This window comes from Lactuca virosa, chromosome 7, assembly GCF_052849685.1.
Source record: "Lactuca virosa cultivar CGN04683 chromosome 7, Lactuca_virosa_CGN04683_v6, whole genome shotgun sequence".
Lineage (NCBI taxonomy): Eukaryota > Viridiplantae > Streptophyta > Magnoliopsida > Asterales > Asteraceae > Lactuca > Lactuca virosa.
This window is the reverse complement of record NC_136432.1, coordinates 101,359,864-101,504,042: the sequence shown is the minus strand read 5'-3', so window position 1 is coordinate 101,504,042 and position 144,179 is coordinate 101,359,864. Positions and strand designations below refer to the sequence as shown.

Genomic DNA, 144,179 nt, shown 5'->3' with positions numbered 1-144,179 from the left:
ATCCCGCACCTTAACTATTCGCTATAGTTAGGCTGGCAGGCCTGGGGTGACAAATGTCGTACCGACTGCGACGCCTGAAGAACATCGTGTTCAGACCATCTTAGGTCATCAAGCATGGTTATGATAACTCACAATTTGGTATTGAACAAAACGATTAGTGTATGAATAAGTAAACAACTTCACATAGTTTTATTAAATAATAAAACTATAATACAGTATTTTACAAGTACAGCTGGTGAATCCAGGCACTTACAGTTATATAGTTTTTATACAAGTACGACTAGAGAATACTATTCCAGTACAGAGAAAACATACTTTTCATGGTTTTATATGAATTAAAATTTCATCATACTATCTCAGTGAACAATAACATTTACACGTTTTGGTCTTAGGGTATTAAGACTACAACATACTACAACAGAAAATATAGGATTTTCTGGGAAAATATACTTACATTTTCAAGGAACAAATAACATATTTTAGTTACAATCATGCTTATGAACTCACCAACTTAATTGTTGACACTCTTTTCAAAAATACTTTTATTTTCAGGAAATTAGTAAACAGGTATCCACAGGTTTTGAGAAGACGGAGCTTCATAGACTCATGTCTTTTAGTTTTTGCTATAGATGTTGGTGTCAAGTATACATTGATTTGAACACGAATGTAAAACAATACATTATCAATGTAATGATTGTTGTACTTTGATTACTATTATGCAATTGTTGTGATACTGTACATGACGTCATCCGCCCCCGAACGTTTCCGTCGTTCCAGTTTGGGGGTGTGACAATTTGGTTCATGTATTTAACTTCCGTTTGTTTGCACCTCTTAAGTGTTGCCCCAACACGTTCCCTCCATGTGAGGGAATTTTTGTCATTTCATGGCATGCTCCCTATTACAGTCATTTCAATTATTATTACGGTCTCTCTCCCTCTCTCTCTCTCTCTCACGTTGCTCAAGTTCAAATGCAAGAAAACCCTAGCCAATTACCCTAAATTTTCTTCCTTATTACTTTCAAAATGTTCTAGAGTGATTATTGATGGTGTTAGTAATGTAGATGTGACGTCCCGAAAATTAAAAAGTGATTTTTCATTTTAAAAACTGATTAATCAAGTAAAAGCCTTTTACTTGAAATCAATAAGTAATATTCCTTTGTTGAAACCATAATTTTATCAGAGTTGAATTTACGAAACAATGAATACCAAAAATCTTCGATGTGTGTGTAGGATCTTACCGAGCTCTTCTCACAAACGGCCTACAAAACGTTTTATCCACAATTGTAAGCATAAAGCTTACTGAGTTCCCCAATCATATTCCACCATACATACAAGCAAAGTCCTTGGCTCTAGCGCCGAACAACCAAACCTTTTATCTACATACATATATCATACATGTTAATGCATTTCATGTGAATGTTGTGGCCCCACAACAGTCTGATAATCACCCCCATTGCTACAGCCCCTACTGTAGTCTTTCTTGTCATGGTTCCCACCATGGTCTTTCCTATGGTTTCCATGGTTCTCTCCATGATCGTTCATACAATTGTCATTGTTCCCGCCATGGTCATTCCCTTCAATGCCAAGGAATAAATTTTGGTCTTACTTACAGGTGCTAGGGGTCAAATATTGTTCTTTCATATAATACATAAAATCATAAGTATTCAGGGATCAGATAGACATTCGAACAGGTGGTCCACCTGAAAGAAATAAATCAAACAAGAACCATGCAATAAGGCTTTAGACCAAGAGTTCTTGTGACACCCGTTTTCCAGAATGAATTAGTTTAGGGCATTGATGAGTCAAATTTTTGGTTTTTCAGGAAAACTGGGTGTCAGGTAACCAAAAGGAGGTCACGACATCACGAGTCAAATGGGAAAAGCGTATCCAGGAAGTATGTCATGACGTGACATGTGTATGGTCACATCGTGAGGATGGCTACAGCCAAGCCCATGATCTTTTAGGGTTTCCTCCGTATTTAAGCCATTACACTCCAATTTAGGGTTTCATTTCCAGACCCTATCACCTTCCTTCGCCCTCCAAAAAACCCTAATCTTCCATTATTGATCCTTAAGCTCCATTTTTTCTAATTTGAAGCATTAAAGAAGAAAAGAAGGCAATTGGTGCATCATTTTAGCTTGTTAGCCACTCCCTCGTCATCTTAAGTTGCATTAGGACTCTTGTAAGTCCTTAAGTTCCTGCCTTTTTAGCTCAAGATCATTAGATCTAGTGTTTGATTCACTTTTCTCACCATTTATGGAAGCTTGAGTGTTGGGATCTAAAAATTTTTGCAACTTTATGAGTTCTCAAGACTCCTTGGATACCTTTTATCCAGATCTAGAGTGTTGGTGAGCTTTGGGTTTCAAAATGAAATTTGATCTCATTTTCCCTTCGGGTTGGCCTAGATCTAGTGTGTTTTTTTAACTCAAGATCATTAGATCTAGTGTTTGATTCACTTTTCTCATCATTTATGGAAGTTTGAGTCTTGGGATCTCATAAAGTTGGCAACTTTATGAGTTCTCAAGAATCCTTGGAAACCCTTTGTCCCAGATCTGGAGTGTGGGTGAGCTTTGGGTTTCATGCATGAGAGTTGATCTCATTTTCCATTCATTTTGACCTAGTTTGTGTTTGGGACATGCAATGGACATGCATGTCTAAAAAGCTATGATTTTTATGGTATATTGGGTTAGAGAAATCCTTCGGGAAGGTTTGGTTACATTGATTAAAGGATTAAGAGCTTAAGGCATTAATTTGTCCAACACATTTCTGACGACGTGACGCTTTGGTCATCACGACATGACGATGGTCCGATCCACGATTATTTTGTCTTCATTATACCACAACATAACCAACGGATGGTCATGACGTGGCGACTGGCTGAGTGACTTTGACTATTGACTTTGACCATTGACCGTTGAATTTTTGACCAAGTTTGACTTTAGGTCAAATTTAAGGTTTTGGGTTGTAGTTAGATATGTGGTCGTTATTTGTTGTATAGGTGACCTATAGAGCTGGTTTTTGGATATGTCATCGGTGTTATTTCTACTAGGCTGAAATGTGAGTTTTCTCACTATACTTTGTACTGCAGTACGTGTCCTTGTATGTTGGAAGTTTATATACTTTAGTAATATGGTACATTGGTAAATCTGTATGATTACCTGTATTGCTGGCTAATTATCTGTTTGCATATTTCTACATAGTACGGTTGGGTTGAGGCGTTACTGCTTTGTGTTGTAAGCCAACAAACCCAGGGGAAATCCAGTCATAAGTTGAGGGTCGGGAAGGGCATTTCAATCTTATGTTGTGGGCTCTAGAGCAAGCCAGTCATGAGCTGAGGATCGGGAAAGGAAATGCAGTCTCATGTTGTGGGCTCAGGGCCAATCCAGTCTTATATTGTCGGCCCAGTGTGCATGCATTGTATATATATTATCGTGGGGGGTATTTTGGTGGAACTCACTAAGCTTTGGCTTATAGTTGTTGATTTCAATGTTTCCAGGTACTTCAGATGATTGGGGAAAAGCGAAGGCGTGATCGTACACATCCTCGTGCTGATTTATATTAGAGAGACTATTTGATAATCTAATTCTATAGATTTGATTTGAAAACAATGGTTTATTATCTTATGTTTTTATGAAAATGTTTTAAATAAAATGAAATTTCGTCATGGTATTTTGGGATGTTACAGTTCTCAAGCTATATAACTTAACCATCTACAACCAATACTAACATTACCCTAACCAATTAGGGCACCTAACAATATCATATAATCTACTGGCAATACCCTACCAATCTAGCATACAATGGAACCAAGTTTCTTATACCGCACATACATAACAAGGAGTTATCCTAATCAACTAGCATACTTGTACTCATATAGTACCACTATCCTAAAATACAAAGGATATACAATGTCATACGTGGCATGGTGAGAAGACTCATCTAAATCGCAGATCCGGAGAACTTCAGCAACACTCTCACTCCTTGCACTGGTCAATCCCGTGAACCAACTAGTACCAAAGAAGAATAAACCCTTAATCCATAACCCCAAACCTCCAAGTTTAACCCATGGTTAAACTGGTCAAAAGTCAATGGTCAACGATCAACAAAAATCAACAGTCAACCAAGTCACTGGTCACCACTACATGGTGACCTCTTCACCACGTCATAGGCAAGACAAGACAAAACAGTCACGAAGTTGAACTCCACCACTTTTGTGCCCTCCTTGTCCATGTCGTGATTTCTGCTAGAAATCCATTTTCTCATTAAGAGCTTAATCCTTACAGATCATAGCTCAAAACTTCATATCTAGTCCTCCCTATTCACATAAAGGATAAATTTTCCAAGTTTATCCATTAAGCCTCACCATGAAGCAAGTTCTTAAACCCTAAGTACCGACCAACTCTTTCAAGGCTAAATCTTGTGCATGGGATCAAGAACATCCAAACTAGGACCTTTTTCTCACTTACCAGAAATTCATAACTACAAGAGTGTCATAATAAGCTTTGGAGTTCCTCAAACTCCAAGAGCATCCATGACTGGTACCAAAACTAACCAAAAAGGAGCATAAACATGGATTTTAAAAGAACAATTTCTAGGTGAAAGATTTATACCTCAATTGACTCAAAAACTTGAAGAAAACGATGAATCTAGGCTTGCTCTTTGCTTCCTTGCACCAAGAAGAAGTTCCTTCTCCACAAGCTTCACAAAATCAAGGAGATAAACTCAAAACCAATCCATTAAGCTCACAACCTTGGAAGGGAGGGTAGGGTTTGGAAATAGGGATATGGAGGCTGAAGGAGATGACCTAAAAGAAGAGTTAAGGTCATTCAATATGGGAGAACCCCTAAAAATCTTGGGCTTGCGCTGCAGCAGTCACCACATCATGGCCTCCCTCTTGCCATGTCGTGGTGTCTATCCACACATGTTTTTCATTTAAATTTCATGCCACATCATGGCTATCTATACATCACGTCGTGTCATAAGTTTTACCCCAAAAACCATATCTTTGACCCTCATTAAGTCTTCAACCGATCCATTCTGGAAAACGGGTGTTATAGTAGACTATCGTATCAAATCGATTTCAATTTGATCCTAATGTTGATTATGGTAAAATGCTATGTATTTCAATAAGTTTAAAACATTTCAAAATTTAACCTTAATTTTTTTAAGATGGACATCCTACCATGTTCTATATTAAATTTCATCACAATGGGTGATTCACAAAGTCTCCATATATGAACTACATTGGTGGACCAAGAGATGGACCAAGAACTAGTCCAAAAAAATGAAGTTCCAATTGACTTAGTGTAACATCCAGAAATATGAGGGTAAAAATTTCATTTTTATTATAATTAAAACACCATTGTAACATTATCCAAACATTTAAAAGTAATTCAAAATAATACAATGACCAGAGTTCATTCCCAAAGATCACACATTGCGGAAAACATGGGTGTATGCGCTGTGATCGTCCCGAGCTCGTTCATTTGAAAACTGGAGTACCTGAAACATAACCTGAAAACCGTAAGCACAAAACTTAGTGAGTTCCCCAAATACCACATACCATACATATCAAACGAGCCATACATGTCATACATAACTGTGAGCCATACATATCATTCATATACCATAATCAATAGGAGTGCTATCTGCCAACCATAGTCTTGCCATTATGCCACGAGCCGCATCGCGGTCTTCCTTGCCATGCTGGGGGCCAAAACCCTGGGTCTTACAGACAAGTGTCAGGATCCACCTCATGGTCTTCCATGCATGCATCACAAAGACAACTAACATACAATCTACACTACTTAACTAATTAACTGCCAGAGCTCAAACTCTGGTCTTGCATACAGTGTTCCAGGAGTCGCCTCCTGGTCATTCATACATAATGCCAAGGGCTAACCCCCGTGTCTTCCTACAATACATAAACTAAATGGGCCGACATTGGTGCCTTCGACCCATAGAACAGTGAGGAGACTCAGCTCGAATGCTGAAGCTCACTGCAAGAAATCCTTAGCTACCGCCGTGACAACTTCCCGAGCTATCAATACCAAAATATCACCCAATTAGCAATTTGATTCCGATTAGAATCTATAATCCATTCTTGCGGTAAAATGGCCATTTTACCCCTGGTCCAACTTGAACCAAAACCGAGGCCCAAACCAATAACCAAAAGGCCCAAAACTACCAGATTCATAAAAGCCCACTAACGGACCAATTTTCCAAATTGGGCCCAACCCCATATGGTCCTTATCCTAAAGCCCAATAGTTCCTTAGTCAATAAAAAATCTTAGAAAACCCGAAGATACCACAAGGTACAAGCCCATTGGGCCCACAAATGCCTAAATCCATTGGATCCACAGAGCCCAATAAAGAAACCCCATAACCTAGTCCAAGAAGAAGTCCAATTCCAAAAACAATTCCTTAGTCCAGAAGTCCAACTCTCAAAGCCCAAGACCCAACTCCAAGGCCCAAGGTCCAAAGATGACAACCAAGCCCAAATTGGCACTGGGCCATTTACGCTGGGCGTACTCCCGAAATCCACAGTCTGCTGGGCGTACTTACGTTTACGCGTGGCGTAACCGCTATTTCTCCAAAAACTTATTTCATGATTTAATACGTTAAGTCTTTCCATAAAAACCTCAGAATACCTTCCAACTATGCTCCTAATGCATAAATTCGGCACTTTTATGCATTCACATGACTCAAGGGGACCCAATAACCATTTTAATCCATTAAAACCCAACAAGAACATGCATGGACCATATGTAAGCATCAAGAAAGCATTTTTATGAACATATAACCTCAGAACTGCTAAGAGTGGAAACTCAAAGCTTATGGAGTGTTTTCCAACCACTAGATCTTGCTCATGAGGTCAAAATGGGACCAAAACCCACATAATCATGGATCTCAATTTCTAATGAGCAAGTTAAGAACTTTTTACCTTTAAAGAGCTAGAAATTGAGCAAAGAGTTGAAATCTACAAGCATTCCCTTGAACCACCACCTTGCACCAAGCCTCCACTTCTTGAATAATCACCAAAACCCACCATAGATGCACATAAAAAAGGCTCACAACACTCTAGGATGGGGCTACAGCTCGAGATTAGGGTTTATGAGAATGGAGGATGAAAGAGAGGCTCACACCTGGGACTTAAGGTGTTTAAATAGTGAGCCAACTCTAAAAATTTAGGGTTTGGGGGTCTTGCACACTACGCTGGCCGTAGTTCCAGTATGCTGGGCATACAACTCAAACCCCCCGCATCTATTTTCCAATATTACGTTGGGTGTTCTCAGCGCATGCCACCTTTGCATGCATGGGACCGGAATGCAATCTTTTTCCATCAAGGGCTAAATCTGCCAAAAACTTCAAAATGCCATAACCCCTTCATCCTAGGTCTGTTTCCAACGAACCTTATATCCCCGGAAAGGTGACGAGAAGCCCTACGCTTCTAACGACATACCCAAGCCTTAAAACCTCCCGAACAAAACCCAAAATCCATAAAAGATCGAACATCAATTTACGATTATACCCTTGACCTCCGAAGGCAACATCGAACACTTGGATCACTTAAACCATAACACCCACACCTGAGAAGGGACGAATTATTTCTTTCTCCAGGCCCTAAGCCTCATAACCTTTGAAGATTGGGCCGCAACCCCGAATAAAGAAGCAAGTCCGAAACCGAGTGTTACACTTAGTGAATCATGAAGTTGTAGAGGATGGATGTATTATTATGCTTGAAATGGTTTTAGAACCAAATGACTTAGCCCAAACAAGAAAATGCAAAAGATTTATGTGTGTTTAGGAGATTTAAAGAAAGATTTTAGAGCTCGATTGAGAGATTTTTACCGCTTATATGGAGCCTTCATGAAGGGACCATTCATAAGTTAAATTCTTACTATTTGGGGGTTGATTCCACCAATGGAATTTGTCCCTTAACATACGCGGTTGTGGAGGCTGAGAACACTTCAATCTAGAAAGTGATTTATAGAATGTCTTGGAGAAGTCTTAGATTTGCATTCAAATTCCAAGTTTACATAGATACTGATGGGTTTTGATTCATAAAATAGAGTGTTTTTTCATAAAACCCGACAACGAAAGCATTTAAAAATAACTAGTATATTTTAGAGTATTGTAAAACAAAACCATCAAGGATCCTGTTACATAGGTTAGAATGATATAAAAACAACCATAGGATGTTTTAGAATGACAACCTTTGGAGCCTTGGACCCACTTGGTTTTGGGGTGTTGAAGTAGATTGCTAGATCAAACAATATGATCTTCTCTACAAGTATGCACCACCAAGAGTAAGGAACTTTGGAATGCTAGTTCCTTCTTGAACTCTTGAGTTTCTGAAGCCTTTAAGAGCTTAAAAAAATAAGCACTAAAGGATAAAGCTCAAAGTAGCACCAAATCACAAGAAACTTAACGTCCCAAAAACCATAGTAAAATTTTTTTTCTTTTTAAAAAGACATTTCCATGAAATCCATAAGGTATTCAAATCATTGTTTCAAAAAAAACCATAAAAATCAGAGTATCAATAACATCTTTCAAACATAAATCAACAGGATGATGTGTACAATCACGCCTTTGCCTTCCCCGGATCCTCAGAAGTACCTGAAACATTTAAATCCATAATTGTAAGCCAAAGCTTAGTAAGTTCCCCCAAAATACATCGCACAACAATACATATACAATGCATGCATAAATGAGCCTTCAGTCTAACTGGACCGTCCAACGAGGCCTACAGTATAGTTGGACTGCTCCATTGGACTTATAGTCTGACTGGACCTCCTTGCAAGGCATGCAGTACACTGGAGCACCTGGGTATCTTGGCCTACAACACAAAGCATGACCGCCTCAACCCAACCAACCTAACAGATCATTACAACTAACAGATCATTACAACTTACCAACATCCTACACACAATTATACGTACAACAGTAAAAAGTATACTGAGAAAACTCACCTCGTAGCCTAGGAAATAACAATACAGCTGACACAATCTAAGAACCGGTACTACGAGTCACCTATACCACAATCTGGGACCAATTCTCAATCCAAACCCCAAAACATTAAAGTTAACCAACAGTCAACTTGGTCAAAAAGTCAACGGTCAAAACCAATGGTCAAAATTCCATCAGTCGGTCACCACATCGTGGCTAAGCATTTTCCATGCCATGGTGACCTCACAAAAATATAGTCGCAAAGATCACCTAGCGCCACGTCGTGGGAGCTAAACCTCCTTATCGTAGGGACTGATTTGGCCAACTTAATGCATTAAGCTTTATATCCTTCAAGTTACACATCCATACTCTCTAGAAGGCTTTCTCGCACCCAATGAGTCATAAAAATCGGTGGCTTATAGACATGAGTGTCCAATGCATGTATTCAACTCTAACTAGGTCAAAAATGGTAAAAATGAGGTCAAAACCTTATGGAAGGAATCAAGACTCAATCAAACTTCAGATCTTTAAGATATATCCACAAGGGGACCTCAAGGATCCATAAAGTTGCCAACTTTATGGGATCCAACCACACTAACTTACCCAAACATGAAGAACAAGGAATAAAAGTCTAGATCTAGAAACATGACACATAAAGATTAGATCATGAAGACTCACAATGGTCCAGAATATGTTCTAGAATATAGAGGAGGAGCTTGCTTGTTGGATATACACTCAATGGACACCTTCTTCTCCTTCAAGGAACCAAAATCACCACCAAAAGCTTCAAAAACTCAAAAATATAGTTCGTTTGGGGTGAAATGGAGGTGATGGAGGCTAAGGGTGTGCAAACCCTCACCCTCACACCCCATAAATAGGGCTTAAGGCCCAAAAAATTAGTGTTTTTCATGCAGACGTTTGCCACGTCATGGCCAATATCTTGCCATATCGTGGCACATAAAAAGGAATGCGCATTTTATCTGGTGACGCCACATCATGGTGTTATCATTACCATGTCGTGGCCACCACAAGAGTCTTGTATTTTAAGCCTTGGATGTCCACAACCACAAAAGTCATTATACATGGAACTTGGTGTTACAATTCTCCCCAACTTGAAGTAGATTTTGACCTCAAAATCCTTAGCTGGAAACAGATCTGGGTAGTCCTCGTGCATCTCCATCTCGGGCTCCCAAGTCCACTCTGAACCTTTACGGGGCTGCCACCGCACCTTGACCAAGGTTACCACCTTGTTACTCAAGGCCTTTTTCTTCCTATAAATAATCACCACTGGTCTCTCCATGTAGTTCAAGCACTAGTCAACCTGAATGTCGTCCAATGGGATCATTGTTGTACCATGCACCAAGCACATCCAAAGTTGGGAAACATGGAAAGTGTTATGAATATAGCTCAGATCCTCAGGCAGATCTAACTGGTAGGCCACCTTGCCCACCCTAGCTACCACTTGAAAAGGTCTGATGAACCGGGGCCCAACTTGCCTCGCTTCCTGAAGTGAATAATACCATTCCAAGGTGATACCTTCAGCAGAACCATATCTCCATCCTGGAACTCCAAATCAGACTGTCGCCTATCAGGAAAATACTTCTGTCGACTTTATGTTGTTTGTAACCTCTGCATGATTTGCATGATAAGCTCTGTCCTCTGGAGCGCCACTTCAACGCTCCCCATAACGAATCTCCTGCGAAGGTGCATCGATAATGGAATGATGGTTGTTGTTGTATAAAAACTCAAATAAAGGAAGGTAGGAGTCCCAACTCCCACCGAAATCCATGACGCCTATCTGTCTGCGGGTATTAAGAAATGCTGGAGTGCAATCTAGTGCCCAAATCCTCATCAAACCTTCTCAAAAACCTGGAAGTGAATCGAACATATCGATCAGATACAATGGGATTCTATACATTGTGGCGAGCAACAATCTCTCCCACGTAGACATCGGCCAATTTCTCAGCCAGAGAACTCTCTTGAATAGCAAGAAAATAGAAACTCTTAGCCAGGCGGTCGACAATTACCCAGATGGCGTCAAATCTTTTGGCCATCCTCGGTAACTTTGTGATGAAATTCATTATAACATCCTAAAATTTAAGATCGGGTTCTTAAATTAACAAAGTAAATAAATTAAAGATGATTTTTATAGATAAATCACCAAGGGATAATTATATCATTAATTCATATAAATTTTAGAAAACTATAAGTGAAAATAATAACATGTTAAAAGTTAAAGGGCCAATTGTGACAATCGGGTGAAACTTAGGTTTGACTAGAGATTTGACCAACTTACTAACTTGAACTACTTTTGTGAAGATTATTATGGAGAGGGACAATTTTGGAAGTTAGTTGAAGCTTTTAAGTTAGTTTGGAGTTATTTTGAAAGAGTTTTTGCAAGGAAGGACGAAAAGTGGCAAGTTGGGAAAGTTTAAAGCTAGGAATGGGTCTTCTCTCCCATTTTCTTGAGAAGAACGTGATTAAGAGAAAGGGGGAGAGAAATGACAATTTCTTCACTCTTGGGCATATAGGGTTTCATTCAAGTGGAGTTGTGAAGCATTCAAGCAAAGAAGAGAAGTAATTAAAGGCTAAGAAGGCATAAATCCTTCCCCTCTAGCTCTATTTTCGAGTTCATTATTTAGGGTTGCACCCTAATGTCGAATTTAACTTCAATAAGTGATTTTGGATTGGTTTTCTAACCTCCCTTGAGTGGGTTCCATGGTTCTAATCTCAATCCAATCATTCTATTGGTGGATTTGATGATTTGGGTAAAAAGCTCCACAAACCTTAGAAAACCCAAATTGAGGATAGTGCAAGTGATGATGAAATTGGTATGTATTATATAACCTAGATGATGTTTAGAAGCAATAAATCCAATTGGAATGCTCAAATTCATCCGTGATGGTAGAATCAAGTATAAACATTGGTTTTAGATGATTTTGGGGGAAATGGTGATGAAAACAATGGAACCCTTGGAATGTGCGCATTTGATGAGTATATGATGCTCATAAACATGAGTTGATACTAGTAACATGATTTTCATGCAAGAACATGAAGGCTTGAGTGATCTATAGTTGAATTTAAGGAATAATTGAGCATAAGGGCATTTTAGGAAATCTAGGGATACGTACATTTTGATAGACATTTAAGAAGTGAATGACATTCATGAATATGAATTGACACTCTAAAGATGATAGTGAAACATAAAGATGAAGGAATGTGAGCAAAGATCTACCTGTAGTGATTCTTATGGCCCAAGAGCAATTTTGGAACATGGAATGGAATTGAGGATTCCATAGTTAGATTGGGCATTTACAATAAGATTAATGGTGTTTTTATATGCTTGAAAACTTACATATGAGTATTCAATAAGTTAGGAATAAACCTTATGAGTTTTGGAATGCTCAATTGAACAATTGGATACTTGCTCTTTCTTATGGAATTTGAGAACCAATCTGTTCTTAAATGGTTTCAATGAGAACTTATGGGATTAAGTAGGGTGTGTTTGGATGACAAAACACCTTCTAATCATGTGTGAGAACCTAAATAAATGGTACAATTTGATTTGAAAAAGGGTCATTAAGAACTATGCAAAGTAGGGTGTTATTTTGAGAAAAATCGAGTTTTAGGTGTGTCCAGACATGAAAACACGGCCTGTGGAAATTCATGCCTTAATTTCCACGGCCCGTGGAAGTCTCTGATTGGAGATTTTCTTGTTTTCTTCATAACTTTTGCATACGGACTCAGAATTATGCACGGTTTTCGCCTACGTTCATTGTTTTTCATGGGGAATGATTTATAACAATAAAATTTCGTAATGGAAGCTACGAGCGGTTTTTTTGTAATTTTAATGACTTATGTGTATATTATATAGGTGGTGTCTAAGGGGTGATTGCTTGTGAAGTTGAACTAGAAGAGTGTGACAATCTACATTTGAGAACTAGATGAGTACGTGTTGGCATTTTCCCACTTTGGGGTACATGGCAAAATAGTTTTATGATAATGAAACACTATTGTTTGATATATGAAATGTTTTGAAATGAAAGTTTCAAATGTTTTTGAAAATGGTATTTCGAAAGAGTGCCTTGAAGGCAAGACTGTTTTTGAAAGTAAAGAATGTTTTGGAAGATCGAATGTTTTGAAAATGTTTTTGAAATGTTTTGAAATATAGATGCTTTACTTTTTAAATGAGTTTATGATACTAATGTATGAAATGTGTAAGGCATGGAAAGTAATCACAAGAAATGTAAAGTAATGAAAAGGAATGGGAAGTAATGAAAATTATCGAAAGGCAATGAAATGAAAACTTCCTGGGCCATGATACCTCATAAAATGCACCAGAGGAATCTACTAGGGTGGTACCTTCCCCGTACCGAAGTAGATGTCCTAATAGAAATGATGCCTTGGTGGATTGATTTGTTCTTTCCACATTGTTCTAGACTTGGGAGTGGTTCCTTTATTGGACGTAGACCCTAAGTATAAAAATGGAAATTGTTTAATACCGGAATTATCCCTTAATGATAAAATAAAATGGAATATGGAAATATGTATTTTTAAATGATATGATAAGATATGAAATGAAATGAAATGATATTTATGATGTGTACGAAGGAAGTTTCCTTGAAAATGCTTGAAAATGATTTATGGTCTAAAACTATGTTTTGCAAAGATGAAACGCGTTTGATGAAAATGAGATAAATGTTTTGGGTCTCAAACCCACGTAGCTCACAAGACATTATTGTCTTACGTATCTCTTTTTATTGTCATGTATCTCAGGTTACACTTATGGAGAGAGGATGATAGATGGAAGTTAGTAGTCAAGTGATAGAGAATGTAGTGGAACTTGTTAAGTTCCCTGTTAATTGTATTGATGTAATTCTTATTTGCTTTCTATGGTTGTATTGATGCTTAATGGTAACACCCAATGTTTTAAATTTGTAAATGTTTTGTGGGACCGGTTTTTTTAAATGTGGGTTAACACCCGAATGTTTTTAAAACCATAACATTTTAAAGTTTGACAAAAAAATTGGGGTGTTACAGTTTGGTATTAGAACCATAGTTTAAGCGAATTAGGATTGGATAATTACACTCCTAGGCTTTGACTTTGGTTATGAAAAGTATAAATGATACATAGGATTACTATGCCTTAATGTAGGTAGTATTTTATGCAATGAATGATGATGAGAATTTCCATAGGTAGATGCTTGTGACACTTTAGCTAAGAGTTGATGAAGTCATAGAATCCTACATTGAGCGTTGTTATATTGAATAATGGAAGTAAGACTAGTGTATGGACAATCTAAACCAGTGGATCAGAACCTTTAAGTGGTGAAGTCATGTTTGGTTATGTATGATGTGGGTATAATAGTATAGGGCTCGTACTATTATATATACATGATATATACTCGAACTTAGTAGAACCATGAAGGGGTTTTGTGGAATTTGGTAAAGATTCAAGTGAATTAGGGACTTAATGAACACATACCTTGTGTCAAATAAGAGTCGTGAAGGATTTTAAAGTATGTTAATGGATAATGGAAAATTTTTGACAACTTTGACTTTTCTGTCAAAGTCAAATAGCTCGTATGAAAATGAGAAATTACTTGGGATACATTTGATACATGTTGGAAATAGAGCTTGTATCCATTAAGTATTATTAGTAGTGAGTTAGAAACACCAAGGAATGAAACAAATAGAGCAATTAAAGTTATTAACAAATAATTGGCTAAAAAGGGGGCATAGTTGGCTTTTGGTAAAAGTCAAGAAGGGACAAGAATTGGAACTCCAAATTTATGATTAAAAAACTAGTTAAAGTCGGTTATTTGGGACAAGAATATGTTATTACATATAATTGAGAGCTTCAAATTTCAAAAAAGTTGATTAAGAAAAGAATGGAATGGAATAATGAATTCCATATTTAGATGAAAGTAAATACTCAGATGCGATTGATGACACTGTAAGGCAAGGCAACGACCTAATGGATGAAATTGTGATATGGTGATGAAAGAGAGATAATGCACGAAAGCATGACCGAGATAGCTTGGGAAGAAGCTTGATGTAGCTGTGGAAGAAGGGTGTCCTTATTACACCAAGATACTAATAAAAGGAGAACAATTTTGCATTAACCTAATGTAATGGACTGGCAAGCAATGGTGCACGATGGTAGTAGTGTAGGATACCTAAAGGTATTTCTCGATCCTGAAAGAAAGACAAACAACATGAAGACCATATCAAAACATGCAAATAATGGAAAATAATAGTGAAAATGATAAGTCCATGAGAGTACCTAAACCATAGGGTACTAGACTATTATGATGAATAGTTTAACAAGGGGAACATTGTAAGCCCTACTTACAAGTTCCATGGCTGGTGATGAAAAGATAAAATTAGACGAGGAACGTGATGAGGGAGACAAAAGAAATAAGACTCCAAGGTATAATAGCCTGACGATGAAGGAGCAGTATCTGAAAGGTGTTCAATGAGAAGTAAAGGAGGAATAAGATTTCACATGATGGAATATCGAAGAATGTAAATTGAATGTTAAGGGTCTTATAGTACTAACAAGGTGTGGATAAGAATAAACACTTGAATTTTGTAAAAAGGACTGTCAAGAAGACGATGAAGAACAAAGGAAAGTTTTGAAATTTCCATAGAAGAGTCAGAGAAAGGAACTACTATAGCATAAGAATCATATGGTGACTTAAATGCCCTTATTTCTTTTAAGGGTTAGATGATAAGAAGAGTACAGAAGTATGATGATGTGATGTTACAAGAGCTCACAATACTCTAGGGGCCAAGTAAGAACAACATGTAGTGCTTATAAATATGGGTGACATGAACGAACCAAAGATACAAGATTTAGAGCTTCGAAGTTACGAAACATGATGACATGGACCAAGCACACTCAAGTACAATTAAGTACCAAGTTGTGTATTACTGCTAAACTGGACTCAACAACTGGGCAAAAAACGGATAGACTTATGATAATGAGATGTTATGTTATGAATTCTTATGAGAGATAGAACTTTGACTCAAAGAATTATGGATTACTCTATGATGACTAAAGGACGTGGAAATCAATTGATATAAAAGATGTTTGTGTAATAATAGGAAAGGGGCAAGAATTAGAAAGAAGTAAAATATGATGCATAAGAAGCTATACAGACGAAGTGCAGAATGAAAGAGTCGAGTACCCAAGAAGAAAATTTTAAAGGACATATGAATGATGAAACTATGATAGAAGCCATTCACGATCAATGGTAAAAGGAAAAAGGTGGAATTCGAGGTCCATAACAAGTAAATGTGATGCAACGAGTTCCCGTGAAGAAATAAACGAAACATATTGCCACATGATGAGAATTATCTTGTGATTTAAATCTTAAAAGAAATGTCTCCATTTCTTTTAAGCGGTAGATAGTCAGGAAGAATCTAGTAAAAAATGATGAGATGTTTCAGACCCACCAAGGTTTCGAAAGTTGATTTGAAACAAGACCATGAGCTTTAGAGCTTTTGCCATGTTATCCTTAGGCTTGTATGCTTAAGGAATATGTTAACTCGTGAAATACGATTTAGGGTTTGACACGTCAATAAAGTGAATGAAAGGAGATAGGGACAAGATTCAGGAAGTTTAAAAGTAAACTTAAATTGGGATGTGTGATGCACTTTAATGTAAATATCATATTTTATGCTTAAGGGTATAACAGAGTTCAATGAACTAAGAATGATAAGCATTGCGAATAATAGGATGGAAATGGAATAGTATGGGTACCATAGTGTGTTATGACATATAAGCCATACGAGATGTTAGTATACTGACCTTGAAAATCATGATAGTGGGAATTCAAGCCAAATTGAAGATATTATGTTATGTTTGAGACTTTAATACCAGTGAAGGCGAAAAAGGGAAAGATGAAAATATATATCAGCAACTAAGTCTTGGTAGCGACTTACTAATGGAATTAGTAAAGAATGGAATATTGGTGACATGCTTGAGAACGAAGGGACATGCTTTGGAAAATTACAACCTAAGTAAGGAGATAGCCAAATGTTGACATAAGGTTAGATAACCTTATTCCATGATGTTGTTAAAAGTTCAAAAAGGTACAAAGAGGCAAAAGTGTCCAAGAGGGTTAATATCCCCTAATTACGTAGTATTGATTATTAGGCAGGCTATAATTGTGACAGATGACCAAAATATTGTGACCATCGAGAAAATTTGAAAAGTGATGGGATGAAATTCTAATGAGATGGCTCACGATTTGATTCCGAGGACGGAATCCTTTTAAGGGGTAGATAATGGTAACATCCTAAAATTTAATACTCGGTTCTTAAATTAACAAAGTAAATAAATGAAAGATGGTTTATATAGATAAATCACCAACGGATAATTATATCATTAATTCATATAAAGTTTATAAAATTATAAGTGAAAATAATAACATGTTAAAAGTTAAAGGGCCAATTGTGACATTCGGGTGAAACTTAGGTTTGACTAGAGATTTTACCTACTTACTAAATTGAACTAATTTTGTGAATATTAGGATGGAGAGGGACCATTTTGGAAGTTAGTTGAAGCTTCTAAGTTTGTATGGAGTTACTTTGAAAGAGTTTTTCCAAGGAGGGACCAAAAGTGGCAATTTGGGAAAGTTTAAAGCTAGTAATGGGTATTCTCTCCCATTTTCTTGAGAATAACGTGATTAAGAGAAAGGGCGAGAGAAATGGCAATTTCTTCACTCTTGGGCACATAGGGTTTGATTCAAGTGGAGTTGTGAAGCATTCAAGCAAAGAAGAGAAGTAATTACAGGCTAAGTGTTGAAACAAAAAGTGACCCTATTCAGCTAAGGAACCGCAGACCTGAAGACTTGGTGATACCGTAGAGAAGATTTGAATTGGAGTTTGTTTTTGTATTATGTCAACCGCAAACCTAAAGACCAACCGCAGAGATGGGCGATGCATGAAGACTTTTACGTTACTTTAACTGATATTGCTTGTTTACTTTGAATTGTCCGGTGAATCTTTCATGGTCACCGTAGTCAGTTTTTTACTATTAGTTTAATCCTCAATGTAATTTTCAGGAATCTATAAATAGAGCATCCCTCTTCATGTACAAAACACCACTTCCTGAACTTTTATTGAAATACAAAGATCGTTCATCTCTATCTCTATTATCTTTTGATAAACCAAGTCCCTCTTAACTTTAAGTTGATCGTACTTACTAACTTGTGTTTTCATGCAAACCTTGTTATGAATCAACTTGGTGTATACTTGATATAACTTGTTGCTGTTAATTTCCTTTATATTTCCGCAATCTAACTCTTCTAACTTTTATTATTGTTGAGCTAACAAGATCCTTCCAGATTAACTTACTATTCCGCATTATATTATCTTGTGATTAACGTTTGTTCAAGTTTTTCTCTCAACAATTGCCATCACAGCTAAAGTGGTTTCTTTTTAAACAAAACTATGATTTTAGAAAGCCTTCTATACCACTGAAGCTCCTTCTTAAAAAAAACAAGTAAATATAGCACAAGCTTTTTCATTAAACGTGTCCAACAGTGTTGGAGGTTCGAACAGAGCTCCAATAATTATTGCAAATGAATAGCACCATTGGTCTCAAAGAATGGAAAGGTATCTTAAGAGGCTCGGTAGAGATGTATGGAGGTCTGTGGAAGAAGGACCTCATGTCCCTGTTCTCACTCCCATTCAAGCAAATGGTACTCAAGCACGACTTGGTGCAGGTCAGGCAGCCATGAACCGATCAACAAATGATGATCTTGACAAAATGGAGAAAGATGCCATAGCCTTCTATGAAATTTCATGTGGTGTTGCTCCAGACAACTTTGACATCATTATCAACTACAAGTCTGCCAAAGAGATCTGGGATGTGCTCAAGAATCTATACAAGGGGTCAGAACAAGCTCAAGACAAGAAACTTACAACATATTTCAATGAATTCACCAACGCTAAAGCCTTACCTGGTGAAAGTTTTGAAGACTCATTCAAAATATTCAACCTTATCATTACAAAAATGACGAATGCCGGTACAGTCCGAAGTAATCTTGAAACAAACTCGCAATTCCTCAATGGTCTAGGAAGACACTGGATTACGGCAAAGAAGATTGTACAAGGAGATAGAAAGATTCATACTCTCTCACTGTTCAAACTTTATGGTGAACTCCAAGCCCAAGAATCGACTATGTTAAAGGATTGTGCAGATCTGGGAGAACCACATTCCTTGATGGCTCAAACTCAACAGTTAAAAACTCCTCAGTACCCATATATCACAGAGTCATCATACCAACATTCATATGACAGCTCACCGCAGTCGTATGAAGCTGATGCAGAACTTGATGATGAAGAAGAGTTTAAGAATGTCATTGCTCTAGTCAGCCAATAGTTCAACAGACTCCCACCACCCTCCTTTCGAAAGACCCAACAGTTCACCAAACCACCTTTCAATCATAATTTCAACACACAGAGTAACCATCGAAGATATCCCAAAAATCCTTAACATCATTCACAACCGCAGAATACTTCTTCAAAAGAGCCACCGCAGAACAACAAATCGTTAGACTCCGGTGCCACTACAGAAGACAAAGATGTAGTCGTTGTTTTCCATAAGTGTCACAAAGAAAACCACTTTGCCAAAGACTGCAAAGCAAGCGTGGTAAAAGATAATGCGTTCTACCTTAGAATGGCTCAAGAAATAGAGGAAAAAGAAAAGGAAAGAGCTTATGTTGCTCAAGTTAGAAGGGACCATCAAGTGTGGTCCTCGGGGGATGAAGATGAAGAGATTGATAATAACAAGCAGAAAGGGAAGATTTGCATGGTGGCAACCAGTGAGGAAGATGGATCGACGAACCTGTAGAGAAATTATTGCTACATGGCAAAGGATGGCACCCTCAGCATTATCGAACAGGTAAAAATTATGATTCGGTCAAATATTACAGCATGCATGAATGTGAACCATACTTAGAAAGACTTAATGACATTTGTGTTGCCGTCCTTTCAGACTACAACAACGCCCTAGACGAAAAGAACATAGTGTCCCAAGAGTTGTACCAAGTGAGAGGAAGACTAGAAGATAAAAGGCTTAAGGTCGCCATGTGAGAAAAATATGCTAGGATGTTAAGTGAAACTCAATTAGATATTGCTTTGAATCAACAGGATCTTCCCTGAAAAGAGATTGTACGTTTAAATCTTTTAATTGCAGAACTGTTTAATGAAAGTGAAGCAATTGAGAATCTTGTTAACAATGGGACTGTAGACAACACTTATAATTGGGAATGGTCCAATGGGTTCTCAACTGATGAGACATTTTCTCCTCGATTCAATACAGAACGTCCCAATGTCCCACCTGATAGACCTTTTCAATATCCAATCAATAGTAAGACATATCCCGAAGACATCCAATGTCACTTCGATAGACTTCGTAAACTTAGCAACAATTGTGTAATTGAGGAAATTCTTCCTGAATCTTGAGGAAATTCATTTGAATTCATACCCATTATTGGCACAATTAGTCCTGGCTCTCAATAAAATTCAGTTGCTGATGAAGAAATTGTCTTGGAAGGACCTGATTTAGTCATAGACTGCCCATCTTTGTCTTCCAAGACATGTCCCAATCAAAAGCCATCTCTGACTTACTCTGCGGTACTCCAGTCTTCTCTACCGCAGACTCAAGTTAAATCCACAACTACTCTTCAGCCTATTTTGCATGAATTACCAATTAATAATTTTGAATTTGGCCAGTGTTCTCAAAGTCATGAACTTTCTAGTTTTGATGAATCAAGTCCTCGACCTTTACCTCAAACAAAAAATTTCAAAAAACCGCAGTTAAATGTTTCTTATGTGGTCTCACCAAACGTTCAAGCAAAGTTGGCTTTAGAAAAGGATATTAGATCCCGATGTGAAAAGCGGAAAACTGATTTCAAGAACAAAACTTTCAAAAATCAAGTCAAATTGTCAAACAAAAGGAATTTCGAAAAAACCCATTACTGCAAAAACATTTCAAAAACATACTGCAGTCAATGGATGGTGCAAAAAGGAATGCACAGAGACAAAATCTTTTGATTCAAAAACTTCTGCAAAATTTCAAAAAGAAGTCACATCAATTTCTCAAAATTCCTTAAATAATCCAAAATGGAAGGGTATTTTGCCAACTCTAATTCTTTCAAAATCACATCAGTTAGTTACAAAGTCAAAACCTAAATCTTGGTCACGTGACAAGCCTTTTTCAAATTCCAAGGACACTCCCATAAAACACACCGCAAGTACCGGTCACAAGAAACAAGCCACATCCTTCAGACCGTTGACTAAACATGGTCTTTGGATAAATGAGAAAAATCTTGCTTTTGGATTCTACCCACTAGAAGAGTCACATCCAATCCTAACCTGTAACATTCCAAAATGTATAAAACATCCTGGACTTGGACTAAAACCTGAAAAGAAACCTATTCATAAGTCCCACGTCTATGTATTTGTTAAGAAAGTATCCCACGTTACCCAGGGCTCCAAACTTGTTTGGGTGCCCAAAATAACTCTCTGATTTTATAGGCAATGTGCAAGGAGGAACAAGAGGAAGAATGGTTAATCGATAGTTCCTGCTCCTTGCACATGACTAGAAGGTTGGAATACCTTTGAGATTTCAAGCCAATCAACAATGGTGGACAAGTCACTTTTGGAAACAATGCAAATGGAATTATCAGGGGTTATGGAGTATTGACTACAGGAAGCTTCTCTATACAACAAGTTGCTTACGTAGAAGGTTTAAAACATAATTTGATCAGTGTGGGTCAATTATGAAAAGGTGGTCATCGAGTTGAGTTTGATAATGAATATTGCTACATCATGACGAATGACAGAAATACTTGCTTGATCAAATCTAAAGCTGAAGGGACAATGTATCCATTGAATGTCTCTTTGATCATTCAGAAATCGCAGTTGTGTTTTCTGTCCAAGGTAATGTCTGAAGTAAGTTGGTTATGACACCACAAACTTGCTCACCTCAATTCCAGATACATAAACAACCTCGTAACCGAAGAGTTAGTCCGTGGACTACCAATCCTGAAGTACAATAATGATACGTTATGCCCAGCCTGTGAATGTGGAAAACAAACAAAGGGTATCCATCCTCTGATAGTTGATTCTTCAATCGTTGAACCATTAAAGCTACTTCACATTGATCTATGTGGTCCATCTACCATAGCCAGCCTACACCACAAGAAATATATTCTGGTCATAGTTGCTGACTTTACTCACTTCACTTGGGTCTTCTTTTTGAGACTCAAATCATACACACCGCAGACCATGATCAACTTCATCAAAAAAATAGAGCTCCAAATCAAACTACCAGTCAGACAACGGGACTGAATTTACTAATCAGCTCTTAAATAGCTTTTTAGTCTCCAAGGGAATCAGTCACAACTTCTCGGCACCTTACACACCACAAAAAACGGAGTAGTAGAGCGAATAAATAGAACATTAGTCGAAGTAGCCAGATCGATGCTTAACTTTGCCAACCTTCCTGTCTACTTCTGGGCAGAAGCGTTGGCAACTGCATGCTTTGTTTAGAATCGAAGCATCATTTGTAAACACCTCAACAAGACTCCATATGAAGGTCTCAACAACTGCAAACCCAATGTCCGATTCTTTCACATTTTTTGTTGCAGATGTTTTGTGATCAATAACAAGGATCATCTTAACAAGTTTGCACCAAAGTCAGATGAAGGTATTTTTCTGGGTTACTCAACCAACAAAGTTGCATATAGGGTACTCATACGGCGTACAAGACTAATAGGCGAAAGCTTTGATGTTAAATTTGATGACTATTATGTTCGCAGCACTGCTCCTTCCACTGAAACAAAGTATGACCTGGAAAGTGATATCCTAGCCTCCTCGGGTCCATTAAACATAGTTGAAGTCAACTATGATGATCTCTTCAATCCTGCAGAGAGAACTCACCTTTCAGAAATTTTGGTGTCTCTGGTAGCCCAACAACAACATGCAGACGTATCTGGACCAATCCAGTTTGATGGAACATCATTCAATACTTCCACCTCATCGGTTGAGGGGGAAAGATCAGTTCCTTTGGAAGTAACAACCATCGAGGTTCCAGTATTTGAAGATCATGCTCCAACGCCTACCCACAGACCAATAAATCAATCAAACATATTTGAAGACTCTGAGGATGAAGAAATTGAAAATGTCGATACAAGAACGAATCCAAGGATTATTATCACTCGTCAGTCCAAAGGGAACATACGTCACTGGCTCAGGGGGAACCATCATCAATTCAGGGGGAACTCCCATCTACAATCCAGGGGGAACTTCCATTACCTACCGCAGAGACTATTCCTACCATAGAGCCTATCCCAACAGTCCAAGACTCATCTGCATGCTGCTCTCAAATCGAAGGGGAACTACCTTCTCCAACCGCAGAGTACTCTGATGTGGAAGATGTTCCTTCAACCGCAGTCGCAGACCATCTGCAATCATAACTACATGTTTGGACAAAAGATCATCCACCGGGTCAAATCATCGGCAACCCATCTTCAGGTATTCAAACTCGATCATCTTCTGATTTAAATAACCATTGTCATTATGCAACATTCAGTCTTCGGACGAGCCTAGAACAACAAAAGAAGCGCTCATGGAGCATGATTGGATCATTGCAATGCAAGAGGAACATGCTGAGTTTGAACGAAATAAAGTTTGGAAATTGGCACCGAAGCCAAAAGGTCACACAATCGTCGGTACAAGATGGGTGTATAAGAACAAGTTAGATGAATCTGGTGCGGTGGTAAGAAACAAAGCACGATTAGTCGCCAAGGGGTATAATCAACTCGAGGGTGTTGACTATGATGAAACATATGCCCCTGTAGCAAGAATGGAAGTGATACACATCTTCTTAGCATATGTTGCTCACAAAAACATCAAGCTTCATCTGATGGATGTAAAAAGTGTTTTCCTGAATGGCGAACTGAAAGAGGAAGTATACCTGCAACAACCTCCAGGCTTTCAAATCTTAGAACTTCCAAATCACTGTTACAAGCTAGAGAAATTAGTATACGGCCTAAAGCAGGCACCTAGAGCGTGGTATGAGAATCTCTATGAGTTTCTTATCACCTCAGGATACAAAAGAGGTGTGATTGATCCCACTTTATTTAGACAAGAAAATGAAAATCACTTGATTCTTGTTCAAATATATGTGGATGATATCATCCTCGAATCAACGGATCAGGGTATGGTGGATGAAGTTGCAAGGCTCATGACAAGCAAGTTTCAAATGAGCATGAATAGAGAGATCAATTTCTTTCTAGGACTTCAAGTTAAATAGGTCCCTCAATGGATATTGAAAATCATTTGATGCTTATTCAAATATATGTGGATGATATCATCCTCGGATCAACGGATTAGGGTATGGTGGATGAATTTGCAAGGCTCGTGACAAGAAAGTTTCAAATGAGCATGAATAGAGAGATCAATTTCTTTTTAGGACTTCAAGTTAAACATGTCTCTCAAGGGATATTCATTCATTAAGAAAGTATACCACTGAATTGTTGAAGAACTTTTCGATGGACAATTTGTGACAACCCGAAAATTTTTAAATTTTTGCCTTGTAAAGCTCAGCCAGTTAACTCAACTGAGTGTCAGACTCATTTTTGCTATCGTTTAGCCTTGTTTGGAGTCCGTTTAAAGGTTCAAAGCTCTCCTGGAAGCACACTCACGTGTATAAGGTTAGGACTTAGCCTTCCTTCATCCCTTTTCACCCTCCTCAGTCAAGAACACGATTTCTCTCTCAACTAGCATCCGATTTTCAGCCTAGATCCTCAAGAATGTAAGTGTTCTTCTCTTGATTTGTTGTTAATCCTTTTAAACTAGTAACACCCTTTGATTTCATCCATTGGAAATCATGTTTTGGCTAGATCTTCAAATCTTCATCCATTTCACCAAGAACACCAAGAACACACACTTGTTCTTGGTGATTTTGAGCCTTCTCAAGCCTCCGATCGCAAGTACTCTTTCCCAATGCTTGAATCTTGTTTAGAACACTAGTTTAAGTCCTTGAAAATGCCCAGAACTCATGATCATATGGTGTGTGCGGCTGCACACACTCCATGTGGCCGTACACCCCTTTGTTTAGTGCTTAAGGGCGTCCAAAGTGCCTTTCTAGCTTCAACACTTGATTAGCATTAGTCCTACAAGCCTCCCTACCTTTGGAAAACGTTTTTTTGCACTCTTTACCATGAGTGTGCGGCCGCACACCCATGGCCGCACACTCCTCAAAGTGGCCGTACACTCCTCTTAGTTAAATCACATGTGATTCCAACACTTGGTCAAAGTGTTTCCTAGTCCCGTAAGGTGTTTCCTTGCATTTAGTTGCTTCTAAACCCTATATTTATGCCAATATATTCCATTATATGTCATTTAGGACTCGTTGCGTCTCGGGACTTCATTCGTGGAACTTCATATCCATACGCACATATTCGTTTGAATCACCCACATAAGGTGAGTTCATACCCCTATAATGAATCTTTTAACTGTTTTAAATGCTTTTAAGGGGGGGAATACAAGTTGAGCACAATGATAATTGTGTAAATGTTTGTTATAAACATCTTTCAAAAGATTGCTTATGTCTTTAATAAGTGATCAAAACATTTCAAAAACTCTTTTAAAGTTATGTTACTTTTTAGTTTAACAAAACTCCGTTTTTAAAGTACAAGCATAACTCAGTAGAAAAATGAGTCTTTTCAGTAACAGTTCAAGTAAAATACTAGTAAACTATAAGGAGTATAGTTTAGGTGTTCAGTTCATGCTAGATACTAGAGCATACTATAAAGAGAAACAGGGAGGTAGAAACAATACGCGATAACAAAGAGAATATACTAAGATACTATAACAGAAAGAACATACTAAGATACTATAACAGAACGAACTTACTAAGATGCTATAGCATAGAACAACTACATGATCTAATTATACCAATGAATCACTAACTCATTGTTCTAAACAAAAGGTGATAGTTAAATTGGGTATACATGATCATATAACTTTAATGTGAGTCTACTTCACGGCTCAGCAACTGGTTTGCTGAAGTCGCGTTTGGTCCCCAGAATCTCTTGTAGGGAGAGCGTATAGTATGGTTACTATCCATCACATTATGACCTTAATAAAACAAACATGTTTTAAGGTAATCAGTACGTCAGGATGTCAATTCAAAAGACAACTGGGTACTTATAATTTTCCATTACTTTCATTTTGTGACAGTTCCACTTGAAAGTTAATGCAAACTATTTTCGAGTCAAGATAGTTATAAACTAGGGAAAACTTACATTTTACAAACGACAAACAGAACAGTCGAGTCTAGTACATTCAGTAGAAAGGGGGCCTATAATGCTAACTTTATGATTCCTTAGTGTATGCATCCAGGGATATATATTAATCGGGTCCGACAGGTAGTAGGATGTATGCTTTCCGCTTCATTTCCTGTTCCTTGTTTGGTTGTGGGCTTAGAGCAGACTCACCCAGCCTACTATTTATTCGATCTTAGCTATATATATATATATATATATATATATATATATATATATATATATATATATATATATATATATATATATATATATATATATATATTCCGTATACACCAAGTAATCATAAGGGGTACTAGGTATGGGCCAGGTCATAGGACACTAATTCAATGCACAATTTTCTAGTACAAAACATACTTTTCAAATCAGAACTTTTGGTATACAAAACTAGAAACTTACCAGTAAAGGGTTTAATCCATTTTATTAAACCAGTATAACTTAAAGGACCTTAGGTAGTTAATCCTATAATACCTTAGTTTATACATCAAGGTTATATATAATTAATATCCGATAGGTAGTTGGATGTGTGCTTTTCGCCTCATTCCCTGTTCCTTGTTTGGTTGTGGGCTTAGGGCAGATCCAGACAATTAACTATCTGTTTGATATTAGATTATATATAGCTAGTATAAACTAATTGATTATAGAAGGAACCACTATGGTTACCATCTTTATTATAAGAAATAAGGGTTTTCTTAAAGAATATTTTCATCAAATATAAAGGAACTATTACAGTTAACTCTGTGAGTACCAAGTGAATACGCCAGGGTTATATACAACAATGATCTAACAACCAATGGGTTGTGTGCCTTCCGCCTCATTTCCTGTTCCTTGTTTGGTTGTGGGCTTAGGGAAGATACACACAACCCATTGTTTGTTTAGTCTGGGTTTTATATAACTTGTATCCATTTAGCACTCATAGAAAGGATTGTAAAGTCATTTTTACTTAGCTTTCATCAAAACAGGAAATATAGGATTTTCTGGAGGAACAGGCGAACTTTTCTAAACAGAACTTACAGACTTACTACCACATACTACAACTTTCTTATAACTTACTTACATCACTAAAATCTTATGAACTCACCACCTTAAATGCTGATCTACGCTTTCAAAATAACTCGTATTCTCAGGAGATCAGTAGACAGGTACGCACACTGGGATTCAGAAGATGGAGCAGTATAGCTTCATGTCTTTTTGTTATTTGCTATGTATTCTATATTATGTGAAACACATACTTTGTAAACACTTTCTTTCTAATGAAATGGTTGTTTATTACTTTGATTACTATGATGCATGTCTTGTGATACTAAACATTATATCCTCCACCCCAGAAATTTTCTGCCGTTCCGGTTTTTGGGTGTGACATATTGGTATCATAGCATTGTTTATAGTGAACTAAGTATATCAACCGATAAAAGATATACAACTATAAATACAATGGGGCCGAAGTGCTCTGGATAAGAATATATTTTAAATATATAATGATACCTTATAAAAGTATAAATACTTGCTTATACATATATACATACTAGAAAAAGTATCACAAGAAGAACAGAACAGAAGTATTTAAAGGTTGAACACTGTGGTCAAACCTGGACAGTTATGTAATCATATCTCGGATCAATATAGCCTGATCAACTATATTAATTCGAGATGTGACCGGCATGTGTTTGGGAGTGATGTGGTGTTGCAACAGTCTTAAAACTTACCTAACACCAGTCAAGAGAATTCTAGATCAAGTACATAGAGTTAGAATACTATAGGAGTATTCTATGATACTATAACGCGATAACAAGTTTAAAACGCACCAAGTACATTACATTAAAATACTATAGGAGTATTTTAGGCACTATATAAATAACTTATGTGATAACTTAAAAGACCCTTACGGATAGGTCTATAATTTTGCAATGTATACTCCCAAGGTTATATATAATTGAGAATTTATAGACTTAGAATTTGTGATTTATGCTCTACTACCTGTTCCTTGTTTGGTTGTGGATTTAGAGTAGGATCACTTATTCGAAAGTCTATTTAATCTTAAATTATATACAACTTGTATACATTGTGCACTTATAGAAGGACTCTGTAAGGATCACCCCATAAGGTTCACTTAATCTCATAGATTCTCTAGACACTTCAATTCTCGTACGACAAACCCGGATAGATGTAACCACTTCCTCATAGCAGCCAACAGATGAGTCAAGGAGGAACAAGAGCAGGTTCATGAGAAGCTTTCAAAGACGGATCAGCCGAAGTAGCCAAAGCATCTTATGTGTCACACTAATCAATAATAATCTTGTTTAACTCAATGGGCTAAGGGAAACACTGCTCACATTATGTGTTAGGATTATTTTCTTACATGCAGCTGGTAACAGTTATTCAGGTAACAGATATTCATTCGAGGATAACCACTTCTGATTCATAAAGTTTATTTGGTATAGACTCTTTTATGAATTGTTTCCAGAACCCTGTGGAAGTCAGGACCCGCTACACTCAGAACTAGGATGACCTTGTCTTTTCAGCTTTCGACTTATGTCCACTGCTTTAGACTTATTCTGTCTCATCTTTGCATTGTTTTAGAAAAGATGCCTCCTCGCAGACCAAACAGACGCACTACTCCGATAACCCCAACTCCTACGCCACAATTCGATTTTGCTGCTCTCCAAGCAACGATATCCTCCGCAGTGGCAACTACTCTAGCTCACTTCGGTGAAAGTGGTACCCTCGGATCTGGTAGCGGTACCCACTTAGCCAACCCCGGAGATTCTCACGGACAGCCAAGGGAGTGTTCGTACAAAGACTTCATGAACTGCAAACCTAATTCCTTCGATGGAAATGGTGGAGTCATCGCTCTGATGCGATGGTTCGAGAAAACAGATTCGGTCTACGAAATATGTTCGTGCCCAGAAGGGAACAAAGTGAAGTTTGATGCCTACACCTTCTCCGACAGAGCCCTGACATGGTGGAACAGCCATGTTAAGTCACTGACCCTATCAGTGGCTAACTCAATAGGTTGGGAGAACCTGAAAGAGTTAATGCTGGAAGAATACTGCCCGTTGGGCGAAGTTCAAAAGTTGGAATAAGAACTATGGGAGCTAGCAATGGTCGGCTCAGACATAGTGGCCTACACTGACCGGTTCAACGACCTAGCAGCTCTATGCCACGGGATGGTTACCCCGGAGAGCAAGAAGATAGAAATATACATCTGGGGTCTAATTGCCCCGATCCAAGGAGATGTGTTGTCTTCTAACCCAGCCACATTCAATAGTGCTAAACGCCTGGCTCTGCGGCTCATCAACCATGGAGTCCGCCATGGTGTGAAAGTCCCCATTCCCGAGCAATCGGGGGAAGAGGACAATAGCCAGAAGTCAGGGAACAAGAGGAAGAAGAAGCGAACAACACAGGAACCCCTGCAGGAGGAACAAACGAGTACTACGTATGCCGCCACAACACCTGCTACTCCAGCACCTGTCAGTCGATATGCTGGAACCCTCCCGAAGTGTGGAAAGTGCAACTACCACCACACCGGAGTATGCCGGGAAATGCAGTGTCTGAACTGCCACAGAAAGGGACACACAGTCCGTTTCTGCAGGGCACCGGCTCAACCGATCTCCCAAGTCCCCGGTGTTGAAGAAAGCCAAGCCTGCTATGGCTGTGGTGAGACAGGACACTACCAGAGGGACTGCCCGATAGCAAAGAACTCAGGAGCAATGGATGGATTCTGATGATCACCGCATGAGAATCAACCCCAGAGTCTTCAGCGAGCAGCGGTACGTCTTCGACTTAAAAATTACTTTGAAAAATTAATTTATATTTAATATAAGATTAAAACTTGGGGAAAACACTTAAAAGTAATTATAAAAAGTCACTTATTGAAATAAGTCACAGTATTCAAGAGAACTAAAAGATCCGTTCAGAGAAGCTATGATGGCTGAGTATGTACATCAGGGTTGTGTATAGCTAAGATTTTGCAAACCTAGAGTGAGTGATTCCGCCTTAATTCCTGCTCCTTGTTTGGTTGTGGATTTGAGGCAGAGTTAATCAGTCGACTGTCTAATTCATCTTAATTATTCATAACTTGTATATGACAGGCGATCATAGTGGTACCAAGGAGGATCGTAGTATAAAGTATCGACACTAGTTAACAAAGCACTTTCTCAGTATGTACGAGCACATCGCGGTACGATACGTAGAAGTGTTATCAACAAGAGGAATACAGAAAACACTAGAACATTTACAAAGAGTACATTTTCGAGCACACTAAAAGTACATCATCGTATAACAAACGTTTCTTTCAAATCGGCCAAAACTTTGTTCAGTAAAGAGTCCGTTACTATCATTCGTCATGAGTTGGCGTGGTCCTCACCATACTAAGTCAATATGTTCCTATCGCCTTAACCGTCAAATTCGCGAAACCTTCATCATTCGTAATGACAGTCCGACCTAAACCTCGGTTTTGTCTTTCGTATTCTAAACCCCGAAGTACTCATGCGAAGGGTACTTTGTCCTCCGAAGCTTTGCCGTCGTATGTTCCGCAGACTTTTTCGAAATACCACTCGTCCAGCAGACCAAGTTCAAGCACAGAGGCTAAGGACGAATACAGCCCACCTATCACTATTCAGTGTATACGCGAGGGTGGTATATGATTATGATTACGCAGATCTAGTATGTGTGTTTCCGCCCTATCTCGTGTTCCTTGTTTGGTTGTGGACCAGGGGCGGAGTCGCACATCCGACCGTCTAACAAATCCTAATTATAAACGACTTGTATACATAAGGTAATGATAGATGGACCGAGTATGAATCCTATCATGAACATTAGGGCAAAGTTGCCAGGCCTACGAATGGGTATTCTACCAACCAGAGGAGCGCAACCCCAGTAGTACTGCTAAGAAAGCTAATTTCGGGGCGAAATTCCATCTAACGGGGGGATGATGTGACAACCCGAAATTTTTTAAATTTTTTCCTTGTAAAGCTCAGCCAGTCAACTCAACTGAGTGTCAGACTCATTTCTGCTATCGTTTAGCCTTGTTTGGAGTCCGTTTAAAGGTTCAAAGCTCAGTACATTCAAGCATTGAGTATAGGAATGGATCGCGTACACTTCTAGCACCAAAATCGAGCCTTACACTCCAACTAAAGGAGTGTACGGCCGCACACTTGGGAGTGCGGCCATACACCCCTCTCCTGGCAGCACACTCACGTGTATAAGGTTGGGACTTAGCCTTCCTTCATCCCTTTTCACCCTCCTCAGTCAAGAACACGATTTCTCTCTCAACTAGCATCCGATTTTCAGCCTAGATCCTGAAGAATGTAAGTGTTCTTCTCTTGATTTGTTGTTAATCCTTTTAAACTAGTAACACCCTTTGATTTCATCCATTGGAAATCATGTTTTGGCTAGATCTTCAAATCTTCATCCATTTCACCAAGAACACCAAGAACACACACTTGTTCTTAGTGATTTTGAGCCTTCTCAAGCCTCCGGATCGCAAGTACTCTTTCCCAATGCTTGAATCTTGTTTAGAACACTAGTTTAAGTCCTTGAAAATGCCCAAAACTCATTATCATATGGTCTGTGCGGCCGCACACACTCCATGTGGCCGTACACCCCTTTGTTTAATGCTTAAGGGCCTCCAAAGTGCCTTTCTAGCTTCAACACTTGATAACATTAGTCCTACAAGCCTCCCTACCTTTGGAAAACGTTTTTGTGCACTCTATACCATACGTGTATGGCCGCACACTCCCTGGCCGGACACCTATGGCCGCACACTCCTCAAAGTGGTCGTACACTCCTCTTACTTGAATCACATGTGATTCCAACACTTGGTCAAAGTGTTTCCTAGTCCCGTAAGGTGTTTCCTTGCATTTGGTTGCTTCTAAACCCTATATTTATGCCATTATATGTCATTTAGGACTCTTTGTGTCTCGGGACTTCACTCGTGGAACTTCATATCCATACGCACATATTCGTTTGAATCACCCACATAAGGTGAGTTCATACCCCTATAATGAATCTTTTAACTGTTTTAAATGCTTTTAAGGGGGGGAATACAAGTTGAACACAATGATAATTGTGTAAATGTTTGTTATAAACATCTTTCAAAAGATTGCTTATGTCTTTAATAAGTGATAAAAACATTTCAAAAACTCTTTTAAAGTTATGTTACTTTTTAGTTTAACAAAACTCCGTTTTTAAAGTACAAGCATAACTCAGTAGAAAAATGAGTCTTTTCAGTAACAGTTCAAGTAAAATACTAGTAAACTATAAGGAGTATAGTTTAGGGGTTCAGTTCATACTAGATACTAGAGCATACTATAAAGAGAAACAGGGAGGTAGAAACAATACGCGATAACAAAGAGAATATACTAAGATACTATAACAGAAAGAACATACTAAGATACTATAACAGAAAGAACATACTAAGATACTATAACAGAACGAACTTAATAAGATGCTATAGCATAGAACAACTACAGGATCTAATTAAACCAATGAATCACTAACTCATTGTTCTAAACAAAAAGTGATAGTTAAATTGGGCATACATGATCATATAACTTTAATGTGAGTCTACTTCACGGCTCATCAACTGGTTTGCTGATGTCGCGTTTGGTCCCCAGAATCTCTTGCAGGGAGAGCGTATAGTATGGTTACTATCCATCACATTATGACCTTAATAAAACAAACATGTTTTAAGGTAATCAGTACGTCAGGATTTCAATTCAAAAGACAACTGGGTACTTATAATTTCCCATTACTTTCATTTTGTGACAGTTCCACTTGAAAGTTAATGCGAACTATTTTCGAGTCAAGATAGTTATAAACTAGGGAAAACTTACATTTTACAAATGACAAACAGAACAGTCGAGTCTAGTACATTCAGTAGAAAGGGGGCCTATAATGCTAACTTTATGATTCGTTAGTGTATGCATCCAGGGATATATATTAATCGGGTCCGACAGGTAGTAGGATGTGTGCTTTCCGCTTCATTTCCTGTTCCTTGTTTGGTTGTGGGCTTAGAGCAGACTCACCCAGCCTACTATTTATTCGATCTTAGCTATATATATATATATATATATATATATATATATATATATATATATATATATATATATATATATATATATATATATTCCGTATACACCAAGTAAGCATAAGGGGTACCAGGTATGGGCCAGGTCATAGGACACTAATTCAATGCACAATTTTCTAGTACAAAACATACTTTTCAAATTAGAACTTTTAGTATACAAAACTAGAAACTTACCAGTAAAGGGTATAATCCATTTTATTAAACTAGTATAACTTAAAGGACCTTAGGTGGTTAATCCTATAATACCTTAGTTTATACATCAAGGTTATATATAATTAATATCCGATAGGTAGTTGGATGTATGCTTTCCGCCTCATTCCCTGTTCCTTGTTTGGTTGTGGGCTTAGGGCATATCCACACAATTAACTATCTATTCGATATTAGAGTATATATAGTTAGTATAAACTAATTGATTATAGAAGGAACCACTGTGGTTACCATTTTTATTATAAGAAATAAGGGTTTTCTTAAAGAATCTTTTCATCAAATATAAAGGAACTATTACAGTTAACTTCGTGAGTACCAAGTGAATACGCCAGGGTTATATACAACGATGATCTAACAACCAATGGGCTGTGTGCCTTCCGCCTCATTTACTGTTCCTTGTTTGGTTGTGGGCTTAGGGCAGATACACACAACCCATTGTTTGTTTAGTCTGGGTTTTATATAACTTGTATCCATTTAGCACTCATAGAAAGGATTGTAGAGTCATTTTTACTTAGCTTTCATCAAAACAGGAAATATAGGATTTTCTGGAGGAATAGGTGAACTTTTCTAAACAGAACTTACAAACTTACTACCACATACTACAACTTTCTTACAACTTACTTACATCACTAAAATCTTATGAACTCACCAGCTTAAATGCTGATCTACGCTTTCAAAATAACTTGTATTCTCAGGAGACCAGTAGACAGGTACGCGCACTGGGATTCAGAAGATGGAGCAGTATAGCTTCATGTCTTTTTGTTATTCGCTATGTATTCTATATTATGTGAATCGCATACTTTGTAAACACTTTCTTTCTAATTAAATGGTTGCTTATTACTTTGATTACTATGATGCATGTCTTGTGATACTAAACATGACGTCCTCCACCACAGAACATTTCCGCCGTTCCGATTTTGGGGTGTGACATAATTGCTCCTCGGCGAAAGTCCCGATGGCCGTTAGGTATAAAATTTCAGTTGACCCTAGCAGATAGACAGTTGATCTCAAAACATACCGGGGAATGATTGGATCGTTGATGTACCTCACTGCAACAGGTTTATATTCTCGGTACAAGGCTGACCCTAAAGTATCTCACTTGACCACAGTCAAGCAGATCTGCAGGTATCTAAAGGGAAGTAAAGCAATGGGCCTTTGGTACCCTGCGGGTAACCATTTCAGTCTTCAAGCTTTCACAGATGCAGATCATGCCGGGTGCAGACTCGATCGTAAGAGCACTTCGGGTGGATGTCAGTTTTTAGGAGGAAGATTAGTTAGTTTTTTTCAAGGAAACAAAATTGTGTTTCTTTGTCTACCGTAAGGTCGGAATATGTGGCCGCGACCAAATGTTGTTCCCAAGTCCTTTGGATGAAGACTCAACTTATGGACTACGGTTATAGGATGTTGCACGTAACCATCTATTGTGATTCTGAGAGTGCAATAGCGATTTCTCATAATCCTATTCATCACTCGAAGACGAAACACATTGAACTTCGGTATCACTTCATCAAAGACCACATCCTCAAAGGTAACATTGAAATTATTTTTGTGCCCACTCACGAAGAAATAGCTAACGTTTTTACCAAGACACTCGACTCCACAAAGTTAAATGGATTTTTGGAACTGCTAGGAATGATGAATCCAGACCCTAAGTTCTTCCTGAAAGGATAGGTACCGCAAACCATATTAGTCCCCAGGGGTGAATAAACTGCTTCTTTTCTTTTCAAAACAAAAATCTTGAAGCAATTTCCTCACTACGATTCCTTTCTAGAATAATTGTTTAGTATATTCCTCATATCTGCTTCTCAGTATACTTTGTACACTGAAATCACATATGATCCATATACTCCTCGGGTCTGCTTATTTCTTTTATTTCTAACCTTCTTGATCTACTTTGTTCTCAGCTTCCACTAACGCAGACACGTTGAATGAACCCATAGTCATTAATTCTCAAGTGCTTTAAATGACGATGTGTGCTACTTAATGAATCTTAAAAACAAAAACATTCATTTTGTCGAACATAACTTTTTTAGTAATCCATAAAACTTTCCTCAGTTAGGTCTACTTTTGAATAAAAACAAAAAATCGATTTTCTATAAAAGAAATCTTCTTTGAAAAGATCTTTTTCTCATCCAGTCATGTCACGCAACCTTTGGGGTCTAATCCGTTCCACTTCCCCATTTTTACAACGGATAAAAACACGTCACACCCCACGATTAACCGGCGTGTCATCATGGACCTGCAATGCATTTAATGCCTCACCTTTTCCGGAATAAAATATTTCTTTTGATTTATTTAAATTCTGTTGATAATGGTAAAGCCCAAGGGTTTTTAACTTTAACAGCTGTAATTAAATTCATATCAATAACTTGTGACATCCGGAGGTATAAAAAACCCTATTTCTTCCCAAGATCGCTTTTACGCTATCTTAACTCTCTCGACGAACTCCTTCATCTTCTTGCTAAAAACCTTTTCCAGCAATTTCTCAACCTTTTTTCTAAAATCATGGTGAAATTCGGCGTCTCCAAGAAGCATACCAAAGCTTCAGGCTCAGCACGTCCAACAGGGTCTGATTCCACTATCAAAGACCTTACTCCAATGATTACTCCCAACAATTACAGTGGGATCTTTGAAGATCATCACTCGTACAATGAAGCCATTAAACTGATGATCAAGTTTCTTCCAACGCACCCGTTGTTTGGCACATTCAATTCATTCACTGAAGCACTTCCATTGGCAGTTCTCTACAAATGTGCTTTCTCGGCATTCAGACCTAGCCACAATCTTCATGAAGTTCATTTGAATCTCGTCGATGACTCTTTGATGGTTCTAACCAAAGAGAAGTTCCTTTCTGCAATCAATCTAAGGATTCTTCCTTCAACAAAGGTCTATTCTCCAAGCTCAACAGATGTGTTCTCTACTCTCTATCAAATGGGATATCAGGCAAAATTCAAAGGCGTAGGAGAGTTCAAGAAAAGCATGTTACCTGTTGTTTGGCAATTTGTTTGCCACTTTTTGATCAGATGTCTCTCATGCAGAACAGGAGGGACGGACAACATGAGCAAACAACTCCTGGACATCATTTGGAGTATCTACACAGGAAATGTTGTTGATTATGGGCAAATCATCTGGGATGATTTTCTTCAATACATCTCCAAGGAAGCACCAAAAGAAGGCTTGACAAAATTGACATTTGCAAGGTTCTGGTCACTATGTCTTGTTGATCTCCACAAGGATGCTAAACTTAGCATGGGCAACAACACCGACTTATTCATTGCTCGCGATCTCAAGAGATACAACCCTTCCAAAGATAAAACTATTTTTGGTCCCATACGTAGATTACCCATGTATATTTTGGAATTCATTGAACTTACTACCATAGAGATCTCTGACCATATAATGGCTACAAGTGATATTGCCCCATATCACTCTTCCCCGCCAAGACCTAGTCATCTCACCGCAGTCCAGGACCCACAACCAAAACCTTCAAAAGCCAGTCAATCTACCACGCACATGACCAGCCTCCAAAATTTAAAAGCGTTAAATCCCTTGTTGTCTCAAGGAAAACACCTGTGAACATTGTTAACAGGGGAGTTGTTCCCTCAAAGAAAAGAAAGGAGAAAGCCGTAGAGCCTACTCCCACAGTCCCACCTTCTTCCAACCTCATGACATTCCTGTTAATGTCACTGATGAACATCAACATGAGCCTTTATAATCCCATGATGTTTTTAGGAGAAAGAAACTAAAGCTGACCCCAAGTTAAAGCCAAAAGTGATCCAAGGCACATGCAGGAGTCTCTCAAAAGACTCCCGCAGCCATTCGAGTCACCGTAGACTCAACCAAAAAGGCCCCAACTCACCACTTAGATACAGAAAGTGCATATGTTTCATCTCATGATGGTGACAGACCCCCAACTAGAAGCCAAGTGGATCCAATTGTTACTAGTCGCCCTAAGGTCTCCAGGGCTTCACGGTTGCACGTCTTTAAACCCGAGGAGTTGCGCTCCATTTTTCTTCAAGTCACACATACACTAGATACACATGTTGCACCGCAGGGCACTTCTTTCTCAGCCCTTTCCAGAACAGTGCAGAGGCCACACTTGACATTAGGTCAAGGAGACCAAGGAAGCTCTGGAAACCCTGTACCGCCTACATTACAGTCAAGCGGTTTAGGCATGGTGAGCACAAACTGATGGGTTGCGAGCACAACAACATTCCTATGTGATCATGCAAACCTAATTGCTTTGGATCTAAGTTTTTCTCTAATTATAGATACAAATAGAAGTTCCAAAGCAATAACTCTAATACTAGCATACAATTTCAGAAATCAATATGAGAACTAGGGTTTGATTGTTACCTCTCTTGTTATCTCGTAATAACAAGTAATCCAATGATGATCTCGACTTCTAAAAGGTTGAGTGCCCTAAGTTTTGCACCTCTAATGGAATCACAAGCACCAAAAGAAAACGATGAGTAAGAGAGAGGGTAGAATTTCGGCTAGGGTTTCTCTTGGAGGCAGTGGACGAAACTGGGAGGTCAGGGGTCCTTAAATAGTTGTGGCTGCTAGGGTTTTCAGGTGGAAACCCTAATCCTTGCTTAGGCTCCAAGCAGCCCATGAACCTACCTTCTAGAAGGCCATGGACGATTTCTATAGGGCTTCCTATAGATTTCGGCCAATCCTTTCCAAGGGAGTCCATCAGCCCAATACTGCAACTATCATTGATTTGCAATATCAGTCCCCGCACATTTAATCAGTTCCTTTAATCCCAAAACTAATACCGAAATAATTTCGGATTAATTACTAATTAAATAATATGATTTCTAATTAATATATTATTTTTATAATATATCAATAAATCATTTATCAACCTCTTTCTCCAATGTCATCATGTCATGTTGCTATGGTAAAGGCAACCCAAAAGGACCATGCTACTATCAGATCAAGTACATACCAATTATAGTTATGAGCTTAGACACCTAATCCAACAGTCTTCCACTTGGATAAGTCTAATAACTAAAATTGCAAGTATGACTTTAGAATCTGATTAGCAATCGTAGCTTTCAAAATCCGCTGTCGAACTCTGACCTAGTCAATAACGCGTCCTTTAGATAAGAGATCATATAATCCTCCATTCTGCAAGATATCGTGTGGACAAAAACATGGAACAAAATCATTCTCAATGTCAAATAGTTTTTTTCTTGATTTTTGGTTTGTTTGACATGGAACTTAATTGAACACATCCATTTAGTCCTGACCGGGCCCGACACATAAGTCAACACAAAATCATCGAGGGGCCCAAGATATCGCTTTTTTCGTTAGGGCAAAAGGAACAGATAAACTTTGACTTATATGATTGTACTATTTACTCATCAAATCATACACAACAACACGTTTTATAACATCAAGTTACTGATGCATTTACACATTATCAATGTACAATCAACTCGTAAACAACAACTCATATATCTCGGTTTAAAGATTATATGATATTATCGTCTCACAATTACTCGTGATAAATTCCATGAAGTAGTTCAAATGAGCGTGGGTTTAATCCAATACTCAAATCCTATTTTAGGAGTACTCATGAACGTTGCAGCAAACCTTTGCTATGTCTAAGCACTTGGACAATCTATAAGCCAATTCATGATAGTCTTGCCTCAATACTTACTTCCAAAGTATGATTGATTGTGGATAATTTGAAAATCCAATTATTCTGGAACTAAAACATGCAAAAGTGAAACAATAGTAAACAATTGATAAAAGATAGTAAACATTACTCATAAATAAATATCCATTACTTAATCATCAAATGTCAATTACATTTATTTATTACAAGTTTCTAAACATCTATCTAATCACTAAAACTAATATCGTCCTTCAGGCCAATGCTCCTCGCATGCTGAACGTGCTTGATACTACTTAGACCCTTTGTGAGCGGATGCACATGATTCTCTTCTGACGATACCCTCTTGACCACGAGGAGTCCTTCTTCTATACGATGTCTGATGAAGTGATATTTTCTGTCGATATGTCAGGATCTGTCATGATCCCTTGGTTCCTTGGTTAAGTCAACCGCTCCATCATTATCACAGAAAATCTCCATGGGCTCCTATATGGCTGGCACAACTCCAAGGTCTCCAATGAAGTTCTTCAGCCATATAGCCTCCTTCGATGCTTCGCTCGCAGCTATTTATTCTGATTCGCACGTTGAATCAGCCATGGTCTCCTTCTTGGCACTCTTCCAAGTCACTGCTCCTCCATTCAGGGTAAACACCCAGCCCGACTGAGAGCGGAAGTTATCTCTGTCGGTCTGAAAACTGGCATCGCTATACCCTGTCACTCTCAAGTCATCACTGCCACCAAGTATAAGGACCCAGTGCTTAGTCCTTCGCAGATACTTAAGAATGTTCTTTACTGTTGTCCAGTGAGCTCTACCCGGATTCCCTTGATATCGGCTTACCATGCTCAACGCAAAAGCCACATCAGGGCGAGTACATGTCATAGTGTACATGATCGAGCCAACGGCGGAATCATATGACACTCGACTCATTTCCGATATCTTTGCATTGGTACTCGGACTCTGAGTCTTACTTAGTTTGGTATTGCTCTGGATAGGCAACTCCCCTTTCTTGGAATTCTCCATGCTAAAACATTTCAGCACCTTGTACAAGTAAGTACTTTGACTAAGTCCTATTAGTCTTTTACTCCTATTTCTCAAGATCCTTATCTCCAGAATGTAAGCAGCTTCCCCTAGATCCTTCATAGCGAAACACTTCCCAAACCAAGACTTAACCTCCTGCAAGGTCGGGACGTTGTTTCCTATAAGCAGTATGCCATCGACATACATTACTAGAAAGCTAACTATACTCCCACTAGCTTTGACATATACACAAAAGTCATCCTCACTCATAGAGAAACCAAATTCAGTAAATTTCTCATCGAAACAAAGATTCCATCTGCGAGACGCTTACTTCAATCCATAGATGGATTTCTCAAGCTTGCACACTCTATTCGGGTATTTAGCATCCACAAAACCTTCTGGCTGACAGATATAAACATCTTCAGCCAGCTTCCCATTAAGGAAAGCGGTTTTGACATCCATCTGCCAAATTTCATAATCATGAAACGCAACAGTAGCTAACATAACCCTAATAGACTTGATCCTGGCGACTGGTGAGAAGGTCTCATCATAGTCAACCCCTGGGGTTTCAGTAAATTCATTCGCAACCAGTTGTGCCTTGAACGTGTGTACCTTACCGTCCATGTCGATCTTCTTTTTGAAGATCCACTTGCACCCAACTGTCTTACGACCTGGTACATTGTCAACCAAGTTCCAAACTTGATTATCATACAAGGACTGTATCTCGCTGTCCATTACCTCTTTCCATTTGTCGGACTCAGGGCCCGCCATGGATTCCTTGTAGCTATTAGGTTCATCCAAATTTATCAGTGTACTATCACTGATAAACGTATCACCTTCTGTAGTTATATGGAAACCATATAATACAGGTGGAACGCTAACTCTACTGGAACGTCTAAGAGGTAATGATTCGTCAACTGGTTCAATAGGAATCTCTTCCTCATGTTGATCGCTAGTGTTTGAGGTTCCTTCACCGCTTGATTCTTGAATCTCTTCAAGATCAATTGTCCTCCCACTGTCCCCTTGGCATATGAGTTCCCTCTCGCGGAAAACTCCTCTTCTTGCTATGAAGACCACGTTATCACTAGGTCTTTAGAAAAGATATCCAAAGGATTTTTGTGGGTAACCGATGAAAATACAACGCTCACTACGAGGCTTAAGCTTGTCGTGAGTCTCTCATCTTATGAAAGCTTCACAACCCCAAACCTTGATATGTGCCAACGAGCCAACTTTCCCTGTCCACATCTCGTGAGGTGTTTTGGCAACCTTCTTAGTTAGGACTACATTAAGGATATGGGCGGCAGTCTCTAAGGCATACCCCCAGAATGAGATTGGTAGCGAAGCTCGACTCATCATGGAACGAACCATGTCAAACAAGGTTAGATTACGTCTTTCAGCCACACGATTAAAGTTGTGGTGTCCTATGAGGCATTAATTGTAAAACAATTCCACATTCCTTAAGATAGTCATGGAACTCGATACTAAGATACTCACCACCCCTATCGGATCTGAGTATCTTTATCTTCCTGCCCAATTGATTCTCCATTTCTTGCTTAAAGTCTTGGAACTTTTCAAAAGTTTCTGACTTATGCTTGATTAAGTAGATATATCCATATCTGCTATAATCATCAGTAAATGTCACATAGAAGCGGTTTGCATCCCTTGTGGTGGATCTGAAGGGCCCACACACATCTGTGGGTATGAGATCCAACAAACCCTCACCTCTTTCACAAGTACCAGTGAAAGGTGATTTAGTCATCTTTCCAAGTAAACAAGATTCGCACGTGTCATCCGAATTTAGGTCAAATGACTCCAACACGCCATCCTTTTGGAGTTGGGCTATGCGCTTCTTGTTGACATGTCCAAGACGATAATGCCACAATCATGCCTTGTCTAAACCATTAGACGAATCAATATGCAACACATTATATCCTAAGTCATCTACAACCATCACATTTTCATATACACCATTACAAGGCAATGCGTCAAAATAAAACAAAACCATTATAATAAGCATTAATAGAACCAATTTCATTATTAAACAAAAATCTAAAGCCTTGTCTGTACAAATCATGAAAGGAAATAATATTCCTCGTCATCTCTGACGAGTAGCAACATTCATTCAAATCTAACCCTAACCCACTACTAAGCACTAAAGAGTAAACTACGATCTTGGTAACAGGAGACGACTTCCTATTGCCCATAATCAAGTTCATCTTCCCATCCTCCACATCCCTACTTCTTCTTAGCCCCTGCAAATCAGCATAAATGTGAAAACCACATCCTGTATCAAGGACCCAAGAACTAGCATGTGATGAGTTATTAGATAGAATAATGTAAATACCTGCGAAGGAGGGTTTTATCTTCCCATCCTTGATATCCTGCAAGTATTTCAGGCAGCTTCTCTTCTAATGCCCCTTATCATGGAAGTAGAAGCACGTTGCTTCTTTCGGATCGGAGGACGGAGGGGCAGAACCAGTTTTGGCTTTGGATCCACTAGAAGAAGATCCATCATGAGACTTTCCCTTCCAGTTCTTAGAGGGAGCTTTCCTCCTTTTCCCTTTCCCATGTCCTGTAGCAGCAGGAGTACGAGTGGATTCGACACTTTTCCCTTTCAATCCACTTTCAGCAGTTCTTAGCAAACCTTGGAGCTTGCTCAGTATGACTTCCTCATTGCTCATATGATAAGTGTAGGACTATGTCAATAGCCAGCTCTTCATCAAAGTTGACATTCAACTTGAGCAAACGATCCACATATCTTTGCATTCGTTGCAGGTGGGTCGTGATGAACTCTCTATCCCTCATTTTGGTGGTGATGAACGAGGTGACTATCTCGTACCTCTCTTGACGCGCTCTTTGATGGTACTTTTCCATCAAGTCCTTGCAAATATCGTAGGGCCAGTAGTCCTTGTAGAACCATTGCAGCTCAGGAGTCATGGTGGCTACCATAATACAAGACACCTTAATAGCATCCTTATAGTGAGCCTTATAATCAGCTATTTCTTCGGGAGTAGCTTTGGACTCATCAACCTCTTTTAACGGTTTATCGAGGACATATTCTTTGTCCTCATAATACAAGGCCATTCGAATGTTTCGGATCCAATCATTGAAATTGGAACCATCGAACGTGACCCTCGCACAAATGTTCAAAAGCGAGAAGGAGTGGTTGTTGGAGGAACCGAAAGTGTTGTTTGAGGTAGACATCTACAAAAGAAGAAGGAAAAAGATTTGATTAGATAAGGAATCCTTAATATAACACCCAAAATGAAATATTAAGGCTAGAACCCAACACAATAATTCACAATTTGGAAAAGGGATGCCATAATCCAATTGTAAATTATTAGAAGGTATGTAAATGACGATTCACCAATTCCACCACGAAAAACGAAATTAAAAGAATTAGGTTTTAAATGAAATGAAATTCCTAGACTCTTTGAGATTCATTGAACTTTTCAATGGCATGTTTAATCTTGATTATGCCTTCAAGTTTGTGACTGGGATACCGAGGATCACAAACAACGTGTGAATAACCACGAAAATTAGCTTGGTACTCTCGATGTGATTTACCACCTAATCAATGTGCCGGTTAACCACACACGCTCCATTGATCTATGATAATTTACGAGCTACCCATTGCCATCCTTGTCAGTCCAAGTTAGTGTGCCGGTTAACCACACACACTCCACTAACGACTTGACAAGGTGCAATGTTCAATTTCATAGATTAGCATCAAATTCACATTTTCCTAAAGTAACTAAGATTGGGAATTTATAAAATATTTAGTTACTTTATATTTATCATTATACTTATTAATAAGGGAATTAATGTCCTATCCTACCCGTTTGGCTAACGACCCTCCACTTGTCAAGAGTGCGCCGGATAAGAATGGATACTTGATGGCGGTCATTTTACAGGCTGCTTCCTTAAACACTCCTTATAGACCAACTTCGTGAATGAGGCCCACTAACGGTAAGACTGACTCATCTTATACATATATATACATTAATCTTTTAATACTATAATAGTATAAGGGTTGTATTTTAGCCTTTTAAAGTACTAGGGCTTTAGAATCTAATATTTCAAAATTAAACTTTTAATTAAATTTTAAATTCCAAAAACTTAAAGGGTGTAATTTGAAACTTTCAAAATTACTAGATCAAATTTCAAACAATTAAATTAATCATATAATTTTATCATTATCTTAAATTTGACCAAATCTATTTATTTAGGTAAATCAGATTACCAATCAACAAAATCAATTTATGGTGATAAAAACGATTTATGGTAATTATCCTAATCCAAAATAGACCAAAAATTCGAAAAATCTACTAATAGACGAGTCAACTCGTCGAGTCAGGGCAGGGACTCATCGAGTTCATCCAACTCGTCGAGTTCCTCATGGAACTCGTCGAGTTCATCAGGCAGAAAGCGATTTCTGCTTTGCATACGATTTGGACAGTTCACTATTGCATCAAATATAACAGAAAAATATCCTAGGCTCTGATACCACTGATGGGTTATGAGCACAACAGTCCTATGTGATCATGCAACCCTAATTGCTTTGGGTCTAAGTTTTTTCTCTAATTATACATACAAATATAAGTTCCAAAGTAATAACTCTAATACTAGCATAAAATTTCAGAAATCTATATGAAAACTAGGGTTTGATTGTTACCTCTCTTGTTATCTCATAATAACAAGTAATCCAATGATGATCTCGACTCTTGAAAGCTTGAGTGCCCCAAGTGTTGTACCTCTAATGGAAACACAAACACCAAAAGCAAAGGATGAGTGAGAGAGAGGGCAGAATTTCGGCTAGGGTTTCCCTTGGAAGCAGTGGCCGAAATTAGGAGGTCAGGGGGACCTTAATAGTTGTGGTTGTTAGGGTTTTCAGGTGGAAACCTTAATCCTTGCTTAGGCTCCAAGAAGCCCATGAACCCACCTTCTAGAAGGCCTTGGACGATTTTTATAGGGCTGCCTACAGATTTCGCCGAACCCTTTCCAAGGATGTCCATCAGCCTAATACTGCAACTATCATTGATTTGCAATATCAGTCCCCACACTTTTAATCAGTTCCTTTAATACCAAAATTAATACCGAAATAATTTCTGATTAAATACTAATTAAATAATAGTATTTCTAATTAATATATTATTCTTATAATATATTAATAAATCATTTATCAACCTCTCTCTCCAATGTCATCCTGTCAAGTTGCTATGGTGAAGGCAACCCAAAAGGACCATGCTACTATCAGATCAAGTACATACCACTTATAGTTATGGGCTTAGACACCTAATCAAACCCAAATGTGCAACGATCCATGAACCCGAGGGACACCTCGGTGCGCCAAGGACTTGACGGTTATGCTTCGGATGACTCTTGGACTCGATATCGTCCAACAATAGAGTCTGGAATCCGTAAATTTGAAGCTTTTAAACGAGAATTGCAAGCAAGAAAGGCACAATAGGTACAGCAGCAACAACAACAAAACTCTCTCCAACTTGTAGCAAAATACTTGGTTACGATGTTCAATAATGCCAAAATAGTTCACGATATTTTGGCAATTCAGCAATGGATGTCCGCAACGGAGCTTACTGTTCAACAAGCTCAAAACATGGAGAATGAAGTTGGTCCTTCCAATCCCCCCACAAATGATGAAGCTCACGATTCGATTGATGATACTACCGCAATCAAGATCAGTTCAGCCCCGATGTTTGGTCTTGATGATGACAATCTCGACGATGTTACACATCCTCCTCTTTTTGATGATTTTATCATGGTTATTGACGAGGAAGAATCAAGTGGATCTCAACATTCCACTTTGAAGCCCAAGCCAAAGAAGAAGAAAAGATAGCAGCTTCAAGGAAATATTTCCTCAACCTTCAGGCCAAAGTAGATCAAATCATGGGCGCAATCACTACTAAAGAACCGCAGAGCACTGATGTTCCAACATCGCAGTCGCTAATTGTAATTGTTGAAAGGTTAGAAACAAGAGAAAGAATGGCTGCAGAGCGGATGATTCTAAGGGTTGATATGGATATACGGGATCTTGATAATCGAAGAACTGTAGACCAAAAGGATTTCATGTCCAAAGCTGAAAACTTCATCATAGAGGTAAAGAAGTTAAAAGATGATCTCCAACAAACACTGTAGACTCAAGAAAGCAACTCCAAAAAGATTATTGAGGAAACCCACACTGCTTATGAATCAGGGTATGATGTCCTTCAAGACACCATCAAAGGACTAAGAAGATCACTCACAGCAAATCAAAGTGTTGATGAAATTCTCCACCTTACAAAGGAGATTTATCAACTTCTCTTCAACTCAGAGATCCCCAATAACCAACAAGTCTGTGATCAAATGAAAACCCAGTTCAATGAGACGTTTCAAAAGATTGATGGGTCAAAACAATGGTTTGAGGAGTAGCGGGAGCTTGCTTCCTCAAAAGGGGGAAATGATAGTGATCCTTTAAAGTCTAAAATTTCATCAGTTCATCATTCTCAAACTCCTCCAAGGAATCAATCTCCTACCGCTGAGCACAATAAAATTCCAACTCCTCAGGCATCGCCACACAAGTAGCCACAAAAGTAAATCTCTGAACACTCTCCTCGACAATCAGCTTCACCGCAACAAGAAGTAATGTCATCAAATCATTTTGATGACTCTACGACCACTGCCCAAAAGAAAAGATACTAGAGAGCAGCCAAAGTTGTGGATGAAATTTGGAAGGAATAAGGGTTCGATACTACTTTCGACGAAACCCTAATCAATTCATGGTTGAACCCAACCCGCAGACGTCTCGATGCTGATTATGTTCCTCATCTCACTTATGTTGAACCTCCATCGGATGGCTATTGGACATTCCCATTTCTCCAAAATCAAAGTTCTTTCCAGTTTTTCAGCCTCTTGATCTCAATCTCCCGGATGAAAGAAGACTCCTAATGGATTTCGAACGTATAAATCTTTTCCACACCAAGTATGGTTCCAAATTTGAGCATATCTGGTCCAATGATAGACCGGACGAGGTGAAGAACTACAAAGTTAGAAAATTCATGAAAACTGAATTTTTGAAACAAACCCTGACCAGAAGAAATAGTGAGTATGTCAGAACCCAAGAAAATTTTGTGAATATGAACCCCAAAGAGATATTTTTGATAGCTTGGGTGTTTCAGCACAAGGCTGAAAAATATCTAAAGATGAAGATTGCTTATGAAAGGGCCTATGAATTCCTTAAGGCATTGGTTTGTGATTTTGGAAAATTTGATGCTGAAATACATCCAGTCCTTGCTAACAAATTCAACTTTCCTCCATTCGAGCCTGTGCCAAACTACACTGAAGGATTCCAAGAAATGTCCCTTGGAGCAACAAGTTACCCGGAGCTAGGGTTTGCTTACAAGAAAGCTACAGAAAGTCCCAAGTACTTCAGTCCTGCATTCGCAATCCATCGACTAATGAAGAAGCAATTGGATATCACTTTGGCTTCAGTGCAAAGATCGAAGCACACAACTGATGAAGTCAAGTTTGAAATTTCAAGAAGAATCCAGTGGCTGTTTGAAGTGAGAAAATTTTGGTGGATTATCATTAGGTTCCTTAAAATGAAAAAATGAAGAAAATAGATGAGAGGTCATTTTGGGTGAAATTGTTGAAACAAAAAGTGACCCTCTTCAGCTAAGGAACCGCAGACCTGAAGACTTGGTGATACCATAGAGAAGATTTGAACCGGAGTTTGTTTTTGTCTTATGTCAACCGCGGACCTAAAGACCAACCGCAAAGATGGACAATGCATGAAGACTCTTATGTTACTTTAACTGATATTGCTTGTTCACTTTGTATTGTCCGGTGAATCTTTCATGGTCACCGTAGTCAGTTGTTTAGTATTAGTTTAATCCTCAATGTAACTTTCGGGACTCTATAAATATAGCATCCCTCTTTATGTACAAAACACCACTTCCTGAACTTTTAATGAAATACAAAGATCGTTCATCTCTATCTGTATTATCTTTTGATAAACCAGGTCCCTCTTCACTTTAAGTTGATCGCACTTACTAACTTGTGTTTGCATGCAAACCTTGTTATGAATCAACTAGGTGTATACTTGATATAACTTGTTGCGGTTAATTTCCTTTATATTTCCACAATCTAACTCTTCTAACTTTTATTATTGTTGAGCTAACAAGATCCTTCGAGATTAACTTATTATTCCGCATTATATTATCTTGTGACTAAAGTTTGTTCAAGTTTTACTCTCAAAACTAAGAAGGTATAAATCCTTCCTCTCTAGCTCTATTTTCGAGTTTATTGTTTAGGGTTGCATCCTAATGTCGAATTTAACTTCAATAAATGATTAGGGTTTGGTTTCTAACCTACCTTGAGTGGGTTCCATGGTTCTAATGTCAATCCAATCATTTTATTTATGGATTTGATGATTTGGGTAAAAAGCTCCATGAACCTTAGAAAACCCAAATTAAGGATAGTGCAAGTAATGATGAAATTGGTTTGCATTCTATGACCTAGATGATTTTTAGAAGCAATAACTTCAATTGGGATGCTCAAATTCATCCATGATGGTAGAATCAAGTATAAACATTGGTTTTAGATGATTTTGAGGGAAATGGTGATGAAAACAATGGAACCCTTGGAATGTGAGCATTTGATGAGTATATGATGCTCATAAAAATGCGTTGATACTAATAACATGATTTGCATGAAAGAACATGAAGGCTTGAGTGATCTATAGTTGAATTTATGGAATAATTGGCCATAAAGGCATTTTGGGAAATCTAGGGATAAGTACATGTTGATTGACATCTAAGAAGTGAATGACATTCATGAACATAAATTGACACTCTAAAGATGATAGTGAAACATAAAGATGAAGGAATGTTAGCAAAGATCTACCTCTAGTGATTGTTATGGCCCAAGGGAAATTTTGGAACATGGAATGGAATTGAGGATTACATAGTTACATTGGGCATTTACAATAAGATTAATGGTGGTTTTATATGCTTGACAATTTACATATGAGTATTAAATAAGTTGGGAATAAACCTTATGAGTTTTGGAATGCTCAATTGAACAATTGGATACTTAACCTTTCTTATGGAATTTGAGAACCAATATGTTCTTAAATGGTTTCAATGAGCACTTTATGATGGATTGAGTGGGGTGTGTTCAGATGATAAAACACCTTCTAATTATGTGTGAGAACCTAAATAAATGGTAAAACATGATTTGAAAAAAGGGTCTTCAAGAACCATGAAAAGTAGGGTGTTATTTTGAGAAAAATCGAGTTTTAGGTGTGTCCAGACATGAAAACACGGCCCGTGGAAATTCATGCATTAATTTCCACGGCCCGTGGAAGTCTCTGATTGGAGATTTTCTTGTTTTCTTCATAACTTTTGCATACAGACTCAGATTTACGCATGATTTTCGCCTACGTTCATACTTTTTTATGGGGAATGATTTATAACAATAAAATTTAGTAAGAGAAGCTATTAGGGGTGTTTTGGTCATTTTAATGACTTATGTCTATATTATATAAAACCGCTTTCTAAGGGGTGATTGCTTGTGAAGTTGAACTAGAAGAGTGTTACAATCTACATTTGAGAACTAGGTGAGTACGTGTTGGCATTTTCCTACTTTGGGGTACATGCCAAAATGGTTTTATGATAATGAAACACTATTGTTTCATATAAGAAATGTTTTGAAATGAAAGTGTCAAATGTTTTTTGAAAGCGTGTCTTGAAGGCAAGAATGTTTTTGAAAGAAAAAAATGTTTTGGAAGATCGAATGTTTTGAAATATAGATGCTTTACTTTTTAAATGACTTTATGATACTAATGTATGAAATGTGTAAAGCATGGAAAGTAATGACAAGAAATGTAAAGTAATGAAAAGGAATGGGAAGTAATGAAAAGAATCGGAAAGTAATGAAATGAAAATTGCTCGGGCCATGATACCTCATAAGAGGCACTAGAGGAATCTACCGGGGTGGTACCTTCTCTGTCACGAAGTAGAGTAATGGAAATGATGCCTTGGTGGATTGATTTTTTCTTTCCACCTTGGTCTAGACTTGGGAGTGGTTCCTTTATTGGATGTAGACCCTAAGTATTAAAATGGCAATGGTTTAATACATGAATTAGCCCTTAATGATAAAATAAAATAGAATATGGAAAGATGTCTTTTGAAATGAAATGATAAGATATGAAATGAAATGATATTTATGATGTGTACGAAACAGGTTTCCTTGAAAATGCTTGAAACTTATTTATGGTCTAAAACTATGTTTTGCAAAGATGAAACGTTTTTGATGAAAATGTGATAAATGTTTTGGGTCTCAAACCCACATAGCTCACGAGACATTATTGTCTTACGTATCTCTTTTTAATGCCATGTATCTCAGGTTAGACTTAAGGAGAGAGGATGATAAATGGAAGTTAGAAGTCAAGTGATAGAGAATAGTGTGGAACTTGTTAAGTTCCCTGTTAATTGTATTGATTTAATTCTTATTTGTTTGATATGGTTGTATTGATGCATAATGGTAACACCTAATGTTTTAAATTTGTAAATTTTTTGTGGGACCGGTTTTTGTTAAATATTGGTTAATACCTGAATGTTTTTAAAACCACAACATTTTAAAGTTTGAAAAAAAATTTGGGGTGTTACATCCATGGTGATATGTTCCTATTTCCACATGGGAATATCCAAGGGCTGTAACTTGTCGTGCGGCCTCTGGTGCTCGGCCTTGACCTTGTAACAAGTCAAGCATCTCTCAACAAACTAAGCTATGTCTCTCTTCATGCATGTCCACCAATAACTAAGTCTCAAGTCTCGATATATATATATATATATATATATATATATATATATATATATATATATATATATATATATATATTCGTGGCTCTAGTATGAATCGAGAACTTGGACTTATGCATGTCTTCTAGCAATATATGACAGACTCCACTAGAAATTGGAACCCAAAATCGTTGACACTAGGTCAATAATCCCCAACTATCAGTGATGAATCTATCAGTATGACCCCTAATGTTCTTCTTTTTCCAGTTCTCAATCTTGATTCATTTGGCCTGATCCTCCCTGGTCAAATCCAAAAGCGGTGAAATGATGATCATCCTCAAACATAAGCCTCATATAGGAGCACTAGCCACCTTACGGCTCAAGGAATCAGCTTGGCCTTCCCCGAATGTTAAATGACCTCATACTCATAATCCTTGACCACGTCAATCTACCTACGTTGTCTTATATGCAAATTTGGTTGATCTATAAGATATCTCAAGCTCTTGTGATCCGTGTAGATGGTACAACGAACCCCATAAAGATAGTGTCGCCAAAACTTGAGGACAAACACCACTCCCCACAACTCCAAATCGTGCGTCGTATATCTAGCATCGTTAGGCTTCTGCTACCTCGTTACATGAGCATCGCCCCCAAAACTGTGATCGAAGCATCACAATATACCACAAAATCGTCAACACCCTCTGGAAGGGTCAATATCGGGGATCACATAGTGTCTGCCTCAGAGTATCAAATGCAACATGTTGCTCAGGACCCCATTGAAAGTACACACTCTTCTTCGTCAAGTGAGTAAGAGGAAAAACAATCTTAGAGAAAACTTGGATAAACATCCGATAGTAACCTGCCAGCCCAAGAAAACTTCGGATCTTAGATGGAGACTTCGGAACCTCCCACCACATAACCGCCTAAATCTTGGCCGGATCAAACAAAATCCAGTCTGATTGACAAGGTGCCCTAAGAACTGGACCTCTCGCAATCAAAACTCGCACTTGGAGAACTTTTAATGCAACCTCTCCTTCTTCGTCACTCCAAGTATGATCAATGAACACAATGACTAACCGATCGAGCATCGGCCTACGTACCCGATTCATCAAATCCATGAATGTTTCAGGTGCATTGGTGAGCCCAAACGACATCAGCACGAACTCATAGTGACATTATCGAGTTCAGAAAGCTATCTTCTCCACATCTACCTCTCTGACTCTCATCTGGTGGTAACCCGACCTCAGATCAATCTTGGAAAACCAAGACGCACCTTGTAGCTGAAAAGAGATCATCAATCCTCATAAGTGGATAACAGTTCTTCACTATCAACTTATTCAAATCCCAATAATATATGTAGATTCGATGAGAAGCGTCCTTCTTCTTTACAAACAAAATCGGCGCTTCCCAGGGTGAACTGCTCGGTCGGAAAAAACTTCTTGCCCAACAACTCCTGGAGTTGAGAGGACAACTCCTACATCTCTGGTGATGTGAGGCGATACAGTGCCTTAGCAATCAGGGTCGCACCTAGGATCCGATTGATCCTAAACTCCACCTGCATCATGGGAGGCACATCAGGTAGATCTTCTAGAAAAAATATCCAGAAACTCCCTAACCACTAGCACATTTGAAAATAACATTTTCCCCTCAACTCAAGTGTCGACCACATACACAAGATAACATGAACATCCATGTTGGAGATACTTCCTAGCCCTAGCAACCAAACAAAAAGTTGAACCAACCTTGGTACCCTCTCCATAAATGGTTAGTTCACCCCCACTTGGGGTTCAAACCACCATAAGTCTCCCCTCACAATCAATCATAGCTCTAAATCCGCTTAACCAATCCATCCCTACAATTATGCACAAATCTCTCATAGGGATGGGAGTCAGGTCAATTGGGTAGGACACCCTGAATATCTCCAAGGTACAGTAACGAAAAACGCTCGAAGCATAAACCTTGTGTTCGTTGGTGATGGAAATTTGAAACAGTCACTCCAACTCCGCAAGGGTCATATCAAAATCCCTAGTAATAGACTAAGACACAAAAGACCAACTTGAACCTGAGTCGAAAAGCACAAGAGCATGCAATGAATTCACTAAGAAGGTACATATTAGAGGCAAAAAAAATATATGCATATAAAAATTAACTTCACAAAATTATAAATGAATACATACCAGTAACGACATCGGGCGTCGCCTGACCTCCTCTGTAGTCCACTGAAACGCACAACCTCTGGCCTTCGGGGCCTCATCAAATCCCGCGGTCCGACGCGATTAGTTTGCGACCAATCAGGTTGGACTAGACATAGCAACTATGCATCAAATAATAAACAGAACGACCGAACCTCGCCCACGGGAGCGGTGGTCTTGCATGATAAGAGTCTCGAGGTAGACATGGATTTGTTCAACATGAGTTGGTTTAATAATCCTTCCTTGCACCAGGAGTATCATATGGTCGATATGATGCAAAGTAGTTGTAGTATCTAGCAAGGCTACTAATGATGATGACGTGTAGAGCAAGGCTGCTATATGAGTGTGCAGTGCAGATGGTGTGGTGTTTATGCCGTCCCTAGGTGGAATGTCACCAATAATCATCTACATAGTCTATTTTGCATGAGCATTGATAATCATCTTCAAGGTGTTTCTTGCATGGGTTATACCTAGCTGATTTCCCCCAGTCTGATGTGGGTAGCATAGGTAGTCGTATCAGACTATGGTGCATAGGGCAACGTTAGTAGACAACGAGGTTGTTGGAATAATAAAATATAGCAAGACTATTTTCTGGAATGTATGTTTTCAAAAAAATGAGCTATAGGATTGTTGACCATATAATAGGCAGTAGGGGCTCCAAGAGCTGGGCGGTTAGGTTGCTAGTGGGAATTCCGGAGCAAGACAGTTGTCGAGAGCCAGACAACAGGAATGTTGAGGGATAGGCAGTGAGGGTATTGGTACGAAATATGCAGCGAGACTGTTTCCGAAATCCAGGCAACAAACATGTTGAGGTATAGGCGTCGAGGCTATAGGTAGGGAATATACAGCGAGACTGTTATCGAGAGCCATGCAATAAAGTTTCTAGGGGATAAGTGGTGAGGCTATTAGTCGGGGATACACAACGAGACTGTTGTCGAGAGCCAGGAAATAGAGATGATGAGGGATAAGCGACGAGGTTATATGTTGAGGTTACGTAGCAAGACCGTTGCAGAGAGCCAGACAACATAGATGCTAAGGGGTTGTAGGTAGCAGGGATGTTGTCATAATATCATTTTTTCTATAGATATCAAGGGTAGCTACAGATCACCACAAAAAGAAAAAGTTGCAAACACAATGTTCATTGTGCATTATTCGTGGGCTATAAAAGAAAGATAGGGCCATTTGATAACTTTACGACAAATTTTGGGGTTCAACATCTTTTCCACAAGAGTCGATTTCAAGGCAAGAAATAGGGAATATTCATAGTTGTCAAATGATCTCTTGCTATTCTTAAGGTCTTGTCTTTTAGAAACAAGTGTCATTATCAGTGGAAAATAAAAGAAAACAAGACAAGAAAGTCAAAAGCTTGAGGTTTGTCGCGTGGGTATGTCAGACGAATGGGTAAAAAAAGAAAGAACTCAGTTATCGAATTACCTTTTGTCTTTCAAAGTTAAAAACTCATGGATGTCTAGCCGATGCAGGGGTATTTTGGTCAATTCTGGAAAGGTGTATGAGAATTGTTTGTTCTCATTAGTTTACTTGGGTATCTACATGTCCAAAGAAAGAATGTAACGGTCAAGGATGATAGTTTTTGTTTGAATAAATTCAAAAGAAATTTTGTCCAGTTCTCTACACTCTCTCTCCTTGTTGAAAATATATGTGCACTTTTTTCACTATGTTGTTGCCTCTGTCAATCATGTCTCCTGTGTCTCAAAGTAAAAACATTGCATAAAAGACAAAGTTAGATGGGCCACTAGTTTGTTTATGATGTGTTTAATCCCTACCTAATCTATGGGCATCAAACTCCTTTTTAAATTAAAAGGTATGGATTAGAGTAAAGAAAAGCAAGTAATGAACAAGGAATAAAGTCGTAAAGTGGTTTTTCAAAAAAAAAAAGAAAAAAAAGTGTTATGCAGGTCTTCTCAGAAAAGATTTGCAAATGTATATTTTCTATATGTTTGATAGAAATATAAATGGAAGAATGCACTGGGACATTCAATTAAGGGGGACAAATTTAATGTTGTGTCTGGTGTTCAAATTATCTATGAACATTAGAAATTATTTACCCCTAAAGTTATAACAGTAGTATCTTTTTGTGTGGTCAAAGTTCTTTGATTTCAGGTACTAATTTGTAGTTGAATAAGAGATAGCATAGATGCTTGATCATGTAATGTTTTTAGATAGTTTCAAGTGGGTCTTGGTGACATTCTACCTAATGTTTCAATACACATTTGGTTCAAGATTTGCAAATTCATTGCACCACTTCAATGGAATTCACGAGAAATGTTATGCTTTATGATCATACACTGTACTGACAAAGTGTTTCAAAGTGTTGAAAGAAATGAACCACAAGCTTAGGGGAGCAATAAAGTTTGAGAAAGGCAATTGAGCTGAAAATTGAAAAACAAGTAGCAATGATTTTGGAAGTTGAAACATATGCTTCCTCTGGTATGGTCACTCATTCTAAAATCATTGTACCTTTTATGTTTTTATGGTGGCATGTATTGAGCCAAGTCTGTAACTGTTGACTAGATAGTGTCCCTAGAAGCATGTTGTTGTATGTGCCTAAATCTCTCTAAGTATCTCATTAGTGAGACCATCTGTTGAGATGACATTGAGTCATCCACTCATGTTGATTGTCTAGCATTGTCTAAACTTTCAAAATCAGATTGCGTAGTCCTGATTAGAAAATTATTGTAAGGCTTGGGTGTTTATTTTCTTGGTTAATCGTTTCTTACCTGACCTTGTCCCCGAAAGCATGTTTGTCGTATGTATTAAGTCGTATGGTCTGTTGGATCATCGAGCTTTACCTAATGGCTTATCTTGATTGCATTGTTATCAATGTAAGAGATACTTGTCTGGTCCTTAAATGACAAAGGCTTATTCATTTCCTTGACCTCCTAGTCTGAGGTATGACATGGTACCATTATGAATTAACGATGGATAAGTTCAAAGATTTAAACTACTCCTCTCTACAAGTCTTCTAATATAGAACTTGATGATTCACCGTGCGATACCACATACTAATAAAAGTTCAAAATTTTGTGTCGATGGTTAGACTATGTATTGTAGTTTATCACACACACCAACCCATTCTTGCCCTTAAATTCTTCTTAAGATCTTTATGATTCAGTGTCAAATGCCATACATTGATGAGAATTTAAAAAATTTGTGTCAATGGGTATATCATGTACCGTGATATATTACACGCACCTACCCACTTTCACCCATTTTCTTCTTATAGAAGTGGTTATTGATTTAGGGTATAAAACCATATGTTGATGAGACAATGCAAAACTGTGTAAGTGATCTACTATTGCAACAACGCAATAGTGTGATACACCAAGTCCTCTCACCCTTTAACTTTATTTGATGTTTTATTTCAATTCAGGTTACTTGCTGTCTTCTTTAAAAAATAAAAAATAATAAAAATAATAATAAATAAATAAATAAATAAAATAAAAAAAGAAGGTAGTGCTTATTGATGCTGTAAAAAAGGGGGAGAAAAGTTTAGTTCTGCTATGTTGTCACTTGATCATTCATAAGTATAGTAGACTCTCTTGAAAGAAGAAGGTTATTCATTTAAGGGGGAGGATAACTCAAATTTTGTTTATCTGAGGGGGAGTTTAATCTAACGGGTAGTAGATATCAGCATTCTACTTCAGCTGTAGTTAGTTCATTTATTATTCCATTCTTTATTAGTTTAGTTTTGACATCATCATATAGGGGGAGATTGTTGGGACACATATTTGTATAGATTTTATGATGAAAAATATATATATTATAGTTATAGTTTATATGCTTAATGTAGACAGTCATTCTTGTCTAAGTAAGTGTAAATAATACAACTTAGACAAGTTGATTGGTCAGATCTTGTTTAGTTAGTTAATCTGAAGATATGCTGATGGAACTTCATATGTCGAAGACTGAAGATCATCCCCTAATGAGCAAAAGACCCTGAAGACTCTATCAGCACCAAAGGCACAGAAAGTATCATCAGCACGAAGACACCATTCACTGAAGACTGATCAGTGTGTTCAAATGTTGATGTTCTTACACTGATTACACACTGATCAGGTGATACACTAATGACACTCGATGGTTATTCATTCTAGCTAAAGTTGAAGCTGATAAGCATGACTCCCTGACGTTGACGTTGAAGTTTAAACTGATCTCCATGACGCTGATGTTGATGCTTTGATCACCGTCTTATGTGTTGGTGCTGCTGTTCGAATTTAGAGTTGATCAGATTTACTTGGTGAAGAAGTATTCTGAAGATCGGATATGATCCATTCCTTATTTACCATATCTACACCTTCCTTAGCAGATTCAAACCCATAAAATTAGGGATTTAATATAACAGAAGATCTGGAAAATCTGTAGAAGTTTACTTATTTAGATTAGAATACAATCCCTTAATTGTAGGAATTATTTAGTATATATTATTATAATGGGGCCAAACCCTAATTACTGCTTTGTGCAGTCGCTTTGTGTGTGGCTTTGTGTCAACCGCTTTGTGCACCTCCTTCACTTTGTGAGAACACTTTTCTTAGTGAAATATATCTTTGTGATAATTTTTTGTTCTTCTATTATTCTTTCTTATTTGTATCCGATCTACGAATCTACAAAGGGTTTGGGACCATAATATATCATATGATATGAATTAATAAGTCATGCACAACATTTTGAAGTAGATAAATCTTTTTGTGTTTTACCAAAAAATTAAAGTTTATATTTTATAGTTAGTTTATAAAATTAATGAAACTTGTCTTCTTTTTTACTTCTTATTGCCAAAAATAATGAGGGCAAAAGAAGGCATGGCTTTCATGTTTTTTTAATGAAAAGTATTAGTTATGGCTTGCATGCATGGGGAACAAGATGTTCTAACTGTCATAAGTGCTTAATGAGATAAGTACTCTTGGTTATTGATTTAACTTTAAGACCACTTTTGAGGCTTTCATTTTGGTTACTTCTTGAGAAGCCAAAACCGTAACCTCTAGCTCCTCTCTCACTCTCTCCAATTTTGTTAAACACTTAGAGTTTAATTGCTTCCATTTGGTCTCTTTAAGTTCTTATTTTTATATGAACTTAAAGCTTAAGAGCTTAAGGGTTTAAGGACTAGCATCTACATCAAGTTGAAGCATTGTTGGTGGATTTCTAAGGTAAAGTTCTACTTACACTCTTCTTCAATATTCAAGCCTCCCCTTGAGGATTCAAAGGCTACTAGTTTTTCTTCTTCTTCCTCTTTGGTTGATGTTTTTCTTTTCAACTTTTGCAAGAAGATACATGGTGGGTTTAAACTAGTTTTATGTTATTCAAAGTTTAAAGTCTTCTATTTGCTAAAATCTTGAGCTTTTGAAAGTATTTTTTGAAAAAAAACCCCAACATGCAGAAGGTATTATATTTCCATTTTTCTCATATTAGAGTTATTTACATACTAACACTCACGTACTTTTTTTCTTTTATATTATCAAGGTGTCATAAATTCCATTTCACAATTGTTTCCTTATAAATCACATATGTATTGTCTTAGACGCATATACTAAAACATGAAGATAAATAGAAGACAAAAGAGTACAAGGACTATTGTTTGGAAGTGTGTTTCAGCCATAACCATACTAGAGTTTGAAGTAATGATAAAAGAATTTAGTTCTTATAATTGTTGGATTAGGTGTCTAAGCCCATAACTATAATTGGTATGTACTTGAATTGATAGCAGCACAGTCCTTTTGGGTTGCCCTCAACCTAGCAACTGGACGAGGAAATTATGAAAGGAGAGATATTAATTTATAAGATTAATAAATTAATATATATATAAATGATTTATTAATATGTTAATGGATTAATATATTAATTAGAAATCATTATGTTTAATTAATTGTTAGCCAGAAATTAATCAGAATTGATTTTGGGGTTAAAAGAATTAATTATAAAGTGCAGGGACTAGTTTGCAATTATCTAATAGTTGAGTGGAAGGCTCTAGAACCCCCTTGGAAGAGGGTGGACGAAATCTTTAGGGGAAACCCTAATAATTTCGTCCATAGGGGCTTGGATAAGGCCCTTGGGTTTGCTTAGGCCCTAAGCAAAGGATAACTAGGGTTTCCCTTAAACCCTAGATCCCTCAGCTATATAAGGAGCCTCCTGGTTCATGTTTTTGGTCACTCTTTCTTTTGAAAAAACCCTAAGGCCGAGATTTTGCATACTCCCTCTCCCCTCTCTCTTCTACTTTCCTTCTTGCTAGTCATTGGGTGTGATTCCATTAGAGGCATTACACTTGTGGTGCTAAAGCTTCCAAGAAGATCAAGATCAAGACCAAGGGAATATCAATTGTTTGCTATAACAATTTAAAGGTATGTAAACCCTAAACCCTAATTTGTTAATTTCGAAATTAGCCTCTCTCCTCTAGGGTTCTAGTTTTGCAATTCAAAGTTGTATGTTCAATAGTTAAAACATAGATCCAAAGTAGGTTGCATGTGAACTTAGGAATTGTTTTCTAGTTTATTTGTTGTACCTAAAACCCATCAGTGGTATCAGAGCCATTGTTGTTTTAAATTGAATTGCTACAATTGTTGAATTGCAAATTAGGGTTTATAGCTATTAAACCCTAAAGGCAAAATTTTCGATTTCTAGGGTTTTGGATCAAAGGGTTTTTTCGAAAACCCTAGCCTCCAAAGAACCCTAATCGAAATTAGGGTTATGGTTTTGAAAACCCTAGCCTCCTCCCTTGTAAATTTCGAAATTTGCTTAGAAGTTTTAGGGTTTCTTGTTTTGGATAATTGTTACTTAATTAGATTAATTGGATAATTATCCTTACCCTATTTTTCGAAATTTAGAGGGATAAGGATTAGGATTAAATTAATGGATTAATTTAATCAGATAATCCCTACAAGATTTAATAATTTGATTAATAGTTAATTAAAAGATAAATATTAAATCTAGTTAATTGGTTTATTTAAATTTAAATTTAATAGCTTAAATTTCGAAATTTATAAACCCTTGAAGTTTTAAAAAGTTTTAAAACACACCTTATATATATATTATAATTAAAAGTTTAATATTATATATGTATAAGAATTTGGTCAGTCAAATCGCTAGTATGCCTCATTCACGAAGCTAATCTATAAGGGGGTATAAGGAAACTGCCTATAAAATGGTAGTTGAATGGGTGTCCACTCTCACCCACCGCTTCCTTGATTAGTGGAGGGTCGTTAGCAGAACGGATTTGATAGGACAACTACTTCTCATTAAAAGTATAATGATATTAAAGAAAGTACTAGAACATTATTTTCAAAATCCCAACTCTAGTTACGTTAGGAAAAATGTGAAAAGTATGCTAATCCATGAAATTGCACATTATGCTTTATTGGTCGTTAGTGGAGCGTGTGTGGTTAACCAGCACACTAAAAGGCACTAATAAAGAGTAGTAATGGGTATCTCATAATTGTCATTTTGATGGAGCGTGTGTGGTTTACCAGCACATCAATAGTTAATGATAAAGACAATGAGGTTACCAAGCACATTTGCATGGTTATTCACATCTTGTTTGTGATCTTCGGCATCCCAGTCACAAATAGAAGAGCATAATCTGAGATCAAAACATGCCATTGAATAGTTTCAATGTATCTCAAAAGAATTAGGAATTTCACTTCGTTTGTTTCGTCTAATGGTGGAATTGGTGAATCGTCATTCACCTACCTTTATGAAATTTGCACTTGGATCTCGGCATCCCATTTCTAAGTTGTGAATCTTCATAGTTGGATCCTAACCTTGATATTATATCTTTGGGTTATTCTATTAAGGTATCTTGAAATCTAACTAAAACTTTCTTTCTTTTCAGATGTCTACTCCTGGAAACACTTCTGCTTCGTCCTCCTCCAACCAAAACTTCTCTTTGCTCAATATCTGCTCCAAAGTCGTTATGGATGGCTCAAACTATAACGATTGGATGCGCAACATCAAGATGGCTCTTCGTTTCGAGAACAAAGAATATGTTCTTGAAAAGGAGCTCAAAGAGCTTGATGAGAATGAAGCTACTCCTGAAGATCTTGCTGCCTACAAGAAACATTACGATGATGCTACCAAAGTGGCATGCATCATGGTGGCAACCATGTCCCCAGAACTGCAGAGGTACTATGAGGACTACTGGCCTTTCGAGATGAACAAGGACCTTATGGAAAAGTACCATAAGCGAGCTCGTCAAGAAAAGTTCGAAGTAGTCAAGTCATTCATGGCTTGCAAGATGAAGGATGGGGAGTCGGTAGTGTCACATGTGCAAAGAATGCAACGCTACATAGAGCGTTTGGTCAAGCTCAATATTCACTTTGATGAGGAATTGGCCATTGACATGGTCTTGAACTCACTTCCTGAATGTTATGGTCAGTTTATTCTAACTTACCATTTGAACAATACTGAGCAGACCTTGGCCCAATTGCACAACTTGTTGCAGACAGCTGAGGCAGGGATGAAGGGTAAAAGTATACCCTCCACACCTACGAGTGCCCCTGTTTTGGCTATTGGACAGGGAAAGGGGAAAAAGAGGAAAGGTCCTCTCAAGCAAAACTGGAAGAGCAAAGCTCAAGCTGGGTCATCTAGTAATGGCCCAAAGGCTAAGCCCAATGGTTCCACTCCCCATGTTTCTGATCCAAAAGAGGCAGTTTGCTTTTACTGCAACCAAAAGGGGCATTGGAAGAGATCTTGCCCACAATATCTGCAAGATATCAAGGATGGCAAAGTGAAGCCATCTTCGGCAGGTATTTACACTATTTCTGCTAATAACTCATTATCTTCTCGTTCATGGGTCCTTGATACAGGATGTGGTTTTCATATCTGTTCTGATTTGCAGGGTCTAAAGGAAAGTGAGGAGATAGAGCGAGGAAGGATAAACCTGATCATGGGAAACAAAAAGTCTTCACCAGTAACCAAGATCGGAGTTTATCAGCTTCTGCTTAGTAATGATGTTAGATTAGATTTAATAAATTGTTGTTATTCGTCTGAGATGACGAGAAACATTATTTCATTTCATGCATTGTTCAGACAAGGTTTTACATATTCTTTTAATGATTTGAATGGTTCAATTTCTGTTTATAAGAATGGTGTTTTTATGTTTGAAGCTTTGCCTTGTAATGGTGTGTATGAAATAGTGACTTGTGTTGATAGCCTAGGAAATAGTGTACTTAATATTGACTTGTCTAATAGTGTAGACAAGGCATGCTTGTGGCATTGTCGTCTTGGACACATTAATAAGAAACGCATAGCCCAACTCCAAAAGGATGGAGTGTTGGAATCATTTGACCTAAAGTCAGATGATATGTGTGAATCTTGTCTTTTGGGAAAGATGACAAAATCACCATTCACAGGGTCTTGTGAAAGAGGTGAAGGTCTGTTGGATCTCATACATACGGATGTGTGTGGGCCCTTCAGATCAACTACAAGAGATGCTAATCGATTCTATGTGACTTTCACTGACGATTATAGCAGATATGGATATATCTACTTGATCAAGCATAAGTCAGAAACTTTTGAAAAGTTCAAAGAGTTTAAGCATGAAGTCGAAAATCAATTGGGCAGAAAGATAAAGATACTTAGATCCGATAGAGGCGGGGAGTATCTTAGTATCGAGTTTAACGACTATCTGAAAGAATGTGGGATAGTCTCACAATTGACTCCTCCTAGGACACCACAGTTAAATGGTGTAGCTGAGAGGAGCAATCGAACCTTGTTAGACATGGTTCGTTCTATGATGAGTCGGGCTTCGCTTTCTATTCACTTCTGGGGGTATGCCTTAGAGACAGCCGCCCACATCCTCAATCTTGTCCCTACAAAGAAGGTTGCCAAAACACCTCACGAAATGTGGACAGGGAAAGTTCCCTCGTTAGCACATATTAAAGTCTGGGGTTGTGAAGCTTTCGTAAGACGAGAGACTCACGACAAGCTAGCAGCTAGAAGTGAGAAATGTGTTTTCATTGGTTACCCAAAGCAGTCTTTTGGATATTTGTTCTACAGGCCTAGTGAGAACGTGGTCTTTGTAGCACGAAGAGGAGTCTTTCTTGAAAGAGAGCTCATATTCAAAGAGGACAGTGGGAGCACTATTGACCTTGAAGAAATTCAAGAGTCAGCCAATGAAGGAACCTTAGATGACACTAGCATTCAACCAGAGGAAACAGTTCCTGTTGAACCAATTGATAACTCATTACCTCTTAGAAGATCCACTAGGGTGAGTGTGCCACCTGAGTTGTATGGTTTTCATATCACTTCAGATGGTGACACATTCATAAGTGACAGAACACTGGTAAACTTAGATGAACCAGTCACTTATAAGGAAGCAATGGCAGGCCCAGAGGCTTCCAAGTGGAAAGAGGCAATGGACAGCGAGATTAAGTCCATGTATGACAACCAAGTTTGGAATTTGGTTGATAGTGCACCAGTTCGCAAGACAGTTGGGTGCAAATGGATCTTCAAGAAGAAGACAGACATGGATGGAAATGTGCACACATTCAAGGCTCGACTGGTTGCAAAAGGTTTCACTCAAACCCCAGGGGTTGACTATGATGAGACCTTCTCGCCAGTGGCTAAGATTAAATCTATTAGGATATTGCTCGCCATAGCTGCCTTTCATGATTATGAAATCTGGCAGATGGATGTCAAAACTGCTTTCCTTAATGGGAAGTTGGCTGAAGATGTTTACATGAGTCAGCCAGAGGGTTTTTTTGATGCAAAGTTCCCCAATAGAGTGTGCAAGCTTGAGAAATCCATTTATGGATTGAAACAAGCATCTTGCAGTTGGAATCTTTGCTTCCATGAGAAAGTCAAAGAGTTTGGTTTCTCTAGAAGTGAAGATGAGTTTTGTGTGTATATCAAGGCTAGTGGGCGTATAATAACTTTTCTGGTGTTGTATGTCGATGACATATTACTCATTGGTAACGACGGTCCAACCTTGAAAGAAGTTAAGTCTTGGCTTGGAAAGTGTTTTGCCATGAAAGACCTTGGAGAAGCTGCCTATATTCTTGGGATTAGAATATTGAGAGATAGAAAGAAGAGACTAATTGGACTTAGTCAGAGCACATACTTGGATAAGGTACTAAAGAGGTTTAGTATGGAAAATTCCAAGAAGGGAGAGCTACCTATCCAGAGCAATACCAAATTGAGTAAGACTCAATGCCCGAGTACAGATGTTGAAATAGATGACATGAGTCGTGTACCTTATGCTTCCGCTGTCGGATCGATCATGTACGCTATGACATGTACTCGCCCTGATGTGGCATTTGCTTTGAGCATGGTCAGTCGCTATCAGGGAAACCCGGGTAGAGCTCATTGGATAGCAGTTAAGAATATACTCAAGTATTTGCGAAGGACAAAGGACTGGGTCCTTGTGCTTGGTGGCAGTGATACTTTGAGAGTAGATGGTTACAGTGATGCCAGCTTTCAGACGGATAGAGATAACTTCCGTTCTCAGTCAGGCTGGGTGTTTTTACTGAATGGAGGAGCAGTTACTTGGAAGAGTTCCAAGCAAAATACGGTGGCTGATTCTACTTGTGAATCAGAGTACATAGCAGCAAGTGAAGCGTCAAAAGAAGCAGCTTGGTTGAGGAACTTCATCGGAGATCTCGGAGTTGTTCCAACCATCCAGGAGCCTATGGAACTGTTCTGCGATAATGAAGGAGCGGTTGCCTTGACAAAGGAACCGAGAGATCATGGTAAGACCAGACATATCGACAGAAAGTACCATTTCATCAGACATAGAGTAGAAGAAGGCCATCTTATAGTTAAGAGGGTGTCATCTGAAGATAACCCAGCAGATCCCCTCACAAAGGGTCTGAGTAGGGCTAAGCATATTCAGCATGCTCGGAGCATATGACTGAAAGATGATATTAGTTTTAGTAGTTAGATTAGTTTTTGAAACTTGTAACAAAGTAAATGTAATTGACTTTTGGTGATTAAATAATAAAGTATTATTTATAAGTTTGGCTACTACCTTTTGTCAATTGTTTATTATTGTGTTCCATTTTTGCATGTTTTACTTCCTGAATAATGAGATTATTCAAACTCCACAGTCGCTCGTACTCTTGGAAGTAAGTAGTGAATTAAGACTGTCATGAATTGGATTGCAGATTGTCTAAGGATAGACATGGCAATAGAATTGCTGCAACGTTCATGAGTACTCAGAAATTGAGATTTGAGTATTGGATAAACCCTCGCTCAGAGTATTACTTCATGGAATTCATCACGAGTAATACTGAGACGATAATATCTTATAATCTTGAAACGAAGATATATGAGTTGTAATTTACGAGTCGATTGTGCATTGGTGATACGAAAACGCATCAGTAACTTGGTGTTATAAAACGTATTGTCATGCATAATTTGATGAGTAAAAGATACAAGCATATGAGTCAACGTTTATTCGTTCCTTTTGCCCTAACAGGAAAAGCGATATCTGTGGGCCCCTCGGTGATTTGGTGTTGACTTATGTGCTGGGCCCAGCCAGGACTAAATTGATGTGTTCGATTAGAAGTCCTACATCATCACAAATCAGGAATCGGGAAACATAGATTCTGGACAAACAGATTGATTACATTCCATGTCTTTTGTCTGGGGATATCAAGCAGAACGAAGGGTTATATGATCACTTATCTTAGGACACGTAACTGACTGGGTCAGAGTTCGGCAGCAGCTTTTGGAAGCTACAATTTGCTGGTCAAATTTAGAAGGCATACTAGCAATTATAGTTACAGACTTATCCAAGTGGGAGACTGTTGGATTAGGTGTCTAAGCCCATAACTATAATTGGTATGTACTTGAATTGATAGCAGCACAGTCCTTTTGGGTTGCCCTCAACCTAGCAACTGGACGAGGAAATTATGAAAGGAGAGATATTAATTTATAAGATTAATAAATTAATATATATATATAAATGATTTATTAATATGTTAATGGATTAATATATTAATTAGAAATCATTATGTTTAATTAATTGTTAGCCAGAAATTAATCAGAATTGATTTTGGGGTTAAAAGAATTAATTATAAAGTGCAGGGACTAGTTTGCAATTATCTAATAGTTGAGTGGAAGGCTCTAGAACCCCCTTGGAAGAGGGTGGACGAAATCTTTAGGGGAAACCCTAATAATTTCGTCCATAGGGGCTTGGATAAGGCCCTTGGGTTTGCTTAGGCCCTAAGCAAAGGATAACTAGGGTTTCCCTTAAACCCTAGATCCCTCAGCTATATAAGGAGCCTCCTGGTTCATGTTTTTGGTCACTCTTTCTTTTGAAGAAACCCTAAGGCCGAGATTTTGCATACTCCCTCTCCCCTCTCTCTTCTACTTTCCTTCTTGCTAGTCATTGGGTGTGATTCCATTAGAGGCATTACACTTGTGGTGCTAAAGCTTCCAAGAAGATCAAGATCAAGACCAAGGGAATATCAATTGTTTGCTATAACAATTGAAAGGTATGTAAACCCTAAACCCTAGTTTGTTAATTTCGAAATTAGCCTCTCTCCTCTAGGGTTCTAGTTTTGCAATTCAAAGTTGTATGTTCAATAGTTAAAACATAAATCCAAAGTAGGTTGCATCTGAACTTAGGAATTGTTTTCTAGTTTATTTGTTGTACCTAAAACCCATCAATAATATGCATGCATATGAATGGTTACTGACAAAATCATACGCATCACTTATGCTAGAAGCCATTTTATAGGTAACTTCAGAGTTATTGAAGATTAAATTGATTGTCACATGATGAAACCTACCAACATGGAATTGTTAATAACAGGTATGGAAATACCAGACATGTTGTTGAATTATATTTATGAAGCATTTAATATTAAGCTAGTAAATAGGAGAGAAAAACCTGCCATCATTTGTTTGGAGTTCATAAAGGAATACCTTATGAAAAGAGTATACAATGTAATGAAGGTTATAGACAAATGCATAGGTTCACTCACATCTACCGGGACTAGGATTTTGGAGGAAAACATTTCAAATGCCTCCTATTACATTTCAAGATGGAATAGCCTTCATAAATATCAGGTTAAAGTTTCATGACATGATTAACATTAGGTATACATGGGGCAAATAATGTGCAGTTGCAGGAAATAGGAGCTGATTGTAGTCCCATATAAGCATGCAATTACAACACTCAATGAAATGGCAGACAATGGTGAAGTGTGGGAGAAATGTACATATATGTGCATAAGGTGTATTGGTTATAATATGGAAAATCATGTTCTCTTTTAAGGTAGACTCTATAAAAGGAAGGGCCATGTGGCCTAAGAATGAATTTCTTTTAACTATTGTCCTCCACCACACCATATATTAGTAGGCGTACCTAAAAAGAAAATGAGACGAACCGAAGATGAGGGGAGTGAAATTCATAAGCTACGTAATAAATTGTTTAGTGTGTGTAAGCACAAGGGTCATAAATCTAGGACTTGCAATGGGTAGGAAAGGAATTGAGGTCCCACTAAAGAAAGAATTTAAAGGGGTTGCTTTTTCTCTTGTTCCAAAAGACATTCTTACCTAATTTCACTTTTGTAATATTGAGATACTCCTTTATCATTATTAGTTGTTTCAACATGATATTTTTTAGAACGTATATCTTTGAAACTTAATAATTCTTGGTGATTTGGATGAAAATAATGTATCACTAATTGTAATTATTGTCCCTTGTAGAATATTATATTCACTCTTTCAGAGCCTTCATTTAATTTTGTACTACCTGTTATTATATTACCATTTACACTACTCGTTATTATAAATTTTTCATGTGTCAAATAGGATTTTTCCATTTGAGAGAGAGAGAGAGAGAGAGAGAGAGAGAGAGAGAGAGACTGCAATTTAGGGATGAGCGTGGGACGAACCAGTACCAAACGGTTTCGTTCCCAATTTCTTGAAACCGAATTTAATCGAAAGTCCATCCCGAGTATCAAACTAAATTAACATTACCAGTACCGATTTTCGGTGCTAGCACCGATACTGATCGTATCGAATCTTGAATTTTATGATTTTAGAGTATCAAATACCGTCTCATATGATTAAATTCGATACAGGTACAATATCAATACGAAATCAGGATTTGATATTAAGTGCTCATCTCTACGTTGCATTGTTTTATTCGTTTCGAATTTGCTTGAGGCAAAAAAATGTCATTTTCCTTCAACTTATTTGATATTTGTGCTTACATTTTCCATAAACCGAGTTTGGGTCTTTCTATTATTTCACTAATAAAATGTCTATGTATCCACCTATAAGTCGCAAATGAACCCAACTTAATTTGAAATGTTTTTTCTTTATCCATCTAAAAAGCCCATAGACTAAAAAAACATGTTTGATTTTTGTTATGTTTGCAAGACCTTACTAACAATCTTGGTGGCATCGTTTTGTTCAATATCAAATATCATAGCCATGGGCAACTTCATAATTACTTAGGCATTGATTACCCTCATTACAATTGGTAAATTTCATACCTATTTTTTGTAACAAGACAAAGTATATTCAAGAATCTATCCCACTTAATCATCTTCACTAACGAGTATTTAAAGATTGTACTATTGCATAGCCACTTATGGACCATTAGGCCATAGATCATCAAGGTTAAAACCCCACAAAAAGTACAATATAATAAGAGTTTGGTACAACTAACAATGCATACGTATTAAAAGGGATAATGGACCAACGTACTACTTTGTCTACAAAGTAGCAACATTACTCGATACCTTGTGAATGAAGTCTTTCACCTGCATAATAAGTTGTCCAGCTTCAGGCAATTCTGGGAAGATATAGAAAGCATGGCACATGTTTGGATACTCAAACAAATACACTTCTTTCCCTGACTTTTTCAGCCACTCATAGTACCTTTTTTGCCAGTCATGTAAGGCGTCGAACCCCGCCACCACCACCATGGTCGCCGGAAAGTCTAGTTTTGATATCTCCACCGCGTTTGGGCCGCTAACGTTGATGATTGGGTGGTCCCGGTTGAACCCTTCCCCTTGTGGTAGAAATGCATTCCATATCCAATCGGTTCGTTTTATTGAGACTATTGGTGTTCCCTCAAGGCGGATCTCGGAATCCGTCCGCTCTTCTCCGCCGAAGAACGGTTGAATTGCTACAACTCCGATTACCTGGTGATGCAAGTTTTCGTTATAACCGATAATAATATGGTTGCAGAGACTTTTAAGATGAGTGTGATGTAGATAGTGAACGACACGTTGTGGCTGTAGTAATTTGAATTAATTTTAAAGTTGGTAGTGGTTGGTGAGAAGACTGATGCAGACGTCAATGGTAAACACGAGAATTTCTTTAATGTCAGAGTCAAATAAATGAGTGGTTCACTGGATTACATCATGGGGAAAACAACGATCGATCTATTAATCGATTTATGAGATGATTAATAATTGCTCACATGATTCACAACAGGTGTTTATGAAATTGTTTATAATCGTTTCTTAATTTGGAATCGGAACTATTTGATTGTAAATAATGACAGAGTAATTAATCTGGTAGAGTATAAATTAATATACCTTGAGTCGCTGGAAGTTGAATTCACAGGCTCTTTGAGCAACATGATGAGATAGGTTTCCACCGGCGCTATCTCCAGCGAGAAAGCAACGCAACAGATTCGCATTTTCCGGCAACGATTTTGACCTATTCTCTTCATTATCGAGAAACTTGAGCACATCGAAGCAATCATCATGTTGCGCCGGAAACCGATGCTCAGGCGCAAGGCGATAGTTTACAGAAACAACGACTGCCGGCACTTTTCTCGCGAACCGACGGCAAACGGCATCGTATACCAGGACATCGGGGGCTAGGAAGACGAATCCGCCTCCGTGAAAGAACACGATCACTGGGAGATCTTCACCGGCGTGTTGTGTAGGTACGTAGACACGGAACCAGAGGTTACGACCCTCGTCTACAACGACGTCGTGTGACGCTACGCCGTTGATTGATTTTGCCGTTGGCGGATTCCGGAAGTCGACGAAGCTAAGAAGACGACGGTTGACAGTGCCGTTTTTCCGGCAAGCTGCGTCGGTGACGGTGGTGAGAACGGAAACAGCAATGCGTGTTCTCCATGGTAAGGAGAGTGACGACTGTGGTGGAGGTTTAGCGGTGTCCTCCATTGACATGAAATGAAAGAGAAATGGAGTGTGTGTGTGTGTGGGTGATAATATTTGATAACTGTGTAATTTATAAGAATTAAAATTATATATATATTTATTTTATTAATTTATTGTACTCGTGTGAGATTCTTGCATTTTTTTTAAATAAAATTATTTATCATTCCTTTTTTATTTCTTTGAATTCGTGGCCCATCCGATTGATATTTAGAGTAAACTAGGATTTTATGTCTCGCGGGTTGTGGCGACAGTAATTTATTCGAGAAGTAGTAAAAAGTAAATTGCTATATTTTGAACAGAAACGTATTACATGTGATCCGGCTCATACATAGGAAACGCACATAAAAATAAGTACTGGAACGTAAAAAATTATAAATAAACGTAGACGAACTCGAATTTATACCGAAACATATATAAAAAGCAAATAATTTTTTAAATTAACGAACTAAAGTTCTAAATTTACATTGAAACTTTGATCACCTCTAATTTATACCGAGATATACCAAATGTTAGAAAATTAAAGGAGTGGTAACCGTAGGTAAATCAAATTATATATATTATGATGGATAAAACAAAAGTTAAGAAAATAGAATGGATGAAATTGATATTTTTTAAAGTTTAAGTAAAGGAGTGAATATAACATTTTAAAAAGTAAAAGGTTGAAAATATCATTTTATAAAGTATAAAGATGATAGCGATGACTTAAATTGCAAAAAGTTAAAAATTGTAGGCGATGGTTATTAAAGAAAAGAGAATTGTCAATTATAAACAAATAGTGAAAATTAAAGGGATGAAATGAAATATAAGAAAAATATAAGTGAGAAAAATCAAAAGAATGACCATGCGACATTGGTTTTTAGAAGATACTTCCTCCTTCTCATAATTATTGACCACTTTTGACTTTTGAAGTATTTATTCATCAACTTTGACCTTAAATATTTTTATTTGTGTTATGTATTTCTTGACGAAACTTATAACAATGAAAAGACATTTAAAACACAATTCACTCATATATTTTGCATCAAGTATTATATATCTAAAACAAAAATATTTAAGGTTAAAGTTGAAAAATAAATATTTTAAAAGTCAAAAGTGGATAATAAATTTGGGACAAATGTAGTATATAATTGTATAAACGGTCCTCCTTTTTTTTGTATTTTTTGTATTTATTTTTAATTTTTAATTTTTTTTTGATCGGTTCCTCGGAGAAAATAAACCACCAATCTACACTTATGGACCCGGTCATTGCAAGTGATGTAACACGATAGATTTACTTATTGCCTTTGAGATCATAATCGATCATTGGAGACCTATTAATGGAGGATGTTAGGGTGGTGAAGCCGACCATATTCAAAATCGACCCATTGTAGTATCATATTAATTATGACTTCAGTTGTAAATAATTGATCCAACCCTTCTACAATATGGGTTTCTGAAAAGATGATAAGCAAGAAACATGATAATTAAATGGCATTGAACATGCCCCAGTTCAAAAATCGATATTTGTTTATAAAGCAACCTTCCATATTGTGTTTGTGAATTCAGGGTTCAAGATCGTCATAAGCTTTGATTCGGTTCGTGAATATAGGGTAGAAGTGGGAATAGGTGGTGAGTGGTGGGCAGTTTTTGACGGCTTTAACGGATATGTAGATGAAATTGCAGTCGGTGGAAAGTCACTGACAAGTCTAGAACGAAAACATAAGTGGTTCACAATTTAAATAAAACCGATAGATAAAAATAAAATAATCAAAAAAGTAATAATAATAATACTAGTAGCACGTTAGGTATAATATCTTGAAACATTTTACAGCTGTATCATTACTAATAATATCTAAAACTATTTTTCAATATATGAAACTAAACTATTAGACCGGAGGCCGGAGGGTGTGGATGGGAAACTCCCATCACTTTTTGTGGGCCACAACACTCTTTCTCGCACTTTTATTTCCTTCACCTAAACCCAAGGAATGGGTAGAAAACTTCTCACTATTTTTTTATTTATTTATTTTTAAATATATTTCCTACAAATATTATACTCATTTTGTATGGAATTAAAAACGATGAGTTTTGATATATTTTTTTTATAATTTTTAGTAGGTATATAATTTAATAAGTATTAAAAAAGCTAAAAAAAAGTTGGCCAATAGGAATAGGAGAGAGAGTGAGGGAATGGGCTACCTCACCTCCTTCCCTGATCACATTTCCCTCGGTCAAGGTGGAGTGTTCAACTGAGAGGGAAAGCTTCCCTCACCATTTCTCTCGCCCACACCGTCCGACCTTACTGGAAAATTAATCACTCATCTTTTTAATATGTGACACAAATATCACTCAAAAGTTGCATTGAATTATTTCTTAATGGGTAATTAAGTAATTAGGCTATTGAGAGATAAACATTTGGTTTAAAAATTTAGTTTTATATTAATTTATTTATAAAACAAATTAAGATAGATCACTATACAAATTTTAGATGGGTCACATATAAATTTTATAAATTATTTTTAGCAAAAAGTAAAATAAAAATAGGTGGGTCACTTGATACTATGTATACTCGTCAATGTGGAGTAGATGTGTATAAGATGGTGGAAACGGTGGCTACTGATTGGAAAAAGTAGAGAGTTAAAGAGAAGAGATGCATGTCGTTTTAATAGGGTAATCTAAGAGGTGATGATAGAGATAGATGGAGGTAAGGGAGTGGGTATGAGTGACGGAAAAAGATGTGTGAGAGGCAGATGATGATGAATTGTTGTTTTCTGGTATCGAATTTAATATGTTTTGAATTTGATTTGAGGTAGACGGTTGTGAATCATCATTTTTCTTGTTTAGAATTTGATATGCCTTCAAGAGGTAGATAGTGGTATATCATTGTTTTCTAGTTTTGAATTTGATCTGCCTTCAAGTGGCAGACGGTAGTGAATCACCGTCGCTTTCTTGCTTTTTTCATCGGTGACCCTCCATTCCGAATATCCATCTACTCTTCATTCTAGATCTCATCCTCCAAGACCAATCCCAATTAAGCATAAGTTCCTCTTATTCATGCAATAAATACAAAACTTATCACACCCATATATTGGAAATAGTGTGTAACATTCGTTATTCAGGTATTTTACATTGTTGACCCTTAATATGAAATTTTAGTGCAAACTTGGTCCCTTGGTGCATTAATATGAACCGCGTGACTTTGATGTGTACGTTGGGCATACGTTTGATACGTTGAGCGTACATGGTCAGTGGTCAAAGTGTGAAATATGGCCGTTACAAAAAAAAAAAAATGGAACTTGAAGTCCCGGGCCACTACTCCGATTTGGACAATTAATGTAAAAAAAAATCTATTGGTGCAACGTCTTTGATTTTTAAAACTCTTATTATTATATGGATGTTTTAATAAGATAGTATAAAATTATTAGTAAGGATTGCGTTAATTAACACTTTTATTTAAAGTTGTATTTTACATAAACATGTTTAGGAATTTCTTCTAGTGGAAGCAATGACGATCTTACAGTTTGAGTATAGGGGGAATCCGACGGTGGATGCACCGATGGTTGGTGTAGCAGGATGGTCCCACGGTGGCGCAAACAATGGAACGATTAGATGGGTCACTGTTAAATTTGTTGGTTTCTTATTTCGTTCTTTTCCGATATCAGGTCATATACTTGTTACCTTTCTTTGTTCTTTGTTTCAATTTTTCAATTTTCTATGATCACATATTTGCCTCAATAGCTTTCTTTTTTACCTTTTTTTATAAAAAAATTTTAGGGCAATCTACCAAAATACTTTTCCAAACAATCATTAACTATTTATTTTGACAATCACGCACCCACAACAACCCCATTTGGAAAGCACCCCTACTTTAGAGTGTAATTCTTAATCCTAGGATGGAGAGAGAGAGGTGCAATGTCACCTAGTTTTTTCTGTCATAAATATAACTTTGTGGGTTTTGCCGAAGGTATTTGGTCATATACCCCTAAATTGTTTGGTTTATTCCTTGAAATGATGTTTTCTTTTTTTAATTGTTTTTTTTTACTATTTTTAATAAATACTTATTATTTTTATTAACTTTAAAAATATATTTTTTGTTCGTTCGTATTATTTTTGTGTTAAGTTCTTTATTCGAACTATTATTGTGTTATTCGTTCTTATTAATCATGTATTATTTTTTTGTTTGGGTTATCCCATGTTATTTTTTTCGTTTCGACTATGTTTTTGTTGTTTTTTTTCCGGTCGGATTATACCATGTTATTTTTTTCGTTCAATATATTTTTTGTACGGCCTATTTTTGTGTTATTTTTTTCCTTCCGAGTATCCTTGTGTTAATTTTCCATTCGAACTATTCATTTGTTATTTTTTTTTCATTCGGACTATCTTTGTGTTATATTTTCACTTAGAATATATTTGTGTTATTTTTCAATTCAGAATATCCATGTGGTATTTTTTTCGTTCTAACTATCATTGTGTTACTCCCTCCGTCCCAAAATTATTGTCCACGTTTGACTTTTGAAGTCTTTCCATGTCAATTTTGATCATAAATAACTTTATTTGTGTTATATAATTTTTGATGAAACTTATAACAATGAAAATACATTTAAAAAACAATATATTCATATATTTTGCATAAAAAAATATATAACAAAAAGTAAATTATTTAAGGTCAAAGTTGAACAAAAGAGACTTAAAAAGTCAAACGTGGACAATAATTTTGGAACAGAGGGAATATTTTTTAGTTTGAACTATCTGGTGTTATTATTTGTTGCGATTTTCGTAGCCGTTAAATAAAACCTACACACAAACATACATATAATTATTCATAAAAAACGTTTTAAACAAAAATAAAAAAAATATGGTTAGTCCGAATGAAAAACAATAATAGTCCGAACGAAAAAAATAACACATGATTAGTCGTGACAAAAAAAATAACACAAAGATAGACGGGACAAGAAAATAACACAAAGATAATCCTACCAGAAAATAACGCAAGGATAGTCCGAACAAAAAAATAACATAAGGATAATCCAAACCAAAAAAATAACACAAAGAAAGTTCGAATGAAAAAAAATAATTCAATAATAGTATGAACGAAAAAATTAACACATGAATAGTCCAGATGAAAAAAATAACATAGGAGTAGTCTGAACGAAAAAATAACGTATGAATAATCCAAACGAAAAATAACACAGGGATAGCCAGAATGATACACAATCATAGTCATAATTTTTATTGAACAAAAACATCAAATAAAAAAAATATTTAATTCGAATCAGAATTGGTTTCTATTTAAGTCAAATCACAGAGTATGCAAAGCAACACCTTTTGCCAAACACCATCTACACTACTTCATTTAGGTGGGATGGATTAACATTACAATTTTTTATTATGCAGTTAATTTTTTTAAAACTAAATTTTCCATTAAATCAAAATAAAAATTACTTTACAAGAAATCAAAAATAAAAAACTTAAAACTTAAAAACATAAGTATTCATAACTAGTAACATTTAACAAAAGTCTTCATTAGAAAATTTGATGGGTTTTCTAGATTACTTAAATGTACTTGCGGAATTCCACATAACTAACTTATGGGCACATGCAATTCTAGAAAAAAAATTTGGCTTTTCTTCTAATAGCAACATACTTTGAAACTTCTAAATAACCTAGCTAAAATCGAAAATCACAAAAGCTTAAACCACATATCTTATTGCTATTTTCGCAAATAACCATGTACTTTGAAGAACCCTTCTTGGAATGATGGTCCTAATAGTGTGGAAGCCTCTAATGAATCACACCTAAACCCTAGGAAAACCCTAGGATCGAAATAAGAGAGATGAGAGAGGGAGTTTGGATATTCCTTATGTTTTGCAGGGTTCTAAGGTCTTATGGAGGTCCTTATTTATAGTTGTAGGAAACCCTGATTTTAATTCAAGATATTAATAAAATATTCTTAATCCTTTTTAGTTTTCTTATCAACCAAGGGAGCTTCCAGAACCCTTCCAAGAGGGCTCCAAAACGTCCCCTTCTATGGAGGTTCTAGAATGCTTCCTTGTTCAACTTTTGAACAATTGCACTCTAACCCTAATTAATTCTAATTAATTCAGACAATTAATTAAATTAACTCTAATTAATTCTTAATTGAAGTCTATTTCTAATTAATATATTAATCCAATAATATATTAACAAATTATTTAGCTCTCTCTTATTATCAATCCGGGCCATTTTTCGTTTATGAGGGCAACCTAAAAAGGACTTTACTATTATTCAACCAATTATATCAATTTAGTTAACACCTTAGACACCCTAATCCAACAATCTCCCACTTGGATAAGTCGTTAACTACAATTGCAAGTATAATTCTCTGAGCAACTAGTAAATGGTGCATTCTAAGCCACTGCCAAACTCTGATTAAATCAGACGTTAACCCTAAGATAAGTGATTAAATACTCTCGTTCTTCCTGATATCGTACGGACATGAGACATAGATTAGAATCAATCACATGGTCTAAGATTCTGTTTCTCGATTTCCCGATTTGTGATGATGTCATTAGACTTCTAATTGAACACATCAATTCAGTCTCAGCTGGGCCCAACACTTATAATGTCAACATCAAATCACCGAGGGGCCCAAAGATAGCGCTTCCCCTAAACAGGCAAAAGGAACAGATAAACTTTGACTATATAATCATACTGTTTACTCGTCATATCATGAATGGAATTACACTTTATGACATTCAGTTACGAATGCGTTGGAGTAAACTAATGCATAATATATTCGTAAACTATGATTTATATATCTCGTTTTTAAGAATAAAAGATATTATCATCTTAGAATTACTCATGATTAAAATCTATTAAGTAATATCTAAGCGCGGGTTTAACCAATACTCAAAATCCTCATTTTCTAAGTACTTATGAATATTGCAACAATCCATATGCAATGTCCAATCCATATGCAATGTCCAATCCATATGGACAATCCAGAAACGATTTATGATAGTCTTAAATCAATACCAACTCCCCATAAGTATGAGTGACTGTGGCATTTCGAATAACTTAATATTCAGGAAGTAAAACATGCAAAGTGAAACACAAGAATAAACTAATTGACAAATGGTATCACACACTTTGAACATAAATAAATCTCTATTAATTAATCACCATTCAATTACAATTTATTAATGTTACGTTGTTTCAAAATATCAACTAACCACTAAAATATGGAATCTAACATCATCTTTTAGCCCAATGCTTATAACATGCTCGAAGTGCTTGATCTTGCTTAATCCCTTTGTGAAAGGATCATCAAGATTATCATCTGATGATACTCGATTCACCACGATTTTTCCCTCTTCTACTCTATGTCAAATGTAATGACATTTTCTGTCAATGTGCCTTGATCTACCACGATCATTTGGTTCTTTGGTCAAAGCAATCGCACATTCGTTATCATAGAAAATGTCCATTGGTTCTTGGATTGAAGGAACAACTCCAAGATCGCCAATAAAGTTTGTCAACCATGTTGCTTCCTTCGTTACCTCGCTTGCTGCGATTTAATCTAATTCACAGGTAGAACCAACCAATATCTGTTGCTTGGAACTCTTCCAAGTAATTGCTCCACCATTCAATAGAAAAACCCAACCGGATTGCGAATAACTGTTATCTCGATCCATTTGCAAGCTGGCATCACTATAATCACTCACTTTAGGTTCATCTTTGCCACCAAAGACTAAGATCATATCATTTGTATTTCACAAATACTTAAGTATATTCTTCACTGTTGTCCAATGATCTATGCCAGGATTTCCCTGATATCTGCTAACCATGCTCAAATCAAAAGTTACATCAGGTCGAGTACATGTCATAACATACATGATCGATCCTCTAGCCAAAACATATGGGACTTGACTCATCATATCTATTTCAATATCACTATTTGGACATTAACTCTTACCCAATTTTATAGTATGATGCATGTGTAAATCCCTTTCTTAGAATTCTCCATATTTAACCATTTCAATATGTTATCCAAATATGTAGTATGGCTAAGCCCAAGAAAATGTATCTGCCTATCTCTATAAATCCTTATTCCAAGTATGTATGTGGCCTCTATAACATCCCAATTTTCAAGGCCAAAAATTTCATTTTAATTAAGTAATTTATAAAATAGTTAACCAAAACATCGCCATTGTTACATCAATCCACAAAACCATAATATCGTATCTCAAAACCAAATCACCACAAGTAATGAAAATCAGAGTACAATCCCAGGAGTCTCATAGTGCGGAATCCAGTGTGTGTGATGTGCCGCTACCGCGCCGACTCCTTCCCCTTCGCTGAAGAGGTACCTGAAACCAAAACTATAAACCGTAAGCACAAAGCTTAGTGAGTTCCCCCATCATACCACATACCATACGTAACACATACTGCCAGGCATGCCGGGGTGCCCGACCTACCCCATGCCATGCATATCTGGGTGCCCGGCCTACCATGCTGAGCATACCGGGGGTGCTCAACCTACCCCTGCTAGGCATACCGGGGTGCCTAACATACCCCTGCTAGGCATACCGGGGTGCCTAACCTACCCCTGTCAGACATACCAGGGTGACTGACCTACCCCTCCGGTTTATCTCAACCAGTGACGGGGACTATTTCACCCCCTACTACTACCGCATAGAAACATAACATGTCTGTACTGATCTCGATGTGGAAATTGACTCTCCTCGACTCCTCAATCCTTACACGACAACTCTTCCAAGTTATCAACTCATTCTCATACTCGTAACCCTTACAAGGGTCACACAACCCTAGTCAATGTCAAAGTCATACCCATGGTCCAAATCAACTTTTGGGTCAAAGTCAACATCTAGTTGATTCGACTCGCCGAGTTGGCCCGCCAATTCGCCGAGTCCTCATGACCACACAATGCCATAATCCCGTCCTTACGCGTCGAGTCTAGCAAGAGCTCGACGAGTTCGCCTTCAACAACACCTCAGACAATCTTCAACCGACTCGCCGAGTTCGTTCTTGGACTCGCCGAGTTCATTTTTATCCATAAGAAGATGTTCAGTCTATGACTCGCCGAGTTCCTCTTGAACTCACCGAGTCCGTCTTCATAACTTGGGAGATTGCCTTGGACTCGCCGAGTCTGTTCTTACACTTGTCGAGTCCCATGATTTCCAGGTCCAAAACAAACGCCTATCAGGCTGAGTGTTCCTTCCACTCAACCAAAAACCATTTCCAGGAGACACTTTGGGGAAAAAGCGTCCTGACTCGCCGATTCCCTCTTTGTCCAACACTATACAGTCGATTATAATGGGTCTTAACGCGTCAAAACCATAGATCTGGCCTCCTAGGGTTCATTTTATACGTAAATCTTCAAGCTTGATGCACATGCATGGGGCCTTTGGCTCAAAAAGCCATAAAAAGGGGTTTATATGATGCATGGGTCTCCCATGGCCATAAAGTTGGCACCTTTATGCCATGGGAACCCTCAATGGCTCCAGATCTGAAGTCTTAATCCCAAAATCGAGGTTGCATCCTAGTATGGGTCCAAAATGGCTTCCAAAAGCCCTAAGTTACTCCAAAAGAGTATCTAATGAAAGAAGAAGCAAGGTCTGGACTTTTTACCTTCTATAAACAGGAAATGAAGCAAAATCTCTGGATCTCCTTGCTCCTTTCTGAAATCCCAAGCTCATTCTTCTTCTCTTCAACCTTCTAACTTGCACAAAATGGCACAACAAGCTCAAGAATCACTCAAAAAGGGTTAAGGGTTTCAATCTAGGGTTTCTCTGAGTTGGGAGGGTGATGGAGGCTGGTTTGGGACGAGATAAAGTGTTTAAATAGGGTACAAACCCTAAATATTAGGGTTTTGTCCAAACAGCTCCTACTCGTCGAGTCGGTCCTCCGACTCGTCGAGTAGGTTTCTTAAACCCCCGATCCAACAGTCGAGTCTACTCGACGAGTTGGGCCTCCAACTCGCCGAGTCCCAGAGTAAATTGTAACATTTCCATGAAATTAAATACGTACTAGGAATCGGGTGCTACAAATCTCTCACACTTGTTTTAGACTTCGTCCTCGAAGTCTGCTGCTGATTCTGGAAAAAGCTCGGGGTAGTGCTCCCTCATCTCATCCTCCGGCTCCCAAGTCCATTCTGATCCCTTGCGGTGCTGCCATTGCACCTTCACCAGCTCCACTCTCTTGTTGCTCAGGTCCTTCGACTTCATGTCGAGGATCGCTACTGGCCGCTCAATGTAATTCAGGCTGTCATCCACCTGAATATCCTCCAAGGGTACCATTGCCGAGTCGTCCACCAGGCACTTCCGTAACTGGGAGACATGAAACGTACTGTGAATCTGACTGAGTTCGGCTGGCAGGTCCAACCTATATGCCACCTTGCCCACCCGGGCTATAACTTGGAAAGTTCCAATGTATCTGGGGCCCAACTTGCCCCACTTCCTGAATCGGATGACGCCTTTCCAAGGCGACACCTTCAGGAGGACCATATCCCCGACCTGGAACTCCAGGTCTGATCGGCGCTTGTCGGCGTAACTTTTCTTCCGACTCTGAGCAGTCTGAAGCCTGCTCCTAGCTTGCTGAATTCTCTCTGTCGTCTTGAGCACCACTTCGGTGCTTCCCATGACCCTCTGTCCGACTTCACCCCAACATATCGGGGTCCTGCACTTCCTTCCGTACAACAACTCGAAGGGAGGACGGTCGATACTCGCGTGATAGCTGTTGTTGTAGGAGAACTCAGCTAATGGAAGGTAGGTATCCCAGCTACCACCGAAGTCTATAACGCAGGCCCGCAACCTATCCTCCAAAGTCTGGATGGTCCGCTTACTCTGACCATCCGTCTGCGGGTGGAACGTTGTGCTGAAATGCAGACGAGTACCCAACTCGTCGTGAAACTTCTTCCAGAACCTAGAAGTAAACCGCACGTCTCGGTCCGAAATCACCGAAACTGGCACTCTGTGCCGAGCTACTACCTCTCGGATGTAGATGTCGGCCAACTTCTCAGCCGAAATGCTCTCCTGGATCGGTATGAAATGGGCACTCTTGGTCAACCGATCCACGATAACCCAAATCGAATCTACTCCCCGTGCTATCCTGGGAAGCTTGGTGATGAAGTCCATAGTAATATCTTCCCATTTCCACATGTGAATGTCTAGCGGCTGCATCTTTCCGTGTGGCCTCTGGTGCTCGGCCTTGACCTTCCTGCAGGTCAAGCATCGCTCTACGTACCAGGCGACGTCCCGCTTCATGCAGGGCCACCAGTAATCGGGTCGAAGATCCCTGTACATCTTCGTCGCCCCGGGATGAATCGAGAATTGGGATTTGTGCGCCTCCTCTATCAGAACCTGGCGCACACCCCCATGATAGGGAACCCATACCCTACCATGTAGAGTCAATAACCCTCGGCTGTCGTAGTCGAAGGAGGAAACCTGACCCACAATACGCTCGCTCTTCTGATGTTCATTCATGGCCTCCAGCTGGGCCTCTCGGATCTGTTCCAAAAGCGGAGTCACCTTGGTCATCCTCATGCAGATGTCTCTGATCGGCGCTGCCATGCGGCTAACCGCGTCGGCCACGACATTGGCCTTCCCCGGGTGGTAAAGGATCTCGCAATCGTAATCCTTCACCACATCTAACCACCGACGCTGCCTCATGTTCAGATTCGGCTGATCCATGAGGTACCTCAAACTCTTGTGGTCGTGTAGATGGTACAACGGACCCCATAGAGGTGGTGTCGCCAAATCTTGAGGGCGAAGACGACCGCCCCCAACTCCAAATCATGCGTCGGGTAGTTCGCCTCGTGAGGCTTCAGCTGCCTCGAGGCGTAGGCGATGACATGCCCTCTCTGCATCAAGACTGCGCCTAAACCTGAAATGGACGCACCACAGTACACCACGAAATCCTCCACGCCCTCGGGCAGGGCGAGGATCGGCGCCTCGCACAGTCTCTGTCTCAACGTCTCAAACGCTGCCTACTACTCAGGCCCCCAGCGAAAGACAATAGCTTTCTTCGTCAGCCGGGTCAGAGGTACGGCTATCTTGGAGAAGTCCTGAATGAATCTCTGATAATAGCCTGCCAATCTGAGGAAACTCCGAATCTCAGATGGAGACTTCGGAACCTCCCATCTCATCACGGCCTCCACTTTGGCTGGGTCAACCAATATCCTGTTCTGGTTGACAAGGTGCCCCAGAAACTGCACCTCGCGCAACCAGAACTCACACTTGGAGAACTTGGCATACAAGCTCTCCCTCCTCAGGGTATCCAAAACCTCTCGCAGATGCTCCTAATACTGCTCCTGCGTCTTGGAGTAAACCAAGATGTCATCAATGAAAACTATCACAGACCGATCTAGCATCAGTCTGTACAAGTGGTTCATGAGGTCCATGAATGCGGCATGAGCATTGGTGAGCCCGAAAGGCATCACCACGAACTCGTAGTGACCATAGCGAGTCCGGAAAGCAGTCTTCTGTATATCCTCATCCCTGACCCTCATCTGATGGTAGCCTGACCGCAAGTCAATCTTGGAAAACCAAGATGCTCCCTGGAGCTGGTCGAACAAGTCGTCTATCCTCGGGAGTGGGTAACGGTTCTTCACCGTTACCTTGTTCAGCTCTCGGTAATCTATGCACATACGATGCGACCCGTCCTTCTTCTTGACAAACACGATCGGGGCTCCCAAGGCGAACTACTCGGCCTGATAAATCCTTTGTCTAACAGCTCCTGCAGCTGCGTAGACAACTCCTGCATCTCGGGAGGAGCCAACCGATATGGTGCCTTGGCTATCGGTGCCGCACCAGGGACAAGGTCGATCCTGAACTCCACCTTTCGCTCCGGAGGTATCCTAGGCAACTCCTCTAGGAATACATCCGCGTAATCTCGCATCATCGGAACATCGCTCACCGCCGCCTTACCCGCCTCCCGGGCATCCATAATATAGGCGACATACCCAGTGCAACCCTGCTGTAGATAACGCCTAGACCTCGCTGCCGAACATAGAGCCGGTCCGTGCTATGACCTCTCGCCCTGGATCACCAACTCTCCTCCACTTGGGGTCCTAATCCGAACTAACTGCTGCGTGCAGTCGATCACTGCCCCATTGGGGCTCAACCAATCCATACCTATAATCACCTTGTTCCCACACAATGGAATGGGAACCAAGTCTACCAGGTAGCGCTCCTCGAATAGCCTCAAAACATAATCTCTGAAAACCTGCGAGGCTCGAACTGATCGGTCGTCAGCAATCTCCACCTCTAGAGGGCAATCCAGCATGCCCGAAGACTCAGGGAACCTCTTGCTAAGTGCAAGAGAAACAAATGATCGAGTAGCACCCGAATCAAACAACACCTGAACTGGAATACCGTTCACATGGAACGATCCTAAACAAGGCAGATAACATAGCACATAAATATCGTAATCAACATATAATAAAAGCTAGGGAGAGGAAATCATACCCGTCACCACATCGGGTGCGGCGCGTGCCTCCTTGGTAGTCAACTGGAAGGCTCGGCTCCTCACCGCTGGAGCCTCTGTCTTGCCCTGTCGGCCATCTGTAATCCGCAGGGTCGCTGGAGCTGGCGCCTTCACTGGCGCTGCTGCTGTCAACTGGGGGCAATTGTCCTTTTTATGGCCTCGCTGGTTGCAGTGAAAACACAGCAACTCCAATTTCTGGAACGTGGGCGCAGGGGCGGTACAATCCCTGCTGAAGTGCCCCGTCTTGCCGCACTTATAGCAGCCTGATGACCCTAGTCTACACACCCCCTCGTGCGGCTTGCCGCACTTTCCGCAGCTGCTCTGGCCCTGATGGCCCTTCGACCTAACGTCGGATCCCTTGGGTTTCTTCCCTGAAACCCCAGTCGTCTGTCCCTCTGCCGCCTTCCTCTTCCGGATGTGCTCAAAATCAACCTCCCTCTCCCTCGCCCTGGCGATCATAGAATCCAGGGTCGGGAAAGCTGAGTAGCTGACATGCTCCCGGATATCAGCTCGTAACATATCAAGATAGCGGGTTTTCCGCATCTCCTTGTCTCCCGCATACTGGGGCATCAACAATGCCCTCTCCCGGAACTTGGCGGTAATTTCCGCCACTGACTCAGTCGTCTGCCTCATATCGAGAAACTCCCTGGCCAGCTGCTGAAGATCCACAGTCGGCGCAAACTCAGCTCTGAACCTGGTCACAAAGTCCGACCAAGTCATAGTCTCAATAGTCGAGGCTCCCAACGAGTCACCAACCGACTCCCACCAGTCCCTGGCCCGGTCTCTCAAACAACCTGTGGCATATCGCACCTTCGACCCCTTAGGGCAGAAGTTTGTCAACTGTGCAGACTCAATGTCTGCAATCCATCTCCTGGCTGCGATGGGGTCCTTAGCCCCATGGAAATCCGGCGCACCACTTCCCCTAAACTCCTTGAAGGACAGTGTGCGTGACCCTGACTGGCTGTGTGCCATGTCACTCCTAAACGCCCTGAGGCGATCCTCCATCAGCTCTATGATCCCTTCCTTGATCGACCTGAATATGATAGGGGTCAACTCAAGGATACCTCTAGTGATCTCGGACGCGATAAACTCGCGTAGTCCCTCATCCACTGGCTCGTAACCTGCACCCGAACCTGATCCTGAACCGGATCATGTTCCTAAACCTCCCCCTCCATGACGTGTGATCATCACCATTCTGAAATAGGACACATACTCGTCAGAATCATACACAAATCTCGGGAAGTCTCATATACTCTACAGTTCCCTGATTCCATCTTAGCCCTCCTTGACTCAAGTACAGATCCTCTGCTTCCAGTAGTACGGGCCCATACTACCTTCCACATCTATCCGTACTTTCCTCAAGGATTGCTTCGACTTCACCAAGTCCCTTCTACTACTACTGCTCTCTTGCTAATCCCATCCTAGGCTTACCCTAGGGTAACTCTCCAACCCACCCAGTCCTCAGCTGCTGAAAGATCCCCAGTAATGTCAACTAGCTACCTCATGATTATAGCCACATGCAACAGAGATCAGATAATCCTTCGAGTAAAGGACCCATCCCTAGAACGGTTGGACTCAAAGAAGAGCTGCACAATAGGGTCAAATCTAACACTTTGAGATTATTCAGCCTGTGCCACATGTGACTTAGCATATTCACTTAATAGCTAGCTCACATTACTAAGAGTCCCACAAAGCACAAAGCAAGCAACATTCAGACAATGAAGAATATAACCAACATATTCCATTCAAATCATCCTATCCCCTAATCAGGAATCTGTTCATACAATTCAAAGGCTCATACAATCAGGCATAACCTAAACAGGCTATCCTATCACTGCCTGATCAGTATTAGCATGCAAGTCTACAAACTCATACAATATGCATATAAGGCATCCTCCTAGATCCTCATCCCTAATCTAGCATGCAATTCTCATAACCATATCATAACATAACATATCATAACATGTATGGGTATCTTGGGGAAAACTTACTTGAGCTCAGCCGGTCGCGCACATCACACATCTTGTTCTTTTTCAAAGTTCTTTTCTCTTTTCAAATTCTTTTCAAATTCCTTTATATAAAATGATTTTACTTTTGAAAGTTTTCATACCAAATCCTTAGTTTGAGTCCATACACACTCGAGAGCATGCCCGAATCCCTTAAACTAAGGCTCTGATACCAACTTGTAACATCCCAATTTTCAAGGCCAAAAATTTCATTTTAATTAAGTAATTTATAAAATAGTTAACCAAAACATCGCCATTGTTACATCAATCCACAAAACCATAATATCGTATCTCAAAACCAAATCACCAAAAGTAATGAAAATCAGAGTACAATCCCAGGAGTCTCATAGTGTGGAATCCAGTGTGTGTGTGATGTGCCGCTACCGCGCCAGCTCCTTCCCCTTCGCTGAAGAGGTACCTGAAACCAAAACTGTAAACCGTAAGCACAAAGCTTAGTGAGTTCCCCCATCATACCACATACCATACGTAACACATACTGTTAGGCATACCGGGGTGCCCGACCTACCCCATGCCAGGCATATCTGGGTGCCCGACCTACCCTGCTGAGCATACTGGGGTGCTCAACCTACCCATGCTAGGCATACCGGGGTGCCTAACCTACCCCTGCTAGGCATGCCGGGGTGCCTAACCTACCCCTGTCATACATACCGGGGTTTCCCACCTACCCCTCCGGTTTATCTCAACCGGTGATGGGGACTATTTCACCTCCTACTACTACCACATAGAAACATAACATAGTCATGCTAGCACATAAACATATCAGGTAGCAGCAAACCTAGATGAATATCACAAAGACAATCATCTAACATATGACTCCTACTGGTGGGCCGGCATTGTGGCCGTAGACCCACCGCTACTGGAAGGTAACTCACCTCAATGTCGCGTAGTGTCTGTACTGATCTCGATGTGGAAATCGACTCTCCTCGACTCCTCAATCCCTACACGACAACTCTTCCAAGTTATCAACTCATTCTCATACTCGTAACCCTTACAAGGGTCACGCAACCCTAGTCAATGTCAAAGTCATACCTATGGTCCAAGTCAACTTTTGGATCAAAGTCAACATCTAGTTGATTCGAATCGCCGAGTTGGCCCGCCAACTCGCCGAGTCCTCATGACCACACAATGCCATAATCCCATCCTTACCCGTCGAGTCTAGCAAGAGCTCGACGAGTTCGCCTTCAACAACACCTCGGACAATCTTCAACCGACTCGCCGAGTTCGTTCTTGAACTCACCGAGTTCATCTTCATCCATAAGAAGATGTTCAGTCTATGACTCGCCGAGTTCCTCTTGAACTCGCCAAGTCTGTCTTCATAAGTTGGGATATTGCCTTGGACTTGCCGATTCTGTTCTTACACTCTTCGAGTCCCATGATTTCCAGGTCCAAAACAAACCTCTATCAGGCTGAGTGTTCCTTCCACTCAACCAAAAACCATTTCCAGGAGGCACTTTGGGGAAAAAGTGTCCCGACTCGCCGAGTCACCCAAGTGACTTGCCGAGTCCCTCTTTGTTCTACACTATACAGTCAATTATAATGGGTCTTAACGCGTCAAAACCATAGATCTGGCCTCCTAGGGTTCATTTTATACGTAAAGCTTCAAACTTGATGCACATGCATGGGGCCTTTGGCTCAAAAAGACATAAAAAGGGGTTTATATGATGCATGGGTCTCCCATGGCCATAAAGTTGGTACCTTTATGCCATGGGAACCCTTAATGGCTCCAGATCTGAAGTCTTAATCCCAAAATCGAGGTTGCATCCTAGTATGGGTCCAAAATGGCTTCCAAAAGCCCTAAGTTACTCCAAAAGAGTATCTAATGAAAGAAGAAGCAAGGTCTGGACTTTTTACCTTCTATAAACAGGAAATGAAGCAAAATCTATGGATCTCCTTGCTCCTTTCTGAAATCCCAAGCTCCTTCTTCTTCTCTTCAACCTTCTAACTTGCACAAAATGGCACAACAAGCTCAAGAATCACTCAAAAAGGGTTTAGGGTTTCAATCTAGGGTGTCTCTGAGTTGGGAGGGTGATGGAGGCTGGTTTGGGATGAGATAAAGTGTTTAAATACGGTACAAACCCTAAATATTAGGGTTTTCTCCAGACAGGTCCTACTCGTCGAGTCGGTCCTCCGACTCGTCAAGTAGGTCACTTAAACCCCTGATCCAACAGTCGAGTCTACTCGACGAGTTGGGCCTCCAACTCGCCGAGTCCCAGAGTAAATTATAACATGTCTATGAAATTAAATACGCACCAGGAATCAGGTGCTACAGCCTCTCCTAGATCCTTCATAGCGAAGCACTTTCCAAGCCAAGACTTCACTTCTTGCAAAGTTGGAATGTCGTTTCCTGTAAGGAATATGTAATCCACTTACAAGACTAGGAAGGTCACTACACTCCCACTAGCTTTGACATATATGTAATACTTATCGTCACTTCTATAAAATCCAAAATACTTGACCTTTTCATGGAAGCAAAGATTCCAGCTGCGAGATGCTTGTTTCAGTCCATAGATTAACTTCTCAAGCTTGCATGCCTTATTAAGGAATTTGGTATGCTCAAGACCGTCTGGCTGAGCCATGTACACATCCTCAGTCAATTTCCCATTAAGGAAAGCAATTTTAACATCCACTTGACATATTTCATAATCATGATAAGCAGCTATGGCAAGCATTGCCTTAATTAACTTAATCTTGGCAACTGACAAAAAGGTCTCATCATAGTCAATCCTTGGGTTTGAGTAAATCCTTTTGCAACCAATCTTGCCTTGAAGGTCTGTACATTACCATCGATGTCGGTCTTCTTCTTGAAGATCCATTTATACCCTACCATCTTTCGACCAGGTGTTTGATCAACCAAAGTCCATACTTGGTTATCATACATGGATTGGATCTCGCTATCCATTGCCTCTTTCCATTTAGAAGCTTCAAGGCCTTCCATCGCTTCCTTGTAATTAGTCGGCTCATAAAAATTTACCAGTATGTCATCACTGATGAACGTATCTCCATCTATCATTATATGAAAACCATAAAACTCAGGCGGTGTGCTAACTCTAGTGGAACGATGAAGAGGTAACGAATTATCAATAAGCTCAACATGTTTAGCTTCATGTTGAGAGCTAGTATCATCAAATGTTCCTTCATTGGGAGACTCTTGAAGCTATTTAAGATCAATTGTACTCCCATTGTCTCCTTTTAGTATGAGCTATCTCTCACGAAAGACTCCTCTTTGAGCTACAAAGACCACGTTCTCACTTGGTCTGTAGAATAAGTATCCAAACGACTTTTGTGGGTAATCAATGAAAATACACTTCTTAGATTTGGGTTCTAGTTTGTCTTGAGCCTCATGCCTAATGAAGACTTCACAACCTCATACCTTGGTATGTACGATCGAGGGAGGTTTCCCTATTTACATTTCATGAGAAGTTTTAGCAACCTTCTTTGTAGGAACAAGATTGAGGATATGGGCGCCTGTCTCTAAGGCATACCCCCCAGAATGATATAGGAATCGAAGATTGACTCATCATGGAACGAAACATGTCCAACAAGGTTCTATTTCATCTCTCATCTACACAAATAAGTTTTGGTGTTCTAGGAGGCAACAATTGTGAAACGATTCCACATTCCTTGACATAGTCGTTGAACTCGATACTAAGATATTCTCCACCTCTATTAGATCAGAGCATCTTTATCTTCTTGATCAGCTGATTCTATACTTCGTGCTTAAACTCTTTGAACCTTTCAAAAGTTTCTAATTTATGCTTGATTAGATAGATATACCCATATCTACTATAATCATTAGTAAACGTCACGTAGTAGCGATTTTCATATCTTGTGGTGGATCTGAAATGCCCACACATATATGTATGTACTAGGTCTAATAGTCTTTCACCTCTTTCATAAGTACCAGTGAAAGGTGACTTAGTCATCTAGCCTAATAGACAAGAATCGCATTGATTGGCTGACTTTAGATGAAACAATTCCAACACTTCATCTTTTTGGAGTTGGGCAATGCGTTTTTGGTTTATGTGCCCAAGACGACAATGCCATAAGCATGCCTTGTCAAACTATTGGAAAAAACAATATTATAAACATAATTGCCAAGTTTTTTCACATATACAACAATTTCATACATACCTTTACAAGGAAAAAGCTTTGAAAATAAATGCATCATTTTTATAAACTAAAATTGCACCATTTTCATTATCAAAAACATATCGATAACCTTGTCTAAATAAAGCATGAAATGAAACTATGTTTCTTGCCATTTCTGACGAATAAGAGCAATTGTTTAAATCAAAACTAATCATAACTCTACTATGCAGCTTCAACATGATCTCTCCAACCAATGTAACAGATGAACCTTCTCCAGTTGCATGAGTGGTTCAATCTTTTCAAGCTTGAGATTTCATTCTTCGGTTCCTGCAATACCGAGCATATGTGATCATCACATCTAATATCAAAAACAATAAATCTAGTAGTATGAAAAGTTTTAGTGAATACCTTAATCAAATTTGTTGGGATGAAACGTTTCATCTTCAGGTTCATTCAGGTATCTAGGGAAGCTTCTTTTCAAGTAGCCTTTCTCTTGATAGCAAGGGCAATAGCCTTCAATTAAATTGTGGTTTGGAGCAATTTTTGGATCGAATTTTCTATTTAGTCCTTGATTGAACACTTCAGTCACGATTTTCTCATTTTCTTTAAGAAGAGAAATCATCTTTTTCTCATAGTAATTTCCAATTTCAATAGCTTTAGAACTAGATAGAGTTTCCTTTTTTAATGATGTTAGATTCTTCAGCCCTTAACATATCATAAAGCTACATTAGGGTAACCATGAGGTTCTTCATGTGGAAATTCGTTACAAATTGTTTTTAAGAATCTGGGAGACAAAGCAGGATCAAATCGACATCAAACTCGATCGGAAACTCACCACCCATGTTACCTAGTCTGTTAATGTATGTTTTCACTTTATCGATAAACACACATACAAAATTTCCTTCATCGTAATTGCATGTAAGTAAGACTTTGTTCATATCAAATCTCACGAGCCTCATAAGAATAGAAAGGAGTGAGGGTTGCTCAGTAAGAAGTTTAGGTGAAAGAGTGTGAAGAAGATGTGAGTAGGAGGCAGAAGGAAGATCACCATTTCCATACATCTTTAAATAAGAGATAAGATTTTAGTTAGTTGATTTTCCTTAAAATTTTCAACCCAAATTAATATTCAAGGATAGGACCCAAAAAATACAATTCGAAATTAAGAAGAGGGATACGTAATCTAATCGCGAATTTATTTAAGGTAGGTACGACACTTTACCAATTTCAATCTATTATGACATTCCTAGATCTTTCGATATTTGCTGATCTTTTCAATGGCATGTTTAATCTCAGATTATGCTCTTCGATTTGTGGCTGGGATACCGAGGATCACAAATAAGATGTCAATAATCATGCAAACCTGCGTAACAACCTCGTTCCTATTTATGATCTCGCATTGACGTGCCGATTAACAACACATGCTCCATCAACAACCATAAACTCGATTTGTGCCATTGTTTATCTTTTTAGTCCTCAATTAGTGCATCGGTTAACCACGCACGCTCCATTAATGACTCACAAAGAACCAATGTGTGTTTTCACGGATTAGCATCTTAAGTAATTAGACTGGGATTTTGGAAGGTTCTAGTACTTCATATATTATACTTTTAATATGATTATGTCCTATCAAATTCGTTTGGCTAACAACCCTCCACCATACAAAGAAGTAGGGGTGAAAAGGACACCCATCCGATGGTCATTTTTAGACCGTTTCTGTATACCTCTCATATAGTGTGGCTTCGTGAATGAGGCTTACTATTGATTTGACTAACTTTTAGTTGTACATGTACTATTAATAATCATATATATATATATATATATATATATATATATATATATATATATATATATATATATGTGGTGTATTTTAAAACCTTTTGAAAATACAAGGTTTAAATTTAATTATCTTCATTAATAATTAATTACTTAATCTTTTAAACCATCTTAATTTAATATTTATCTTTTAATTAAACAATTAATTAAATTAGTTAAATCATTTAAGAATTAAATAATTATATTTAATTAAACCTTTAATTAATTAATTATATTTAATCCTAATCCTTCCTAATTTTCAAAAGTTATGGTTAGGTTATCTAATTTTAGTTGTTCAAAATTTAAGGCAATTAAGATAACAAATAAGGAAATAAGAAAACTCTACCAAAACCCTAGCAATTTTCGAAAAATGCAAGGAGGCAAGGAAATTTCGAAAAACCCTAGAGAGCTAGGATTTTTGATTTTCCTGGCCTCTTTTAGGGTTTCACAAATTTGAAAATTATAGAACAAGCCTTAGGCTTTGATACCATTGATGGGTTTTATAGATTACTTCAATGTACTTGTGGAATTTTTCATAACTAACTTATGGGCACATGCAATCCTAGAAAATTCTATGGCTTTTCTCATAATAGCAACATACTTTAAAACTTCTAAATTACCTAGCTAAAATCGAAAATCACAAAGGTTTAAACCACATAGCTTATTGCTATTATCGCAAATAACAATGTGCTTTGAAGAAACCTTCTTGGAATGCTAGCCGCAATAGTGTGGAAGCCTATAATGAATCACATCTAAACTCTAGGAAAACCCTAGGATAAAAATAAGAGAGGGGAGAGAGGGATTTTGGATATTCCTTATGTTTTGTAGGGTTCTTGGGTCTTATGGAGGTCCCTATTTATAGTTTTAGGAAACCCTAATTTGAATTCAAGATATTAATAAAATATTCCTAATCCTTATCAGTTTCTTTATCAACCAAGGGAGCTTCCAGAACCCTTCCAAGAGGGTTCCAAACTGTCCCCTCTTATGGAGGATATAGAATTCTTCCTTGTTCGCCTTTTCAACAATTTCACTCTAACCCTTAGAACCATTAGTTATTTCTAATTAATACAGACAATTAATTAAATTAACTATGATTAGTTCTTAATTAATTAGTTCTATTTTTAATTAATGTATTAATCCAATAATATTTTAACAAATTATTTATCTCTCTCTTATTATCAATCCAAGCCATTTCTAGGTTATAAGGGCAACCCAAAAAGGACTTTACTGTTATTCAACAAATTATAACAATTTAATTAAGACCTTAGATACCCTAATCCAACAAAACTGGTCTTCCAAATCTTTAATGGGCGTCGTTTTCAAATAAATATGGTTAATCGTTCAAATATGTTATGTCAACACGAGGCGAAGATAATGATGGATTTCTACATCATTTATTATCACTCTTCTTTCCATGAACACGCTACCACCAATTTCTAGTGGTTGGGTCTTCAGAATGATTTCATGCTCTTCAAAGTCACATATAACATTTTCTTTGTCTTCTAAAATCCTTTTATGTAATATGATACACATATACATTACCCTCATCATCTTATTCTTCTTAGAAAATAATTGCCGAATTTTCAATATTTTGCCAACGCTTTTAAGAGCTTCAAACGCTCGTTCCGCATCTTCCTTTGCTTTTTCTTAAGCTTTCTTAAATTTCTTACTTTTATGATCATCCTGGCATAACAAAGTTTTAACAAATATCGACCGTTCTGAATAGATCTTGTCCACTAGGTGGTACCTGAATTTATATTGCCTCCCATGCACTTCAAATGAAAAACCATTGGTGAGTTATTCAGAACCTTGATGTCATTAAGCGAACCGGGACAAGCAAAGAAGGCATGCAAAATCTAAAGATCATGTGAGGCTATGGCTTCAAATATGATCGATGGATAGCCTAGATTACCTCGTGTCTATTACCCATGATATGCATTCTGGAAATTTCCCCATTCGCAATTATGGCAATCCAAGATGTCTAACATTTTAGGAAATATATGTACAGTTGGGTGGTGAACATACAATTGTTGTATGTCACAGGAAGTAGGGTGATGCAAGTATCATGGACCGTAAAACCTAATGACATATTTGAAACTTTTGTAAAGACTTTTCCGTGTGGTACATGAAGATAACCTAAAACTCTCACCTAATACATCGAGTGGGTGTCATTTGACTACATATAAAGTAAGATTGTGAATTTTTGTAATGGACTAAATCCTACCATATGTCTTGTTTGGTTATGAGGGATGTAATGTTGGGTTATGATGGTATTTCAGCAACAAAAGATACGACAGAAGCATTCAAATAATCAAAACTCATAACTTAGATAAGAGAACCATTTCAACCAAATATAGGCAACTTAATACATTGAAAAGCAAGAAGGAAATTCAACATACCTTTGTGTTCTTTTGTTTCTTACACTTCACCAGTTAATTGGAATTTGGAGGATCAACAGAGAATCCCTATTTCGTGATCGCACCCAAGAAGCAAACAGCTGACCAGAAAACACCCAAACAGAAAGCACCCAGAAAATCAAACTGTTCTGACTCTAGATCAGATCTACGCGGTGCATTGGATGACTTTTATGGTTTTTTGGATCTTTGAGAGAAACACCAGATTTCTTTGGGTTTTAACTGATTTCTCAAACTCTTAAACCTGGGTATAGGCCTTTCTATTTATAGGGAATGATTCAAACCATAACAGATAAATATCATGGCTCTGAATAATTATCACTTTGGAAATTATCTACTATTCAAATCCCTTATCTTGAACATTTCAGAATCTCTATGTTTCATTTAAATAATTAAACAATTAATTAATTAACAAACTGATCCCTATTATTTAATCTCTTTCCAGTTCGGCTCATATTTATTCTTGCGAGTAACCCAAAAGGACATTGTTATTTATAGTAATATTACCGACTTGTTGTGACTATGGGCACCATCTTCGAACAACTCCCACTTGCACTAGGAACCAACAATAGTCCAGTCTAATACTTACTAACAATAGACAATGAATGTGCAGTCCAATTGCAATTACTGTGTGACACCCCATTTTTATTTTTAAAAATATAAAAGTATAAACCTTGGTTTATAAAATGAAAATGAAAATATATTACCTTTTTGCCAAAGAAATCTAAAGGAAAGTTGTAGTAGATTCAATATGAAAACATGGATATAAAGAATGTCGAAAACGACGTTCGTATGTGAAAGTTACGATTTTTATAAGATTTGGCAGATTTTATGAAATTTACAGCGATCTTATTCGGAATCGCAGCGTGAGGATTTAATGCATTGACTCCACCTGTCGAGTTTGCGTGCATGAAAGTGTATGTCAGGACGACCACATATTTTATAACATCTATATCTATGGGAATTATCAGATTTTTATATACAATGCGTAATTCTACTAAAATTAAAACACTTTAGTTCTCAGGTTTAATCACGGGTTTACTATAAAAATCTATCTATTACAATGAACAACAAGGAAATACAGTAAATAGCAATCTATTATTTAACTCTTGTCCTTGTGCTCATGTCTTCTCTTCTGGTACCACGATGTTGCTACCTGAATCCTACAAAACATAAATCTCTACTATATTAGACAAACATGTCTGGTGAGTTATTCTTTTTAAACTTTTCATCTACTCTTTCTTTCTTTTCTCTTCTTTCTCTTGCTCTGCAGTCTAATCTTTTTCTCTAACAACATTCATATTCTTTCTTCCTTCATCTATCTCTTCTATCTTTCTCCTATAATATTTCTTTCTACTATTTCTAATCTCAGCTATCTCTTTCTCTTCCATCTACTCTATTTCTTATACTCTTCTCTTTTCACCTCATAGTCTTTCTTCTCTTAGCATCTTCTCATGCTCATCTCATACTCGGTACATACTCTATCTCATCTCTAACTCTATATCTTCTTTTCTCTGACTCTTCTCAAATATATCCCTTCTCTGCTCTATCTTTTCTCTACTCTATCTCTTCTCCGTTCTGTCTCTTCTCTGCTCTATCTCTTGTCTACTCTATCTCTTCTCTGCTTTGTGTCTTCTCTACTCTATCTCTTCTCTTCTCTATCTCTTTTATTCTCATTCTCTTATCTAATGCCTCAACATTCTATTCTCATCTAGATCCAATGAATACATCTAATGCCTCAACATGCTATTCTCATCTAGACCTAACAGTCATATTTTATATCATACTCTAAGGGTAACAACAACCCACTATCAATGTTGTATACTATCACCCAGTCTTACTTCTCTCTCTCTCTCTCTCTCTCTCTTGTGGATCCTTAATCTTTCTTCTAATCTTGAATCCTCCACAGATTCTTTTACTCTTAATCCCTCAATGATTATCTCTAAGTTCGTATAAATAACTCTCTTATCTTGTTCTTCTCAAGGAACCTTTTCTCTATCCTCTCTAATCATATATATATTGGATTCACACAGGAATCATATATCTGCATCCATAAAGGGATCATCATCTGTCTACATTTCATCATCTCTTTCCCTGGAGGGACATAATCTCATTCCTGAAGGAATCATAATCTTTGTCCTCGAAGGAACCATACTATTATTCCCAAAGGAATCATACTCTTGTCCCCGAAGGAACCTATATCTCTTGTTCACGAAGGAACCATATTTCTCTATATCTCTATCTTTGTTATGTGACTCATCACATAACACTTGTCCCATTGACAATCTATCTCTTTATCTCATCAAGAGATACTCTACTACTCAAGTACTTTGTTGGGGAATTCCATGTATTAGATGGGTTGGAATGAACCTAGAATGTTGTAGAATGCATGCACCCCAACTTTGATTGATATGTTAGTTGGGATTGATGTTTCTTTTCTGTGATTAAAAGTTTAGGTTGTATTACATGCTAGACTTTTGTTTAGGCATTTGAAGTGTGAGGTGTGATAGGTTCACGCTAGAAAGAGGGTTTTAATTATTTGTGAATGATGAATTAAAGCTTTAATTTTATGATCTATGATGATTAGGGCAAAGCATGCTAGTAATATGATATTCCATAATGATGAAATGATGATACGTGCATGATATTGTATAATGATGTAAAATGATTTAACTTGTATTGTCTTGTTTGCATATTTTCATAATGGGAAACTTGTGAGGTAATGTGTTTTTCAAGATAATAATAATTGTGCATGATTACTGATGGAGGTTTAATGTGCAATCCTTGTATGATGAATTCATAACTTATTAATTATAAAGAGAACACACTTAGTGGGGAAAGGGTATCAACCTAGACATAGGTGTGTACTGTATCCGGGTTGTATGATGGCATAGTAGGTTGGAAAACACCTATAGGATAAGAGCTTAAGCCAGTACTGACGTCGAGTGGTTTTTCTAGACAACCACTTGGGGCCTGGTCCTTGCAGTGGGTGGACTGGAGTGATGTTGGAAATACGATGGGGCCAGCGCAAACATCACGTGGGATTTAAGAGGTGTGGTCTGATGAAATTGACATTGTTTGTACCAATCCTTAACAACATGTGTACTAGTATATGCAACATCGGAGTAGCGAACACAATGAATCGGGGGCAATGTAATGGGTAAGAGTCGCGCCTCATTTAGTGCATTGGGTCGGGCCGGTCATGTTAGTAGTGAATGGGATACTTACCTTGGGGTTAAAGGCGAATATATAGACCCCTAATAAAGAAGTAAAATGATGAATAACTACAAAGGTTATTATAGAAGAGTAATTATTAATGATGAAAATGAGAAATAATATTATCTTATAATATTATAATGATGAATGAAATAATAACTAGTTATAGATATGAACAATGAAGTGTAACTAAATATAAAGGCTCTAAAGAAGAAGAATATTTGAGCATTATCGTGTTGGTTATATGATGTATATGATGCCATGTTATGTGAGTGTTTGAGTGCATGTTTATATTATGTATATGATGACATGTTATGCGAGTGTTTGATTGTATGTTTAGATAATGTTTCGTTTGACCAATTTAGGATATGTACGTTCCATAACATTATACTTATTATTGGCTCACTTAGCATATTTTGACACTTGTTTCTTTGCTTGTTGCTTTTGACTTACATTGATACAAGTATTATGATTTGATGGCTTGGTGAGGATGGGGACATTTTCGGTAGTTACATTTAGTATTACTATGATACCACTTTGGACATGTCGTTGAGTTTTCATTTACATTCGGTTTTGAGAATTTGTTTTGGTGTTGGTTTTGTAAAATTTAATTTTTATGGAGGGTGTTTTTGGTAATAAAGTAACATTCTGGCTAAAAAGTGTTTAAAATGAAAAGAAAAAATTGAGTGAACAATCATGATGTTACATATAGGCCCATTGAGCTGTTGGTTGTGAGTCTTCATACCCGTGGTTGAATGATGGCAGGAGCGATGTAGATTATTGACTTTCTCATTCCAATGATCGGATGGTGTCACGATGTACCGTGGACCAGTGTGGATACAACTTAGGTGGATGAGACCTTTGGGTCTTGGTTCGTTAGCCTTATGGTATAGTTGGGTGTTTGAGCAGTATAGTATTACTACTGGTGGCTCAGTAGCCGGCAGGTTTGGGTTGGGCATTGGTGTGATGTTGACTTGTTGGAAACGTCATGGTTGTGTATCAGTAACTCCTTGTTGAGTTTCTTCTTAGTGGATCCTATCTGTTTTGTGACGATGGTTTCGTGTGAGTTAAGTTGTCAATGATGGAGTTCATAGTGGGCCTTTTGATGATCTATCAGGTGGTTACGCACCTGAGTTGGGATAAAGTATGGGCGCACTGGGAGAATTTTAGTTCATCTATTGTTATGCTCGTGGAAGCGGTGGGTTGTGATTATTTATCGGGAAGTGAAAGTGTACATCTGAGGTCTTTCACTCATGAATTTCTAGACCGGAGATTGGTTAGGTTTTTATGGTCAGAATGTTTTGTTTGCTTGTTTCAGCACGGTATGGCGGTGCTTCTAGTCTTAGGGACTAAGGTACGAGGATATCATGAGTTTGACCGTCAATCTTAGGGTATGACTTCTAGGGTATTAGACCGATTGATTCCCGGTCTTAGGAACTATACCGTTGGACTTAGATAGTGTTTACAATACTGGGAATGTTTGGTTTTAAGTAGTATCGTTGGCGTTTGGTTAGTCCATCAGTGGTGAGAAATGGTAGTTGTGGCAGTTGAGTAATTTCAGGTGTTTAGGTTCGTTTTGGTGGCATGGACTAGGTTTATAGAGGTCTCGTGAACCTTTTGGTGAATGCATTAATTTCATGAGTGGTTGAACAATCATAATAAGTGTGTAAGGAATTGTCTTCTGTAATTCTAGCAAATGTGGACTCCAAGGACAAAATCTAATTTAAGTGGGGGAGAATTGTAACACCCGACACCTGATTTGGGTATTTGGCCGGTGCTTTTTCCAAATGATCTAATGGATATTTTTACATTTTGAATATTTATAAATTGTATCATCCAAGTTCCGATGATGTTTTTCCACTATTTTATTGGGGGTTTTATAGTCTAAAGGAAAGTAGAAGGATGGGCGAATAAGAAAGCCATTTATCGCATTTGCTGAAAATCTGAAAAATCCATATATAATCGCAAGAGGCCTGGGGCGCCTCTTAATAGGTGTAATGCCCGCAGATTCGGGCTAGTCAATATAGCGATAATAAGCGTTAAAAATGAAATTTTTATAGAAGATTATTTAGAATAAATAATCTTAACCAAAGTATAGTATAGGTCACAAGGATTCCGTACATATAAAGAACGCTGAAATCCGACTTATAACGAAGAAGTTATGACCCATCGAAATTTTACGACAAAACCGGCACGGCACCGCGTATCCTAAAGAGTGAATTTTTAATAAACTACTTTTTAGCCTAAGCGGTCTAAACGAAAGTCGTAATATATGTTAAACCGAGAGCGTGCATATAGAGAACGTCCAAATCTGACTTCGTTTGAGGAAGTTATGATTTTTCTAATATTTTGCATAGTAGTATATAGTCCCGAAATCGAATTTTAGATCGATTGATTTTTAGCCAACACAACCTAAATGAGATTGAAAGATCTCATTAATAAGAGCTCAACGATATAAAGATAGTCGAAAGCGAACGTCAGATGACAAAGTTATGAATTTTTAACGGAGTTTAACTGTCTAAGTCTATTAAAATATAACTTTAAAAAAAGTCAAAATTAGCCGACAGAGTCTAAACGAAAGTTGTAGATCACGTCGCTACCTATGCGTAGATATAAAGAACGTCAAAAACGAAGCTCGTATGCGAATGTTACGGATTTTAGAAGATAATTAGTTTTTGGAGTAACCAGTGAGTGACACGTGGCACGATCTGAGCCACTACTTCCTCCCCACGCCTTGCCACCAGATGGTGACACGTGGCCACCGAACGCCCAACGTTCAGCTAGGGAACGCCCAATGTTCGTCACCTTCACAGCCTATAAATAGAAGGCCCAAATCACTCCATTCTTCACACCTTTCTCACCCATTCTCTCCCAACCATCCCCAAAGCCTCTATTTCTTTCCCTAGCACCTCCTAGGTGTTAGAAGGGAGTCCCGGAGCGCCAGAAAGCCCCGAGAAGAAGCACCTTCAGCTCAAAAGTTCTACCCACGAAGAGCCCGGTTCCTCGCTAAACCCATTTGTAAGTGAGTTATGCTTACCCTATTTTGAGTATAACCTATGTTTAAGTTCATTATCGTTATTATGAACCTATAAACAAGATTTATCAGTGATTCCAATTCGCTATACTGATTGATCTACTTACGTGGATGTTATCTAGGCTGTGATTTAGTGAGGTGTTTAAAGTGGTATTTCCAGATAGTATACTTCGTACACCAAACAGACCCTACCTCCGATATGATCCTACCTGGTTGTTCCTTACTTGATAGATCATGAAAGTAGACTTTGAGTTAATGATGAATCTAGACTAATAATTAGTCGCAATAAATAATAGACTAAGACTTAGTAATAATGATACTAGGTTTCGTCGAAGGAAAATACAGTTGCTAGAAGCGAAGCGCTGCCCGAGTTTCGAGTCATCACTTTAACAAGCGAGTGCATAGTTACTTTCATCTTACACATAGATATGAAGTATCTGGATAATTACATGCTTATGTGCTTATTATCTATGACGTGAATATTATATGTTAGATAAGATATTATGTGATGATGTTTAACTGATTTAATCATATAAGTATTATATACTTACAAATATGTATTGGGTAGCGACAGGTGATGAGAGATAGGTGATGATAGAAAGGTGATGATAACTAGCTAGGTGATGATAGATATGTGATGATGAATAGGTAATGCGAGATAAAAGATGATTAGGAGATTCCATAACCATGACCTGCGATGTTGCGATGTAGTCATCTACCAGAGTATAGATGGCGACCACTGACTAGTCTAAACAAGTCATGTTGAAACACCAGCAGGCTCATAACCTGTAGGTGATGAGTTACGAGTTCAGACGATATAGTAACTACATATTCATGCGATGATACTCTAACCCTTACTGGACACGTATTGGGGGAGTAATCCCCGAATTAGTATTGTCTATGCGACGTAGGCGATGATCCTTAGGAACAAACATATAAGGAAATGTGATGTAAGGAGATGAGAGGTATATACAATGTAGGAGATGACCGTTAGGATAAATCTTTAGGGAAGATTAAATAAAGAAAATAGGGATGGGTAATCAGGTTAATTGTTTGATATGAAATATGTGAAGAAACAAATTAACTATATTATTGTGGTTTGAAAACCCTATGTACTCACCAGGTTTCTCAACCTGACCCACTCAGTTTATTGTATCACAGGTGGCTATATGAAAGATACATTCTGCTGAGAGATTCAAGGAGTATTAGGCCACTAGTTTAATTACTGTAAGGCTTGTAATATTTCGTTATGCTTATGTTTCTGTATTGACGATGACATCCCAATGTTTTAATATAAATAAAATATATTTTTTCGGAAATGCTTTGTTAATATCATTATCATGTTTTCTGGGAACAAATTCCTCAATATTATTCTTCAAAAAAAGATACTCTGATTTTAAAATAAGCATAAACAAATCGGTGTTTTTTGGCCGAGAAATTGGGGATGTCACAATAGGTGTGGCGTGCCATCGGTCTAGTGGGCTGATCATTTTATTAGGGTTTTTTTTTGGGGGGGGGGGTTATTTAAAGCTCATTAACCCTTAGGGTTAGTTCATTCTCAGACTCCATCACCCTTAGAACATTTCTTGAGAAACCCTAACCTCTCCTTGCTTGTTTTGAGCCTTGCAATCATTTTGTGAGCTTATCTTCTTTATTTGGTGGTTGAAGCTTGAAGAACAAGGTGTGTATAACGTGCATGAAAGAAGGGTTTAAATGTAGATCCAACAAGATTGCATCATTTCTAGACCTTTTGACTTTTGGATAAGTTTGAAATTCGGTCAAACTTTAGGGTTTTAGTCATTGATTCAGGTATGACCTTTTATTAATGTTTAGGTGATTTATGAGACCAACCTTCACATTTCTGGCGAGTTGTAGAGATTATATGTTTTATCTATAAGGTGACTTTTCTCACTATACTTTACACTACAGTATGTATCATTGTATATTAGGATGGTGTTATGTTGTATTAAGCTGATAGATAGGTAGAATAGTTTAGACAGTTACTCGTGTTGCTGGATTGTTGTTGATTGTCTGTTATTCTATATATGTCGACAGATCTTGTGGCGAGTTAAGGACGGTCCAACTTTATGCTAAAAGTAGAGATACTCTGGTCGGACAAACTTTATGTTAACATCTCCTTGCTTGTTTTGAGCCTTGCAATCATTTTGTGAGCTTATCTTCTTTATTTGGTGGTTGAAGCTTGAAGAACAAGGTGTGTATAACGTGCATGAAATAAGGGTTTAAATGTAGATCCAACAAGATTGCATCATTTCTAGACCTTTTGACTTTTGGATAAGTTTGAAATTCGGTCAAACTTTAGGGTTTAGGTCATTGATTCAGGTGTGACCTTTTATTAATGTTTAGGTGATTTATGAGACCAGCCTTCACATTTCTGGCGAGTTGTAGAGATTATATGTTTTATCTATGAGGTGACTTTTCTCAGTATACTTTACACTACAATATATATCATTGTATACTAGGATGGTGTTATGTTGTATTAAGCTGATAGATAGGTAGAATAGTTTAGACAGTTACTTATGTTGCTGGATTGTTGTTGATTGTCTGTTATTCTATATATGTCGACAGATCTTGTGGCGAGTTAAGGACGGTCCAACTTTATGCTAAAAGTAGAGATACTCGGGTCGGACAAACTTTATGTTGAAGGCTGAAGGGTGGTGGACCATCCTTTGGTTAAAGGAAAATGTTTATATGCTTTCATGTACTGTGAGATGTATTGTATTTTGGGGAACTCACTAAGCTTTCACTTACAGTCGTGGATTAAACGTTTTTCAGGTACTTCATCAAATCGTGGGAAGGCAAAGGCGAGACTGTACACACACACATCAGCAGTTTACAATTTGAGATTATGCGATGCTTTATAACTTTGATTTTGGATTACAATTTATAAAAAAGGTTTTACATTCAATATATGTTTATGAAAATGGGTGTTTATTCTATTTTAAAATTGAAAATTTTATTTTGAAAATCGGGACGTTACAAATACTATGTGTAACATTATATGTACAATGTATGGTAGGATGAATGTGTTCCTGTTAGTATGCGATTATGTGATAGACTATAATAATTTTGTGTTAGAAGATCTAGCAAGTTTGTTTGATTGAGGTCAATGTTAATATTAGTAGATCGTTGAGTGAATGTCGTAGGAGTTGTACGTAATTAAAATCGGATAACATGAGAACCCTTGATCTGGCCTTATTGCAAGGTCCTTGTCTAGTATACTGATTTCGGGTAGGAACATTTGTTCGACTATCTATCTTATTTTTTTTTACGTACAACTATGCGTTCATAAAGTGACCCATCGATATTAGTAATAAATTCGGTACGGTTTATAAGATGGATAAGGGTATTGTTTCAGTACACATGTTGACCTTATGACTTGTATGGTAAGTTAACTAGTATAGTGTTTATCTATTGATTGTTTGGTCGTATGATTTGTTCTTATGACTTGTATGGTAGGTTAACAGAACAAAATGAGACTGTGAGTCTGATGGATCAGCGTGAGTCCGTGATTCTTTAGGTGTTGACGGAACTGCGTGAGATTGTGAGTCTGGCGAATCGACATGAGGCCTTGAGTTTTTAGGTGTTGACGGAACTGTGTGAGGTTGTGATTCTAACGGATCGGCGTGAGGTCGTGATTCTTTAGGTGTTTACGAAACAGTTGATAGGTTTTATAGGTCATAATTAAATCTTGAGGCGAAAACAGCTTAACCCTTAAGTTCACATGCAACCTATTTTGGATCTAAGTTTTCTATATTAAAAGCAATAAAAAATTGAATATCGAGAACCCTAAGGCATCCTACTATTATCAAAAATAACAAGGAGTAGGGATTACGTACATTTTTTTTATTATAGTAAATAATCAACAATTCCTTTCTTCAATTCCCTTAGAAAGCTAACACCAAAAACTTAATGTCTCTAATGTTTTGTACCCAAACCTTAGCAATGGAAGACTTGAGAGGAGATGGAAGCAGAATTTCAAGTCTTCTAACTCTTGGGGGCTCCTAAATTTCAAATCTGGCTTTATCTAGGTGATAAGAAAACCCTAGATAACCCAAATTTGAGATAAAATAATATTATTTCAAATCTGGCTTTATCTAGTTTCCTTATTATCCACACGGGACATTCTAGAAACCCTAGGGGGCTCCTAAATTTCGTTCCCCCTAGGAAGGATCTAGAATCCTTCTATTTTTCAACTATTAAACAATTACAGCTTAAGTCCTTACACATTTAATTAATCCAATGAATCCCAAAACTAATTCCAATTAGTTTCTGATTAACTATTAAATAAATAATACTATTTCTACTTAATATATTTATCTCATAATATATTAACAAACTATTTATTTCTATTTATTAATCATATAATAAACCAATAAATCAACATCTATCTCCAAAAGTCATTCCGTCAGTTACTAGTTTTCAGGGAAAACCAAAAAGGACTTTGCTTTTAATTCAAGTATATACCAATTTAGTTATTGGCTTAGACACCTAATCCAACAGTCTCCCACTTGGATAAGTCTGTAACTAAAATTGCAAGTATAACTTCTAAATTAAACAGCAAAGTGTGATTTCCAAAGCAACTGTCAGACTCTGATCTGATCAGACATCAACCCTAAGATAAGTGATCCAATATTCCTCTGTTCTTCAAGATATCGTAGGGACATGATACGTGGAATTCAATCAATATATAGTCCAAAATTTTGTGACCCTATGTCTTGATCTGTGATGACCTCATTAGACTACTAATTGAACACATCAATTCAGTATTGACTAGGCTTAACACTATAATGTCAACATCACATCACCAAGGGGCCCAAATATATCACTTTCCTGTTAGGGTAAAAGTAACGAATAAACTTAGACTTATATGCTTGTATCTTTTACTCACCAAATCATGCATGACACCACATTTTATAACATCACGTTACTGATGTATTTTTGTAACACTAATGCACAACCAACTTGTAAATTACAACTCATATATCTCCGTTTTAAAAATATAAGATATTATCATCTCAATATTACTCGTGATATAATCCATGAAGTAATTCTCTGAGCATGAGTTTATCCAATACTCAAAATCTCATTTTCTAAGTACTCCTGAACATTGTAGCAAATCTTATCGCATTGTCTAACCCCTATATACAATCTACAATTCAATTCATGACAGCCTTGATTCACTACTTACCTCTAAAAGTATGAGCGACTGTGGAATTTCGAATAATCAAATCATTTAGGAAGTAAAACATGCAAAGCGAAACACAAGAATAAACAACTGAAAAAGGCAGTAACCATACTCATAAGTAATCTCTATTATTTATTCACCAAAATCAGTTACATTTATTTTGTTACAAGTTTCAAACTACCAACTAACTACTAAAACTAATATCATTTCTTAAGCCTATGCTCCTAGCATGCTGGTTATCCTTAACCCTACTCAGAGCCTTTATGAAAGGATCTGCAGTATTATCTTTTGAGGATACTCTCTTCACTAGGAGATGACCTTCTTCAATCCTATGTATGATGTAATGGTACCTTTTGTCGATATGCTTGGATCTACCATTATCCTTAGGTTCTTTGGTTAAAGAAATTGTGCCTTCATTATCACAGAAAAGTTCCACTGGCTCTTGAATGGTCGGGACTACTCCGAAATCACCAATAAAGTTCTTCAACCAACCTCTTCCTTTGATGCCTCACTCGCTGCGATGTACTCTGATTCACAAGTAGAATCAACCATCGTTTCCTGTTTTGATATTTTCCAAGTAACCGCTCCACCATTTAACAAAAACACCCAGCCTAACTGAGAACAGAAGTTGTCTTGATCTGTCTAAAAGCTGGCGTCACTATATCCAGTCACTCTCAATGTATCACTACTACCAAGGACTAGAAACATTTCCTTTGTCCTTCGCAAATAGTTAAGAATATTATTCACTGCCGTCCAATGATCTTTGCCAGCATTTCCATGAAAGTGACTGACCATGCTCAAAGCATAAGACACATCGGGCGAGTACACATCATATCATACATGATCGAACCTATAGTGTCACACCCCCAAACCAAGGATGGCGGAAACGTCCGAGGGTGGAGGACTTCATGTATAGTATCATAACAACAATTGTAATAGTAATTCAAGCAAACACAACCAACATATATATAATTGAAAAAGTTACATCATTGTATGAATTACATGTTTACGAATCAATTACAATATGTTGACAAAATATGAAATAGTAGACGCCTTAGCGTCCCATCCTCAAAAGCACTTGATTACCTGTTTAATGATTTCCTGAGAATACAAGTTGTTTGAAAAAGTGTCAACACAAAGGTTGGTGAGTTCATAAGCTTTTGTTTGGTATTATTAAAAGCCTTTCGTTTGTGAAAGTAGTATTTGTGTTAGAAAATCCAATATTTTCCTTAATGTGTAAATGTAGTCTTAAAACCCAAAGACCGAAATGTACAAGTAATTTGTCATATTTATAGTAAAACAATGCAAGTTTAAATCGACATAAACTCGTTAAATTTTAATGAAGTTCCCGTAAATTCCAATGTTTATTAATACTTTATGTGAGTTATTATAACCATGCTATGACCTAGTTGGCCTGAAACGACGTTCTTCAGGCGTCGGAAATGTTATGACATTTGTCACCCCAGACCTGCCGGTCTAGCTGTTGCATGCAGCTTAGGTGTGGGTTTGTCAAACCCAATATAGATCTATACACAACTATCACGCTCTCCCTCAAGGAGACTCTGGTTACAATACAGGACTTAATGGTAATTTGAAGTAAATGTCTCACAAAGTCATTAACGGAATTACGTGTTATGAAAACTTGGTACCGTATGGCCGTACCTTGCTTAATGAAAATATCCTTTGTATAAATGTACCATATTTCAATGTATGTGCTATGTAATGTATCATAAACTATACCTATTATAGTTTATCAACCAAGGGTAGTACGTAGTAATGTATGCAAACTATATTTAAAATAGTTTATTAAATGTTTGAATGTATCGTTAACGGAAATACGTGTTATTAAAACTTGGTACCGTATGGCCGTACCTTGCTTAATGAAAATATCCTTTGTATAAATGTACCATTTTTAAATGTATGTGTTATGTAATGTATCATAAACTATACCTATTATAGTTTATCAACCAAGGGTAGTACGTAGTAATGTATGCAAACTATATTTAAAATAGTTTATTAAATGTTTGAATGTATCGTTAACGGAAATACGTGTTATGAAAACTTGGTACCGTATGGCCGTACCTTGCTTAATGAAAATATCCTTTGTATATATGTACCATTTTTAAATGTATGTGTTATGTAATGTATCATAAACTATACCTATTATAGTTTATCAACCAAGGGTAGTACGTAGTAATGTATGCAAACTATATTTAAAATAGTTTATTAAATGTTTGAATATATCGGTTGTACTTTGATTATAATCACTTGTTATTCTTTATATTCAATATGTCCAAATCCATTTGTAAACTGATGTGTGTCCATATATTAAGATAAAATGACATATATTGCAATAACATATAATCATATAAAGATATACACCTTGCTCAACATGTTACAAGGTGAAATGAAATTGACAGCAACTTTTTGTTGAAAACAGTTTCTGTTACTGTTTTTAGAAAATTTATAGAAAAATCATCAAAGCTCCAAATCCAAATCCGCAAATTTTGAGAGTTTGGAATATGAGTCTAGTTTGTTTGTAAAATTTATCAAGATTTTTAGTGATCTCTAACAGAGGTGAAAATGTCCATAATCACAGACTGGTCCGGGTTTGCCTCTGAAATGATAGGCAGTTTTGTAAAAATCACCATAAATTGTAGAAATATCATATGGAGATGTGCAAGTAGCCATTTTAAAGCTAAGAGTTTGAACTACTTGCACCTGGAACAGTTTTGAAAACTAAAATATTTAAGTTGACCAAAACAGTCCGTGATCGAAGTTCATCTTTTCTGATGTAATCTGATAGAAAAAGTTTAATTGTGTTCTTGATGATTTTACTTGTATTCCCCCCCTTAAAACTTAAGAAAAACATGTAAATGTAGGGGTATGAACTCACCTTATGTGGTTTCAGTAGATGAAAGTGAGAGAGAGGAAGTGTTCAACCCAAGAACACTAAGAAGATGTCTTGATGATTCGAGAATCTAACACCGAATAAGATGGAACTTGTGTAAGATATCAATGATTTGAGTAGAATGGAGTTTAATAATTATGTGAATGATGAAGATACTTACTAATTGAAGAAAGAAATCCCTGGAGAAATCCTTGAAGTTCTTGAAGTTGAGAGAAAAGATGAGAGAATTTTGGAGAGTGTTCTTGGTTGCTAAGTGTAGAATGAAAGAATTTTATGGAGAATGAGGAGAGAGGATCAATCCTCCAGCTCTTAGAACGTGGGAAGAGCTGGAAATTGGGTGTAAAGGTCCACTAAGGAGACAAGGGGTAGTGGGAAAGAGTGGCTAATCATAGAGTGAGGTGGTGGTGGTTTGCTTTTGCCATAAATTAAGGAAAAGCAAATATTCCCTCAATAATTAGTTCAACCACTAATTCTTTTAATATATTTTATAAAAACCCTGGAGATTTATATATTTTGGGGCCTTAGTTTATAAAATAAAGTTTTGGGTGAAAATCCCACGTTAAAATAATGAAAAACGGAGTTAAAACGAAGTCGTAGTCGAAAACCGGGAGAAAAAGCTGAATCTGCGAAGTTGCTCGGTCCTGGGCCGAGGTTCGGACCTGAGGCTTCAGACCTGAGGCTTCGGTCCTGAGGCTTCGGTCCGAGGCTTCGGTCCTGAGCACTTCGGATGCGAGGCTTCGGTCCTGAAGCTTCGGTTTTGGGTCCTTAAGGCTATTTTACCCGTTTTTACCCCGTTTCAAGTGGTTTTTGACCCGGTTAAGGGTCGTGATGACCCGAATGATTACAAAAAGTTAAAGGAACTTTTGAGAGAGATTTGGGAGATATTTCTAATAGAGAGAGACTGAGTGAAAGAGATTGAGAGAGAGTTCTTTTGAGACCTTTTTGAGTGTTTGGCTTTGAAACGCAAGGTCCGTAAACCCCGTTAGGCCATGATTTAGTGTCCTACAAAATCCCGATGATTGTGCAATAGTGTTTTATCGCTTTGGTTCGTTGTTTAGCACTGTTAAGGCTAAGGAAAATCAAACACATGAATTTTCGAAATGATGTTTTCTCATTAAAATAGCGAATTGTACAGTGATTACATAACGTAAACCCTAACATACAAGGGTTATTGGAGTTGACCGGTTTGACTTGTTGACTTTGTTTGACTTTGACTTGACCGAAATTTGACGGTTGTCACATCATCCCCCCGTTAGAAGGAATTTCGTCCCGAAATTTGCATTTGACTGGGACATCAAGAGTTTGGGAAAAGATGTGGGTATTTTTGTTTCATTTGATCTTCGCGTTCCCAGGTGAACTCAGGCCCTCGTTTAGCGTTCCAACGGACCTTCACGATGGGAATACGACTTTGTTTTCGTTCGTTTGATTTCCCGATCCATGATTTTGACTGGTTCCTCCACGAAGTGGAGATTTTTGTTAACTTCGATTTCGTCGAGTGGTATTACGAGGGTCTCGTCGGATAGATTTTGTTAATCATATTTTTTTTGGGTAAAAAAAAAAATAAAGTTTTATTAGTTACCTATAGCGACGACTTGTCGTCACCACCGGTTTAATCTATTACGATGACTTGTTGTCGCTATAGGTTTTTAACAAGAGCCAACGACATACCTATAGCGACACACAAGTCATAATTTGCATGTGTGAAGACTTGGAGTACTTTCTAACTGGTTCATGTGTGAAGACTTGGAGTACTTTCTAACTGGTTCATGTGTGAAGACTTGGAGTACTTTCTAACTGGTTCATGTGTGAAGACTTGGAGTACTTTCTAATGAAAACTGTGCTACTGGGGAAATTGGAAACTGGAACGTAGCTTCAAAGTCAAGAATATGCAGTAGGCATGTGATGCATTAAATGCATGAGGCACACAAGTCATAATTTGCAGCAACATATCCGTATATGTGTGTGAATTGAAGAAGAAGGTTACGGCTCAAAGAATATATATATATATATTCATTTTCTCTTCATTTGTTAGATACACAATAACCATAACATCATAGACTATATATATTCCATTTCATTTGTAATTTTCACTAGTTTATATTCCGCAAGTGTTACCGAAATCATTTATCAATTTTTCAGAAGTGCTTAACTTGTTTTGTTGCATTCCCAACAATTTGCTTATTAATTACTTCTCCCACTTTACTTATATAAATCATCACATTCTTACCGCGACTTTTAACTTCTCCCTCACAAATGGATCCACCTGCAGATCATCAAAACCCCATAGATGACCTCGATTGGTTTCAGTACTTTGATCATCAAGATCTTTTCAGGTATATATATAAACGTCACTCATTACACCATCTTACGCACAGAAAAGTGATTTTGTCGACATTGATCAAAACATGGTTTGGATTTGTAGTGATCAAAAAGAGTATTTCATCGTGCTGGATTTGATTATCTTGAGTTTTTTTTTTTTTTTTTTTTGGATTTTTGCAGTGGTGACATGCTCAACCATCATGATTACGAGTTGTCGGAAAAATTGCATGAAGGGCTCGATCAGAACGTTTCCACAGTACTTAACAAGGATCAAAACATCATTTCTAGAAATGAGTTTCACGATCTTGATCCCCTTGAAGATATAAGCTTATGGGATTGTTGGGAGGATGGTAATTTACCATTGGTTAGTTTCAGTGAAGACTATAAATCCGGTGGTGAGGCTACATGTAGTGCTAGTGCTGTCACCACTGATCACGGTGGCCGGAAGGTAACAAAGAGATTGAGACCATTGGAGTTTGAAGAGATAGAGAAGTACTTTGAGATACCGATAATCATGGCAGCAAAGGAACTAGGGATAAGTTTAACAGTATTGAAGAAAAGATGCAGAGAGTTAAACATAAACAGATGGCCTCATAGAAAACTTAAGAGCCTTCAATCCCTCATTGAAAATGCCAAGGTAAATTATGATAATAACCTTCTATACATTACTCATGCACTTGGTAACCAAAGTAGTTTTGGTATTTTCTAAAATTTTAATCGTTAGCTTCTTTATAACTAAACATAGGTCCTAGGCATATGCCACATCAAATTAATTGATTTACTACGATCTCCTGATTTATATTTATATAAACTTAACTCATTGTAAATTTTGTGAACTCACATGAAAAATATATTGTATCTACCTTTAAAAAATTAGGAGTTGGGATTAAACGAGGAGATAGAGACGTTAGAAGGGCACAAGAAGATGATGGAGAAATTGCCAGGTATGGAATTGACAGAAAGAACAAAGAAGCTTAGGCAAGCTTGCTTCAAAGCTATTTATAAGAAGAGAGGACTTAACAATCCTTAGCCATTTTGTTATCATTAGTGGATTTTAATCTACATTGTATGTGTTTTTCTCTTGATAGTTTGATACTCTTTTTTTTTTGTTTCATTTTATGTATTTGTCTATTGATTTTTAATGCAGAAAATTTTGTATAATTTGGGTATTATAGTTTGTATTATGTATTTAGCCATATTTTAGATTGCCGACACGACTACGCCGACGACTCTATACCAGAGGTCTATATAAATAGACTTATGAATTTAGTAGGAATAACTTGATTATAATCTTGTGATTTGTTCCATGTCTGATCCACTCCTAAGATTCTCTTGACATGCCCCCAGTTATGTGTAATTAAAATTTTATTAGACTGTTGATCCTAATGAGTCTACCTTAAGTCCACAACCAAACAAGGAACAGGTCCTAAGGCGGACTCACCATTTCTAGGTCAATCATTCCTTAATTACACATAACTTCGAGGTACACCTAAAGAATCTTAGAGTTACCAGTTGTAAATTGTTTGTAATACCAAGTAGTGAGATTCAATGAAATAAAATGCATGCCTATTTCATTGATAAACCTTTTAGTAAATATCCTTACCATTTATATACACATGTATATTTTCGCACTTTAGTGAACTATTCTTGGTGTTTCTGTTAACGTCTTGGAGATGGAGTTATGGTAGTGGGTAGAAGTAGGTTTTGTACGGGCGTTAAAATTTACACATCATGTTGCTCCTGCGAGAATAGGGGTAGAAGAGATAATTAATAGACGCCTAATCCTATAATTACTTATAGGGGTGATCCTTATTAGTTACGTCTATAATCACGTAGTGCATATCAGTTATACATAATTTGAGATAGAATAGACTTTCGAATAAATGACTCTACTCTAAGTCCACAACCAAACAAGGAACAGGAAGTAGAGCAATAGTCATAGATTCTGAGTCTATAATATCTTTAATTATGTATAACCTTGGCATATGCACTCAGTTATCATAGGCCTACTAATAGAGGTCTTTAGTTTTCACATAAGTTGGTTATAGTATCACCAAATACTCCTATAGTATTTTTAGCTGTTTAGATTCGATTCTTAAAGTATTCTCTGTAGGGTGTAGTTAGGTTGATAGATTTGTTGCCCATTATGACTATCCCCCAGTATATGCAAGTCACTCCTCGGACAGATATAGTTGATCAGGCTATATCCTTCCCAGACTTGATTTACATATACCAAGGCATACCCATAATGTACAACTCCTCTTCTTTTATTTTATGTTCTTCTAGTTATGACACTATATGAGCATGTATGCATGTATTTATACTTTTAATAAAAAATCATTTATTTTCTAAAAGTATATTTATTTGAAAAATGCACAAATCAGAGACTATTAATCCCAATTGTGTTTATAGTTTGTATATCTTATGTGGTTTGATATACTTAATTCACTATAAACTGTGCTCTGATACCAATCTGTCACACCCCCAAACCAAGGATGGCAGAAATGTCCGGGGGTGGAGGACTTCATGTATAGTATCATAACAACAATTGTAATAGTAATTCAAGCAAACACAACCAACATATATATAATTGAAAAAGTTACATCATTGTATGAATTACATGTTTACGAATCAATTACAATATGTTGACAAAATATGAAATAGTAGACGCCTTAGCGTCCCATCCTCAAAAGCACTTGATTACCTGTTTAATGATTTCCTGAGAATACAAGTTGTTTGAAAAAGTGTCAACACAAAGGTTGGTGAGTTCATAAGCTTTTGTTTGGTATTATTAAAAGCCTTTCGTTTGTGAAAGTAGTATTTGTGTTAGAAAATCCAATATTTTCCTTAATGTGTAAATGTAGTCTTAAAACCCAAAGACCGAAATGTACAAGTAATTTGTCATATTTATAGTAAAACAATGCAAGTTTAAATCGACATAAACTCGTTAAATTTTAATGAAGTTCCCGTAAATTCCAATGTTTATTAATACTTTATGTGAGTTATTATAACCATGCTATGACCTAGTTGGCCTGAAACGACGTTCTTCAGGCGTCGGAAATGTTATGACATTTGTCACCCCAGACCTGCCGGTCTAGCTGTTGCATGCAGCTTAGGTGTGGGTTTGTCAAACCCAATATAGATCTATACACAACTATCACGCTCTCCCTCAAGGAGACTCTGGTTACAATACAGGACTTAATGGTAATTTGAAGTAAATGTCTCACAAAGTCATTAACGGAATTACGTGTTATGAAAACTTGGTACCGTATGGCCGTACCTTGCTTAATGAAAATATCCTTTGTATAAATGTACCATATTTCAATGTATGTGCTATGTAATGTATCATAAACTATACCTATTATAGTTTATCAACCAAGGGTAGTACGTAGTAATGTATGCAAACTATATTTAAAATAGTTTATTAAATGTTTGAATGTATCGTTAACGGAAATACGTGTTATTAAAACTTGGTACCGTATGGCCGTACCTTGCTTAATGAAAATATCTTTTGTATAAATGTACCATTTTTAAATGTATGTGTTATGTAATGTATCATAAACTATACCTATTATAGTTTATCAACCAAGGGTAGTACGTAGTAATGTATGCAAACTATATTTAAAATAGTTTATTAAATGTTTGAATGTATCGTTAACGGAAATACGTGTTATGAAAACTTGGTACCGTATGGCCGTACCTTGCTTAATGAAAATATCCTTTGTATATATGTACCATTTTTAAATGTATGTGTTATGTAATGTATCATAAACTATACCTATTATAGTTTATCAACCAAGGGTAGTACGTAGTAATGTATGCAAACTATATTTAAAATAGTTTATTAAATGTTTGAATATATCGGTTGTACTTTGATTATAATCACTTGTTATTCTTTATATTCAATATGTCCAAATCCATTTGTAAACTGATGTGTGTCCATATATTAAGATAAAATGACATATATTGCAATAACATATAATCATATAAAGATATACACCTTGCTCAACATGTTACAAGGTGAAATGAAATTGACAGCAACTTTTTGTTGAAAACAGTTTCTGTTACTGTTTTTAGAAAATTTATAGAAAAATCATCAAAGCTCCAAATCCAAATCCGCAAATTTTGAGAGTTTGGAATATGAGTCTAGTTTGTTTGTAAAATTTATCAAGATTTTTAGTGATCTCTAACAGAGGTGAAAATGTCCATAATCACAGACTGGTCCGGGTTTGCCTCTGAAATGATAGGCAGTTTTGTAAAAATCACCATAAATTGTAGAAATATCATATGGAGATGTGCAAGTAGCCATTTTAAAGCTAAGAGTTTGAACTACTTGCACCTGGAACAGTTTTGAAAACTAAAATATTTAAGTTGACCAAAACAGTCCGTGATCGAAGTTCATCTTTTCTGATGTAATCTGATAGAAAAAGTTTAATTGTGTTCTTGATGATTTTACTTGTATTCCCCCCCTTAAAACTTAAGAAAAACATGTAAATGTAGGGGTATGAACTCACCTTATGTGGTTTCAGTAGATGAAAGTGAGAGAGAGGAAGTGTTCAACCCAAGAACACTAAGAAGATGTCTTGATGATTCGAGAATCTAACACCGAATAAGATGGAACTTGTGTAAGATATCAATGATTTGAGTAGAATGGAGTTTAATAATTATGTGAATGATGAAGATACTTACTAATTGAAGAAAGAAATCCCTGGAGAAATCCTTGAAGTTCTTGAAGTTGAGAGAAAAGATGAGAGAATTTTGGAGAGTGTTCTTGGTTGCTAAGTGTAGAATGAAAGAATTTTATGGAGAATGAGGAGAGAGGATCAATCCTCCAGCTCTTAGAACGTGGGAAGAGCTGGAAATTGGGTGTAAAGGTCCACTAAGGAGACAAGGGGTAGTGGGAAAGAGTGGCTAATCATAGAGTGAGGTGGTGGTGGTTTGCTTTTGCCATAAATTAAGGAAAAGCAAATATTCCCTCAATAATTAGTTCAACCACTAATTCTTTTAATATATTTTATAAAAACCCTGGAGATTTATATATTTTGGGGCCTTAGTTTATAAAATAAAGTTTTGGGTGAAAATCCCACGTTAAAATAATGAAAAACGGAGTTAAAACGAAGTCGTAGTCGAAAACCGGGAGAAAAAGCTGAATCTGCGAAGTTGCTCGGTCCTGGGCCGAGGTTCGGACCTGAGGCTTCGGTCCGAGGCTTCGGTCCTGAGGCTTCGGTCCGAGGCTTCGGTCCTGAGCACTTCGGATGCGAGGCTTCGGTCCTGAAGCTTCGGTTTTGGGTCCTTAAGGCTATTTTACCCGTTTTTACCCCGTTTCAAGTGGTTTTTGACCCGGTTAAGGGTCGTGATGACCCGAATGATTACAAAAAGTTAAAGGAACTTTTGAGAGAGATTTGGGAGATATTTCTAATAGAGAGAGATTGAGTGAAAGAGATTGAGAGAGAGTTCTTTTGAGACCTTTTTGAGTGTTTGGCTTTGAAACGCAAGGTCCGTAAACCCCGTTAGGCCATGATTTAGTGTCCTACACAATCCCGATGATTGTGCAATAGTGTTTTATCGCTTTGGTTCGTTGTTTAGCACTGTTAAGGCTAAGGAAAATCAAACACATGAATTTTCGAAATGATGTTTTCTCATTAAAATAGCGAATTGTACAGTGATTACATAACGTAAACCCTAACATACAAGGGTTATTGGAGTTGACCGGTTTGACTTGTTGACTTTGTTTGACTTTGACTTGACCGAAATTTGACGGTTGTCACATACAGCCTAAGCGTATGGGACTCGACTCATGTCAACTATCTCTTCATCTGTACTGGCTTTGAGTCTTACTCAACTTGATAGTATTATGAATAGGTAGTCCCCCTTTCTTGGAATTTTCCATACTAAAACATTTTAGTACTTTATCCAAGTATGTACTCTGACTAAGACCAATAAGTGATTTCTTTCTATCCCTCAGAATCCTTATCCCAAGAATATAGGACGTTTCCCCTAGATCCTTCATGGCGAAACACTTTCCAATATAAGATTTACTTCTTGCAAGGTCAGAATGTCGTTTCCAATAAGGAGTATGTCATCAACATACAACACTAAGAAAGTCGCAAAACTCCCACTAGCCTTGACATACACATAGGAATCATCCTCACTCCTAGAGAAACCAAACTCTTTGACTTTCTCATCGAAGCAAAGATTCCAGCTACGAGACGCTTGCTTCAATCCATAAATGGATTTCTCAAGCTTACACACTCTATTAGGAAACTTTGCATATACAAAACCCTATGGCAGGCTTATGTAAACATCCTCAGCCAACTTCCCATTTAGGAAAGCAGTTTTGACATCCATCTGCCATATTTCATAACCATGAAAGACAACTATGGAAATCATTATCTTGATAGACTTTATCTTAGCCACAAGTGAGAAGGTCTCAAAATAGTCAATCCATTGGGTTTGAGTAACGCCGTTCGCCGCCAGTCTTGCCTTGAAAGTGTGTACATTTCCATCCATGCCGGTCTTGTTTTTGAAGATCCATTTGCACCCAACCGTCTTTCGACCTGGTACATGATCAACCAAATTCCAAACTTGGTTATCATACATAGACTGTATCTCGCTATCCATTGCCTCTTTCCACTTGGCAGCCTCAGGGCTCGCCATCTCTTCCTTGTAGTTAGCTGGCTCATCCAAATTTACCACTGTATCATCACTGATAAACGTGTCACCATCCGACGTTATATAAAAATCATAGATGTAGGTGGCATGCTAACCCTACTAGATCGACGAAGAGCTAACGAATTGTCAACGGGATTAACAGGAATCTTATCCTCTGGTTGAGAGCTAGTGTCTTCTAAGGTTCCTTCATTGGTTGATGTAACACCCCAGTTTTCATATATAGATTATATAACAAATAATCGTTCCAACATCTCCGAAGATCAATTCTGAACTTACTTATAGACTAAACTACAACATAAGCAAAATAAAATAAAATAAAGTCTTCAACCGAAGAGCTTCGGGTGTTACGTCTTTGCGGAACTCCTTTGTCGTCTTATTGATTAATCCTTCTCCCCAGCCTTCTTACTGCCACTTGTTAAATAGTTTCCTGGGTTGCTCACATTTAAAGTTTCTAAAAGGGTAAGCTTAGGGCCTAGTTAGTTCGTGTTGCACATACATGTCCGTCACTTAAAAAAACAAATAGTTTTATCATATAGTTTCAATAAATCATATAGCAAAACATACCACTCGACGACATAATTTAGGGAAACGATTATTATTCAGAGAAAGAACCAATGGTTTGTTTCCCCTCCCCTTGGTACAACCTATCAATTGTACTCAAGAATTTTAAATATCCAAGGAAATGAGTATGATTCTCAATTCTCATCCCCGCCGATCACAAACATCCGTCATGCTCACGGCGATTTAACACCCACCCGTTCCCGCTAAACATGTCATCCAAAAAAACAAACACAATAGATAACAAATCCAAAATAACATTTGCAGACAACCATACTTATCATAAAACACACTTTTAATAAATAATGGAAAACCGCATATAAACCACATGATAAACATTTATGTGCGAGCAACCACAAAACACGAAAAACTCACCTCGTAACCGACAAATCCTATCCGAATCTTTGTTGCTAACTTGCACCCTATATTCCACCAACAAAATTTCTAAGAAAACCATCCTAGAGAATATCTTACGTGTCCATTTTAGTTCAACTATCCAGTGTCTCGTTCGACCAACTAATAATTATTCAATTACGTTAATTAAAACGTTCAAAATATTTTGGTGTAAAAATATATGGTTTTCTTCTTCTTAACCTTACATTTCCAAAATAAAGTTTCTCCTAAAAAATTGATACTCATAAAAAAAAATTTAAATCGATAAAACATCAAGATTTATGGTTTTAAAGATAATAATAAAATTAATATTAACGAAAATTAGCAAACTATTAAAACTATAAAGACCATTCTTATAACTTCAGTTTTTCAATTCAAAGAAAGAAAACGTTGAACTATTATCTAAATAATACCAACAGTTTATCAAAACTTTAGGGAGTAGTTTTATAAATTTCAGATTGCTTATAGTAAAAAGATGTGAAACCAGACTCTCGATACTCCATTTTCTTAAATGCTACTCCCATTGAGGTGACAACCTTTATTTCTTTTTATTTTCTTTTTTTTATTCAAGTACTTAAAAAAAACGCATCCTAATACATCTTCTTCTTCACCCGTTTTTTTATGTTTTTTTTTTCTGCTATTATCGAGCTGTTAGAGCTTTATATGTTATCCAAAATAAATCTGAATCACCATTTATTTTCTCCACCTTTTACTAACATATAACAATAAATAATTTTCAGAAATCAATACAAATTATGATGCGGTTAAGCTTTTATTACCGAAAATTTATCATTTCAAATTTCCATCTACTAGATCATGATTGGCCGAACTGAGACATTATATAGAACCTAAACACGTAATGAGAACTTATAAACCTAATTAAGTGATTGCATCGTGCTTAAATCGAACATACCTTAATTTCGAGAAAAAAATACCGAAAATCGTCAAGAACATCTAACCCCGATTTCTCTCTTGATTCTCAATCTCTTCTTGCAATTCCAATGTCTACATCGATATCTATCAAATAAGGAACAACCAGGAATGATCATATCGGAGTTAGGGTCAGTTTGATATACAAAGTATACTGTTTGGAAATCTCACTTTAAACACCTCACTAAATCCAACCTAAACATAATCCCCGTAAGTAGATCAATCATTATATTGACATTGGAATCACTGATAAATCTTAATTATAGGTTCATAATAATGATTATGACTATAATTAAAAGTTACACTTGAGTAAAATAAGTGTAACTTAACTTACAGAGTATTCTAATGAAAATCGGGGATTATGCGGTCAGAACTCCGATCCAGGAGCTTCAATTCACCGGCTATCTGACACCGCAGGGCTTCGTTAAAGTAGATGAAAACTTAGGAGTATCGGGACTGAGGGGTGGAAAAAGCTCCAGAGGATTTTGGTGGAGTTGGGATGAGAAAATGGCTGGAACTCGAGGGTTTATATAGGTTGAAATGCGGTGTGCGCGCACCATGACCCCTACGTGTCGTGCATCTAGTCGGCCATGGTGACGTGTCGTTCTCTGCGTGGTGCCACGTGTCGAGCATCTGGTGGAGTGTCAGTGCGTTTCGCGCCTACTATCTGGGCGCACGACTGCGCGAAAATTTTTGATTTCTTAGAAAATTCATATCTTTTCTGTACGAGCTCCGTTTTCGACGGGTTTTATATCCACACATAGCTATCGACAAGATCTACAACTTTCATTTAGACTCTATCGGTTAATTTTGAATTTATTTTTAAATTTATATTTTTAACAGACTTAGACTGTTAAAGTCCATTAAAAATTCATAACTCTCTCATATGATATCCGTTCTCGACTATCTTTATATCGACGGATAGGTATTGAAGATATCTCCAACTCTCGTTTAGATTTTTTTTGTAACAATCGACCGATTTCAATTTCGATTTCTAAGTTGTATACTGCTACGCTGAAATATTAGAAAATTCATAACTTCCTCTCACGAAGTCAGATTTAGGCATTCTTTATATGCATGGGTCCATGCTACAGTCTAACTCAAAGAAACATGAGTCTTGTAACGTCCCAAAAACCTTGAACCAAACATTTTGTTTTTATATTAAATGAACATCAACCAAACATATTAATCAAACCCATAAGAAAGGAATAGTGTATCAATAATCATCCAAAATACATCGGAGTCAATAAAGAGGAAAAATCATAGTGTGTGTGATGCGATCATCCCGAGCTCTTCCCTTTCGAACCGGAAGTAGTTGAAAACATAAACTGAAAACCGTAAGCACAAGGCTTAGTGAGTTACCCAAAATACCCCACACCATACATAGAATGGGCCATGCCCACCATCAGTCGGGCCCCTCCCAGAGAAGATCTGTCTGTAACATGTGATGGCCCCGCCCAACAAACTCATCAGGCCCCGCCCGACATACATACAACACACACAAAACATGCAAGAGTCACACAGACAACTAGCATACAAATAACAATAATCTATGGGCCGACATTAGTGCCTTCGACCCGCCAAACACTAGGAGGAGACTCACCTCAATCTGCTATCAATCAAATCGATGCTCGGACTGCTGATCCGGAAAATCCCCGCACTATATGATCAAATAATACCCTAATTAGTAATTTGGTCATAAACCATAAACGAGACTTAAATCACTAATCCAAACTCCTAGGGTAAAAGACCATTTACCCTTCCCTCATGTTGCCCAATAACCATGGCCCAAACTCAATGGAACTTAAAGCCCAATAATGGCTAAAATCCAAAACACACTCAAAGCCCAAAACCCTAGAGTCTAAAAGTGGCCCAAAATCAAAAGAAGTCCATAGCACAACATACGCCCTGCGTACCCGGCCTGTATGCCCCGTGTACGTGTCTTGACCCGAAAACGGGATTCTGAGTATACACAACGTACTAACAAGTACGCCCGACGTACTGGCCAGTGAGCCAATCTTCCACTTTTTGACTTAATTTATTAAGCCCTCAATGTCCACCCAATACATCTACTTCATTTTAAGGTCTTAACACATAAAGTTGGAGACTTATTCACTTGCATGTCTTAATGGGACCCAACACTAAGCCCTAGGACCAAAACTTCATATTAAGGCCAACAACTCAAACATTAACTTCCAAGATCTAATTTTTATGACTCCATACACTCCTAAATGCTCAAAATGACAACTCAAATGATCTAGAGTAGTTCATACTCCATATGTAACGCCCCGTTCCTGGTACGCATTTAATCTATTAAAATATTCATTTTGTAAGAGCTACTCGACGAGTTGGTAGCCCTAACTCGTCGAGTAGATGCCAGTTTTGACGCGGGGTTTAAGTGGTCTACTCGACGAGTCGAAGCCTGGACTCGACGAGTAGGTCCATCAGGAGGAAACCCTAATCTTCAGGGTTTGCACCCTATTTAAACATCATATCTGGCCTCCACCCCATCCTCTATCACCTCCAAACCCTAATCTCGAAACCCTAATCCACCTTGAGTGATTTTGAGCTAGTTCTTGCCATTTTGAGTGTTATTATGCCTTTTGAAGCTTGTGGAAGAAGAAGAAGAAGAAGATAGAAGGCTCAAAGGGGAAGAAGTAGATCTAGGAGCTTCTGGTAATCAAGTCCCTAACTTGATCCTTCTTCTCTTATATCTATTTGTTTACATTTTAAGAAGGAATTGGTTCAAGAACCTTAGCCCTTGGGATTGGGACGTCCCAAGTGATGTATATCTCAGATCTGGGGTCTAGGAAGGGTTCCATTGCATAAAGGTGCAAACTTTATGACCATGAAGACCCCATGCAAGTTTATATGCAAGAACATGGCCTGTTTAGCCCTAAAAAACCATGAATGGGAGGAAAGCTCGGGACTTTACGTGTCCCACAGATGATAAGAGCCTAGATCTAGTATATTGTGCTTTGGTTTATGGTATTATGGCTTGTGGACCAAGTATTATGTCTTAAAGAAGTTAGGTTTTGGGTTAAACCCATTAGGAAGGACTAAGGACGGGTAAAGTTGGAAACTTTACCCTTAAGAGTGTATTTCCAGTATGTAGAAGGAGTTTGGAACATAGATCTGAATGGTAGGAGCTTAATCCATTGAGATGGCTCAATCAGACAGGGGAACTCGCCGAGTCCAGGGAAGTACTCGACGAGTTGAAGCGGGTTGTCCCGATTACTATGACAGCAAGAACTCGACGAGTTTGTTAAGGGACTCGACGAGTTCACTCAGTTGACCACGAGTTTAAGTATTTAGGAACTCGCCGATTTGGGAGATAACTGGACGAGTTGGGTTGACTGGGAGTTGACCTTAACTTTGACTTTGACCAGGGGTAAAATGGTCATTTTAACCTAAGAGAGGATTACCAGATTCTGATTAAGTGCTATTATGGAATTGATAGCCGGAGAGTCGCCGGAGCAGCATACAGGGATTTCTCACTCGAGTTTTTGGCAGTCAGTCTTGCAAGGTGAGTTTCCTTCAGTAGGAACGGGTCTACGGAACCAAGGTCGGCCCGTATATGTGATATGTTAGTAGCTAAGTGTGGGCGGGGCCCGAATCTCGTAGCAGCCTAGAGTGGGCGGGGCCCGATTCTCATAGTATTAATTGAGTATAGATATGTGATTGTTTGGTAGATCTACTTGTTGTCTGTGTGATACTTGTATGCATGTTAGTAGTGGAGTGTGGGCGGGGCCCGAATCTCCTAGATAGCGGAGTGTGGGCGGGGCCCGAATCTCCTGGACAACGGAGTGTGGGCAGAGCCCGAATCTCCTAGACAGCGGAGTGTGGGCGGGGCCTGAATCTCCTAGACAGCAGAGTGTGGGCGGGGCCCAAATATCCATGAGAGTGGGCGGGGCCCGTATCTCCTAGTTGCATGATATTTGTATGGTATGTGGTAGTTTGGGGAACTCACTAAGCTTTGTGCTTACAGTTTTCAGTTTTGGTTTCAGGTACTTCCACTAGCAAAGGGAAGGGCTCATGATGATCGCATGGCACACACCACAGCTTCAACCTGGGATGTTTAGACTATGATATTTTCATATAATTTTGATACAGTATTTTGACACGATGTTTGGAGATACACGATTTATGGTTTTCTTTATGATGATGGATGACTTATGGTTTTATTATAAATGATTTTTAAAAGAAATTTTTGGTTTGTATTTTTGGGATGTTTCAAGTTGGTATCAGAGCCTTGGTTTGAGGGATTCAGGCACGCTCTCGGGTGTGTCTGAACTCAAACTAAGGAATTGGTATGAAAATTTTTCAAAAGAAAAACCATTTTTATAAAAAGAACTTTGAGAAAAAGAAAAGAATTTTGAAAAGAGAAAAGAACTCTGAAAAAGATAAAAAGGGTGTGGTGCATGCAATCAACCGAGCTCAAGTAAGTACTCCGAAATTACCCATACAAGTTTATGTTATGTTATGATTATCAGCTTTATGAGAACAACATGCTAGATTAGGACTAAGGATCTAGGAAGGATGCCTTATGTGCCTGTTATATGTGTATCATCTTTATGAGAATTGCACGCTAGTTTAGGACTAAGGATCTAGGAAGGATGTTTTATGTGCCTGTTATATGTATCTCAGTTTTATGAACTGCATGCTAGTACAGATTAGTCAGGGATAGCCTGAGAGAAGTATGCTTGATTATGTTCACTCGATGCTCGAATGCTTCTTGCTTTGTGATTTTAGGAGTTCTAGTTATCTTTTACTAACTAGTAAGTGAATATGTTACGTTACATATTGCAAGGATTAGATAATTTCAGAAGGTTAGGTTCTAGCTCTATTGTGCAGCTCTTGTTTGAGTCCAACCGTTGTAGGGTAGGATCTCTCATTCGAAAAATTATCTATTCTTAGTGATATGTAATAGTATTCACGAGCTAGTTAGGGGTAGGTAGCAGGGATTTCTTATACAGCTGATAGCGGAGAGTGGGTTGGTGGTTACCCTAGGGAAAGCCTAGGAAGAGTTAGTATGAGATCAACAGTAGTAGTATAAGGGACTTGGTGGAGTCGAGGCAGTTCTTGAGGAAAGTACGGATAGATGTGGAAGGTAGTATGGGCCCATACTACTGAAAGCATAGGATCCGTACTCGAATCAAGGAAGGCTGAGATGAATCCAGGAAACTTGTAGTATGTTAGATCCCTCGAGATTTGATGAGTATACTGATGTTTGTTATGGTGTATTTTCAGTATGGTGGTTCTACGCCCCAGGCCGACTGGCACTTCAGGTGAGGGATCAGGCTCGGGCTCTGGATCCGAGCAGATGGATAAGCAGACGAGGGAGTTTATTTTGTCTGAGGTTACACGCAGCATTCTAGAGCAGACTCTTGTGATCTTTGGATCGGTCAAGGAGGGTATTTTAGAGCTTCTGGATGAGAAGCTGAGCGCTTTTCGCACTGAGATAGCGGCCATGATGGGGTCGCGCACACTGACTTTCATGGAGTTCAGAGCATGTGGAGCTCCCGACTATCATGGGGATCGGGACCCCATTGCTAGCAGCAGGTGGTTAGCTGATGTCGCCAACGTGTTCCGCACAAGCAGATGTCCCGAGAGGGACAAGGTTAGGCTTGCGTCCTGTCTTCTGAAGGACAGGGCACGTGACTGGTGGGAGGAGGTTGGGAGAGATATTGGTGATGATACAGTGTTGGATGCGATGACCTGTGGTGATTTCATGACCAGGTTCAGGGCCGAGTTCGCACCTGTTATTGAGGTGCAGCAGCTTGCTAGGGAGTTCCAGGATCTTCGATAGACGACTGAGACAGTGGCAGAGATTACCGCCAAGTTCAGGGAGAGGGCCCTTCTCGTTCCGCAGTACGTGGCGGACGAGGAGATGAAAAGGCCCGATACCATGAGATGCTGAGGAGTGATATCATACAGTTTGTGAGCCGGTCCAGCTGCAAGACGCTAGAGGATATGATAGCGAGGGCTCGTGAGAGGGAGATTAATTTGGAGATGGAGAGGAAGAGGAAGCCAGAGGCAGTGTCTGGCACGGAGGGCTCGGGCAAAAAGCCCAAGGTAGATTCCCGAGGGAAGGGCCAGCAGGGCTGAGGCCGCTGTGGGAACTGCGGCAGGGGGCATGAGGGGCCGTGTAGGTCGGGTAGTTCGGGCTGCTTCAAGACCGGCCGAACTGGACATGTCAGCAGGGATTGTACTGCTACTGCCACCACCACTACAACATCTGATCTAATTTGCTTTCATTGCAATCAGAGGGGACACAAGAAGTCTCAGTGTCCGATTCTAGCATCAGCAAGACAGGTGGTGGCACCCGTTCCTACCACTTTGAGGATTACAGACGGCCGGCAGGGCCGGGCAGAGGCGCCAGTGGCGAAGAGCAGAGCCTTCCAGTTGACAGCAGAGGAGGCACGTGCAGCCCCTGATGTGGTTACGGGTATGTATCTTCTCCATTATCTCTTTATTATTTCTTATTATTACTCATGTTTGTGTGTTTTTCTATAGGATCGTTCTTAGTGAACGACATGTCAGCTATGGTATTGTTTGATTCGGGGGCTACCCGATCTTTTGTGTCGCTCGTACTTAGCAAGCGATTTAGTAGAGTTCAGGGGAGCTGGATTGCCCACTTGATGTAGAGATAGTCGGCGATAGGACCGTTAGGGTTGCGAGGGTTCATAGAGGATGTACGCTACAGTTATTCGATCAGAAATTTTCAGTAGATCTGGTTGCTATTCCCCTACGTGGGAATAAGGTTATAATGGGTATTGATTGGTTGAGCTCCAATGGGGCAGTGATTGACTGTGAGCAGCAACTAGTGAGGGTTCGTACTCCTAGTGGGGGAGAGCTAGTGATTCAGGGAGAGAGGCCACAATGCAGACCGGTTTTATGTTCAGCAGCAAGGGCGAGGTGCCACCTTCAGCAGGGTTGCATAAGATACGTCGCCTATATCATGGATACCCGGGATAAGGCTAAAGCGATAGTTGATTATGTACCAGTAGTGCGAGAGTACCCGGACGTATTCCCGGAGGATTTACCTGGGGTACCTCCGGAGAGACAGGTTGAGTTTAGGATTGACCTAGTCCCTGGTGCGGCTCCGATAGCCAAGGCACCATATCGGTTGGCTCCTCCCGAGATGCAGGAGTTGTCTAAGCAGATGCAAGAGCGGCTAGACAAGGGCTTCATCAGGCCGAGCAGTTCACCATGGGGAGCCCCAATCCTGTTTGTGAAGAAGAAGGACGGGTCACATCATATGTGCATAGACTACCGGGAGCTGAACAAGGTAACGGTGAAGAACCGTTACCCACTTCTGAGGATAGATGATTTGTTTGACCAACTTCAGGGAGCATCTTGGTTCTCCAAGATTGATCTACGGTCAGGATATCACCAGATGCGAGTCAGAGATGACGATGTGCAGAAGACAACTTTTAGGACCCACTATGGTCATTATGAGTTTGTGGTGATGCCGTTTGGGCTCACCAAAGCTCCAGCCGCGTTCATGGACCTCATGAACTGCGTGTGCAGACCGATGTTGTATCGGTCTGTAATAGTTTTCATTGATGACATCTTGGTTTATCCAAGACTCGGGAGCAGCATGAGAAGCACCTGAGGGAGGTGCTGGAGACACTGAGGAGGGAGAGACTTTTGCAAAGTTCTCCAAGTGTGAGTTCTGGTTGCGTAAGGTGAAGTTCCTTGGGCGTCTTGTCAACCGAAGGGTATTCTGGTCGATCCGGCCAAGATATAGGCCGTAATGCAGTGGGAGATTCCGTGGTCTCCAACTAAGATTCAGAGTTTCCTGGGCCTGGCAGGGTATTACAAGATATTTATTCAGGACTTATCCAAGATTGCAGTTCCGTTGACCCGACTGACCAAGAAGTCGGTAGTTTTTCGCTGGGGACATGAGCAGCAGACAGCCTTTGAGACGCTCAGGCAACGATTGTGCGAGGCTTTGATTCTCACTCTTCCAGAGGGTGTAGATGACTTAATAGTTTACTGTGATGCTTCGATCATAGGCATGGGAGCAGTATTGATGCAACGGGGTCATGTGCTAGCTTATGTTTCGAGAAAGGTGAAGCCTCACGAGGCTAACTATCCGACGCACGATTTAGAGTTGAGGGTTGTGGTGTTCGCCCTCAAGATTTGGTGGCATTACCTCTATGGGGTCCGTTGTACCATTTACAAGGATCACAAGAGTTTGAGATACCTCATGGATCATCCGAATCTGAACATGAGGCAGCGCCGGTGGTTAGATGTGGTTAAGGATTACGATTGTGATATCCTTTACCACCCGGGTGAGGCCAACGTAGTGGCCGATGCCCTGAGCCGCATGGCGGGAGCGGCCCCGATCCAAGACATCTGTCTGAGGATGATAGTGATTACCTCACTAGTGGAGTAGATTAGAGAGGCGCAGGTTGAAGGCCTGAAGGAAGAGCGTCAGAAGTGCGAGAGGATTGTGGGCCGGGTGGCCTCGTTTGATTATGACAGCCGAGGGTTGTTGACCCTACATGGGAGGGTTCGGGTTCCATACTGAGGAGGAGTACGGCAGGTTCTGATGGATGAGGCCCATAAGTCGATGTTCTCCATCCTTCCCGGGGCGACGAAGATGTACAGAGATCTTGGACCTGATTACTGGTGGCCCTGCATAAAGCGGGATGTAGCTTGGTACGTAGAGAGATGCCTCACCTACAGGAAGTTCCAGGCAGAGTACCAGAGGCCTTACGGCAAGATGCAACCTTTAGACATCCCTGTGTGGAAGTGGGAGGACATTACTATGGATTTCATCACTAAGCTCCCCAAGACCGCGCGTGGGGTTGATGCAATTTGGGTCATCGTGGATCGGTTGACCAAGAGAGCCCACTTCATAGCGATCCAGGAGAGCATCTCGGCCGAGAATTTGGCCGAGATTTATGTTCGAGAGGTAGTGGCACGTCATGGAGTGTCTGTCTCGGTGGTGTCAGACCGAGATGTCCATTTTACTTCCAGATTCTGGAAGCGGTTTCATGATGAGACGGGTACTCGTCTCCACTTCAGCACCGCTTTCCACCCTCAGATAGACGGACAGAGTGAGAGGAAAATTCAGACTCTCGAGGACATGTTTCGCGCATGTGTTTTGGATTTTGGTGGCATTTGGGATACGTATCTTTCGTTAGCGGAATTTTCGTATAACAACAGCTACCAAGTATAGACCGACCTCCCTTCGAGATGCTCTATGGGAGGAAGTGTAGGACCCCAATCTATTGGGGTGAGGTCGGTCAGAGGGTCGTGGGGAGTACGGAGGTAGTACTCAAGACCATCAAGCGGATCCAGCAGGTTCGGAGCAGGCTCCCAACCGCTCAGAGTCGGCAGAAGAGCTACGCCGATAAGCGGCGTTCAGACGTAGAGTTCGGGAAGGCGACATGGTTCTCCTGAAGGTATCGCCCTGGAAAGGTGTCATACGATTCTGGAAGTGGGTCAAGCTAGGCCCCAGATATATCGGCCCCTTCCGAGTCATAGCCCGGGTGGGCAAGGTAGCATACAGACTGGATCTTCCCACCGAGCTCAGTCAGATCCACAACACTTTCCATGTTTCCCAGTTTCGGAAGTGCTTGGTGGATGATTCAACAGTGGTACCCCTTGAGGATATTCAGGTTGATGACAGCCTCAACTAGATTGAGAGACCAGTGGCGATTCTAGATCGCAAGACGAAGGAGCTAAGGAACAAGCGGGTTGAGCTAGTGAAGGTGCAGTGGCAGCACCATAAGGGTTCAGAGTGGACATGGGAGCCCGAGGAGGAGATGAGGGAGCACTACCCAAAGTTGTTTTCAGATGCAGCAGACTTCGAGGACGAAGTCTAAAACAAGTGGGGGAGAATTGTAACACCCCGTTCCTGGTACACATTTAATCTATTAAAATATTCATTTTGTAAGAGCTACTCGACGAGTTGGTAGCCCTAAATCGTCGAGTAGATGCCAGTTTGGACCCGGGGTTTAAGTGGTCTGCTTGACGAGTCGAAGCCTGGACTCGACGAGTACGTCCATCAGGAGGAAACCCTAATCTTCAGGGTTTGCACCATATATCTGGCCTCCACCCCAGCCTCTATCACATCCAAACGCTAATCTCGAAACCCTAATCCACCTTGAGTGATTTTGAGCTAGTTCTTGCCATTTTGAGTGTTATTGTGCCTTTTGAAGCTTGTGGAAGAAGAATAAGATAGAAGGCTCAAAAGGGAAGAAGTATCCAGGAGCTACACTCCATTTACTGCATTTTCTAGTAATCAAGTCCCTAACTTGATCCTTCTTCTCGTAGATCTATTTGTTTACATTTTATGAAGGAATTGGTTCAAGAACCTTAGCCCTTGGGATTGGGACGTCCCAAGTGATGTATATCTCAGATCTGGGGTCTAGGAAGGGTTCCATGGCATAAAGGTGCAAACTTTATGACCATGGAGACCCCGTGCAAGTTTATATGCAAGAACATGGCCTTTTTAGCCCTAAAAGACCATGCATGGGTAGAAAGCTCGGGACTTTACGTGTCCCACAGATGATAAGAGCCTAGATCTAGTATATTGTGCTTTGGTTTATGGTATTATGGCTTGTGGACCTAGTATTATGTCTTAAAGACATTAGGTTTTGGGTTAAACCTATTAGGAAGGACTAAGGATGGGTAAAGTTTGAAACTTTACCCTTAAGAGTGTATTTTCAGTATGTAGAAGGAATTTGGAACATAGACCTGAATGGTAGGAGCTTAATCCATTGAGATGGCTCAATCATATAGGGGAACTCGCCGAGTCCAGGGAAGGACTTGACGAGTTGAAGCGGGTTGTCCCGATTACTATGACAGCAAGAACTCGATGAGTCTGTTAAGGGACTCGACGAGTTGACTCAGTTGACCACGAGTTTAAGCATTCAGGAACTCGCCGAGTTGGGAGATAGCTCGAAGAGTTGGGTTGACTGGGAGTTGACCTTGACCTTGACTTTGACTTTGACCAGGGGTAAAATGTTCATATTACCCTAAGAGAGGATTAGCAGATTCTGATTAAGTGTTATTATGGAATTGATAGCCGGAGAGTCGCCGGAGCAGCAGACAGGGATTTCGCACTCGAGTTTTCGGCAGTCAGTCTTGCGAGGTGAGTTTCCTTCAGTAGGAACGGGTCTACGGCACCAAGGCCGGCCCATATATGTGATATGTTAGTATCTGAGTGTGGGCGGGGCCCGAATCTCGTAGCAGCCTAGAGTGGGCGGGGCCCGATTCTCATAGTATTAATGGAGTATAGATATGTTGTTGTTTGGTAGATATACTTGTTTCTGTGTGATACTTGTATGCATGTTAGTAGTGGAGTGTGGGCGGGGCCCGAATCTCCTAGATAGAGGAGTGTGGGCGGGGCCCGAATCTCCTAGAGATCAGAGTGTGGGCGAGGCCCGAATCTCCTAGACAACGGAGTGTGGGCGGGTCCCGAATCTCCTAGACAGTAGAGTTTGGGCGTGGCTCGGATCTCCATGAGTGTGGGCGGGGCCCGCATCTCCTAGTTGCATGATATTTGTATGGTATGTGGTAGTTTGGGGAACTCACTAAGCTTTGTGCTTACAGTTTTCAGTTTTGGTTTCAGGTACTTCCACTAGCGAGGGGAAGGGCTCGGGATGATCTCATGGCACCCACCACAGCTTCAGCCTGGGATGTTTAGACTCTGATATTTTCATATAATTTTGATACAATATTTTGACACGATGTTTGGAGCTACACGATTTATGGTTTTCTTTATGATGATGGATGACTTATGGTTTTATTATAAATGATTTTTAAAAGAAATTTTTGGTCTGTATTTTTGGGATGTTTCACCATAAGACCAAGGTTTTGGGACAATAAAGTGCATAAACATGAACATAACAAGATCTAGAACAAAGAACTCCAAGGTGTGAATTTAATACCTTCTAAAGATGCACAAGAAGGTTTAGAATCTAGAACTAAGTGCTTAAATGCACCACTCCTTCTTAAAGGAACTTCCTTCACCACCAAGAACCACCAAAAAACACCACAAGACCAGTAAAAGGCTCAAGAACACTCAAAAGAGGGTTAGGGTTTCATGGGATATCTTTTAGGGTAAGGAGGCTGATGAGGGGAAAGGTCTTTAGTCCATAATGTTGCTTAAATAGGGTCCAAACCATAAAAATTAGGGTTTGTCCCCGACAACGTATGCCCCGCGTACTAGAAGTACGCCCCGCGTACGCACCCCTCCCTAAAAGTTTCACTTTTCACCCCTTGGGACCAAATTTTCAAACTAATTTAATATCAAGGGTCAAAATAAGGAATACCTGGAATCCAGGTATTACAATTCTTCCCCACTTGAATTAGACTTCTTCCTCGAAGTCTGCTGTCACAAATAACTATGGGTAGTGCTCCCACATCCACTCTAAACCCTTTTAGTGCTGCCACTAAACCTTTACGAGATCCACCACCTTGTTCCGTAAGGTCTTCGTCCTCATATCAATGATCGCCACTAGTCTCTCTATATAATTAAGGTGATCATCCACCTAAATGTCCTACAATGGAACCACTACGGAATCTCAACTAAACATTTTCGAAGCTGAGAGATATAAAAGGTACTATGGACCTGACTGAGCTCCTTTCCGGCAGATCCAGACGATACACATCCCTGCCCACCCGGGCCATCACCCTAAAAGGACCAATGTACCTGGGGCCTAGCTTACCCCGCTTCCTGAATCAGATGACACCCTTCCAAGGTGTCACCTTCAGGAGTACCATGTACCCAACATGGAACACCAAGTTTGACCGCGGCTATCTGCGTAACTCTTATGTCGGTTATGTGTTGTCTGAACTCTACCGCGAACCTGTTGAATCAGTTCATTCGTCTTGAGTACCACCTCCGTACTCCCCATGACCCGTTGAGCGACCTCACCCCAACATATTGGGGTCCTACACTTCCTCCCATACAGCAACTCGAAAGGAGGTCGATCAATGCTACCGTGATAACTGTTGTTATAGGAAAAGTCCACGAAAGGAAGATACGTATCCCAACTCCCGCCAAAATCAAATACACATGCCCGCAACATGTCATCCAATGTCTGAATGGTCTGCTCACTCTGACTATCAGTCCGCGGGTGGAAAGTCGTGCTGAAGTGTAGATGAGTACCCAACTCCCTGTGGAATCTCTTCCAAAACCTGGAAGTAAACGAAACATCCCTATCAGAGACCACAGAAACCGACACTCCATGCCGTGCCACTACTTCCCGAATGTAGATATCTGCCAACTTCTCCGTCGAAATACTCTCCTGGATCGAAATAAAATGTGTGCTCTTGGTCAGTCGATCCACGATGACCCATATCGAATCCCCTATGCGCATCGTCCGGGGCAATTTGGTGATAAAATCCATTGTAATCTCTTCCCATTTCCAAACGGGGACTTCCACCGAATCCACTTTGCCATGAGGTTGCTGATGCTCGTCCTTGACTTTCCTGTAAGTCAAGCACCTCTCCACATAACAGGTCACATCTCGCTTCATACATGGCCACCAATAGTTAGGTCGGAGATCTATATACATATTCGTCGCTCCGGGATGAATAAAGAATCTCGAATTGTGTGCCTCCTCCATCAGAACCCGACGCACACCACCCCAATAGGGAACCCACACCCTCCAGAGAAGGTTCAACAATCCCCGGTTATCATAATTAGAGGAAGCCACCTGACCCACTACGCGCTCACTCTTCTGGTGCTTTTCCTTCATAGCCTCAACTTGAGACTCTTGAATCTACTTTAAGAGTAGGGTAATCACTATCATCCTCAAACATAGATCCCTGATCGGGGCAGCAACCGCCTTGCGGATGAAAGCATCGGCCACCACGGTGTCCTTCCCCGGGTGATAAAGGATCTTACAGTCATAATCCTTCAGCACGTCCAACCACCTACGCTGCCTTATCTTCAGATTTGGCTGATCCATCAAATACCTCAGACTCTTGTGATTTGTGTAAATAGTACAACGGACTCCATAAATGTAATGTCGTCCAATCGGTAAGAACCACCGCCCCCAGCTCCAAATCATGTGTGGGAAAATTCGCCTCATGAGGCTTCACCTGCCTCGAAGCGTAAGCGATCACATGACCCGACTGCATCAATACCGCACCCAAACCTATGATTGATGCATTAAAATACACCACAAAATCCTCAACACCCTCCGGAAGGGTCATAATCAGAGCCTCACACAATCTCTGTCTCAGAATCTCAAAAGCTGCCTGCTGCTCAGGCCCCCAATGAAAAGTGACAGTCTTCTTCGTCAATCGGGTCAACAAAACCGCTATCTTGGATAAATCCTGAATGAATCTCTGATAGTAACCTGCTAATCCCAAGAAACTCCGAATCTCAGATGGAGACCTCAGAACTTCCCACCTCATCACCGCCTCAACCTTGGCCGGATCGACCAGAATACCGTTCTAGTTGACAAGGTGTCCCAAAAAACTGCACCTCACGCAACCAAAACTCACACTTGCAGAACTCCGCATACAACCTCTCCCTCCTCAGAGTCTCCAATACCTCTCTTAGGTGCTCCTCATGTTGCTCCTGGGTCTTGGAATAGACCAGGATATCATCGATAAAAACAATCACAGAACGATCCAGCATAGGCCTGCATACGCGATTCATGAGATCCATGAATGCGGCTGGAGCATTGGTGAGCCCGAAGGGCATCACCACCAACTTGTAATGACCATAACGAGTCTAAAAGTCCGTTTTCTGCATATCCTTCTCTCTGACCCTCATCTGATGATAACCTGAACGCAGAACAATCTTGGAGAACCAAGATACACCCTGAAGTTGGTCAAATAAATCATCAATCCTCGGGAGCAGATAACGGTTCTTCACCATTAGCTTCTTCAGCTCCCGATAATCGATACACATTCGATGCGTGCCATCCTTTTTCTTCACAAACAAGATCGACACTCCCCATGATGAACTACTTGGCCGAATAAACCCTTTTTCTAACAGCTCCTGCAGCTGCGTAGACAACTCCTGCATCTCTGGGGGTGCTAACCGATAAGGTGCTTTGGCTATCAGAGCTGCACCAGGAACCAAGTCAATCCGAATTTCCACCTGCCTCTCCAGAGGCACACCGGGAAAATCCTCAAGAAACACATTCGGGTACTCCCGGACAATTGGTACATCGTCCATAGTCACTTTACCCTTCTCTCAGGTACCCATCACATAAGCAACAAATCCATAACAACCTTGCTGAAGGTGGCGTCTGGCTCGAGCCGCTGAACAGAGAGTCAACCCACGTTGAAGACCCTCTCCCTAAATCGCTAACTCTCCTCTGCTTGGGGTCCGAATACGCACTACTTGATGCTTGGAATTAATCATTTCCTCATTGGGGCTCAACCAATCCATCCCTAAAATGACCTTGCTCTCACGCTGGGGAATGAGAACCAAATCAATCGGGTACCGCTCACTAAACCACTCCAGTATACATCCCCGATGAACCCTCGATACTCGCACAAGACGATCATCATCAATCTCAACCTCTAATGTATAATCCAGCTCCCCTGGAGCATCGAAAAATCTTGCTAAGCACGAGAGATATAAAGGATCGGGTAGCCCCCCGAGTCAAACAAAACCAAACAAGAGATACCGTTCATGAGGAACGCCCCTAAAAACAAAACAAAACACATATATAAGCAGGAAAATCAACATAAATTAAAATATAAGGATAAGATACATACTCGTCGATTCTGATGAACAGATTGACCAATCTGTTCCCTTCTCCTTTGGACAATTCACATATACATCAAATACAACTGAAAAACATCCTAGGCTCTGATACCACTGATGGGTTTTGAGCATAACTACATCCTATGTGATCATACAACCCTAATTGCTTTGGATCTAAGTTTTTTACTAGTTGAACATGCAAATTGAATACAAAAGAAAAACCCTAGATCTAGCATATATAATTTCGAAAATTACAAATCAAAAGGGTTTTGATGATTACCTTACTTGTTATGCAGTAATAACAAGAACTCCTTGTAGATCCTTGATTCTTGATAGCTTAGTGCCTCAAATGTCTCACCTCTAATGGCTTATAAACACCACTAGCAAAAGTATGAGAGGAGAGAGGAGGGAAGCACTTAGAGTTTTGGCTAGGGTTTCTTCTTACCAAGCATTGGTCGAAAATCCTAAGTCTAGGGGTTCCTTATATAGTTGAGGGCTACTAGGGTTTCTGGAGGAAACCCTAATTTCATGCTTAAGGCTTAAGCAACCCATGGACTCTTAGTCAGGAAGCCTTGGAAGAAATCTATAGGGCCTCCCTATAGGATTTCATCCACTCCTAATTAAGGAGTCCATCATCCCAGTTTCACAACTATTAATGAATTGCAAAACAGTCCCTGTTCTTTTAATCAGTTCCTTTAATCCCGAATTTAATTCCAAATTAATTTTTGATTAAATACTAATTAAGTAACATGATTTATAATTAATATATTATTTTCATAATACATTAATAAATCAATTTATTATTAGAAATAATAAATTCAACCTCTCTCTCCAAAAGTCATCGTATCAAGTTGCTAGGGTGAAGGCAACCCAAAAGGACCATGCTACTATCATATCAAGTACATACCAATTATAGTTATGGGCTTAGACACCTAATCCAATAGTCTCCCACTTGGATAAGTCTAATAACTATAACTGCAAGTATGACTTTGAAATTTGACTAGCAATCGTAGCTTTATAAAAAAAGGTTGTCGAACTCTGACCTAGTCAATTGTGTGTCCTTGGATAAGGGATCATATCATCCTCCGTTCTGCAAGATATCATGTGGACAAAGACATGGAATAGAATTATTCTCAATGTCCAATAGTTTGTTTCCCGATTTCTGATTTGTATGACAATGAACTTAATTGAAGACATCAATTCAGTCCTGACCGGGCCCGACACATAAGTCAACACAAAATCATCGAGGGGCCCTAGATATCGCTTTTACCCCTTGGGATAAAAGGAACAAATAAACTTTGACTTATATGCTTTTACTATTTACTCATCAAATCATATACAACAATACGTTTTATAACATTAAGTTACTGATGCATTTACGCATTATCAATGCACAACCAACTCGTAAACAACAACTCATATATCTTGGTTTAAAGATTATACGATATTATCATATCATAATTACTCGTGATAATTTCCATGAAGTAATTCTATGAGCGTGGGTTTAATCCAATACTCAAATCCCCATTTCAGGAGCACTCATGAACGTTGCAGCACACATTTGCTATGTCTAAACACTTAGAAAATCTACAAGCCAATTCATGACAGTCTTAATTCAATACTTACTACCAAAGTATGATCGACTGTGGATAATTTGAACAACCCAATTATTCTGGAAGTAAAAAATGCAAAGGTTGAAACACAAGATAAACAATTGACAAAAGATAGTAAACAATACTCATAAATAAATCTTCATTAATTAATCATCAAATGTCAATTACATTTATCTATTACAAGTTTCTAAAATATCTATCTAATCACTAAAACTAATATCATCCTTCAGACCAGTGCTCCTCGCATGCTTAACATGCTTAATCCTACTCAGACCCTTTGTGAGGGGATCTGCAGGATTCTCTTCTGATGATACCCTATTCACGATGATGAGTCCTTCTTCTACCCGATGTCTGATGAAATGGTATTTTCTGTCGATATGTATGGATCTTCCATGATCCCTTGGTTCCTTGGTTAAGGCAACCGCTCCTTCATTATCGCAGAAAATCTCCATGGGCTCCTTTATGGCTGGTACAACTCCAAGGTCTCCAATGAAGTTCTTCAATCATATAGCCTCCTTTGATGCTTTGCTCGCGACTATATACTATGACTCACACGTTGAATCAGCCACGGTCTCCTGCTTGGAACTTTTCCAAGTTAGTGTTCCTCCATTGAGTGTAAATACCCAACCAGACTAAGAACGGAAGTTGTCTCGGTCTGTCTGAAAACTGGCGTCACTATAACCAGTAACTCTCAAGTTATCACTGCCAGCTGGTACAACTCCAAGGTCTCCAATGAAGTTCTTCAATCATATAGCCTCCTTTGATGCTTTGCTCGCGACTATATACTCCGACTCACACGTTGAATCAGCCACAGTCTCCTGCTTGGAACTTTTCCAAGTTAGTGTTCCTCCATTGAGTGTAAATACCCAACCAGACTAAGAACGGAAGTTGTCTCGGTCTGTCTGAAAACTGGCGTCACTATAACCAGTAACTCTCAAGTTATCACTGCCACCAAGTACAAGGACCCAGTCCTTAGTCCTTCGCAGGTACTTTAGAATATTCGTGACCGCTATCCAGTGAGCTTTACCCGGGTTCCCTTGATATTGATTGGCCATGCTCAAGGCAAAAGCCACATCAAGGCGACTACATGTCATAGCGTACATGATCAAGCCAACGGCGAAAGCATATGGTACTCGCCTCATTTATACTATCTCTGCATCGGTACTCGGACTCTGAGTCTAACTCAGCTTGGTATTGCTCTAGATAGGCAATTCTCCTTTCCTGGAATTCTCCATGCTAAAACGCTTTAGCACTTTATCCAAGTAAGCACATCGACCAAGTCCAATTAGTCTTCTACTCCTATTTCTTAAGATTCTTATTCCCAGAATATAAGCGGCCTCTCCTAGATCCTTCATAGCGAAACACTTTCCAAGCCAGGACTTTACTTCCCGCAAGGTTGGAACGTCGTTTCCTATGAGTAGCATGTCATCAACATACAACACTAGAAAGCTAACTATACTCCCACTAGCTTTGATATATACACATGACTCATCTTTACTCCTAGAGAAACCAAACTCTTTGACTTTCTCATCGAAGCAAAGATTCCATATGCGAGAAGCTTGCTTCAATCCATAAATTGATTTCTCAAGCTTACACACTCTATTGGGGTATTTAGCATGCACAAATCCCTCTGGCTGACACATGTAAACATCTTCAGCCAATTTCCCATTAAGGAAAGCGGTTTTGACATCCATCTTCCAGATTTCATAATCATGAAACCCATCTATGGTTAACATAACCATAATAGATTTGATCTTGGCCACTGGTGAGACAGTCTCATCATAGTCAACCCCTTGGGTTTGAGTAAAGCCCTTCGCAACCAGTCGTGCCTTGAACGTGTGCACCTTTACATCCATGTCGATCTTTTTCTTGAAGATCCATTTGCATCCAACGGTCTTATGACCTGGTACATTGTCAACCAATTTCCCAACTTGATGCTCCTACGTGGACTGGATCTCACTGTTCATTGCCTCCATCCATTTAGTAGACTCAGGACCCGCCATGGATTCCTTTTAGTTAGAAGGCTCATCCAAATTTATCAGTGTACTATCACTGCTAAACGTATCACCATCTATATTAATATGGAAACCATAAAACTCATGTGCTATTCTAACTCGATTGGAACGTCTAAGAGGTAATGACTTGTCAATAGGTTCAACAGGAATTTCTTCCTCAGGTTGAGAGCTAGTGTTAGAGGTTCCTTCATCGCTTGACTCTTGAATTTCTTCAAGATCAATTGACTCCCACTGTCCTCCTTGCTTATGAGTTCCCTCTCGCAGAAGAGTCCCTTTCGTGCTACGAAGACCACGTTCTCACTAGGTCTGTATAACAAGTAACCAAAAGACTTTTGTTGGTAACTAATGAAAATACATCGCTCACTTCAAGGTTCAAGCCTGTCGTGGGTCTCTCGTCTAACGAAATCTTCACAACCCCAAACCTTGATATGTGCCAATGAGGGAACCTTCCCTGTCCACATCTCGTGAGGTGTTTTGGCAACCTTTTTTTTGGGACTAGATTAAGGATATGGGAGGCAGTATCTAAGGCATACCCCCAGAACGAGATTGGTAGCGAAGCTTGACTCATCACGGAACGAACCATGTCTAACAAGGTTCGATTACGCCTCTCAGCCACACCATTAAGTTGTGGTGTCCTAGGATGTGTCAATTGTGAAACAATTCCACATTCCTTGAGGTAGTCGTGGAACTCGATACAAAGATACTCACCACCTTTATCAGATATGAGCATCTTGATCTTCCTGCCCAATTGATTTTCGACTTCATGTTTAAACTCTTTGAACTTTTCAAAGGTTTCTGACTTGTGCTTGATTAAGTAGATATATCCATATCTTCTATAATCATCGGTAAAAGTCATATAAAATCAATTTGCAATCCTTGCGGTGGATAAGAAGGGCCCATACACATCTGTGTGTATGAGATCCAACAATCCTTCTCCTCTTTCACAAGAACCAGTGAAAGGTGATTTAGTAATCTTACCAAGCAAACAAGATTCGCATGTATCATCCAACCTTAGGTCAAAAGATTCCAACACTCCATCCTTTTGGAGTTGGGCAATGCGCTTCTTGTTGACATGTCCAAGACGAAAATGCCACAAGCATGCTTTGTCTAAATCATTAGACGCGCCAATTTGTAACACACTATTTCCTAAATTGTCTACAACCATCACAGTTTCATATACAACATCACAAGGAAATGCTTCAAAATAAAATACACCATTATAATAAGCATTAATATATCCATTCTCATTATTAAAAGAATATCTAAAACCTTGTCTGTACAAACCATGAAAAGAAATAATATTCCTCGTCATTTCTGACGAGTAGCAACAATTATTTAAGTCTAAACATAATACACTACTAAGCTTTAAAGAATAAATGTTGATCTTGGTAACAGGTGATGATTTCCTATTGCCCATTATCAGGTTCATCTTCCCAAGCTCCACATTCCTACTTTCACTTAGTCCCTGCAAGTCAGAGCAAATGTGAAAACCACGTCCTCTATCAAGGACCCAAGAATTAGAATGCGATGAATTTTTAGACAGAATAGTGTAAATACTTGCTAAGGTAGGTTTGATCTTGCCATCCTTAATGTCTTGTATGTACTTGGGGCAGCTTCGTTTCTAGTGCCCCTTGTCTTGACAGTAGAAGCACATTTCATCCTTTGGATCTGAGGCAGGGGGAGCTGAATTGGTGTTTCCTTTGGGTCCACTACTAGAAGACCCATCATGAGACTTTCCCTTCCAATTTTTCTTTGAGGGAGCTTTCCTCCTTTTCCCTTTCCTTGTCCAATATCCAGGACTGGAGCAACAGCAGTGGAAGTGGATTCAACAGCCTTTCCTTTCAATCCACTTTCAACGGTTCTCATCAAACCTTGAAGTTTGCTCAATGTGACTTCCTTTTTGCTCAAATGATAATTCATTTTGAACTGATAATAGCAAGGAGGCAATGAGTGCAGGACTATGTTAATAGCCAGCTTCTCATCAAAGTTCATATTCAGTTTGAGCAAACGATCCACATATCTCTGCATGCGTTGCAGGTGGGTCGTTATGGACTCTCCATCCTTCATCTTGGTGGTTATGAATGACCTGACTATCTCATACCTTTTTTGACGTGCTCTTTGATGGTACTTCTCCATCAAGTCCTGACACATCTCATAAGGCCAATAGTCTTCATAAAATCGTTGTTGCTTAGGAGTCATAGTCGCCACCATAATGCACGACACCTTAGTAGCATCTTTGCATTGGGCCCTATACTCAGCTATTTCTGTAGGAGTAGCTTTAGTTTCGTCTATCTCGTTCAGCTATTTTTCGAGGATGTATTCCTTGTCTTCGAATCGCAAGGCCATTCTGATGTTGCGAATCCAATCATTAAAATTGGATCCATCGAATGTCACCTTGGCACAAATGCTCAAGAGAAAGAAAGAGTTGGAGGAGTTGTTGTTGTTGGATCTAGAAGCGTTGTTTAAGGTAGACATATGAAAAGGAAGAAAGACAAGTTTTGATTAGATATGAAAATCCTTAATATAACACCCAAATGAAATATTAAGGCTAGGACCCGACAATAATTCACAATTCAGAAAATGGATGTCGTAATCCAATTGTAAATTATTTGAAGGTAGGTAAATGGCGATTCACCAATTCCACTATGAAAACAAAATTTTAAATGAATTAGGTTTTAAATGAAATGAAATTCCTAAATCTTTTGAGATTCATTGAACTATTCAATGGCATGTTTAATCTCGATTATGCCCTTTATGAATGGGATACCGAGGATCACAAACAAGGTGTGAATAACCATGAAAATTAGCTTGGGACTCTCGATGTCATTTACCACCAAATCAATGTGCTAGTTAACCACACACGCTCCATTGATCAATGATAATTTACGAGTTACCCATTGCCACCCTTTGTTAGTCCAGGTTAGTGTGCCGGTTAACCACACACACTCCACTAACGACTTGATAAAGTGCAATGTGCAATTTCATGGATTAGCATCAAATTCACATTTTCCTAATGTAACTAAGATTGGGAATTTTTTTTTAAAACATTTAGTTACTTTATATGTATCATTATACTTATTAATGAGAGTTTAATGTCTTATCCCATTCGGCTAACGACCCTCCACTAGTCAAGAGTGTGGTGGGTAAGAATGGATACCTAATGATGGTCATTTTACAGGTCGCTTCCTTAAACATCCCTTATAGACCAACTTCGTGAATGAGGCCTACTAACGGTAAGACTGACCTTTTCTTATACACACACACACACACACACATATATATATATATATATATATATATATATATATATATATATATAATTAAACTTTTATTTTTATAATAGTATAAGGGTGTATTTTAAATTAAACTTTTAAAATACTAGGGTTTTAGAATTTAAGATTTCAAAATTAAACTTTTAATTAAATTTTAAATTCCGAAACCAAAGGGGTATTTTTAAAACTTTTCAAAATAACTAGATCAATTTTTAAATAATTAAATTAATCAAATAATTTTGTCTTTATATTAAAATTTGACCAAATCTCTTAATTTGATAAGGATATAGATTTACCTTTCCAGAAAATTCAATTTTAGACATTTAAAACGAATTTGGTAATTATCCTAATCAAACAAAGATATCAAAATCGAAAAATCAGGGATCTGACAGCCCGACTCGTCGAGTTATTACAATGAACTCGTCGAGTAGGCTCAACTCCTCGAGTCCCATGAGGAACTTGTCGAGTCTGATGAACAGATTGATGAATCTATTCCCTTCTCCTTTGGACAATTCACATATGCATCAAATACAACTGAAAAACATCCTAGGCTCTGATACTACTGATGGGTTTTGAGCATAACTACATCCTATGTGATCATGCAACCCTAATTGCTTTGGATCTAAGTTTTTTACTAGTTGAACATGCAAATTGAATACCAAAGCAAAACCCTAGATCTAGCATATATAATTTCGAAAATTACAAATCAAAAGGGTTTTGATGATTACCTTACTTGTTATGCAGTAATAATAAGAACTCCTTGTAGATCCTTGATTCTTGAAAGCTTAGTGCCTCAAATGTTGCACCTCTAATGGCTTACAAACACTATTAGCAAAAGGATGAGAGGAGAGAGAGGAGGGAAGCACTTAGAATTTCGGCTAGGGTTTCTTCTTAGCAAGCATTGGCCGAAAATCCTAAGTCTAGGGGTTCCTTATATAGCTGAGGGCTGCTAGGGTTTTTGGAGGAAACCCTAATTTCCTGCTTAAGGCTTAAGCAACCCATGGACTCTTAGTCAGGAAGCCTTGGACACCTAATCCAACAACCCCTATTCTTTTAATCAGATCCTTTAATCCCGAAATAAATTCCAAATTAATTTCTGATTAAATACTAATTAAATAACATGATTTCTAATTAATATATTATTTTCATAATACATTAACAAATCAATTTATTATTCTAAATAATAAATTCAACCTCTCTCTCCAAAAGTCATCCTGTCAAGTTGCTAGGGTGAAGGCAACCCAAAAGGACCATGTTACTATCAAATCAAGTACATATCATTTATAGTTATAGGCTTAGACACCTAATCCAACAACCTCTCCCTCCTCAGAGTCTCCAATACCTTTCTCAAGTGATCCTTATGTTGCTCATGGGTCTTGGAATAGACCATGATGTCATCGATAAACACAATCATAAATCAATCCAGCATAGGCCTGCATATGCGATTCATGAGATCTGTGAATACGGATGGAGCATTGGTGAGCCCGAAGGGCATCACCACAAACTCGTAATAACCATAACGAGTCTGGAAGGCCGTCTTCTGCATATCCTCCTCTCTGACCCTCATCTGATGATAACCTAAATGCAGACCAATCTTGGAGAACCAAGATACACCCTGAAGTTGGTCAAATAAATCATCAATCCTCGGGAGCGGATAACGGTTCTTCACCGTTATCTTATTCATCTCCCGGTAGTCGATACACATTCGATGCGAACCATCATTCTTCTTCACAAACAAGATCGACACTCCCCATGGTGAACTACTTGACCGAATAAACCCTTTTTCTAAAAGCTCCTGCATTTGCCTAGACAGCTCCTGCATCTCTGGGGGTGCTAACAGATAAGGTGCTTTGGCTATCGGAGCTGCACCAGGAACCAAGTCAATCCGAAACTCCACCTGCCTCTCCAGAGTCACACCAGGAAAATCCTCAAGAAACACATCCGGGTACTCCCGTACAATCGGTACATCGTCTATAGTCACCTTACCCTTCTCCCAGGTATCCATCACATAAGCTACAAATCCATAACAACCCTGCTGAAGGCGGCGTATGGCTCGAGCCGCTGGACTGGATTGGGAACACTACCACAAACTGTTTTGGATCATTAAAATGTTTTTTCTGATTTGGTAGTGCTTGTACTCATCCAACCACAAGATAATTGTCAAGTTTTGAGAAAATTGTT

The 144,179-nt window shown here is 38.6% G+C and overlaps 1 protein-coding gene across 1 annotated transcript; it reads right to left on the bottom strand.

The window, feature by feature from the left end:
• Positions 1-68,769: 68,769 nt before the first annotated feature.
• LOC145124782 (putative carboxylesterase 18) lies at positions 68,770-70,411 on the bottom strand. The gene is made up of 2 exons (XM_079060241.1): positions 69,757-70,411; positions 68,770-69,357 (listed from the first exon to the last, which is right to left on the bottom strand). Exons 1-2 carry the CDS (start codon positions 70,360-70,362, stop codon positions 68,926-68,928), a joined length of 1,038 nt encoding a protein of 345 aa, XP_078916367.1. The 5' UTR covers positions 70,363-70,411; the 3' UTR covers positions 68,770-68,925.
• Between the last annotated feature and the right edge of the window lie 73,768 nt (positions 70,412-144,179).

What these genes read in the sequence shown, in the direction of transcription:
- LOC145124782 (XM_079060241.1), bottom strand. Translation starts at nt 70,362, where the DNA reads ATGTCAATGGAGGACACCGCTAAACCTCCACCACAGTCGTCACTCTCC. An exon ending in TCAACTTCCAGCGACTCAAG is followed by an intron (nt 69,358 to 69,756) that starts GTATATTAATTT and finishes TTGCATCACCAG; the next exon opens with GTAATCGGAGTTGTAGCAAT.